The sequence below is a fragment of the Patagioenas fasciata genome, chromosome 2, assembly GCF_037038585.1.
Source record: "Patagioenas fasciata isolate bPatFas1 chromosome 2, bPatFas1.hap1, whole genome shotgun sequence".
NCBI classification, from domain to species: domain Eukaryota; kingdom Metazoa; phylum Chordata; class Aves; order Columbiformes; family Columbidae; genus Patagioenas; species Patagioenas fasciata.
The window spans coordinates 151,785,906-151,928,535 of NC_092521.1; the positions used below are offsets into that span (position 1 = coordinate 151,785,906).

The 142,630-nt window shown below is 42.4% G+C and overlaps 6 protein-coding genes across 8 annotated transcripts in view; 3 read left to right on the forward strand and 3 right to left on the reverse strand.

The window, feature by feature from the left end:
• Positions 1-485: 485 nt before the first annotated feature.
• On the reverse strand, positions 486-22,650 carry MASTL (microtubule associated serine/threonine kinase like). Of its 3 annotated transcripts, XM_065831461.2 has the most exons (13): positions 22,408-22,650; positions 20,208-20,345; positions 18,873-19,012; positions 17,990-18,078; positions 16,603-16,709; positions 15,470-15,602; positions 13,738-13,913; positions 11,360-12,607; positions 9,251-9,389; positions 6,102-6,215; positions 5,914-6,015; positions 3,252-3,436; positions 486-2,174 (listed from the first exon to the last, which is right to left on the reverse strand). In XM_065831461.2, exons 1-12 carry the CDS (start codon positions 22,603-22,605, stop codon positions 3,279-3,281), a joined length of 2,742 nt encoding a protein of 913 aa, XP_065687533.1. In that variant the 5' UTR covers positions 22,606-22,650; the 3' UTR covers positions 486-2,174; positions 3,252-3,278. The 3 variants fall into 3 exon arrangements, with proteins under 3 accessions (XP_065687533.1, XP_065687532.1, XP_071661359.1); XM_065831460.2 differs by having other exon boundaries at positions 486-3,436; XM_071805258.1 differs by lacking the exon at positions 20,208-20,345 and having other exon boundaries at positions 486-3,436.
• A 3,310-nt stretch (positions 22,651-25,960) lies between these two features.
• YME1L1 (YME1 like 1 ATPase) lies at positions 25,961-48,367 on the forward strand. Its single transcript, XM_065830141.2, has 19 exons — positions 25,961-26,177; positions 28,844-28,972; positions 31,495-31,648; positions 33,683-33,781; positions 35,544-35,653; positions 36,675-36,825; positions 36,913-37,020; positions 37,861-37,943; positions 38,810-38,900; positions 40,501-40,653; positions 41,103-41,235; positions 41,734-41,796; positions 42,315-42,427; positions 42,785-42,940; positions 43,427-43,578; positions 44,432-44,558; positions 44,657-44,730; positions 45,345-45,431; positions 46,549-48,367. The coding sequence occupies exons 1-19, from the start codon at positions 26,148-26,150 to the stop codon at positions 46,690-46,692; spliced, it is 2,157 nt and encodes a 718-aa protein (XP_065686213.1). The 5' UTR covers positions 25,961-26,147; the 3' UTR covers positions 46,693-48,367.
• Positions 48,368-53,054: 4,687 nt separating this feature from the next.
• On the reverse strand, positions 53,055-61,433 carry LOC136097601 (patched domain-containing protein 3-like). Its single transcript, XM_065830140.2, has 4 exons — positions 60,422-61,433; positions 60,128-60,249; positions 59,185-59,330; positions 53,055-56,188 (listed from the first exon to the last, which is right to left on the reverse strand). Exons 1-4 carry the CDS (start codon positions 61,139-61,141, stop codon positions 54,576-54,578), a joined length of 2,601 nt encoding a protein of 866 aa, XP_065686212.1. The 5' UTR covers positions 61,142-61,433; the 3' UTR covers positions 53,055-54,575.
• A 30,428-nt stretch (positions 61,434-91,861) lies between these two features.
• LOC136098843 (phthioceranic/hydroxyphthioceranic acid synthase-like) lies at positions 91,862-103,601 on the forward strand. The gene is made up of 6 exons (XM_065832577.2): positions 91,862-91,916; positions 93,627-93,780; positions 95,271-95,431; positions 97,171-97,374; positions 97,478-97,659; positions 97,946-103,601. The coding sequence occupies exons 1-6, from the start codon at positions 91,862-91,864 to the stop codon at positions 103,502-103,504; spliced, it is 6,315 nt and encodes a 2,104-aa protein (XP_065688649.2). The 3' UTR covers positions 103,505-103,601.
• Positions 103,602-108,752: 5,151 nt separating this feature from the next.
• LOC136098332 (patched domain-containing protein 3-like) lies at positions 108,753-116,102 on the reverse strand. Its single transcript, XM_065831635.2, has 4 exons — positions 115,383-116,102; positions 115,024-115,145; positions 113,082-113,227; positions 108,753-111,390 (listed from the first exon to the last, which is right to left on the reverse strand). The coding sequence occupies exons 1-4, from the start codon at positions 116,100-116,102 to the stop codon at positions 109,784-109,786; spliced, it is 2,595 nt and encodes an 864-aa protein (XP_065687707.1). The 3' UTR covers positions 108,753-109,783.
• A 17,602-nt stretch (positions 116,103-133,704) lies between these two features.
• Positions 133,705-142,630, forward strand: part of LOC136098752 (mycocerosic acid synthase-like) — a 12,210-nt gene continuing 3,284 nt past the window's right edge. Inside the window, exons 1-7 of the mRNA XM_065832419.2 lie at positions 133,705-133,785; positions 134,249-134,311; positions 136,022-136,175; positions 137,607-137,767; positions 139,282-139,485; positions 139,589-139,770; positions 140,057-142,630. The exon at positions 140,057-142,630 is cut by the window's right edge and continues 3,284 nt beyond it. Coding sequence (XP_065688491.1) covers positions 134,257-134,311; positions 136,022-136,175; positions 137,607-137,767; positions 139,282-139,485; positions 139,589-139,770; positions 140,057-142,630 — 3,330 coding nt within the window. The 5' untranslated portion in view covers positions 133,705-133,785; positions 134,249-134,256. The remainder of the gene's footprint in view (positions 133,786-134,248; positions 134,312-136,021; positions 136,176-137,606; positions 137,768-139,281; positions 139,486-139,588; positions 139,771-140,056) is intronic.

Genomic DNA, 142,630 nt, shown 5'->3' on the forward strand with positions numbered 1-142,630 from the left:
CACACTTTTGAAGCAAATGTCCAGCAGTGACTCAGACTTCATCTAAAAAGCAGATGGTTGCTCTGGATGAAACCAGATGAAAGACATTGTACCTACTATTAAGTGTTCAGCTGAGGGAACCAGAACAGAGGCAGGTGTTCTGCTCTCTCTCCTGCTCTGGTCCTACAGCACCACAGCAAGGGCTGGTGGGTGGAGATGGTGCAGCCACCAGAGAGGAACAGGCTCCCCACAGGGGTTACAGACCACCTGAGGACTTATTCTCCTGCAGTTAAATACACAAACATAACTGGTGGCAAGGATTGCAGGAGGGTGTTGACAAGTGATGAGCTGAAGGGCACACAGACCTGGATTGCAAAGTATGAGGTATTTCCCTGCTTTTGCTGGGGTAGGAGTCAAGGTTTCTTTCTATAAAAATCCACCCCTGCCCCAGTAGAGTCAAAAGCATAAGAGAGAAACACAAACAAAATTCAGAAGCAAGCAATAGCAAGACTGCGGTGTTTTTTTTAATATATATTTACACAAAGGTGTACAAAGTAAATAGTAAATTTGAGAACATTAAGTAGAGAGGAAAATACATTTTAGTATGGGAGTAACCCATAGGTGAAAGCTGATCATGCTGAAACTGGAACCTACAAACTCAAGAACACATGGCAGCATTTCAGTATCTCAGCCCTCAAACATTGCACAGTGTATAGGTGAACCTAACTTTAAGTTACTAGTAGTAGTAGTCTGCTACTGCTATTTCTGTATAGAAGTGTGACAGCTACTGTTCTCCAGCAGGAAGGAAGTGTGCCAAGAGCTGTAATAGCAGATAAACTGTCTTCCAAGGTAACCTGGAGGTTACAGAGTTAATATGTAAGTTATGCACACAAAGTTTAGGCCTTCAGGGAACACCATGTAACAGTGCAAGTACTTTCCAGGCAGTATTCTAATTCTACAGCTTCCAAGAACCACAAACTTTTTTGCCAGCTTACACTAACATTTGTAGCTGATTACTAACGAGAAGGAACTTTTATCTCTTCCAGCTACTGCATTATAGCTTTTTGTACTCTTCCCTGTAGTATTTTTAGTCAAGCAATAAGTGGGGCAAAACCAATGGGTTTAAGAGTTGACAAGGAATTGCATATTGAAGAATAAAGCTAGGATTCACCTTTTTAACAACACACAAAAAACCCCACACCAAACAAAACCACACTACAAATCCCAACACTCAACATGTGAAGTTCAACTCCATGTTTTTTATGATCAGGATAAACACAAGATACTGATGCAAATGGGGTCTGGGAAGCCTTCAGTGCTAATTGTGCAGAATTTAACAGTTCCGGACAGCAGTGTAGTGGCAACTGTTTGCATTAAATATTGATTTGTCAGTTGGCCTATTGTTTTTTATTGCATTATGACACTGTGGTAGACAAATCATAGTTTTCTTTTAGTAAAAGGTTTTTATAAGAAGGTTTAAGGTTCTCCTAAGAACAAAACAGTTAACAAGATTCTTTATGCCTAATGGTTGGATGTACTACCATGTCTAGCTCAAGATACACTAACAATAGATCACCTAAAAAACTTCTATGCAGTTCTGCAGTTCATTGTAATTGGTTAAGAAAAAAATTGAGCTACAAACTTACTTGATCCTTGCAGCTGATTAAGAATTATTTCAAGGGGTTAGAGGTTATCTTTAAAAAGTCATACCACTGTCACTAACTTTTTTCTACCTTAAAGAGAATGTATTCTACTGCAAAATAGGGACAGGTTGTGACCATTTGTAAAGCACTGAAAACAAAAGAGCTGTTGGGGTGTTCAGCTTACATTATTTCTTCACACAGTTTTGGAATATTTTCTTCAGCCTGAAACTGAGATTCATTCTTGTAAGGCTAATTTTCTTAAGCCAGATTACAAGAAATAGAAGAATGAATTTTTCTCCAACCATTCCTTTCCCAGCTACACAAGGGCCAGCAGGAAGGCCAGCAGACACTGCTCAGAATTCCATCAATACATCTCATCTTCCAGGAAGCAGGCAATGAAGGGACAACTCCCTCCCTCTGCAGGAATGGTCAGTCCATGGACTTGAAAGCCACTTGGCAAAAAAATCACTAGCAAAATGCTTGGCTTCTGGCACATGGCCATTGGCCGGCACCAGCATCCAGCAGCACTGACCTTATCTAACAAGTACAAACCTGGAAAACAAAAATCTGCAGTAAGTCAGCTGAGAAAGATACCTATGCAAGAAAATTTTGAAAATAATTGCCTACAAATAAACCCCTGAAATCTAGCAGATGCAAGTTCCATTTTGCATTTAAAAACAGATTTAAATATAGTTCCCCCTAATTACATTTTGTAATACTGAATATACACTTGTAACTTAAGTTTAATAAAAAAACTCTAAGGTCTGGTTGTGAGTTTACAGAACAGCAGCCAGTTAAATTGCAATGCATTATGGTCATTAATATATAGCAGCTTCAGTATGAATACTTTACTTGATAGCTAACACACCAGTGATTTTTTTGATTTCTGCCATCTGACACGAGTAACAACAAATGTATGCTCACCATTTTCTACTTAAAACAAGTAATTATTAAAATGTACGCTGTTCAATCCATCTTCCTACAGCATAAGTGGTTACAATGCAACAACTTCTACAGAGCATTTCATAGACTGACCCAAACTATCCCCTCCCAACCCCATTTGTCTAGGAAAGGAAAACAACCAGGGAACTACTGTCAATACCACATGTCACATCTAGCCAGGTTCACTTTGAACACCAGTGCTGCCTTTAACCCTCCTGGGGTCGGTCAGACAAAAGATATTTCAATTTTCCAGCTTGAACAGGAACATCAGTTTTGCAGAGGATACATACTCAGAGCAGACAGCCATTGCACAAACCACCAACAGCCAAGTTACCATGAGATACAAGTAGCATGTTTACGTCCTTTCCCCATTATGTTTAACCAAGAAATAACTTCACACCTCTTAACTGGAGTTACTCATTGCCATTAAAAAAAGCACCCCATCATTGCCAAGTGCTGTTAGCTCCAAGAAGTACAATGCTCTGGCCTCTTGTAAGGTGCAGTGAGATAAAGTAACATGAAGGCACTTGATACCAGCTAAGTTTCATACAGTAGTTTCACTTTAGAATGAAGGATACCATAATAAAAACAGACTGATAAGTTAAAACACATTCTAAATTTGGCAAGGAAACTTCATTAAGACCAAGCTAGTGTTATAGGACAACCTCTAAGAGCACAAAACCATACCATGGAGAAAGTTCATTTATCTTGATGCTATAAGCTAAATCCAGACACAGTCAGGTGCTGAGCATTATTCCTAGCTTCAAAGTAAGAGGTATCAGTTTCATCATCCGGCTGAGGTATAAATGGCATAGTTTGATTCTGCAAATTATCCCAGTCCACACCATGAAAGAGGGGGTGATGTTTCAGTTCTGAAACAGAAGTTCATACAAGTGTTAGAAACTTCCTTTTGTCTAAGACCCACTGACACTTTGTTCTCTTGATACATAGCTATCAGATTTGCTCTATTTTGCTTTTTTTTTGGAAATGCATAAAAGTGCAAGTTATAATTGGGTTTGGATTACCCCCAACCTCAGTAGCAACCAAGCTATTGTCATGGCAACTGATTATCTCTCCATAGCTGGAGAGCCTGTTTTACACAGTGAGGTGCCCTAGGGACATTCCTCATGATAGGGCATCACAGAAAATTTAAACATCACTTCAGAGTCCCTTTCTAATTTTGCTGAAGTTCTGTACTGAGTAGACATGTTGCCGCCTCCCTTCTCCACTGCAGGCCATCTGCCTGTAGCTTGCTCAGGGAACATCCTCCTCCACTTTGTGCGGACCCCTTCAGTTTACCACTGACACAGCAGCGTGGGCATCATTATGGTGACATTACCACCAACCACCAGATTCCTCTTTCCCAGCCTGAAGGTGGGATAACTGACCAAGCCACAACACTTTCTGACTCAAGGAGAGCTCCCCTGCCCTGTCCATTCTGACCAGGTGACCTCATGGCACACAGGCTCCCATCCAGCTTTTGCATAACCTGTAAACAATACCCCCTGATCCAAGTGGCTTTGCTGCTTTGATTGTATCCAAGAAAGCAGCTTTACTGCTGTGTGGTATACAAACCCATGCTTTTATCATGTGCATCACAAATCAAAGCAGCAGAAAAAAATAATAGGACAGAAAAGACATTTATAAGGAGGTGGAAGTCTGAAGAGAGCAAATACTCATTACAAATTTTACTCTAAGCACTTGCCACAGGGTTTTAGCTGATAGACAGTAAGACATCAACATTTGTTTATTCTATTATTTGATCAGGAAATGTAGAAACAACACAGTATTAGAACTTATATTAAGCAAAAGGCAATAAATCAGAGGTTTAGTCTTCTAACTCCTAATAGCTTCAGCAACCACACATGCAGCACAACACTGCACAGATCCACCATCTCAGACCTGTACGTAGCCCTGCTCTTAAGGAAGTTCCCACATACTGAAAGCTGTCTCCAGCTGAGAACATGAGCAGACTTCCCTGTCTTTTCCAAGGAAATATTAGTGTGTCCCAAAGCTGGCAGCCAGCTCCTGCCCATGTCTTTGAAGGGGGAAAAAAAAACCCAAACTATGGATACCAGCCAAATGCTGCTTTAAAGCTTCTCTTATCTCTGAGCTCATAGAAGCACAGAATAAGGACACAACAGAAGTGGGATTTCTCAGTAAGTTGGGCTTTATGCTGGAGAAACAGAGGGAGAGCATCTGTGTTGGGGAGGGGGGAGATGACGACAATGGTGAGAATTCAATTACAATGAAGAAAACGTAGTTGTCCTGAAAGCTATTCATCAAACTTTACTTCAGTAGCCTATAAATCGGATAAAGCAATCAGATACAACTGAAGGTCCTGACAAACAATGAATTTCCAAGAACTTAAGATTGGAAGAAACCATTATGTCAGCTAGTTTAAATTTCTGCCCATAACAGAAAATTAGATTTCACTCTATTATCCAGGAAAAGACAAAAACTCGAGTTTAAATAAACCACCTTCAAATTAAGACATTTGATGCTTTGTGGGACACAGTAAAGATCCACAGAATTGCCTTCTGACATCATGATCTTCATTTATAATCATGCACCTTCTCAAATTTGAATTGGCCCAGTTTCACCTTCTACACTTTAGTCTCTTTATGAGTAAGCACTTCCATAATAATGTCATTCTCTAGTGATTTCTTGAGCAGTTCTCATAAGATTTATTCCTATTTTTCCAAAACATCTCACTCTAAGCTTCCTTTATGTATCAGTTTGTTGTTATTTTGGTGGTGGCTTTTTTTTTTAATATAATACATATAATTTTAATATAATATATAGTCATTGTTACCACAGCAAGTGTTCAAGTCCTTCTACAAGGAAAAAGAATTATAGATTTTGTAAAGTACATATCACCTAAATCTGTGTTCCCTGTGCATTCAGTAAAGACAGGCTGATTCCCAAGAAAAAGCTCCTTTGAATTAGTTTTTGTAGGGGGCTTTTCTCCCAAGCTATAGGCTTTTAATCAAGGTTCCTAACAATCAGTTAGGTCAAAACCCCCAAATACCTGTCACTGAGTTAGATAAGAGTGAACTTTGGATGTTTAGTGTTTGACATCTGATGTACCATAGCAAAACAGCATTAAAGTAAAACAAAAGTTCAACTAAAAAAAAAAACCAAAACCACCCACCCCCCTCCAAATTTCTTCATTCAAAAGGGCAAAATCCCACAAGAAATACAGAAATTAACACAATTTAGGGGTTCTAGCACTCTACACGGAAGCTAAATAGACATTTACGTTTTAGTCTAAGTTTCAGGAGGAGGACATCACCACTTGGAAATTTTTAATTAGTTGCAAACAACACAAGGGAATTTTAATACTAACCTTTCAGTCCAGCTCTTTTAGTACTGTCAATTGTTAGAAGAATATCTATTGCATTTTGGGCATTATCAGACAGCTTTTCTTCACCCTCAGGCCAGGGAATATCTACAAAGACGCAGATGAACTGGTAACTCAAACCATAAAGCAAGTGTTGGAAATACATACTTTCCCCAAATATCAAACCAGATTACCTCTTTTCAAAATATTTTGGAAGACTTGTGTTGGTGTTTCATCATTAAAAGGTGGAATTCCAGTTAGGAACTCAAACAGACAAACTCCAAGGGCCCACCAGTCTACAGCAGAACCTGATAAGGGAAATGCAAGTCATTACCCTAATACAAAGGCTTAATAATATTTGCAAAGATTTGAAGATTTGCCATAGCAGAAACTGAAGAGTGTTTAAATCTGGCAAAACTTATTGGAAATGAGGGAATAGACAAAAATCAGTTGTACTTAGTCATGCAGAAGATTAAAAATATATTAAGGGCTTTTTAAAGCCAGTCTGCTCCTTAATTCATATATTCACAATTAATAATCCACAATACTGGAGTTTACTAATAAAAGTAAGGCAGTTCTTAAAAATCTAATCATCAACCCCCATCACAAATCCAGGAGCTGATTCTCCAAGAGATTGTTTTGTGATAAGAAACAGTTATCTTCAACAACTAACTGCTCTAGAGAGTGGATGAATGCTCCATGTTGTAACCCATATCGCTCTCTCAGTTCTTTGAGAGGACTCCAATAACTGAAACTATTACACTTAATTTTCTTTTGCTGAAATTTATGTCAAAACAAAGACAGCTTGCAGAGATCAGCCACCACACAAGCTGGAATTAGTTTATATTACACTAAAGTTGATTAGGGCAAAACAGTTATTAGATCTCTCCTTTGTTATAAAATAATTTTGATTTTCCACATTCCAGGTTTTGTGGGTTTGTTTGGGTGGGGTTTTTTTTTTTTTGCCAAACTCATCTTATTAACCCACTTTGAAACAAGCAGGCAAACCAATCCCAGAAACCACTGCATGCATTCTAAATTTTCTGTAATCCATGCCACTCTACTATATAAAGAATACATGCCACACTTGCTGAAAAAATAATATATTTGAAAGAACAAGTGTGATTTTTCTTTGCTTTTTTGGCATATAAAGGAAGACACCTCCAAGTTGAAAAAGTAATGTTCTCAGATGTTTCAAAAGGTCTATTGACTAAGTTTAGAAATGCTGAAAACTGAAGCACATAATTAGTGATCTAATGCACTTATAGCAACATTTTAACAGCAGTAACAGTGCCCCACCAAGCTCAGCATCTCAAAGCAGTGAGATCACATCCACTGTTGTCAGAGACACTTGGATGTTCAGATAAAATATTCCCAGCTTCAGACAAAGTCTAATAAGATCACAACTCTGAACAATGTAGTAACACAGCAATTTTTCCTGCCCAAAGTTTAACTGAAGATTAGATAAAGTCCTACCACATCCCTGCTACACCATGCCTATCAATATTTGAAGCAACAGAAGTACCAGGTCTTGAGCATCTGAGCCTTCCTCCGCCATACACAAAGTAAATCAGACTGACCACAAAGTGAAAGGAAGCAATGAGAAAGTGTCTCTGGTTTTGCTGTTAAAGTCAGTGTTCTTGGAGACATAGTTTACTCCTCAAGTACAGTCTTACGTGTGTGATTTCTGATAGCTTAGTCACAATGATATTGATGTTTCCTGAATCTTTTTGTGGAACATCACACATTCTTGTGTGGACTGCATATTGGGCATATCTTTCTATATAGAAACGCTGCTCATCCAAACAATTTTATTTGAAATTGTGATCTAGTTATACTTTGACTCTTCACAGTTATGCTGAACATTACATTTCTGCACAGCATATAGCAAACTCACCAGAGATCAGACTCCCTGCATATGGAAAGATAATGAAGCAAGAACATTACAATTATTGCAAAAAACCCTAACAAATACAAATATCAAATATCAAGTATGATTCTCTGGAGGCACAGGAATGCAGATTTTTTTTTCTTAAGGTAGTAACTCAACATTAAAGAAAGATGGCAATGTTAAATTAAGTTAGAAACAGAAGTAAGATAGTTTTGTAATATGATTACAGTCTAAGGTTACAACTACACTTACGAGTAAGAAAATGGCATTTAGTGAGGCAAAGTTTTGAGTTCCAAAGCAAGAAAACCCTGGCTTCATTGAAGGCAACGGGAGATTTGTCATTTCCTGACAAACCCCAGACTCTTTGCAAGTTATCACTAACATCCTGAAAACAAGAACTGGATGGATGTCACCCCACAAGCAAGTTTCACATTAAGTAGAATTGATTACACTTCCAAACTATTATCCAGTTTTGATGCCTGCCAAATAACCAGGATTCTTAATTGGAAGTGCAAAACCACGACTATATATGTTTAATAATTTTAGTCACTATAGTCAAATTATTAAGTCTTTTCATGCAGTTTTAGTTAATGTGTATTGGCTGCATACAGCAGAATTTTACTGTTCCACAGATCAGTAACCTCTCTACCTCAGTGATGATCTCCTATCTCATATACTCAAGACTATTAGCTCTACAAAATAATACTTTTGACATGCAAATAAAATGTAAATATAAACACAAGAAATTTATCAGAGATGTATTGCATTTATTTTTTGTCAACGGTTCTTGCAAGTCAGCAGGCAAATATTTCAGACTTTTTGTTATTATCAGTGGAGCTCAGGATCTGAGCCAAGGAAATTTATGCACTTCCAAGTTGTGCTATTTTATTTTCCTATAGTATTTTGCAAAAGAGTATTTGATAGCTACTAATGTCCAGAAATCTTAAATATTTCATTAGGTCATTCAGCTCCATAACTGTACTGTTTTAAATGAAACTTTAATATCAATAAACATGGAATACAAGTTTATATAGTGTTATGTGCATCCAGACAATATAAGAATAATTGGAGGGTTAATCCTTTCATATAAATTTCACTAATTTAGTAATTTTTCTCCTCCCCCAAGAACTTTTAAGTACACTCACGGTGACCAACTTGTGATTCCTAAGCCACACACAAGTCTAAGGCTGCCTAATCTAACCCTTTGGAGGCTGTGCTTAACAGCAGGCAAGACTAAGCCAGACAATCAAAACCTCCAGCCACATGGAAAAAACTAAATGGAAGGAGCAGCTAAAACAAACAGCCATCCGTGTTTGCAAAAGCTAAGATCTGGCTATTTTTTAAAAAAATCACTCTTGTATTACTTGAAGTGTTCAGAGCGCTAAAGACATTTAGAAATGTAGATACACCATCTTTCAAGTATTTACAGGCTCCATGGTTTGTCTGTCTTACCATGAGGCTTTGTCAGAAGCAGCTCAGGTGCCAGGTAGTCTGGGGTCCCAAGGATACGTTCACCTTCTACTGGGGCAGCTCCTCTTCTGACACTCTTTGGAGTCCTATATGGTGTGCCAGCATCTCCCTGATAAGGCGTCTTAAAAGACAGAACAAAGATTCAGATGTCAAACAAAACCAGGAGATAAACTCCCATCTCCAGGTTCCGTAATGTATATCAGAGTTCAAGTCAAGAACATGTCACAAAATGTACATTCCCCCCAAAAAAATGTGTAAAATGTGCTTCCATTTCTTCATCTCAACCATCTTGAAGCATAAAAAGTTAATCGATGCCTACTCTTTAAGCAACATTTCCCTAAGTTCTTCCTCCAGCGTCATATCCACAAGTAATGCCACCAAAAACCTAACAAAACAACATGAAAACCCACCAAAACACAAACTCAAACCCCTCAACCAAACTTTCAAATTCAAATGGGAAGATAAACTGCTAAATAGAATGTCAAAATAGCTTTCAATTTTAGCACTGAGCTCTTAACATTAGGCAACGAAAAGGAGGTATATATGCAAGATACCTGTAAAATAAAAAGGAGAATCCTGAATTATCTCACATATTGCATACCAGATGTAATCAAAATACATTAAGTGAGCCCTTTATTGTTCACCCTATATCCTACAGGTTGCATAATGCCTGCAGATGAAGCCCTGCTCAAGTTAGACTTAGTGACTTTTTACAGCTACACAAACCTTCTGAAAGTAAGTTGGGACATTTATTTGAAGATAAAATATGCAGGCTTGCAAAGAGACCAATAAATTCTCACAGCCAATAGGCTGCCTGCCATGAAAGGTTTCTTATTATAGCCTGGAGATACTACCAAATTATCTTACAGAGGCTCTCATTTTTTTACCCTTAATTCCCATATATCTTGTATACTTTTGTTTCCAACTTCATCTTCAGTGCAGCAGAGATCAACTCATTATCACTATGCCATAAAGCCTACAGAATCCACTATTAAAATAGAAAACAAGTAATCAGGTCACAACATCACAATGTGATTTAAAACAAAACAAAACCACACCAGTATATGAGAAAGGTATCCTGCTGTTCAAATCTAAGTTATGAAAACATACAATGCCATCAGTCACTTATTTCTCAGATAATGTGCATACTACTCTGACTCCATTTCAGCTGAATGCAAGCTAAGTTTCACAGCCAATCAAAATTTTATGCCAGTGAAGCAAGAGAAAAAACAATTCAGATAAAGACATCAGAAAAAAAAAAGGCTTTCCCAAAAACAACATTTCACATGGCCCATTTTTGTGCACTAGATCATATGCCACACTGGCAGTTCTGTCAGAAGCTTTAAATCCTACAAGTAGGACTTAAGTAACTGGGTGAACGTCTCGTACAGCTGTGCCAAAATGGAACAGGAAACACCACCTGAAAAGTTTACTTTTACCTCTCCCACATCAGGGCTCCAATTTACTTTAGGACAATAAGATTTGTACTTACTATCAGAAAAAAATTAAAAGGTGAAAGCAAAAATGTCATAACCTGCAAGCAGCTATCACTGCTGACATCAGCCTTTTTAAGAGGCTTGTAATTGGTACCTGACAGTACATGCTACACCATCACTTTTTCCAGGATTAAAAAAATACCAGGCCCAAGAGCAGTTACTAGCAGCTGGATGGTACTTGCAGACCACCTTGGGAGAGATGCTGCATTAAAAATAAACCCCAAACAAACCAAAACAACAAACCACTTGTCATTACATCAGGGAACCTGGAATTATTCACAGGAAGTGCCACACTGCACTAAAAGTAAGACAAGGCAAAATAGTCCAGCCTTTCTTTATCAGTTCAGTATAAGAGCAAAGGATTTCTCTGAGAGGTGGACAGGCAAGGCATGCTGAGCCAGAGGCAAGCCAGGGGACATACAGTTGTTGTCAATTATTCTGGCCACAGGAGCAGAGTGAGTGAAAGTCTGTCAGCAAAAGTCATTTTGCTAGACTACCTCAAACCACTTCAGTTTTCCCTAAATTAACAACTGAAATTATTTCAGATCACTGACATCTAACATACACAGAAGTTTTCATGTGCCTTCTTACATACCTGATAGACTCTGTATGGTCTTCCTTTCTGTAATGGAGTAATAGCTGTTGGGTAGGAGCCACTACAAGCAGGTGAAAGATCCATTATATCTAAGGAAGCCATGCTACATGGCTCAGATATGTTGGATGCATTAATTGGACTATTATAACTTCGAAAAACAACGGCATTCTTTTTAAAGAAATTCAGTGCTTCCATCATCTTTTCTGAAGGAGAAGATACTGTGTCAAGGTGAGTTTCTTTCATGTGTTGCTGGTCATTGTCCTTTTCATGATGTAATGCCTTGCAATCTGGAACAGTATGTGCTTCCTCTTCATTTTGTGAGGCATCTTGGGACTCTGGTGCTGTTATTGGCACATCTTCTGGTTTGGGTTCCTCAAAGGAGAGGTCTTTAACACTTTTGTCCAAGTCTAAAAGCTGCTTTTCTAACTGACTTTCTGTAACAGACACTTCAGGAAATGACAAGTCAGAATCTGCACTGAGGATTCCTAAAGGTCTTTCATCATCAGTGCCTAAAAAACTTGAGTTTGTATATTCCTTTTTATCATCCTTTTCATAGTTTGCATCCAGATCACACATAAGATTTTTGGCTATAACTGGACTAAGTGATTTTTCTACTGTTTGCTGGTTACCAATAAAACTCTTGTCATCTTCCTTGCTTTTGCAGGTGTCACGTCGGCATCCATCATCACAAAGCATTAAGGATTGAATGTCGGTTGTCAAACCTGTCCTTTTGTTTGCGGGAAATTCTAAAATCTGACAGCCACGTTTATATTCTGCATTGCTTTTTTTAACATAGTTAAGTTCCTGACAAGGACTAGTGTCAACTAATTCGAAGCTTCTTTTTACACCTGGCTTTTCAAAAGTGTCTTCCTCTTTGAAAGGCTTGACAGGCTCACTCTGCCTCAAAGGTGACTGTTGTTGATTGGAAGTTTCTGCTCTTTCATTACCTGTATCTCTTTTCTTTATGAAGAGTTTTTCTTCCCAAACCTTATTTTCAGAAAGACATTTTCTCACTATGCCTTTCACATCCAGTGTGGTCACAGGAGTATCTCTTATATCAAAACGTTCACTTCCCACCTTTTGCCTACTGCCAGAATCATTGCTGCTGATGGGAGAAATGGCAGACTCCAGTTCTTTCTTCTTTAAACCTTTAGTACCTTTGCTGTTCAGGAATTCTACATTTGATAGGAGAGTTGACCCACTGTTACTTGTTTTGTCTGTTGTAGAACATGGTTCATCTTCACTTTGCTGCAAATGAGCACATTAAGTTTTGAGTATCGAAGAAAAACATTACAGCATTATAGAAATGTGTCCTTTAAAAGGCCCCTTTTCCACTCCCATAAATAACTGCAAATTGGCAAGCATTACTTATTCCTTTATAACCACTAGTAGTGACAAGCATGACATTAAAAAAAATCTGATAATTTTACTTTAAAAACAAAGTAAGCTTGCTAGAATAGAAAAATGCATTATTTTAAAATGCCTAAGAACTATAGCAATTGAAGTTGTATTTGTGATTTTATGTTAAGAAGTTAAGGTACCTAAGATCTCAGTTTACAAGAAACCCCAAACCAAAGAACCCCATCATACTACCCTGTGGCATATTATACTTGAGAGATGACAAAAGGAAAATCTGATATTACTGCTCTGTATGTAACACTATACTAAAAATGAGGCCTTGAGAAATGGACCAATAAAACAAATAATTACAAATTGTTTTAAACATAATGATTTTTGTGTGATCTAAATAGGAACTGTGGCAAAGGACTAAATAGCACAGCAGTATTTTCTTTTAGGTCTGTATCTGTACAGAATTTCATTAACATTTTAAAATAGGGGAAAGTATTTTGTTTCAGCTATAATTACATTACTGGTGTTAATATAAAACCTTTCAGTAATATAAGACTTCAAATTTCCACTAGCTATTAAAAACTGAAAAAGTTTAAGTGTATTTTGTTTACTATTTTTCCACAAGTTCTGCCTTTTAAATTATTTTGTCTGCAACCTGAGTTAATAAAACTCCAGGGTCAGCTTCCAAAGAGCCAGTGCTCCCAGCAGTGCCTACCTCATGAAGAATGGGGCCAAATCAGTGCTATCCAGTAGAAGCCTTCTCTATTACTCCTCCTTTACTGCAGGCTAAATGGCATTCACTTTTCCTGTTATGTTGCACAGGTCTACTATTTGTTTGAAGTAAAAATACTACTAGTTGGATTTAAAACTTCTACTCAGCAAGGACTACAACCCCTGCTCCTTCTCCTCTGGGAAGGCTTTGCTACACTTGAAATAACTGAGGGAAGTAAGTACAGGAGATCTGCAACAGTGCATATGTAAGAACAAGACAATTGTAACTTATAGTGGGAAGATGAAACAGTCCTGACCTCTACATCTTTCTCCCACCTGGGGCTGCTGCAGCACTCTGATTCCACACTGGACATCATGTATGTGTGTGACTGACTACTGGCACTGGAGGTACCAAACCTTTTTCTTGACTGAAGTAGAGTAGGAGTTAAACTTCTCACCGGCATCACAGGAGTTAATTGAGAAGTATCAAGATCTTGAGAGGGGAAAAAAAAGATTCAAATGCTGATAAAAATAGGCAACATGTATGAACAAGAATCACACTATGTCAGGCTTTTACACTGAAGGAATTTATAGAAGGCTATGCATGACATCAATTTTTCATCTTTCCTCAATCATTTTTGAAGTAGGGACTTGCCAAACATTTAAAAGCTATATGAACATCAGCACCATGATAGCCTTGCTTTCTCATTCAGGTTAGAAATGAGAAAGTACCAAGACAAGACAATTTAAATGAAAGCACACATTACTATCTTGAATCAATGAAAGTATGCCAAGAACTGGAACTATTTCTGCAAAATCATAAAGGGTCATTTTGAATTCTCATCCTCCTAGAAGCTATGCTAAGGCACATGGAGGACAGAAAGGGGATTTGAGAGAGCCAGCATGGCTTCACTAAAGGTAAGTCCTGCCTGACCAACCTAGTAGCCTTCTATGATGGAATGACTACATCAGTGGACAAGGGAAGAGCTACAGATGTCATTTATCTGGATTTCTGTAAGGCCTTTGACAAAGTCCCCCACAACATCCTTCCCTCTAAATTGGAGAGATATGGATTTGATGGGTGGACTGTTTTGGTGGATGAGGAATTAGCTGGATTGCCATATCAAGAAGGTAGCAGTCAATGATTCAATGCCTGAATTGAGATGGGTGATAAGTAGTGTCAATCTGCCCTGCAGAGAAGCACTTGGGGGTACTGGTGGGTGAAAAGTTGGATATGAGCTGGCAATGTGCACTTGCAGCCCAGAAAGACAACTGTATCCTGGGCTGCATCAAAAGGAACATGGCCAGCAGGTTGAGGGAAGTTATTCTCCCCCGCTGTCATGAGACCACACCTGCAGTACTGCATCCAACTCTGGAGCCCTCAGCAAAGGAAAGACATGGACTTGTTGCAGAAGGGCCAGAGGAGGCCACAAAAAATGAAAGGGATTGAACATCTCTCCTATCAGGACAGGCTGAGAGAGTTGGGGTTGTTCAGCATGGAGAAGAGAAGGCTCTGGGGAGACCTTATTGTTACCTTTCAGTACTTAAAGGGGGCTTGTAAGAAAGGAGGACAAGGGGTAATAGAAGATACGCAAGGCTTTTTTTTTTTTTTTTTTTGCTTACAATGAGGGTGGTGAAACAGTGGCCCAGGCTGCCCAGAGAGGTGGTAGGTACCCCATCCCTGCAAACATTCAAGCTCAGGCTGAATGGGGCTCTGAGCAACCTGATCTAGTTGAAGATGTCCCTGCTCATTGCAGGGCAGTTGGACTGAATGACTTTGGAAGATCCCTTCCAACCCAAACTAGCACATGATTCTAAGAATTCAGTGATTGTGCATTTGAAGAATAAATTAAAAAAAAAAATTCAAGACATGACGTAAGTAGTGCAGATAAAAAAAATGTTCAGCCTTAAGTACTAGAGGAATGATAAACAGCAAGGCACTAATGGAAGTACACCTTTTATCAAGTGGGTCAAAGCTGCTCACATGAAATTAAAAGACTACAACATTACAGTTAGAGTATTACTCAGTACAAGGCTTGGTATACTCACATGATTTGAATAATTTAGTTGAAAGAGGAGTATTTTCCTTTTGGACCATAGGTAACGGAGAAGCCAATGCCTGCAGACTGTCAGATGACTGACTTGAATTGTGCCCTGGCATTTTCATTCCAACAGGCGTATACTATCAAGCAAGAAGAAGTATAGTTAGAAGTTAATGGAGCCTGAACAAAATGTCAGGATTGAGAGTGTAACTTCACACATTATTATGTTCACACTGGAGCTTAGTTTTGCACATTCAACAAATTTTTTGAAGAACCACTGATAGCCAGCAATTTGAAATACAGTCCCAGGTAATCACTTCACAACTTCAGGGTACTGGAAATATATAAGTGTCTTGGTTTTGTTAAAAAACAAGTTTCTCTTTTAGTGAATTTCTGCCTGTCAGCTAAAGCCTTCATATTAGCTGCATTTTCCTGGAGAACCCAACACATGTTTTGGTTAAACCTAGCAATGGAATGCAAACTTATTGATAAGCACGGATGGACATCTCGCGAGAGGGGCAACGAGAAACTGGTGACCGAGAGACTGACCAACGGTGTATAACATTCCATTCACGTGAATACTTCATATAAAAGTGGGAGATCACGAGGATCTCGTCCCTTTTTCCCCTTTGCCTTTTCCCTTTTTCCTCATGGCTGACATTAGGAGAGGACCTTGCTGGTCGTCCCTGCGAACTGAGGCTTAGTGAGAGACTGAATCCAGCTCCGGTTGGCTGCAGAGTCTAATCCAGGACTTTGGGTGCTGGCTCTGCAGTTGCTGAGACTTACAAGATTGGTTTTGTATATTTTGTATTATTTTCTCTATTCTTATTAGTAGCATTAGTAAAACATCTTTAACTTTTCCAACTCTCTTCTCTCTGTCCTTCTTTCCCTCCCGATCGCCTGTCCTGAGTGGGAAGGGGGGAGAGGGAGGGGCAAAAGGGGGAAGTGGGGGGGAGAGGAGGTTAACAATACATCTGCCAGGGTTTGATTGTCACCCCGCAATCCTAACCCTCGACAATAAGTCATGCTACCAGCTGCCAGAAGAGATGCAAGAATAGCCATATCACTCCTGTTATTACATTTAAGATAGTAAGTAAACCAAAACAATTAAGTACTTCAAAGACAATGAAAATTACTTACAAAACCCAGAGAACTGATGAGAGACAACAATTGTCCTGGAGTACGTGAGTAATCTTGCTTTGGCTTTGCCATTGATGGTGTAGTAAGGATATCTATCATATTTATCTCTACAAATAGACAAAAAAACATGAAGCAGGTCAGGTTTTCCTTTTGCTATTAAATAAGCAAAACTACAGACATTTAAGTCTTATCAAGAGGGAAAAATGTAGTCATATACTGAACAAATATACAAAAGGCAGCACCAAACTCAAGTGTAGACATCACCATACATTCTTATTTGACACAAGCTGTTTCTTCCTGTACACCCATCATAAAATTACAGTTTATAAATACAGAATCTGTAAGAGTCCAATTTATCTTCCACCATATCAGCTTTGCTTTTAAGGTAGTAACTCCAGCCTGTGGGCTAAGATGGTTAATTTGATTCAAAGCCTGCCTTCTCTCCCAAAGACATCTCAAGAAAGCTACAGGAAAATGTTTCTTATGTGAAAATTTAACCTTAGGTGCCACCTTTTGCTCACTAGAGGTAAGCAGGCTTATAATTTACATATCGTGTTCAACTAGACATAATAATTCATGCTATTAGAACTTATAAATTAAAGCAGTATATTATAGAAAATACAGTACACATAGGATTTTCCTCTATGCTGTTAAAACCATGAATCAGAAACTCCATAGACAACTCCAAATTTCTACATTCCTTTAATATATGAAAAGGATTTACTGTCCAGCAGCAGTCTCAAAAAACTTGCTGTGCAGCATTAATTCTACTAATACAGCTTAGGGGTTGGAGGTACAAACTAGCTCAGGAACTGGCTGTTCACCTTAAGGCCTGTTGTCTGTGCCAGACAGTCATTTGACTGTTGAGCTATATTTTCTGCTACTTGAAAACAGTACATTCATATGCTAAGGCACCTTCTGTTAGGCACTTGCCACCTCCCCTGTCCCTCACAATGTCCAGAAGGTCCCAGTTCAGGTTGGAAATTGATGTATACCAGGACAGAGAAACATGAACTGAAGGACAGAAGTAACCAGAGGTACACCAAGAAAAGAACAAGAATTATTCATTTACCCTTTGAGTTCTTAGTGGACTTCATAGAAAACCTTGAAACTCCTGCCCCTCACGAGAAACGGCTCTAGATCATATTTCAAATATCCTTGTCCCAAATAATAAATATTTTAGCTTCTAAAGTGCAGTGCATAAAGCAGACCCTTTGCTAGCATGTACCTTATCAGTACTTGCCTACTAGAAATCAGGTATTAGTGCAATATTTCAGATTATTCAATTGAAAGCTGTCCTCTACAGGGTTGTAAAGCATTCAAGAATATGGGAAGGAGACACAAAAATACACTCTAATATAACCAAAAGGATACAGACAAGCCTTACCTCTGTTCAGAGTAACTCTGGAAAGCCCAAAGTCTGTCAGCTTTATATGGCCCTGATTAGAAATCAGCATATTGTCTGGCTTCAGATCCCTGAAGACATTAAGATAGATGAAGTCAGCAAAAAAAATAACTGCGCAATATTAAGAAAGTTACCAGACCAGAAAAAAAAAATCAATACAAAACATTGATTATAGCTGTTCCTCGGTAACATCTCTTAGCCAGCAGAAGATTCCAACTGCAGGAATACACAAAACAAATATATCTAGCACTAAATATTGTACAAATGTCTCAGGCCTTGTAATACCATCATGCATGTCACAAAAGCTGCACATTGCGTGTTTCACAGGTTTAACAACTGTTCTCGATGAGTACTACCATCACAACATTTACCAGTGTGTAGCTCCTACACATGACAGTACACATGGCAATGAAACCTCTAGAAGTTTTAATGTGTTTTCTGTAACACTGCTGAACACAAAGAACTCTCACTACAGGGGGAGAGTTAGAGAAGTCAATGTCCCCTTGTCATACATACAGTTACATGCTTACAGTATCCAGAGGGTTCCTGAACTAACCATCATTTAAGTCACAGCGAGAGGGGACCTAGAAAGCAGCAGAACTGCTAATACAGCATTGTACTGGGGGAGAGCATGCAGGCAAGTGAAGGCACTGTATATTTGGCTGCTTAGCATATGGACATATTTTATTTTAGGTGTTGCTTTCATGACATTGCTGCAGTGTAACATATGCAAAAAGAGCTTCTAGACAGTCTAGCAAATGCGATAAACTTACTATGAAATTGTGGTTAGTTATGTGGTTGAGTAAAAAAATTAAAAACCTAAACCACCAAATACTTATTCGTAAGAAAAAAAAGTAGGTTTTACCTGTGGATTATCCCATGCCTGTGAAGATAGTCAAGAGCCAATGCTGCTTCAGAAATATACTTAACAGCCATTTCTTCATCAAAATATCCATAAATATGGAGAAGAGATTTGACATCTCCACCAATCAGGTACTCCATCACCTGCCATTCAAGTGTTTTAAATTTAACATTTAAAAATACACTTCAAATTCACAAGATAAAACAGCTTTCACCCCTAGGAAAATATAATTCCTAAGAGCAGAAGCTGACAGAAACTTCCTTGGTCAAACTTCACTTCACACATAATACTTTCCACTAGGATAAAATAATTAAAGCTTCAAAAGACACCAGAAAAATTTTCTTTTAATAGACCATGTACTTATTTTATATTACTTGCCTAGCCTGCTTTTTGTAGTCAGCTCTCAAATAGCTGCTGTAATCAGTTTTTATTAGCTTCTGAAAGACTTCTGTCAAACTCAAGGCCTGAAGCCAAAGACCACTGAAATTTTGATTTGTACAGAACAGGTATTAATGGTTTTATTTTGCAAGCGTTTACACATAATATTAAATTCAGACCTGAGTTTTAGCCAAAAAATCTCACCAGTACTTAGATTCCAATAAACAATACTATTCCATATATACAAATCCAGCATCTCCTTCATAAAACCTTCACCCTGAACTCCTCTGCCTCCCCTGCAGCAGTTAGCAGAGATTCCACTAACAAGCCTTTGTTTACCCTCAAAATGCATTGCAGGAGTGCATAGCAACCTCACCTCAGAATTTAATCAAGATGTTCACTGTGTGTGCTTACAGCAAACAAGACAAACTACACTAGAGCCTTCGTTAACAGTCTTAATCCATTGTACCTTTATGTGGAAGCAGAATATAAAACCATATTCAAGTCTCCCCATACTTCACAATGCTCCATGTAGACTACCACTTACTTTTGCCACTCAGTTTGTCTCTTACCACCTAGGCTGACTACCATAATGAATTTTGACCACATGCAACAAGTAAAAGAGATTTAAGTGAGCCACAGGGTACGCTTTCAGTCACTTGGATTTTGTTTGAACAGAAGGGTTTCTTGTTTTGTTTTCCCTAAATTTTCCATTAATACATACTCCTAAAACAGGTTCTGTTAGAAAAGGCTCTCTGAAAAAAAAAAAAAAAAAAGAAAACAAAGATCTCAAAGGTACCAGAGGAAAAGAAGTATTTCACTTCAACCATTCTGAGAAAGAAGAAAGTAAAAGTGACTAATACCCACTCACCACCATAAAAAATGCTTTCAGACATGAATATAGTTCTGCATTGCATTTTCAACACTATCATAAAATGCCACAGCCATTTATTTACTCACTAAATAGATATTATTAGCTGACTGAAGTGAGTAGTATAAGTGCACAATGAAAGGACTTTTGCTGAGAGCCAATGCATCCCTCTCTGCCTGGACCTGGTGAACCATGTTTTTGTTGATCATGTCTGCTTTTTTCATCACCTGAAAAACAAACCAAAATCAAGTAGATAACATTATTTTCTTTGCTCGACCCACAGTTCTTTAGTCAATTCATTTATCTCTATACTTCAAACTTGCATACATATAAACCAGAGTTATAACTTCACATACAGACAAAATTTTAAACCACAGGTTATTAGTGAACTTTTGTAATTGCTTTCCTTCTGATTCAGTCCTGTATGGAAGTCACACTACCAATATTTACTGCAATTGCATACACTAGAAAATGTTTAGGCTGTATGTGAAATGAAGCTACCCTGAGTTAATCCTCTTATCCACAGAACACAACTCAGAACCAGGAAAAAGTGTTCAGTGGTTAGATATTTACTTGCTGACCAAGTCTTTCCATCCCTTCAGAGACTGAGATATATGGCCTGAGGTCTGAAAATAGAGTGCAGCAATAAGCCATTCCATCCTGGTATACTCAAGCACAAGACTGCAACTACTACAGCCTCTAATTCTTAACTTTGCAGAGAAAGCAATTGAATTTACACTCAAGTCACCCAATGAATATTTGTTTCCTTGGGAAGAAACTGCAAAGGCATGCAACTCACAATAAAGAATAACAAGCTTAACCACAAATTTTAATTCCTATGTTGAATTACTCCACTTTATTTTGACACCCACTCATTACTAATCTTGAATACAAGATGAGTAATAGCACAGCTGATAGATATTTAGGCAAGCATTGCATATGCATTGCAAGTTTGCCCACTTTCAACATCTTTGGTCCAGATATGTTGTGATATTAAAGCAAGTTTAATTGATCCATTCTTTATGCAACACAACCGTAAAAAGTTGAGTCTACAGCTACCACTACCATTCAATAATAGCATGTGATAACATATAAAAATAGCAAGGCATAAGAAGTGTAATTGGATACCTTCCATGTAAGTGTTGGCCTTAACTGTAAAAATATTTAGCACATATTAAATTCAGTAGCTTGAACAACCCATAAGTGTCACTGCAATAGGGATCAGGCTTTACACAACAGCTTTTAGGTTACAAACGTTCAATAAGCTTGCAGAGGATACTAAAATAATGCAATTGGAACACTCTATATGCAGTACCTAAACTGTAAAAAACTAGCTTCCACAGCTACTATCACTACTACTAAAGCTGACAAAAAAAAAAAAGAAAAAAAATTCCAAGACACACACAGAATGCATAGAACTACACTTCTAACAAGCGTTGATCTTAACTGTGCAAATATTTAGCAAGTGTTACATGTTGTCACTGCAAACAACCCATAAATTTCACTGCAATAGTGATAAAGGATCTACACATGAGCTTTCACCTCAAAATGCTTATAATAAAATCACATAGACGTACATACTTCTGAAGAGCAATGTCTATTTTGCATGACTGTTTTTACATTTCTTTTTCTTTGTGAACTACGCAGCTGGTTATGATCCTTTTAACTGCAAAGTCAAGCTTGCACAAGCCATCAGCGAGGTTTTTACTCCTTTGACTACCAATATGGAAAACACAAGGTTTGTTGTTTTTTTTTTTTTTCTCCTTATGTGTACTCTGCAAAAATGCTATTCATAATTTGCTCTCTTTATACATCTCAGAAGCACAGTTTTCATTCATGAACAAATGTTAGAACGCCCTCCCAGGGGCACCACAACGGAACATATTCAATTATAACAAGTATTCGCAGGCAAGAAGCAAACAGCGCAACGACACTTTGGAAAGCTTTTAGTGATAGTTTCCTCGACACTTAAGGTACTTCTAAAAGCAACTGTCATTATCAGGTACCTCCTAACCAAAGCTCCGAGGCGAAGAGAAATGTGAGGAGAAAGATGGCACGGCGGTGCAGACAACACGTCTGTAGGCACCTGCTTGAGGAGCGGCAGCTCCCGAAAGCCGAAGTGTGGGCGAGGGTTCATGGCGGCTCAACCCACGGCCCTGCGGACCAGGCCGCCGCGGGGCCTCCCTTTCTCCTCGGGACAGCCCTGCCTCACACGGGGTTAAGCGACACCGGGCAGCAAGGGGGCGCCGAGGGCCGCGGTGCTATCCCCGACCTCAAACAGCTCCTCACCTTCACGGCGTAAAGCCTGCCCGCCTTACGGCCCAGATACACCTTCCCGAAGGCGCCGCGGCTGATGGGCTTCACAATGGTGAACTCCTCGATGGACGGGGGCCGGGGAACCTCGATGCGCCTAGAGCCGACAGTTGCGGGGGCAGCATCGCCCTGCTCCTCCGGCCGCGGCTCGGCCGCCGGCTCCACCGTCCCCATGTCGCACCCAGCCCCGCCGCCCCGCGCCGATTCAAAGCCGCGCCCGCCCCGCCCCGCGGCGTCACGGGCCAACGGCCGCGCGCGGGGGAGGAGCGCGGCGCTCTCGCGAGATCCTGCGCGCGGCGACGGTTGGGGTCTGTCATGGCGGCCGGAGGCGGCGCCTTGTAGTCTTGTTCCATGTCTGTGCCGTTCCCCGGGCCCGGCAGCGGGCAGCCCGCCCTCCCGTGCTCCCGGGCGGCGCTGAGGCGCTTCATCCGGAGCGCGCCCGCCGCAGTTGGCGACGCCATCGCTGCCGCTGGGTTCTGCGTGGTGGCCGCCCGCTCTGGTGGCCGCCCTCGGGTCTCAGCCGTGTGATACCTGGTGAGCGGTGTGTTCGGTTTTGCTCACAACCAGCTGGAGTTAAATTATTTCTATTGACGCACAGAAGCTGAATAAAGTGGTTGCAATGTTATCGGCAAGGACTGTGAGTGTTGCTGTAGTGGAAGTATTTCTGGTAGGCTCATGTCACTATGGCTACACCATGTTGCTTCATTACAGCCTTCCCAGCCTCATCAGGATTCCTTAAAATTTTTCTCATTTTTATTGTATACAGCAATTAAAAAATTGCACAGCATAGAGTTTAGAGAAGGGTAACAAAGCTGGTGAGGACAAGTCTTCTGAGGAGTGGCTGAGGGAACTGGTTCTGTTTAGCCTTGAAGAAAAGGAGGCTGAGGGGAGACCTCATTGCTCTCTACAACTACCTGAAAGGAGGTTGTAGCCTGCAGAGTGTTGGTCTCTTCTCCCAAGTAGCAAGTGATAGGATGAGAGGAAATGGCCTCCAATTGCACCAGGGGAGGTTTAGATTGGATATTACGAAAAAATTATTTATGGAAGGGGTTGTCAGGCACTGGAATGAGCTGCCCAGGGCAGTGGAGGAGTCAGCATCCCTAGAGGTGTTTAAAAGGTGTTTAGACGAGGTTCTTAGGGACATGGTTTAGTGCCAGAGTTAGGTTACGGTTGGACTCAATGATTCTGAGGGTCTCTTCCAACTGAAATGATTCTATGATTCATTATGTGGTGTTTTTTAGAATATTCATTATGTCAAATGGTCAAAGCTGTTGATCTGACTAATAACTACTCAATTTGCCATCTAGGTTTCTAATTTGGCAGGAGGTTATTTGCCATGAGCAGGTAGACTGTCATTTCCATGAGATGCTGGAAGGTGTAGGAATTCAACAGAGCTTGGTGTGAGACATCAAGGAACTAGAAAGTAACTTTTAGAAAGAAACAACTGACTTTTGTGTCACATACTCATTTTCTCATAGGCTTCACCCACATTTTCTCAGAATTGCATACTCAGAAGCCCTAAGAGTTGTGTATCCAAATGGCGTAGCCAGGATGATTTGCGTGCAAGAGTACACTGCCTGTCCCTCCTCACTATTGCTGTTGAGCCCTTCCTGTCTCTTGGTGTTCTCTGGACTGGTCATGACAAACTGCTTGCTGGGCAGGTCTTCTATGATCAGGAGTAAGAATAATGTGATCTCTTGCTTCCCCCCAAATAATGTGATATCTTGCTTCCCTCCAATTCTTGATTACTTCAGCCACCATTAATCTCAGGCAGGGTTGCTCCCCATTTTGTTTCCTTATTTTGGATATCTTCATGGTTACATTCTGCCTTCCTGTGGTGACAGCAGAGCCAGGGATGTGCTCTGACCTTGTTGCCACCCTCCTGTTCACAGAGCACACCCCTTCTGACAAATCACCTGTGATAGTGCCTTATCAGAGCACAGGCCTTCTGCTCTCAGTTTACACAGCATCACCCTCAGTGTTTACCAGTTTTACTGCTCCTAGTTGTGCTCTTGGTCATCTTTTAACCCTTGCCCTACTGCTTTTCAGCTGCTTTCACATATATGTTGTTGTTCATAATCAATTCACACCAATCTTGTTCCATTGCAGTCTCTACATCAGCCAAGAGCTAACTCTGTAGAGGTTGGTGCAGAGTGATGGGTCCCTATTAACACAGATTAGGCTCATCGGGCCTTTGTTTTGTTTTAAAATGCATCACTTATAATGTCATACCGCACAGGGAGGCCCTGCTTGTACCTGTGAAGGAGTGCTGCTACCCCACAGATCCCAGCAATAGATGCAGTTTAATGTCCAAATGTAGAAAACAAAGTGTTTTAAATTAGCTTTCTAAAATGGTATTAAATACAATTTATCATTGGTTGTTATTTGTCATTTAATTCTTCAGCATTAGTTTAGCTGTGTCTTTCCAGCAGCAATTTCAGCAGAGAAGCCCAGCTGAGAGCAGGAGGGAATGATTGCTCCTTTTGGTGGCATCACACACTAACATCAGGTTACGCCGGTTGTGAAACTCCACTGTCAGCCGGTGTGTGTTCCCCTACAGCCTGAGCGCATCTACGAGATGTTCTCTCCCTTGCCCTGAGGCGACATGAACCATGGTACAGCTGCGTGGAGAACTGCTTCCTGTGGTGAACCCAGGCAAATGTTCAGCACCTTTTTTGGGCTTTTTTGTCGCTGTTGGGTGAGGTTTCTGCCACACCAGCTAGCTGAGCCAACTGTGATCATGTGAGTGACAGTGAAAAGCAGAAGATACACGTGAAGACGTGGGGGCAGCACTGTGGCTGTGCTGAAACAAATCAGTGTGAGTTGCTGTGGGATGGCACTTCCAGTGAAGAACGGCAGTCAGCTGAGACAGAGAAAATGATAATAAAAAAGAATGAATGTGAAAGACAAAATTCTGCCATTTGTAGATAAATGTGCCAATGTTTTCATTTGGGTTACATTTTAACTAAATGCGAGTAACAGTACTTATGTGCTTGATGCATATTTTAATTTGTAAAAATTTCGTTCTATGTGCAGTATACTCTTAATTCCTGCAAAATATTTTCCGTGGTTCAGGAAGGCATCTTGGGTAGTGAATGTACAGGCTGTGAACTCGGTGACACACATTCTTGCAAATTTGTTCCACGGGCAGTGGCTCTGCTGAGGCTGACCCTCCTGCCCATACCCTGCCAAGCCGGTGGCTACGCCGCACTGCACTTGCTCGCCCCGGGCACCCACGGGACCTGGCTGCGCCCACACCCCCATCCTCCTCATCTTCATCCTCCTCCTCTCCGGTCTTCCTCTCGCCCGGCTCCCCCTGCAGATGGGCCTGCTCGGGACGATGGTTTGTTCCTCCCCCGGTAACCGATGGTTCGATCCTGCACGCGGCGTAGCCGGGGAACGCGGGGAACAGGGGCTGCTGAGCGACCCGGCCGTGCGGCGGCAGTGGCGGAGGCGGCTGCGCAGGGTGGCGAAGGGAGCAGCGACCCGGAAGCTCTACCATGTCTAGCCGCTTCCGGGACAGCTCGGGGCCCGGTCACTGCCGGCCGTAGGGGGCGGCCATTTTCCCCAAGAGTGGAGCCGCGGGTCCTCCTGCTGGCGGCGGCGGCGGCCACAGCGACCGAGCGGCGGAGCCTTGCGGGCGGGCACGGCCTCTACGTCGGGGCTGGGAAGCGGGAGAAGCGTCTGTGGTCGCCGCCGCCGTCCCCGCCGGGAGCATGTTTTCCTTCTCCACCGTGCAGCCGCAGGTGAGGGGCCCGTTGCGGTGCGCGGCTGGCAGCGGTCGGGGGCCACTCGCTGTCCGGGTGGAGGCCGCGGGGCGGGCGGAGGTGCTCGGGCGGGTTGCGGGCCCGGCTGGGGAGCCGAGGTCCCCAGGTCCCGGCTGCCCTGTTTTGGGGGTTTGGGGAGCGGGGGTATGGGGGGGGCGGCTCGTGCGCTCCGGGTGTCGCAGCGGGGAGGGAGCGGGCGGGGGCTGCAGCGGACAGCGCTGCTTGTCCGGGAACCGAGTGCGCAGGTGGAGGGACGGGAAAAGCTTGTGAAATCTGAAATGAAGCTACCTGGAAATGGCGCTTTTTAGTTTTCTGTTTTTATAGTAGGAGCAAGGGGTGTGCTGTTGATTGTCACGGGTTGTTGTGGAAACGAGAGAGAAATTACTTAAAACTTAGAAGAGTTAGTGGAGGGAAAGTGCCTGAATTGTTTTTTAGGTAGAATAGCCTAGATGCAATCAGGAAGTTGTCTTTTATTAGACGGTGAGTTGGATGGGACTGGTGCGTTTTACAAACTTTGATTTGGAACAGTGTTTTTAATTTTATGTTTTGTGCAAAAGGTATTAGTATGTGATAGTCCTATTCCACAGTGGGATTTGACTGTTCTTTGCAGATGTGGAGAATGTATCAATCGCTTTAGTTAGTGTAGTGAGATGACAGAACTTGTAATTATATTTTTAGAAGTGCGTCATTCCATCTTTTCGTAGTGCGAAATGCAGGAAGAAGGTTTGGTTAGCGATTGGGATGCTGTCTGTGACCACTAGAGGCTTTATGGTTTTACCACAAACTCTCAGTGTTTAATTATAACTTTAGATAATTAATTCTGAGGCAGTTTTCATGTCTCACAGCATTATCTCTTTTGATCTTCTGTCTAGTCAAAACAGAGACGAAAGTTCTTGGGGAGGGACATTCACAGGCAGAGGCTTAATCAGGTATTGCAATCAGCTGTGGTTCCAGCAGCAGGAGTTGCACCCCAGCTCTCATCCCTACTGATATGTAATGAGGTGTTTTGGAAGTGTTGGATTTATTTGTACCATTTATTTACAATAGACGTAGTCACGTGCTAGAGGAGGAGCCCTGGTACACGGTGCACCTGGGCTTTTGTGCTGATTTCATGAGGTGGTGTCGCCAAGTTGGCTGAATGTTGTTGAACTGCGGAACTTATTGTGATATGTGTATGCGCTTTGTGTAGGCTAGTGTGATACCTAGATATGGTGCTAAAGTGGGATCCATAGGAAAGAAACATGAAGGAAACGTTTGGAAATAATTTATATAATGCAGGAAAAAATATAGATATTTGAAGGTATAAAGGTATGAATTTATAGATGAAAATAGGCGTTGTTTGGAAAATAATGCGCAAGTAAATAGCCCTCTAAGAACAGTGATCTCTGAATTAGTAAGATGTTGAGAAATCCTCGTGATTCAGTCCTATTCAAAAGCAGCCACTGACTGAGCTTCTTGTTCTGGTTGGTTCAAGAGGAAGCAGTTTAATGAGATCTGTTGCTTGGTATCTGTCCAGGGTTAATCTAGAATTTACTATGTTATAATATCTCATATTAAAGTCTGAAATTAAGGCCTACTGGTAAATAGATGGAATACCTCATTTAGCAGTATTTTTCTGTTCATGTTGTTCACAGAGCTTTAGTTCTGTTCCGTTGGTTGTGCTGTGAAGTCTTAACCAGAATGGCGATATTAGTTTTGGCTTGGCAGACACAAAGGCAGGCTCAGGATTATTTTAAGTGGACATTTCTTCCAAAGAAGAGAAAGTTCCTGAATGACATATCAACAGGTTTTAAACATTTGAAGAGATGTTGTCAACTTGCAGACTTGTCAGCATGGAAGTCATTGGTTATTGTTTTTTCTCTCTTTTTCTCCCAGTATTGATTGTGTTTCCTTTTTGTGTCTTCTATTGCTATGTTGGTAAAAAAACCCCACACACCTATTTGGAACATAAGTTAACTGACTGTGATGGGGGTGTGGTGGCTACAAGGGAAAAACATTCCGTTTCACAAGGTTTTGTATTTTATTTGCATGAAATTATTGTTATATTTGTAATATTTGTCAGAAGATGACAGCTGTCTTTTTTGTTCTGTCATCTGGTTGCAACAGCACATATCTAACACAGCAAACAAGTGATACATTAAAAAAAGATTCTGAAGGAAGTATTAAGTGTAGTAGCAATTTTATTTCCCAGTTGTTTTAGCTAAGAGCAATCTATAAGAAGTTGTCTATTACTTTTCTATAACTAAACATTGTCTTAAGTGTGAATTGAGGGCAGTCTTTGCATTTCCTAAGTGTTGATAATCTGTACCCATTTCTGTATTTGAAAAATCGAGTGATTTTTTTCTTTAAACGATGCTTATGTTTGAAAACTACGAGATGTAGCCTCTTTTTTTTTTCTCTCTCTTCTTTTTTTTTTTTTTCTCTTCCAAACTGTGTGAGCCTCTAATTTGTCATGCGTACTTGAAATTTCTTTTTCCTTTAAATAGAGGTGTCAGCTGACACTGTGGTGTTGAAGTTGAGTTCATGTGGTTTATTATGAATTCCTCGGTTAAAAGTCAGGGTTTGGAATGGAGATGTGTTTAAATAGTTTAAACAAGTTATCTGATAAACAAGTTTATCTGATTTTTTTTTTTTTTTTCCTCCAGGCCACTGTTCCCCTGAGTCACCTTATCAATGCCTTTCACTCACCAAAAAGCTCCACTACTGCCAGCACAGCATCCGTGCAGCCTGTCCAGAGGGACACCTCCCCAGAGCATGATCCTCTCAAGAGTGAGGTACTAAAAACCCTTGGAAAAAGTGGTGGTTTGCTTTTAACTGCATTAAATCTGAATAATATCAGTTTAAGTGAATTTAATATTTGACTAATTTTATAAAATAATATGATGTGACTAAATGAAACAATGCTAACACATAGAATGTAACTTTTTGACAGAACTTCAGTTGGTGCTTTGGCAGTAAGGATTGTATAAAAATACAGCATTTCATTAATAAGAAAAAAGCTAATAGTCTCTAGTAATTTGCAAATGAGGAGGTGATATGTTTTCACTGTCAACATTTCTTGCTCTAAAGTAAGAACAACTTTTCGGTTAATAAAACCCTTATTGTCTTTTCACTCTCTGAGTTCTAGCAAAGTTTGTTTCATTACTGCTAGTGAGAAAATGTGTTGAGGGATTACATAGCATATTTGCATGTTTTTCTTATTTTTCTATTAAAATGTCTTTCAGTATCACTAGGTATTTTTGGTTCTTCACATTGGAAATCAAAATACAGGAAGTGCAAAGTAGTATCAGATCTTCCCACTTCTCTTTCAGCTCATTTCGTACAACAAGTATTAAAACTAAGGATGTTTGAGAGGAAAAACATGAAGTCTCACTAACTGCAGAACTTTGGAAATCTGCATGGATTGTACTAATCATTCCTGTGTTCTCATTACATTGTTGAGGGTTTTTTTGTTTGGTTGGTTGGTTGGTTTTAGTTTTTTTGTGGTTCTGTATTTCCTTCTGGTGATTAAAAATTGATTTCAGCATGAGACCTGGATTACTGAACAAAACTAAAAGTATGTTTCTTTTATTCAGTTCTGTATTTGTCTTTCTACTCAGCAAGAGAATCTGATCTCTTAAATACAGAGGGATTTTTCCCACTTAATATTTGCTCTCTAATTTGTCATGCATCTGTTTGCTTCTTCCTACCCTGATAAAAGTATAAAAACAATAATAATTTTTGAAGTCTTTCTTAAACTATTTTTAAAGCAAGTTGATTAGACTGTAATAAACCTAAGCTTAAATAAAGATTATGCTTAAATTTGAAATCAGCAAATACTGATATAGTACATGGATTTCTAATATTGAATAAAGTTGAACTGTTAGAATGGCAAGAATCTTTATTTGAGAATGTGAAGCCTCTGCTGTGAAGTTAAATCTGTATTTGGAAGTAGTAAGAGTAGTAAACCCTTCTGAAGGGTCACAGAATTTTTTTCTTTTTTTTTTCTTTTTTTTTAATCTGTCCCTCTTAGCATTTCAATAATTTTCCAAACAGTTATTTAGCTGAAGTAGGAAGGCTTGATAGGCTTGATCTGCTCCTCTAAACCACGTGCAAAAGTCAAATTATGTTTAAAAATGTGTTCTTACTTATTTTAAGTAAAAGTGGACCAGAAGCAATCTACCCTAGCCTTTAAAACAGAGTACTTTTTACCTAAGAAATGCATTTTAGGCTATAAACTTTGAGTACTGTATTCTGGATGCATGTAGGAATCTCTTCTAGAAAGGCTCCTTTTGACATTTTATTCAAATTGTTTTCATGTATTTCTTTTTATTGGATCCAGTTTCACCTTGAAAGTAGATCAACATAAGGCTTACGTAAAAACAATTTAGGAAAAACAAAAATATAATCCATAATATTCTAATAATCAAAAAGTAAATATCTGTTGCAAATACATTTAGAATGGAATATTTACTTCTCAGTGAAGAAGTTACTGCAGAAGCAATATCGAGAGGCTGATAGATGTTTTAAAGGGTTCAAACCAATACATGTTTTTAAAACATAGTCTCCCATAAAAAAGATTTTTTTCCTATCTGTAAAATACAAGATTAAAATTACTTTTATTAAGGTTACTTCTTTAGTAACTTGAATATATGTGCTTTACCTCCTTGGTTTTTTTGTAGTTTCTTTGCTTTGTAGGAAATTGCAGATCCCAATATTTACCCTTTCCCCACAGAAACTTCTGCCTTTCATTGTGTGTCTACCCAGCTTGTAGCTTTTTCCGGTTTTAATGCTGGGTGTAGCTTCTAACTATGCAGTCTTTGCTGCTGCTGCTAAATCTGCACTATCTTCAAAAAGGCTGTCCAAAAAAAAAAAAAATAATAATTGGAGGGATTTTGCTGTTTGCTCACTTGGATGAAATACAATGGGTGGCTATTGCAGTCCATCTTTCCCCCTGTGCTCTCCATTTGCTCTATCATAAAGAGCAGAAAGAATTGGAAAATGCCATTCTTCTGTTGCCTCCTTCAATCAGGGAGCAGGAAGGTGATAGAAATACTGAACTGGGAAGAAAATATACTTGTCATAAATGTAGTGTAACAATGAAGGTATCAGTGTATGCAAATAGAAAAGTTATTCTGCGTTGACTGCAAATATTCTTTTTTTAATTGTCCTTTCATTCATCTTCATTTAGAAAAATGTTATTTCAGTCTGAGCTGTAAAATATACATGCTGTATCAAGCCAAAAAGTTAACTTGGTTATTCTTTTTTTCCCCAAAGGTAATCTTAAGTAAATTTTAAACATTTATTTATTTTGCAGTCTGTACTTAAATTAAGAGATCTGGGATTGAAAGCTAACCAGTTCAAAGAGTTGGTGAACAGGTTGCTTCCTGGCTTTGGTGCAGAAAACAAAGTCTCTTCGCAGTGGCACACATCGTACATCTCTGCTGAGTCCTTCTTTGAAAACAAGCATGGTATGTTTCAGAGTAAAGTGCTTAAGAGAATTGTAAGCATTAGATTAGAAAGATGAACATATTTATTCTTTAATCGCTGGTGCTGTAGATAACTTGTAGTTTAAAAATCTTTAATAAAAAGAGTATTAATATATATTTTATTGTGTACAGGTTGTCTCTAGAGTGCTGCTTTTGAACCTTGGGAATTTTAGAAAATTTAACCCAGATTTTGGAATTGTTTCTTCAAATTCAGAGTTGAATTTGGCTGCTATTAAGCTTATCTGAACTCAACTGTAGTACAAGTGCATCGTCTCTTAATGGTGAACCTGAGATATGATTTTTTTTTTTCAATGGTTTGTTGCACCAAGTAGAAGAAATTAGCTTTTGCTAATCTACTGATTTAACACAGTTGTGAACGTGTCCAGTTTACGTTATTTTTTGCTTGAAGCAACGTTACACAAGGACATTAATTAGAAAGGAATTTGGGATGGCAAACTTTTAATGGTCCATGTATAGTATTTCATTTCTGAAATAAACCAAGAGTGGTTCCTTACAGTTAAAGACATTTTGTTGGGATTAGTCTAAAATGCAGGAAGCAAGGCCATTGTAAATGCTCAAGAGTGTGTTAGAAACAGCAAATAGCTGACATTTGAGGTAGTGCCTATATAGTGGTGCAGCTGGGAGAACGAGCATAAGAAGAATTTCTCAGGGCTACTCTGGAGAAAAAGTTTTAAATCATATTGTGCTGTGAGACAAAAAAAAATTAGTCCAGAGGCAGTTTGCTGAATGTGAAGAACAAAGCTGCAAATCCTTCAAAGCTTCCATAGCAGCTCACGAGGCTGGTTGTTTCATTCACAGTTGTAAAACAAGGTTATAGGTGGAAAACTGCCACAGGCAAGGAGGGGCTAAATCTTCAAGGATGTGCTTTTGGTGTAGGTGACACTGCTTGCTATGGAGGAGTGTTACTATTGATATGTGTATGTTGTGCATATACTTGAGCTTAAAGTGAGGAGAGTATTTATATTTTTTTAAACTGTTGTGTTCATCACTGTGTAGTGTTAATTAGCCAATATGCAGTGTTGTAGGAGAGTGCAAAATAAACAACACTGTAGAATTTATAGCTAATATTTTTTTCTCCTTCACGTAGTTCCTCAGTATTTCATTAATTAGTTTGTAAGCTGTTATTACAACCATATAACTTAAATTAGCAGGAACACTAGGTTCTTTTTTTTGCTGTCCTAAGTGTATCTAAGCGATTTAATAACTTCATCAGAATATGTAAAATAAAGAAAAAAACCCCACCTTTTTGTGATTACATTAGATTCTGAATTAGTATGGAAGAGAGCATATATAAGCTTGGCCTCATTTTTTTTTTCCCCTTCCCTCCCCAGGTCTCTGTTTCTTAAATAATTCTTACCTGCTAAATGAGGATTTCTTTGATCTTTTGGTAACTAAACAGCAGATCAATCACAGCCTTCTTTCCCTGCAGTCTATAGCATGCTTGAAATAGTATCTCCTAATAAATAAAAGAGCAACACAGCGAAAAAGTTATTTATTTCTTGTTTCTGTGTTGCATGAGGACTGTACAATTAAGTAGACTTAGTACAGTTTAAAATGTTTTCCTACATACATGTAGGAGCAATCTGTTCTTTAAAGCCTTTGAAACTGAAGGATTGGTTGAATGCTGGTCCTTCAGCTTCCTGAATGTCTTTGGATTCCTGTCCAGTCTAGATAACTTGATTCAGCTCTGTACAGGCAGGCAGAGTTTTCCCTCCCAGATACAGCTTCAAATTCAAGATTCTGGGTACCAGTATTTTCGGAAGTTCTAATTAGAAAAGAATTCTGGTATACTGCAAAGTGTCTGACGTAGGCTAATACAATTGAGTTAACTATCTGTGTACTGGTAATGGTCAATTTGTTTAATTACAGATGCCTGAAGGAGCATAGTAAAATAGAATTAACATTTAAGAAAGAAAAATCAACCTATACAGGAAGTAATGTTTAACTGCCATTTAATATAAGGTGTTATTTACACTTTGCTTTATCTTTGTACAGGTTTCGTGGATGTTTTCAGTGCTTTGCGCTCGTCTTGTTTGTACAGACAGCATCCTAATCCTCTCCAAAATTTCTGCTCAGATGTTCGGTGTTGGCCAGGTATAAAGCAATAAACTGCACCATTTTTAATCTCTATAGTATCTGTTTAATCTGGGAGAGTATTTTTACTTATGTCTTAAAGGCATCATTCAGGAAATACTGGTAGACTTCCAGGAGGAACTTAATATTGATATTAACACTTTAAATCGTGAAGTTATTTTTGCATTTGAGTAGTGTGTTTCCAGAATTAAGTTACTAAACATGGTGTAACTATAGAATCTTTTTCAAATACATCAGTATTCGAGGATCATATTTTTAAAAGATGATAGATGAACTGTCTGCTTATGGAATCGATAAATATGTCGAATCTGGTATTCATCCAGACAAAATTTGTAAGGTGCTTGGTGACTGTTTTAAACACTTCTGGATGTGTGATGGGTAATAGCAGGGCTGCGTTAACAAGAACATAATCAGGAGCTCAGGGAGTTCAGGTATTGCCCTCTGTTCCACTCTTCTGATGCTACATCTGGATATTGTGTCTGGTTTTGTGTCCCATTGTTAAGAGAGAGAGGCTGACAAAATGGAGATTGCACCATGCCTTGTGGCCCATCATGAACTGATTGTTTGGCATTTAATATACAGGGAAGCTGAAGGATCTGAGGTTTTAAAGTTAGCAGAAGAGAAGGCAAGGAGTGATCTAGTTGCTGTTGGAGCTGTATTAGTTACATTTCTCTTGCACACCTCAAAGAAGAGGCAAATATTATGAGGAAAAGCAAAGGAAGTTCCTGTTGGAAAATTTTCCCAATGAGAATGGCTAAGTTCTGAAACAGGTTACCTGGAGAGGTTGTGTTACCTTAATCCTTGGAGATATTAAAAACTGAGTTGGATGAGGTCCAGAGCTACCTGACCTGGTGTAAAAGGTAGACCTTTTTTGAGCAGGGGTTTGACCAGATCACCTCCAGAAGTTCCTTTTCTCTGGTGCTATAATATGATAACAGAAGGCTTAGTTAAAACTATATAATTGACTGGTATTGGTGATTATTTTAAAACATAGTAGAGAAAGAAGATATTCTTGGCTTTTGTGATTTATGTGATAAAATCTTCATTACAAGGTTTCTGATGTGATAGAAGATGACACATAGTGCTGTAAGTTCACTGTGACATAGAGTGCTATAAGGTCACTGTTTAAGTGGTCTAATTTCTTTTGTCAGTTCTGAAGTTAACAGCACACCTCAGCCATTCCAGATCTCCTTGGAGCACTGGTAAAAGCTGAGCTTTTAGCCAGAGCTTATTTTAGGGCAGGAACTTTCATTCTCATCCTTCTGGATTAGCTTCAGAGTGTTTAATGTTTGTCAGCCTGCCTGGATTTAATTTGGCTGTATGTCTCTTCCTGTGACAGTGGTAGGGTGGACCAATTATCTGTAAGTCACAACGTGAAGTCCTGATTATTTTAACACAAAAATTTATGGGAAAATATTGTGAAACAGTAAGGAGTTTGCTTGCAGATTCAGATTACAAACATGGTTAATGATCATGTAAGTATCTGTTTACAGTACTAAAATTGATTGGCTCATTTATGCAGTTTATTGCTATTAGATCCAGAGGTGTCTGTCATACAGTTTTCTCATTTTTACGGTTTTGGTCAGGCATCTTAAACAGATTGCTCTTCGCAATTCTCTTCATTTTCTACTGTGGATATTTTGGGAAGGTCATGATAGTCTTTTTCATATAATAGTTTCTGAAATATCTTTGGCCTTTTTTCTTTTGTAGTGGTAGTAATGGATAGTTTTTAACTTCTTAAATTTCTTATTATTGTTTTAAGTTTACATACAATCGCGGACCTTTAAGACTTTGAGATCAAGAGCAAGACGTCTGCAGTCAACATCTGAACAACTCACGGAAACAAGAACCTCACTTTCTTCGCTTTTGAAGGTGAACACAAGCAGCATTATGAAGTTGTTTTGGGCTTATTCAGACCATTTCTTTCTCTTGCATGAACCTTCACAATTTACCAAGGGTGTTTTGTTTCAGTAGTGTGAAAAATTTTCTTAATTCTAAAACTTGAGCTATTGACAACATTCTGTTTTTTCTTATTAATATGAAGATTTGCTTCATATATCATCAATATAAAGGTTATTTCTATTTTTTATGATACTAGAGTCAGTGTTCTACATTCTAGAAATAAAATTCTTCGTATTCTGTTTTTGTGGCTTTGTTAAAAAGAGCTTGGAGTCAAATGAAGTATTAATTTAAACAAATACAGCTAGTTTAACATAAGAATGTGTATTTTTTTTAAGCAGTTCAGCATCGGATTGTTTCTTTAAGAACAGACTTACTTGTGGCTAGTATATTTTTAAGATACAAAAATTCCAAACTCCCTGTTTTTATGGGTTGCAAACACACTTCTATAAATAACTAGCCAGACTTGAGGCAGCCAAGCGCTTAAAGAAACTGAGTTACCCTAGGTATTATTTGCTTCTAATCGATTGTACAGAAGTCAGGCTAATTAAAGTGTTGGATCTTATTGTGTGTGTAAATTAGCTTTGATTGAGCTCTATCAAAACTGTGCTTATGAAGAATGTTTCACATTTGGAAATACTGTCGTTTAAGTTGATTTCACAAAGCAAAAAGCTGAAGCGAACAACTCCCCCTGAATCTGGTGTACAAAGCTGCCTGCGTGCAAATGTAGGCTGCGTTTGCTGTGTGGAACTCGGGTCCGGGCGGGCTCTGAACTGATCCTGTTCAGCAAGAATCAGGGTTGCCCCAGTGTGGAGCCATTGTGATTCCACACTTCAAGCTACTGCCTGGTGTCATCTAACTGACCCCATAGTACCTGAATTATATGCTGGTTTTATTTTATTTTTTCCCCTCACCCATGCTAGCCAGGTAGTAAGTTAACTCTGTATTTGAACTTAAGAGTGGTGTACTGACACTGCTGTGGAAAATATTTTAGGGCTTTTTCCTGAGAAAGCGAAGAATTGATGTTGAAAACTTGGATGCGCTAATGAAAACAAAAAACATCCCAGAGGCACACCAGGATGCTTTTAAAACTGGTTTTGCAGAGGGCTTTTTGAAAGCACAAGTATTCCTGCAAAAAACACTTGGTAAGTTGTCCTAGTTTGTGTATCTTTACATTCAGAAGGTAGTTTATTTCAGCCCATTTAAAAACTTTTCTTTGTTTTCTTTTACAGATTCCTTAAGAAGATCACGTTTGCTTTCTTTCTTTCTCTTTGTTCTTTGTTTTTATCTTGCTGTATATTCATCATTTTTACCTGGGAAAGGCTCCTTCTCTGATGCTGGTTAGTTGACACTTTTCCCTCACTCTTTCACTTGAGTTGTTTCTTCCACTAAGTTTAGCACAAATTTAATGTGTTATGATATTATGATTGTTTTAGTGTAACATTTCAATGTACTAATGAGAGAGAAGAGTTATCTACTGCTTTTGGCTACAGCCTTTCAGACAATAGTGTGATAACAAAAAAGTTGTCTGTTAGTATAGTTATTTTAATTCTCTTGGTGAAACAATTACTTGGAAACAAGCAGAGAAGTCACACTGTTCACCAGTTACGTATTTATCTTTGAATTTAGATGATGTGTTACCTGGTTCAGCAGTAGGCAAAATAGTTTGATTTTTATTTGTAATCACAGCCTAGTTTATAGCAACTTGGTACTTGCATGGCCAAATTATCTTGAGAAATCTGTTGGAAATAGTGGAATGATCAAAGGCTGAGCTAGTGTAAATGCAGGATTTTGGCTTCGTGCTGTCACCTGAGTCTCAAGAAAGTTAGAATATGTGCAGAAACACTGAGGAAGAACCTGTGGTTTTGTGTATCTGCTTTTGGATGCAGGGCTTTCAGCACTACAAATGACTAAAAAGCACTTAAATTACTGAATTAATTGCAAATATTTTAAAGGTTTGTTTGTGGTGGTTGTTTTTGTTTAATTTAGGTTTTGGCTTTTATTTCATTTTTAAGTAAATCTTATTCTTGCTGGACACTTGTAAATGGAAACATGCCCTTTTAAAAGGGCAGGTGTAAACTTAGTAGCTTAATGGTATGCCTTCAAGTGCGAAGTTCAGTCTTGGAATGAAATGGCTTAATGTGTACATTTGTTGTTCATCATCTGCTGTTTGCTATTAGTACGCTTTCGAACATCGAGTATCTTTGATGCAGCAGTTGATCCAATCCAGTTGAAAAATGTCACCTTTGAACATGTAAAAGGGGTAAGTTCAAAAGTTGAGTGTGTGAGTTCTTGCTTAACTAATCATAGTTAGCCTGAAGAATGTCTTGCTCTGTTCAAGAAATTTCTTTTTATGGACTGAAACCTTATATATTGACCACTCCAAGCTCAAGATCGAGAAAGGTTTTTAACTACTCTTGTTCAATTTTATGTGTTAGTAGCCTTTAATACCTTAAGAAAGGTGTACTCTCGACTTGTTGAATCACATTTTTAAAGGCTAGAATGGCAAAAGATGAGCCATAAATATCCACGTTAATCTATTTTTTGCAGAAGTTGACCAATACAAGAAGATGACAATGCCATTTGATTATTTCTCGCTTAGTACTGTCTGTTTCAGATATATGATATTAGGACAGGGGATACAGAGATTCCCGGAAAGACCTGAGCATGTCACCGCTGATGGGATAGCTTTATTTTTTTATTCAACTTGTTCTTTGGCTGTCGATGGCAAAATGAAGACCTCACCCTCTCCTTCGCCTTGGACAAATAGATAGAATTAATCTCTTTTTAGCTAATTAGACTATTATCTTGATGTAGAATTTTTGATTTTTTTAAATTTTGTTGGTCAGATCTGATCTTGAGCTGGTTGTTCCTTTAGTATTATTAACTTTAGTGTGTACTTATTATTCCTGTGAACAGTTCTAGGAAATAGGTTGAGTTAAACTCATGGACACTTGGTATCCACACAATCATGTAGTACACTTTTATATCTTCTTTCTGTTGTGTATTTTTGATCAATACACAGTTAGAGACTTAGACTTGTCTAAGTCTCTAATATAAAACTCATAAAAATGATGCAGCATTTTATAAATGCTTAGTGATATTTTGTGGCATGTTTTTAATGTGTAGGTTGAAGAAGCTAAACAAGAATTGCAAGAAGTTGTGGAATTCCTGAAAAACCCACATAAATTTACTGTACTAGGAGGTAAACTTCCAAAAGGTAAGAATCATTGCTCAGAAGTTAAAATCACGTGTAGCCATGGCTGTCTTCGTAACTTTGTTCTTTACTGAGTGACAAACCTACAGCCTAGCTTCTGAATGTTTTTTCCTTTAGTTAGGGAATAAAAAAAAAAAAGTAACCAAAATGAGCCTGAGTACTACTATTGGCTTTAGTTTGTATTTGGGAACAGTTGTGAAATAATATTAAAACATAGGTACTAGATTTCCTTGTTTGTCTAAAATATTTGAAGAACAAATGGATATTTGAAGAGAGTTGCAAAAGCTTCTTTATTAAAGGATACCCTTAAATGAGGTACTTGGGGGTGGGGAAGTGGAGGCTGAGGTGGTTGTGTTGTGTACTTCCTCTCTGACCTTCAGTTCCCTAAGTGTAAAAATCTGTTGTTACTGCCTACCCTCACAGAGTGTTTGAGGTATCTGAGATACTCAGACTGAACCAGCAAAGATGCCTGGGTACATCTTGCATTTGGTAGAAATTCAAGAATAACATTGGGGTAACCAGCTGTGACAGTGCGAAGCAGCAGAGCGTAGATTCCAGGCAAAAAGCCTTTCAAAAATCAAACCTGTGTTTATCATTGTTAGCAGCCACCTTCACAGGGTTAAGAATCAATATTTCTATGAAGTGCCAAGTAAACCTTTTAGGGATGATGTACCAAACTACCAATATTTTTTCTAGTTTGTAACTGAACATAACATACTATTAAAAAAATATTTACCAATAAAGTTACGCATAGTTTGTGATAATGCCTTTTTGAGTACAACTTTATGTAGCCCGGTGGTCTTTAGGTCGGTATTATTTTTCACCTCCTTTAACTGTCTCTATAAGGGTATCGTTTTTTTAAAGTTAATAGCTTCTTGTCACCAGAATTTTTAATTCTATTTTACGTTTTCTCAGAAAGATACATAAGTTTAGTCTCGAAAACTTACCCTAATAGCTTCCTGTCACCAAAATTTTTAATTCTGTTTTGCCTTTTTCTTTAGCTGAGAAAGATGCGTAAGTTTAGTCTTGAAAACTTAACATAATGCAAAAATAGCCTTTATTTCTTCTGTACTGCATTCAGCACCTTGTGTGCTTGCTAACTGCTTCAGTTCAGAAACAAATGCTTTCATTTAAAAGGATGTTTAGACTTGATTGTAGCAGAAGGCCAAGTGACTCTGAAATATGTAAGCCTGATAAGTCTGTTTCCTGTTGGTAGTCTACACTGTTTAAAGTTGATTACTTGAAATTATTTAATTAAAAAAAATCCACTATCAGGAACGGCTAAAAAAATCTTTGTTTGAAGAACATACTATTAGGGATTCTGCTGCTAAACTGAGCAGTAACTTTGTAGAATACTTCAGGCTTCGGTTTTAATTTGATAGTCCTACAAGTCGTTTATGGATCAGAGTGGATCTAGATCTGTTGTAGGAAACTTCTTCAGACTGCAGGTAATGAGCAGTATCTGAAGTGGGATGGTAACAGCTCTTTGAAGCCAAGTGTAAATTATTTATTCTAATCTATGGAAGAAACAGTACTACATGTATAAGATGACTGTGCAAGTTTGGTGTTTTTGTTGTTTGGTTTTTTTTGTTTGTCTCTTTAGGAATTCTGTTAGTTGGACCACCTGGTACTGGTAAAACTCTTCTTGCAAGGGCTGTAGCTGGTGAAGCTGATGTTCCATTTTATTATGCATCTGGATCTGAGTTTGATGAGATGTTTGTTGGTGTCGGAGCTAGTCGCATCCGGAGCCTATTCAGTAAGTTAAATATTTGTGGGTTTTGAATCTTTTAGCATACAAGATCAAGTATTCAGTGTTTACAAGGTTTGATTAGGTACAGTTTGGGTTACTAAATAAAATTTTAATAGATCCAAGTTCTTCACCCAGGTCTATGAAATAAACTATTGTAAGGAGTTGATACAAAATATAACTGATTTCTTAATCTCTTTTACTTGTAAATTGTTGTAGCATGGTAAGAATAAGGTGATGTGGAGATGAAAAATCTTACTTCTCTCTGTGTCGCTTCATTTCAAAAATATATTTCGTTTTTTTTTTTTCTGAGGGGGTGGTAAAATCAAGACAGTTCTGGTGATGCTAGTAAAACACTTTATAATCCAAGAGCAAGAGAAATAGTAGAATCCTAAATTATGTGATAGATTTTTCTTTTGTGTGCTTCAAGCGTCTTTCAGCTATTTTTCTTTTGTCAGGGGAAGCAAAAGCAAATGCACCATGTGTTATATTTATTGATGAGTTGGACTCTGTTGGTGGGAAGAGAATTGAATCTCCAATGCATCCCTATTCAAGACAGACGATTAATCAACTTCTTGCTGAAATGGACGGGTAAATATATGGATTCTGAGGGCATAGAAGGTGCTTGACTGACTGGTACTTGGACTATTTGGGTGCATTTTTCTTCCCTTGAAAGCTTGCTTTCTTTCTTTTTTTTTTTTTTTTTTTTAATGCTTTTAACGCATTAAAGATACTTTTATGGCCACTTTCTAGTACTGCCAACAATAGCATTAATGGCCTTACTGTAAAGAATATAGAAGCTTCTGAGTTGTAGTAATACCATAGATGCAATTATTTTACATAATTTCTCATTTTTTTTAGGCTGCCTGTATATCTGAAGGAAGGAGTTCAGCTCTGCTTTTATCCAGTTGCTAGGTTAAATGTCGTCATTCTTGGATCACATGTTATGTTTTGATAATGTGTTTTTTTCTGACCAGTTGAGGTCATCTGAAATAAGAAATAGAAGTAGTTATTGAGCAAAAAATGGTGTAAATTCTGTCTCCAAAAACCCCTCCAACATTCTCTCCCTTTTGTCTTTTTCCTGTACAGGTTTAAACCTAATGAAGGTGTTGTTATTATTGGTGCAACAAACTTCCCTGAAGCATTAGATAAGTGAGTATAATGTATCGATAATTTCTACAGAGCATGTATTAAAAACCCAATAAACATCCCCCCCAAAACAAACAAACAAGAACTACAAAGTTCCTTGTGATAATCTTGTATGACAGCAATATATTAATAGCTGGGTTTTTTCCCTCTTAAAAAGGCTGTGTATTGACCAGTTTTGGGCATTTTAAAAGGCTTTTGTGTTAAATAAGGAAAATGAAGTAACATGCTTCTAAGCATCTAAAATTTCTGTAAATTTTTATACTTAAATTGACTACCTGCATTCCTTGTTTGCAATACAAAATTTTCAAATGCAAAATAACTTTTTAAATGGGTTGGTAATAAACATCTTTCATCTGTCTTTTACCAATAAGAAAATCATTTTCTTTGCACCTGCTCATCAGACATAGTCTGGATCGTAGATGTCTATAGAAATATTACATGTTTTTTTGTTCCTTATGTATATTAGTAACAGTTTACTGCAACATTTCTAAGTCATTTGATTAAATTGTCTTTTCCTTTAGTGCATTAATACGTCCTGGTCGCTTTGATATGCAAGTTACTGTTCCCAAGCCTGATGTGAGAGGTCGTACAGAAATTCTGAAGTGGTACCTTAATAAAATAAAGTATGATCCATGTAAGTAAATACTTTACGGTAATATTTTTTTATGTAACAGTTTTTATACTGGATCAGCCCTCTCCTATATTAGTCGTTTATTTCATCAGCATTTGTGTCTCAGTAAAGAACACAAAAATTGCCGGGTACATTCCATTATGACAGTTTTCTGAGACACTGTTTCTTTCTAATCCCAAACAGTTCATGGTGTCTTAAGAATTATGCTTCATTTCTTCTAAAGTTGAAATTTTTTTAACGTGTTAGTTTAATAGACCATAACTCTTACTTATAATTCTATCATTTCTTGATATTTCTTCATGATACAAGCTTTTTTGGGAGTAATATGGACCTGAATAGCAAGTTTGTTTTTCCCCACAGCTGTTGATCCAGAAATAATTGCTCGTGGCACAGTGGGATTTTCTGGAGCAGAGCTTGAGAATCTTGTAAATCAAGCTGCCTTAAAGGCAGCTGTTGATGGAAAAGATATGGTAACCATGAAAGAACTGGAATTCTCCAAGGACAAAATTCTAATGGGTAGGATTTTATACAAAAGACATACATATATGTTACAGTACTCGGGGATAAGAAAGGTATCATGTTTTACTTGAGCTTAGAAGACGACACACACTTCATTTCTTACCCTTCCCCTACTCATTCCTAAAGGAAAGGAGAGAGTAAATGATTAGAAACCTGGAACTTCTGTTCATCTAACTTGTCATGTGGTAACAAAAAACTTAAACGTCTGAGACATACACACTAAAAATCTGGTCTGTTCATACTTGAGAGAAATGGAATTTTCTTAGACTGCATTTTAAATCTATTCCTTTAAAAGCAAATTGTCTATAGAGTATATTGAGGTGCATTTTAAACATTAAAATCCTACATGTAAACATTTTGCACTTAACGAGTGTTAATTTTGCTTGCATGATGTTCCTCAGCTACTTTGTGCTCTGTACATGTAATATATGGTTTGTGGTGATCAACTGTACAAAAAGTTCATTTATTGTTCCTCCATTTAAGGACCTGAACGTAGAAGTGTGGAAATTGATGAGAAAAACAAAACCATCACCGCTTACCATGAATCTGGACATGCTATCATTGCATATTATACTAAGGATGCAATGCCCATCAACAAGGCAACAATCATGACACGAGGAACGACACTTGGACATGTGAGCGTTTGTGGAATTCGATGTTGGTTTAGTGTTGTTGAGGGATTTGCGAACAGTGTTTTTTGTTGTAATTATATTAATGCATGTTGCAATATGTAGAAATACTCAGTTATGAGCAATCTCTTGGAAAACTCACTGGTCATCTTTTCTGTGTGATAGAAAGCTTTCTTCACTTTGAAATAAAATAGCATATGCTGGTGTAATAGTTCACATAAACACACATTTCTTTCCTTGTGTGATTCTGTTGCAGTTAAAATAGCACCCAGCAGTGAAACTTTGAAGAAGTTTCAAGGACTTGAAAGTAGAAGCACTGCTCAACTATACTTTTAACACAAAAATCCTTTATCAAGTTGTTCTTTGTCCAGAGTGACTTTTTGTAAACCTGGTCTCACATAGATATATCTCTAAGTTTTTCTATTCTAGCTTTAGCTGCCAAGCATTTGAACAGAAAAATATTTATATTATGTCTATTTCTGTTGAACTTTATCCAAGGTAATGTGTTCAGTTAAAAAAGATCATCGGCCTGAATCCTCCAGGCAAGCTGATTTGTGCTTGGTGCAAGTGTAGGGAACAAGGAGAAATTGATTGAGTAGATTGTTTTGTTTATTCTGGTGGTAGGTTTAATTTGCTTAATTTTATGTGGTGTTCGTGGCCTGTAGGAGACTATTGCAGCTGGTAGACTTAACACCTCCAGATAACCTGATGAGCGCGTAGTCTAGGAGGGGGTCCAGAGCATTCAGATTCTTGCATAAAAGCCTTTATATCTGCTTTGAATATAAACAAGAATATTTTTCAGATTATTTCAGTATTTCTTCGGTTTATTGTTACCTGACCACAATTCTGTATCTTACAGGTGTCTTTGCTCCCAGAAAATGACAGATGGAGTGAAACTAGATCCCAGTTGCTTGCGCAGATGGATGTCTGTATGGGAGGAAGAGTAGCAGAAGAGCTCATATTTGGAAGTGATCACATCACAACAGGTCCCGTTTTGTAGTTAAAAGAAGTTTTGATCAAAGCTTTTGGACTGGCATGTTTAACTTGGCTTCAATAACATAATTTACATCTGTTTGCTGTCTAGGTGCTTCCAGCGATTTTGACAATGCTACTAAAATTGCAAAACTGATGGTGACTAGATTTGGAATGAGCGAGAAGGTAGTATCATCAATCCTTAAACATTTATCTATTACAAAGAAAAGTTCTGTAACGAAATGCCTGTTTGGCTGTCAGTGATCAGAGACTAAATCGTTCCGGTAAAAAAGTAAGTGAGCTTTATGACTGGCCCTGCTCTAGAGAGTTCAGCTGGAAAACCTGTATATTTGACAGTTGAAAAACAAACTTGCACGATCTTCACCTCATAATTATCTTGAAAGTTACTAATGTCTGCAGAAAATGTTTGTAATAAAACCAAGCATTTTGGAATTGAGGATAATCTTGGGGGTGAGGTGGGACAACAACTTTTCTAGACTTCTAAAGAAACTTCTTTAGTCATCTGTATTACCTATCAAGTGTTAGTAGTCTGGGGATTTTGTTTTGCTTTTTAAATAAGAAAACACTTAGTCAGGATCTGTACTGTGACATGTTGAAATAGAACTCTGCACTGTTTACACTGTTGATGAACAGACTTCTTGTTTTGCTCTTGTTGCATTTGATTAATGGTTTTATTTGTTTGCAAGTAGAAGCTATAGGTGCTGAAGCTCTTCCAGTGTGCTTTGTATATTACTGCGACAGCGGCAGAAGATAAAGATTTTATTGTTGTTGTTTTTTAGCTTGGTGTTATGACCTATACTGATTCAGGCAAACTTAGCCCTGAAACTCAGTCTGCAATTGAACAGGAAGTAAGAACTCTTCTACGGGTAAGACTCTCTTCTCCTCTGCTCTGATACATTTATTTTCAGATGAGTTGAGCATCAGCTTGCTTGATTATTCAGTTTGATAATGTGTATTGGTGAAAATACACAGGTGGACAGAAATATTTCCAGGTATTAAATGTAGCTGCAACTTTGAATCTCTGCGTATCATGCACAAGTAGTGAGAAGCAAGTTGATGCTGTTAAGTTCTTCAATACGCACTTTAACACTTCCTCTTATGTTTGGTCAGGATTTGTATTTTGCCTGTTTTATTCATGGGTAAAAAAGTATGGTTATACATTTTCTCAGAACAGATGTGAATGTTTTTAAACTTGCAACTAAATGGTTTTGTATGGAATCACAGGAATGGCCCTATCGCATCAGAGAGTTGCCTTTTCCAGTATCCCACTCCTCACAGTGATCACTATCAGGTGCTTTAGGGAAATTTGTAACACTTTGTGATCACGAAACTTCCAGATCACTGTTCAGGTAATCTGAATTAGCTTGGTACAGGCTGGAGAATTATTTATTCAAAGCATTTGAACAATTAACACTTTGCTGTACCTGGTTTTGAACTGACTCAATCATGTCAGAACTACCTCTGTGTAATTAGAAGTTAAAGTTGAAGCTGGTAATGCTGGCAGTGTGCATCTGCTTGCAGCAGCTGGTAACTTGTGTAGCATTCAGCTTTCTGAAAGTACATAATACTTTGAGAGTTTTATTAGGTTTTAAAAACTTCAGGCTTTGAGGAATGTCCCTTGAATGCTGTAGCACTGCTCATAAAGTAAAATAAATATATTTAATTTAATCAGCAACTTTTCAAATCTAGTAAGCCTTTTCTAAGTCATATATAAAAACCGAAGGTCTGTCTCAGGATTTTATTTTTAGTCCTACTTCTGCAAAATGCAAAGGTGGCGCTTTTTTTTTTTTTTTATCATTAATAATTATGCCAGCTGGATTTTAATTCTTCTTGACACAGGAGCTGTGCTGTCTATGAAATGTACGGCACAACTTTAAATGTTTGTTTCAAGCTGTATTTACCAGGAACCAATTTTTAAAGTGGAATCTTGCTGTTGTTTTTGTACAAAGTATTAAAATCTCCTTTTACCTTTTTTAATATTAGGACTCATATGAGCGAGCAAAGAACATCCTGAAGACTCATGCAAAAGAACACAAGAATTTAGCAGAAGCTTTATTGAAATATGAGACTTTGGATGCCAAAGAGATCCAAATTGTTCTAGAGGGGAAAAAACTAGAAGTAAGATGATCACTTCTGTGATACAGCAACTGATAATTTGAAGAATGTACATCTAACAATGCAGTAGTCTTATGCAGCATAGCATTTTTTTCCCTTCCTGATGTGTGTATGGCATTAGTGACACTTTGATATTATTCTGTCTCTTGCGAACTTCTGTTACTCATCTATTTGTTGTGTCTCATTAGAACAAGACACAAAATAAAACAAGTTCCTCATCCTCTGCTCCCTATACTCTTTCCACAAGAAGTTATTTAGAATGATGAATCCCAGGGTTGAATTCAGCATTTTGGTTCAGTAAAATGTGTTGAAGCTGAGAAGAAAAACATGCAGCTCTAGTGGTGTGTTTTGGCACAGCTTCCTGGGCCGTGCTGCTACATGTGCATTTGACACAATACCCCACAACGTGTGCTATGGCGCGTTTCATGGGTAGTGACAGATTGGTTTGAAAAACAGCAGTGTGTTGTCTGACTAATGCTCATACTCTGTTTGAGGCCAGAGATCACTTGTAAAGAAGACTCACTTAGAAACGTAACAAAACATCTCTAAGAATGAGGCAGCTACACAGCACGTTTCTGTTAAAGAAAGTTGTGGGAGCTCTATGTTAGGCAAAAACATTAGGTTGTGTTTCCAGTGCTTTTGGGGCTAAATACACACATATATGGCTGAGAGTGAAATTTTAATGCTAAACCAATAGGTTAAACACATCTGAGCCTCTTTGGACCATGTTTTGGGCAGAACCATGGCAGGGATAAGAGAAATACTTATGACCTCTGTGCTGCTGACAAGATTCTACATATTTTTTATGACTGCAGTAGATGGTTATCAGTACTTTGACAGTGCTTTTGCACTGCTGGAGATTCTACAGAAATAGTTTCTACTAATACTATGTATGGGCGTTAGATTATCCAGCAGATAATTTCTTCAAAGAGGGCAATATTGCTCACTAAAAAGTAGTTCAGAAAATGTTTGAAGCATGTGTTGTTTCAAATAACATTCCCAGTTCTGTTCTACCGTAGAAGTAGGGAAATAAAACCTTTTCTTTCAACCATTACAGAAACTTCTGGAAATTTTAAGATAATAGGAAAAAGTTTTTGAAAACAAAAGCAGTTTCCAATCAAGTGGAAGTGATTGCTAGCAGTTATATCCCAGTATTCTTCTGATCTCATGGAGCTGGTTTTTAGGAATGACACATCTTGATGTAATCTTTCTGCACAATTAATTGTAGACTCTTGGGACTATAAACTTCTGTTGCAGAGAGGGCCTTTATTAGTGTGTTAATGTGGAAGGTTACCATACTGGGACATTAAAATAGTTGGGCTGGTGCCAATAAATGTGAGTGGAAATCAGTAGCTACACTTAAAACTAGAAGTAACATAGTATTTTAGAATTTTCTGAGTGTAACGCTTGATTATAACCTAGGGTTTTTTTAAGTAAGATCACATGCATTTCTTTTCTTTCTTTCAAAACCAGGTTAACTTTCTATTTGCCTATTTTTGTGAGCTTACTATAGTGGCATCCCAATGCAGTGTGGGAGAACTTCCAAATGTTATAAACCAGTATACCAAATGTCTAGGCTGACCAGTTACAGTTGTACATGTATTTTAGAAATATGCCAACAGAAACAGAAATATACTGCATATTTGGCATCTCTTTTGGAGTAATAAAGGTTAATTTTAATTATGCATATTGGTTTTCCTTTTATTCACTGTAAGTTGTTATAAATTGTAATACCAAGTTCCCTACTATGTAAATTGAAGTGTATAAAACATTTAAACTTGTAAATAAATTTAAGAATTATGGCAAAAATGCATTCTCTCTACTTAGATTTCTAGGGAATGTTCTCCCTAGAAATTCAGACTTTTTTTTTCAATTACTGTTTGAGTAGTGGGACTTGGATGGGAACTTTTCCAGCTAAATGTGAATCTGCATTTAGAAACAAAGGCAAAAAACTTACTTGAAGTCATTGAAATCTATACTGAATAATCTGAGTTGGGGGGCAAGTCCTTGAGGTCTAATTCATTTTTCTCATTCAAAAGCTCTATGCAAAGAAGTAGCGAGTCCTGTTCCTTTTGTCTATTCTTTAAGATGCCTTCCTTTTTTAAGTCATTTTGGATTTTGATTTTAGTTTCGTTTTCTGTGGCAGTGTAGTCAATAACAGCTTTTGGACAGAACGTTGTCAGTGTTCTTTGATAAATGCTTTTGTTGGAATCCAGATTCAGCCCATACTGAGGAACTGGTCACACAATTTGTTCTTGGCTATCAGTGATTTATCTAGGGCTTTGTTATGTAGCTTTCATAGTGACTCTAAGTTGAAATATTTAATGCCTGTAGACTAGGATTCATTGCTCTGAAAATTAGTGTCAGTACTTTCTTTGTCCTGGAAGTTAATTTCTCAATGACTTGGTTTTACAGTCTGCTGTCCCCATAGAGACAGCAGGAAGGACAGAAGGATTCTGCCCTGGCTACCCAGTAGCCCCCAGAAACCCCCCCAGAACAGAGGCAGACCCAGCTTTGTCACACTTGCCGTGTCTCTCAGAAGAAACCCTTTATAATAGAATCAAAATGTCCTGAGCCGGAAGGGACCCACAAGGATCATTGAGTCCAACTCCTGTCCCTGCATGACAACTCCACACTTCACACCATCTGTCTGAGGGTGTTGTCCAGTCTCTTCTTGAACACTGTCAGGATTGGGGCTGTGAAACCTCCCTGGGGAGCCTGTTCCAGTGCTCCAGCACCCTCTGGGTGAAGAACCTTTTCCTAATGTCCAACCTAACCTCCCCTGGCACATCTTCCTGACATTCCCTTAGGTTCTGTCTCTGGTCACCAGACAGAAGAGATCGGTGCCTGCCCCTCCTGTAGACCATGATGAAGTCTCCTCCAGGCTGAACGAACCAAATGATTTCAGCTGCTCCTCATATGGCTGTCCAAATCCTTCACCAACTTCATAGCCTCTTCTGGACACTCTCTAGTAGCTTTATCTCGTTTTTATCCTGTGTTGCCCAGACCTGCACACAGTGCTCCAGGTGAGGCCGCACCAGTGCAGAGCAGAGCGGGACAATCCCCTCCCTGCCTGGCTGGCCATGCTGTGCTGGATGCACCCAGGACACAGTTGCCCTCTTGGCTGCCAGGGACACTGTTGGTTCATGTTCAACTTGCCACTGACCAGAACCCTAGATCCCTCTCTGCAGAGCTGCTTTCCAGCATCTCATCCCCCAGTCTGTACGTACAGCCAGGTTTGTCGTGTCCCAGGTGCAAAATCCAGGACTCACCCCTGTTGAGCTTCGTGCGACTGGCAATTGCCCAGTTCTCTAGTTTGTCCAGATCCCTCTGCAGGTCCTCTCTGCCCTTGAGAGTGTCAACAGCTCCCACCAATTTTGCATCATTGACAAACATACTTAGTATTCTCTCAAGTCCTGTGTCTGAGTCATTTATGAAGACATTGAAGAGTGCTGGCCCAAAATGGATCCCTGTGGAACCCCACTAGTGACAGGTCACCAGCCAGACATAACCCCATTTATTAGAACCCTTTGAGCCTGGCCCATCACCCTCTGCATTATATGTTTATCCAGCTGTGTGCTGGACATCTTGTCCAAGAGAATACTGTGAGAGACAGTATCAAAGGCTTTACTGAAATCCAAGAAGATCACATTTACAGGCTTCCCTTGATCAACTAGGTGAGTAACCTTGTCATAGAATGAAATTAAGTTTGTCAGTTGAGACTTCCCCTCATGAACTGTGCTGGCTGGGATCAACGACTGCATTGTCATTCAGATGTTTTTCAATAACTCCCAGAATAATCCTCCATGATTTTCTCAGCCACAGTGGTGAGGCTGACAGGGCTGTAGTTGCCAGGGTCATCCTTTTTGCCCTTCTTGTAAATTAGGACAACATTTGCCAGCTTCCAGTCATTCAGGACCTCACCAGACTCCCAAGAGCACTGAAAAATCACAGAGAGAGGTCTCGCTATGACATCAGCCAGCTCTTTGAGCACCCTTGGATGAATCCCATTAGGCCCCATCGACTTGTAGGGATCTCGCTGGAGTAGCAAATCCCATACAAGTTCCAGATTGATTGGGAGTTTATCGTTCTTGCAGCCATGGTTCTCTAACCCGGGGCTATAGGGGCCCCCAAGTCCATCATTGGTGTGGAAGATAGAGGCAAAGAAAACATTACATGTTTCGACTTTGTCTGTGTCCTTGTTAATAAGGCAACCATGCTCATGCAGTAACGGGCCAATGTTCTTTCTAGTTTGCCTTTTACCATTAATATATATTTTTAAAAGCCTTTTTTATTGTCCTTCACAGTATTGGCCAGCTTCAATTCTAATTGAGCTTTGGCAGTGTGAATTTCTTCCCTGCAGTGGTGAGCAGCATCTCTGTAGTCCTCCCATCGTGCCTGAACTTGCTTCCACTAACAGTATAATTTCCTTTTTTGACATCTCAAGAAGAAATATTTCAAGCTGGCTTTTTGCCTCGCCATTTTTGCCTGGCATTTTGGAATTGCCTGGTCCTGTGCTTTTAGTAGCGACCAACACTGATGGACCTTCAAAAGCTTCTTCCCAGGAAATCTTACTATTTGTCTGAGCAGCCTGAAGTCTGCTCTCCTCTTATCTAGTGTTAAAGTCTTGCTGGCAGTTTTCCTCCAATTAGCAAAGATTTTGAACCTGACTGCTTCATGGTTGCTGTGGCCAAGGGAACCACCAGTTGCCACTTCTCCCACAAGGCCCTCTCTGTTAGTGAGAATCAGATCTAGGAAGGTGCCTTTCCTGGATGGTTCCCTTAGAACCTGCACCAAGAGGTTATTGTCCAGATGCTTTAGGAATCTTCTGGACCTGTTGGTGTCAGCTGTATGATATTCCCCGTTGACATCTGGCAAGTTGAAGTCCACCATAAGGACAAGGGCAGATGACTTGGAGGTTTTGCTTAGTTCCTTAAAGAATAACTCATCAGTGTCAGCATCCCGGCTGGGTGGCCTATGGTAAACACCCGCAACAACATCTGCTTTGACCCTTAATCCTTACCCAGACGCTCTCAACTTTGCCATCACCAACTGCCAGCTCCGTGCACTCCAGCCCCTCTGCTACATACAGTGCCACCCCCCCCAGCCTGTCCAACCCTGCCTGTCCCTTCTGAACAGCCTGTAGCCATCCATCATGGTGCACCAGTCACAGGACTCATCCCATCAGGTTTCGCTAATGCCGATTTTATCATATCCGTGGGACCGGGCCAAGGCTTCCAGTTCACCTTGCTTTTTCCTCATGCTAAGCACATTGGTGTAGAAGCACTTCCAGTGTGGCTGATTGTGCCCTTCACCTTGTGGCACAGTCTGAGGAATCTCACAGTCATGCGTCTCTTTGAGCTTTGGTGTGCCATCCTGCTGCTCATCACTGACTGGCCTGCTACCGCCCCGTTCCCCCTTCCAGCCTAGTTTAAAGCCCTAACAATCAGCCTTGCTAGCCCCTGAGCAAACACCCTTTTCCCCTTCTGAGAGAGGTGCATCCCGTTGGGTGTCAGAAGATCTGGCAAAGGACCAACTATCCCATGGTTGAAAAACCTGAAGTTCCACGGATGACACCGGTCACGGAGCCATGTGTTGATTAGTTGGGCCTGCCTGTTCCATTCTGTGTTCCTGACTGCTGCTGAAATGATGGAGGAGAAAACCACTTGAGCACCTGAGCCATTGACTAGCTGCCTCAATGCTCTGAAATCCTTTTTGATTCAATACTACTTTTGCCTATCTCTTCCCTGCCAACATTAAAAACCAATAGCTGGTAATAATCAGAGGACCTTGCCAGCCAGGGGAGTTGTTGAGCCACATCTCTCACCCTGTCCCCAGGGAGGCAGCAGACTTCCCTGCGGGTTGGGATATTGGGCCCTCTGTTCCCTTCAGAAGGGAGTCGCCTGTGACAATCACCCTTCTTTTCCTCTTTACATGTGACATTTTAATGGGTTTGCTGGGTTTCATGTGGCGTGTGGGTTGCTTAGAGGACCCACCCTTCCCAGAAGGGTCTTCAGCAGCAGCATCAGCTGCTTGCCCATCCAATTCCACAGCCTCATACCTGTTGTATACAGGCACCTGGGAAGGTGGGGCAGGCTGAGTGCACGTTCACGTGCTGCCCTGAGCTATAAGCCATTTCCATTCTCCCCCATCTTCTGGTTTGCCTCATGACAAGAGGGTAGGGTCTCCCTTTAACCTGGTGCCATGATTAGTTTCTGTTCCTGCATCAGGGATAGCAGACTGTGAGTCTACCAGTCAACTTTCTTTTCTGACTCTCTGAAGCTCCTCAGCCTGGACACCTCTTCTCGAAGCTCCGTCACCAGGCTGAGCAGATCCTTCACTTGGGCTCATCACCCACAGGTGAGCTCGCTGCTGCCATCAGTCCCTGAGCAGAAACCTGGGTGCACTCTGCAGCCCAGGACCTGGACAGCTGCATCTTCCCTCACAAGCTCCGTTTGGGTGGCTGCATCAGCTCTTGCAGCCAGAAGGACCATGAGGCTAACTGCTGTGCTAACTGCCTCATCTGTTCGCTGCGCTCCTGGTTGCCTGCGCTCCCTAAGGGCTGTTGAAATGTCCTGGTAATGACCTGCCGCATGAGCTATTCTCGAAAGATCAGCCAATTTTCAGGTGGTCTCTGTGCCCGTCCGTGGATTTGCCTGGCACCGTGTATGCCCCTCGTCTCCTTGATCTGTGCTCTGCAGCAGAACTTACTGTAATTGCTGCTGTGCTCCTTGGTTGCTCATTGCTGACTGACAACTAACTGACTGACCCCAGCTGCAGATTTAGACTGAATGGTTTAATATCTCCTAGACCAATTTTTCCAAAATTACAAATAACAGTTACCACCATTTGTTTATTTCCAACAGGTAGCTTGTTACACACAAATTATGAATTGACTTCTCATACAGTGTTTTGTCCCTACAGGTTCAAAGATCACCCAATACACTATTAGCTGTTATTTCAGTGAAAGCTCCTCTGCTCTATCAACGCTTCACAGGATGCATTGTCACTGATGAACATCATAGAAATTACAAGTTCATATTTTTAGGACTAATGGCTTAGACCTGAGCTGCTTTTTCACTTTGTCCTAAATCAGGGTGTGATTCCCTCTAGTGAATCCTTGCCCTGTCATGCCCTGGCACAGCATCTTCTGAAATGGTGACTCAGTAGGTTCCACACAAGTTCCATCACCTACCCTTTCCAAACTGCAGCCAACGCAAGCTACGCAGAGTCTTCTTAAAGCTACATGATGTTTAATCATAGTGAGGAAAAGGGACACCAAGAAAAAGATCTGAAGAGAAAATCTGAGTCCATTTGTGATCCCTGAGGGTTTCTTGTGCTGCATAAGGAGCCTAAGCAGACTTTGCCTCCTGAAGGCTTAGGAATCATTGCAGTCCAAGGTGGTTCTGAGTTCGTGTAAACCTGGTGTGAAACCTCCAGGTTTGAGCCTCTTGTGGGAAAATGGTCTTCAGGCTCAGCGTGGGCTGAGTTACAGCATCCAGGTCACCAGGCGGGAAATGCAAACCCCTGGGAGCTGTCCTTCCCCTGGGTACATTGCCTGACAGACCTGTCACATAATCCATTAAACTGGTGCAGTGGTCAGTGCTCATAATAATCTTAATACATTCAGTAAACAAGTCACAAAAACGGGTTTAACAATAAAGTGTTAAGCAAGCACACAAAAATGAGAAATGCAAAACCATTCTGAGTGTTTCAATTTCTTTCGGTTTTTGTTTGTTTGTTTTTATTTGTTTTTTGTTTCTTTGTTATTTTTTTGCCTGGCTATTCTGAAGCCTTTGCTTCCCTGTTGTATTTATTTTTCTGTCCTTCATTTTCTTAATTTCTTATATTCCCTGAAAATCACTGAGTTTTAGCCTACATTTAATAAATACATATTACATATAACTTTTTCTTGCACAGACTTTAATATTTGACAACCGAAACTCTGGTGCCTTAGGTTTGGTATCTTGGGGTGATCTGCCAAAGTTGCCAAAAAAGGTTAAAAACACTGGAATAAAAACAAGACCATGAAGAAGCCCAAATAAGATAACAAGGAACATGATCTTGAAAAATGTCCTAAAAATGTAGGTTTTTGCTGCAGCCAGGACAACTACTCCTAATATAGTAGAAACTGCCCCTTGTAATACCGGGTAACCTAGCAAGGACAGAGCTTCAATTGCCCTTTTATTGGCTGAGGACTCTCCACTTGTCACAAAGGCATACGAAATATGAGCAGAAAAATCTACTGAAAACCCTATGCAAATGACCAGGTTGATCATGGATATGGAATCTAGATTGACGTTCCAAAATGTCATGAAACCAGCAACACCAACTATAACAGAAGCTACAGCAAAAGTCACCCACAAGCAACACAAGGGGTTGGGGACAAGCAAAAGGGAGACAATGAGCATTGCCCCAGTGGCCACGATGATATTCTGAATGGTGTTCTGCACTATGACCAGGTACTGATCGTAGTAGATGAATGCTGGGTGATACACCATTAATGGAACACTGCACTGCTTGGCTGTCTCTCTCAACTCACTGAGAAGATTCTTCTCATCAATGGCTGAGGTTACGTTCACTGTCTGGATAAAGAAACGTGAAGCTTCTATTTTATCCTGAGTCTTGTTAATGTCCCACTCAAAACTAGGAACGATTTGGAACAGCATAGGTAAGTTATTAATGAAGACAGTCTGACCGTTTATATTTATCATAGTAGCATTTGCAAGTCCTGTGTAAACTCTCAGCCATGACTCTGAGAGGTTCTTATCTACATAGGAAATGTCCTCTAAATTCTGCATGCAGTTCTCAATGTCAAGACGAACAGTCTCATTCCAGTAATCCACACTTTCTGTAATGACAACCATGACCCTGGGTCCATATACTGAGAAGTATTTGTCAGAGTCATCATAGTATGGAATAACATAAGAGTCATCACTCGCCAGATTTCGAAGATCAATGCCTTCCCTGATCTGAGTACATCCATAAACACTGCCACCCAAGTATGCTCCGTACAGCAACACCACAAGTAGCTTGATCCATTTATTTGTAAAAAAAGGACCATAATACTTCTTAAAGAATATGCTCATTGGATGTTCACTTTCTGGCTGAGGTGACTCCCCAGAACACTTGCCTATACAGCAAGCATTGTACAAGCAAGACGCCTCAGCCCGATCTTTATCTCTCACAGGCATACAAGTTAGCCAGTGTCGGTTTCCTTGCTCCCTTTTATGATTTAATACAATAATTGCCCCAAAGAAGGTCATGGTATATATATAGCAGAAGACAAAAGCAGTGCCTGTGTAGAGGCAAAATGATCTCACTGATGGAAAGGAAGTCCAGGTGCCAATGAAGAAAGCCAAAACATCTGTAAGAGTGGTGATGGTCACAGAAAGTGCTGCTTCGGCGTAGGTCTCAGCCAGACGAGACTTAACACTTGATTTACCTTCTTTTCTTGAGCTTTGTTCCCAGCAAGCGATCATGATGAACATGTCATCAACACCAACTCCTGCAGGAGGACAAAAAGTTAATGCTGCATGGCAAATGGCAGCTTGCACTAACACCCAACAGAACTGCAAAATGAATTGCATTTAAGTCTGCACAAAATTTTGAAAAAGAAAGTTAGGCTATTAACATTGCTGTAGTGTTGATACAAGTTAAACAGATACAGGAAAATAGTTCCTTTGTGGGTAGCTGAATTTATTATATTTCAGAAACTCCTGGTGAGCTGATGGGTTGTTGATCTGTCACCCTGCTGTGCTGAAGGACTGAGCACAGCAAGTGCATCTCTGACACATGCGTTGTCTCTGGTGTCCAGTGATTAAACTGGTTTAAATCATAGCATGTCCTGAGTTGGAAGGGACCCACAAGGATCATCGAGTCCAACTCCTGTGCCTGCATATGACAACCCCACAGTTCACACCATGTGTCTGAGGGTGTTGTCCAGTCTCTTCTTGAACACTGTCAGGATTGGGGCTGTGACATCTCCCTGGGGAGCCTGTTCCAGTGCCCCAGCACCATCTGTGTGAAGAATCTTTTCCTAATGTCCAACCTAAACCTCCCCCGGCACATCTTCTTGACATTCCCTTGGGTTCTGTCACTGGTCACGAAACTAAAGAGTTCAGGACCTGCTCTTCTTCTTCCCCTTGTGAGGAAGCTGTAGGCCATGATGAGGTCTTCCCTTAGGCTGCTCCAGGCTGAACCATCCAAGTGACTTTAGCTGCTCCTCATGCGGCTTCCCCTCCAAACCCTTCACCAACTTTGTAGCCTCTTCTGGACACTCTCCAGTAGCTTTGTATCCATCAGTGACACCAGTCACAGAGCCACGTGTTGATTAGTTGGGCCTGCCTGTTCCATTCTGTGTTCCTGCCTGCTATTGAAACGATGGAGGAGAAAACCACCTGAGCCATCAATCAACTGCCCCATAGCTCTCAAATCCCTTTTGATTGCCTTAATACTTCTTTTTCCTACCTTTTCCCTGCCAACATTAAAAACTAATAGTGGGTAATGGTGAGAGGACCTTACCAGCATGGGGAGGTGTCGATTCACATCTCTTACCCAAGCTCCAAGGCAATATGTTGCTTATTCAGATGCTCAACTATCCTTAGCACTGGAAGTGTCACCCATTATCTCTGGAATCTCTTCTTCATCACTGCAGCAAATCAGTAATTTTTTGCTCTGCTCTGCATTCAGCAGACAGGGAGAACAGCTGCTTATCACATGGGAAAACACTGATGCCACTTGTCCAGTGATTCACGCTCTCCACTTATCTTTTATCCAGCTTATCTTTGAGCACTTATTCATGATTTATTATTCATTTATCTTCACATTTGTATTCATGTGCCTGCATTTATTACCCACCCCCAGAGTCCTGGGAAACCCTGCCAGGAAGATTGGGTCCTGGACTAAAAGGGGAAGCAAGACTGTGAATAGCAGAGTAAGCACAGATGATATAGCTGAGCATAAAAGAACAGATGAAATCACTACCTGCTGCCTCAAGAGGCAATTGCCAGTAAACGTGCAAAGATAAATTAAGCAGCACATGAAAAAGTTGCTGCTGGACGGCAGTGAGCCGAGCTGCTGCTGGAAACCAAGCAGGCTGATAATTTTTTTGGTCTAATGCAAGGAGGACAAAAGTCTGCTTGTTCCTCATAAAGATCTGAAGAGACTGGCTTAAGCCCTTTCCCGGGTATACAAAAGGGTCTTTCTAAAATTTAGTGCCTCTGCAGTTGATGAGCCAACAAAAGCAAATATAAAATGCATTTGAATTATGTAGGAAACAAAGAAACAGTGCATGCCCTGAGGAGCATTTGCATTAGATATCTGGTATGACACAAAGCTTCTGTCAACCCAGGAGTTCCATGTACTTTCCTAACCATGAGACCAAGGCCAAGAAAAGATCACATGAATTTCTCATATAGGAGACCATATAAGGATTTTTTAAACAGTAATTCATTTGCAGCAACATTATCTAACGGTATTTGGAAAGTTCAGCACTGGCTTTCAAGCAGTCTGTGCAACTGTGATGCAGTGATACTAACTTCCTGGCATTTTGGGGGGGAGCTGGTTACACAAAGGGTGCATCACTTCAGTTGTACAGCTAAATGAGACTGTGGTACCTAGTCATGATATTTCAGAGGAGATTTCACATCATAACAAAACGAGATGGATTTTTAATTTGAAATTACAGACAGTCCTACTCATTGCTTAAGTTGTATTGAGGCCAAATTTCATCTGATGAAAGACTACACTCTGAGAATACAAAACCTTACAGTAACTTACGTCCCACAGGTAGTAGGTTAAGTCAGTGCTCGTGTAGCACAAGCTGCACACAGGACACATGTTCCATGGTGCTGCTGTTGCAGCCTGAAGCTGACTAACAGCAGGGAAGCAGGGAGAAAAAGAAGAGGTCAAGAGGTGTATGGTTTGGGGAAGACCTCTGCACCTGCCTAAATTGCTGACAAATTCAGCAGTCCCATAGAACAGTATTAACTACAAACTATTTTGGGGTAGACAAACTTAAACAAAGCTAATGAGATATGTAAATGCTTATAGTATGCCTATAGATAACGGCAGGCAATGATACAGGGGAATGCAGTGACAGAACCTGGTTGAGCTCACCTCAAGTATTAGCACTAGTTAAATAAATGATTAATCGTAATGGCTAAATTACCAGGGATGCTAGAACAATGCCAGAAGCACTCACCTTACCACCCTCTCATTTATAGCTCTCATACCTCAGCAATGGAGCTAGAGCAAGCACTATTTTTAGGGAGGAGCTGCCCTTGTGCCAGAGCCCGGCTCCAGCCCCAGCGTGGGTGCGCTGAGCTGAGCGGCTCACCCGCCTGTGGGAGCTCAGAGGAGCCTGCACCTCCAAGCATCTCCTCACTGCAGGACGGGATTGTGTAGGATCTGATGCTCACATCATGAAAGACTAACAGTGCCAGGTTGTTTTAACTCCACTTCAGTCTTGGTATCTGAATCTGACTTGCTTTGTTTACTTACCCAGGATAAGAAATGGCGCGCTTGCTACAGTGACCACAAACGGGACTCCACAGAAGAGCAGCAATCCAAAACTGCTTAATACAGCTAAACCGGCAGAGACCACTCCACAGCATGCAAGCCAGACATTATTTCTTATACAGCTCAGTCTGAAAATATTTTAAGGAACATCTTAGTTACATGTCAAATATTTCAGCAAGGTGTTTGGCAAGAAAAGTGCACAGATAACAAGGACAGCCTGTCTGTGAAAAGAGCTGTTGAGGAAAGCTGCTGTTTGCGAGGAGAGCTCCCAGCTGTCAGCATTAGAAAAGATTAATTTATATAGGAGGTGCTAAATACATTATTACTACTGGCCAGTTATATCCAGAAGCATAAAGATGTGTACTGATCTTGGCATCAACGACAAGAGGGCTGGAAAGATGAAGATACATCAGCTCTACCCATGATGACTGATGCAAGCGCTAAACCAACAAGCCCACCATTGGAGTACACCGTTCTTTCTCAAGCACAGCACACAAACGCTGCCATATGGTTGTCAAATGTACAATGATTTCCCTTCCACCAGCACAAAGAAAGGGACAGACTATGTTCTTTGTGGACAGCAATTAAGGCTCAGACTCTACTAGCAAGAAGAACACCTAAAGCTGTACCCAGACATGTGGTGATCTCTGAAGCCAGTGATCATCCATCTGAACCTTAACCGAGCAGTGGTAGAAACAAGTGCAAACAGATCTTAACAGGTACACTTCTTCCTCCCTCCCCTGCTTCCTTCCCCTTTAAAACTGATATTTACAAAGAAATACATTTGTTTGCCTATTATTAAGTGTCCCCTGAAGTCTGCAGCTTCAAGAATCACTTCACTTGACAAAAGCAGAAATCAGTTTAGGCAAGGTACAGAAGAACAGCAGTCACTTCTTACTGTTCCACAGCTTAGAACGCATTTTACCTTAGACAAGAGACGATTGAAAAGGTTATTGTCAAGAAATACGTTATGGAAAAGAGTGGGATCACACTCTTGGTATTTCCTTCAAACTCCTGTTGTCTGGACAGCGAGGTAAAGTAAGTCACCTGTTGTTAAAACAACGAAAGATGAAGCACTTCTACTTTTTTTCTTAGTCTTTATCTACACACACAGACAATGCTAAACATCACGTTGGCACTAACGCATTTCCGTGGCCCTCGCAGCCCGGGTATCTCGGGACCCGGCGGCCCCGGCACAGCTGTACCCGCCCCATCTCACCTGAATAGCGGTGATGCCCAGCGCCTCCAGCTGCATCGGCATGTCCCCCAAGAACTCCTCCAGCCAGCGCCGGCTCCCCGCCGCCGCGGGGCCGTCCTCCCGCAGGTAATACAGCAGCCTCAGCGCCCGCGCCGACAGCACCCGCCCGCCGGGGTCCGTCTGCACGCCGCCCAGAACGGTTCCCAGGAAGAAGCCGCCGCTGAAGGGGAAGGTGAGGTTCTCCAGGGACGCCCCATCGTACTGCAGCAGGTTGGGGATGGCGCAGGTGCCGTTGCTGACAGCGCAGAACTGCTCGTACTCGCGGGCGCGCATCACCGCGTCCAGCTGCAGCACGTCGCGCTGCGCCGCCGGGGCCAGGACCGAGCCGTTCCCCGCCGCCACGGCGATGAAGGCGGCGTAGGTGCCCTCGGTGGGCAGGCGCGCGGCGGAGAAGCGCTCCGAGTCGTTGGTGGGGAAGAACCGCTGCACGAAGTCGCGGTCGGCCTTGGCGGGCCCCCACGTCGGCGTGAACTGCTCCTCGATGTCGTTCGCCTGCCGCTGCCGCAGGAACAGGAATCCGGCGCCCAGCCCGCCCGACAGCAGCAGCGGCAGCAGCACGAAGGGCCAGGGCCAGGCGGCCACGGCGCCTCCCAGCCCCCGGAAGAGCCGCCTGAGCGGCCGCTCCAGGCAGTTAGTGTTGCGGCAGGAGCAGCGCTCGGCGGGATGCGGCGGCTCCGCCATGGGCGAGTCGGGGACACGGGCTGCCGGCGGCAGCTCCTGCGCCGGGGCAGAGCCGCGTTGTGCCCGCGGGGGCCGCGGAGCGAATGAGCGCTGCTCGGCGGGCAGGTGGCCGCGCCCTCCCCTGCTCTGACCCTCCGGGACCACCGCCGCTTCCCGCACAGGCGGGCGGGGGCACGAGCCTCCCTCGCCGCACCCTGCACTCGAGTCTCCAACGGGCGGACCCGCGCTCCCGCCCCGCCTCTCCCGCCGGCCATGGGCGCATGACCCGCCCCGGGAAGCCCCGTGCTGGCGGGGCCTCGGTGCCGCTACAGCGCGCTGAGTGGAGCCCGGTCTGTGCCCGCAGCATGGGTCAGCCCGCGGGGTGTAGGTTCGGCTATGCCGGGCACGGCCCTGCTCCTACACTTTGCCCTCTGGGCTTCGTTGTCTTCACTGTTTTCCCCCAAATCTGCTCTGGTCATTATGTCATCACTTAGGATTGTTCTTCTGCCCATGGGAAGAACATAGGCAGTAGTGATGTATGTCTTGCTGTGTTTGCTCTCATGGCAAGCAGGTTTACAAAACGGCGGAGTGAGAGCTGAAGAAATAAGACTTTGAAACAAGGTTTAGTGATTGCAATGGGCAAGGCACAGAAATCTCGGTGCTGTGGTACGCTATAGTTTTGTGCTGTAGCAAGCATAGAAAGCATCTTTCCAAGTCCACAAAATACCTTATAGCCTGGTGTTCTTGACACTGGTGACAGTGATCTGAGTGTCCTGTGGCCGAGGATAACATTAAGCTCAGGTGTGATACTTCTGGAGAGGTGTCTAGCCAATTAGCTAATTCATCACAAGTCACTTCTTGCCCTTCTGTGAAAGAAGCAACTCTCTACTCTCCTGCCAGTATTTGCTAAGAAAAGTTGCAGGTATTCCTTCTCTCTCATCCTAAGGAGACAGGGTTGCCACCCATGAGCAGAAGCCAGCCAGCCAGGCTCTGAGCAGCGTTACAGATCTCCCGCTGTGCCCAGCATTTACTGCAGGTTGGATCCTGCTGATTCCCATTTCTGTGTGCAGGTGTTCTGAGGAAGGTGTGTCAGTTCTTCATTTCTCTGTGGAAGACAGGCACTTAGAAGCGATTTCCTGTAGCTCCCAACTTGTCAAAATTACAGTTTTTAAATGAATCTGACTCTAAACTCGTAGCATCTCCCACATTCTGTTATCTGTTTCCTTGAATGGATTTATATCATGTTAGAGTAAGAGCTGTTCACATAGGAGAATCTGTCTTCAGAAAAAGGGGTAAGCTATTTGATGTCATGTAGGCACCTGATGAATTCTTGTCAAGGAATCACCCAGCTGGAAGAGGTAGCATCTGTTACATAGAGAAAACTCCAGAGAAAAATAGACCTGTGTCTGGGAATAAGCTACAGAGACACGTCTATCCCAACGGCCAGACACCAAGAAGGCTTTTAGGATAACCTTGCAGTGGATCAGGTTGTGGATGACCCACTGACGTTACAGCAGACATGAAGAGATGCTGTCCAGCTACATGCTTTCACTGTGAAAAAACAAACAAACAATAACAAAACAGCATAAGGGGTTACTGACTTCTTTAAGCTTAACCAGGCAAAAAAGAAAAATGGACCAATTGTCATGTCCAGTTTCTTTCTGGCTCCTTGGGAGCTGGAGACAAGCTCTGGTCATGATCAGGAGGCAGGAAATGGGATGGTGGCAGCAGCTCTGCAGTCAGGGTACTGAGTACATGGAGCACAGGTAACTGTCTTAAGGTTAACTCTTTCTGAGCCTTGGGGGTCTGACTTGATGGCATGGGAAGATGGCTCCACCAACTCTCAATTCAGAGTCATTTTCAAGCAGAAGGTATGTACCAGACTTCTCTCCAACAATCTGGGTTCTTGTCCATGCATTTTATATTGATTTCTAGTAAGATAAAATCTGAAATACTCTTTGGGGCAGGGCCAGGAACAGGACTACAGGACTTCCCGCAAGTGAAGCTTTCCTGTATTTATGGATGAAAGCACAAGCTTTCTCCTGATGGGTATGTTCTGTTTGTTGGGGGTTCCAGTGAATTACTGTTTGCAAATATTGCCACATAGGTAAATAGTGATAACACCACGCTTCTTTGTGTTTCCTAATGCTAATGAAATGGTGACAAGCAAAGCAGAGATATGGTTGACATGCTGTGCTGGTTTGGCTGAAAGTCAGTTTTCTTCATGCAGTTAGAAACCTTTATTTTTTGTAGCTAGCACAGTTGTGGTTTGTATTAGTTTGTGAACAAGAAGATAACACCCTGGAACAGAGTTAGTTTTTAATTGTTGTTATCTGAGACCCATGGTCTCTGAGCAATCTGCCCACAGGTGTGAGGCAGCTGGCCCTGATGGACACACTGCAGGGCATGGCTGAGCCCTTCCCCAGGGGAGTCCGTGGCACCTCTGTGGAAACATCTTAGAGTAAGGGTGGTAAACACCAAACAAAAGGAGAAATGAGGCCACAGGAGAAGGAGAAGTGGGGAAAAAAAGCCAGGTTGAAGGAGGAAAGAGAGAAGACCATGTCTGGGCAGGGGCTGGAGCCAAGGGGCTGCTTCAGTTGAGAGGTGTAGCCCAAAGAAGCTGCTGCCAGTGAAGGAACCACCATGCTTGTGGTGGCCCCATTCTCCTGTGCTGCCTGCCACCTCACTAAAGGGGCTGAGGAGCAAAAATGGTGGAGGAAGAGGTGTCTGGAGGGAAGCAGGGGTGTTTTTCCTAACAGTGGGTTGGTTATTTTTAGTTTGCTTTGATACCAGAATTAATAGATTGCTAATTGGCAAATAAATTACATTCAGAGAAATTCCTTGAATCAGTAAACAGTTTTTGCCTGTGTCAATATCTTATTGGAATTTCTCTTGATACAACTTGTGACAGTTGTTCCTTGTCCTTTCCCAGCACATCTGAGAACAGTCTGGCTCTGTCTTCTCTGCACCTTCCCATCACATAGCTGAAGGCATCAAGAAGATCCTCCCCACTCTTGGTCTTCTCCAGACTGAATGTAGCTCTCTTGGCCTGGTACGTTGTGTGCTCCAGGACTCAGACATCATGGTGGCCCTTGACTGATCTCACTCCAGTAGGCTGGTATCTCTCTGTGTTTTTTAATTTCAAAATGTAGAACTTTGTGCTTACACCATGGATGAATGTTTGTAGTTTCAAATTCTCAGTCAAGGCAGATATGGCTTATTCCTGCCCCTCTCGTTGGAACACCAGGACAGAGGGGCATTTCTGTACACAGGCTGCCCATGGAAAGTGCTTTGCCAATTGTGTGAGATGCACTGGACCCTGGAATAAAAAAGGGAGATCAAGAAATCTTTTGTTCCATTCCTTCCACCATAATGCAGTGTAAGATATGTCTGTGCCATTTCTGAAGGAAATTTGACTAACCTGTTCTTTACCGTTGCTGCCGTATAACCTGACAATGACAGGAAAGTCCTATCCTGTCCTGTCCTGTCCTGTCCTGTCCTGTCCTATCCTATCCTATCCTATCCTATCCTATCCCTCCATCTGGATGAGGCAGGAGTGCTCTGTGGGTGCCTGGCTACTGCCTTTGTTTGCCTGCACACCTGGGTGAAACAATTGGACTTTGCTACCTGTGCCAGGCAGTGACAGTCCATGGCCCTGAGGTGACATGTCTGCAGATGGCGTGGGGAATGCAGTGCTTCAAACCCCTGTATCCAAAGTGAACGGTCTAATTGTCAGCCGGAAGGTTTGTGCCCTCTATGTCCTCACTAGCCAGTGTGCAAGAAAGAATTGCATGTCCTGGGGCCTTCAGAAAAATGCACACAAATGAACAATGATGGTGGCCTGCTGATGATGGCAACCAGATGGGAGGTGAGTTCCTGGTTTCCTCCAGGCCTGGTTATCTGTTTATAGCATACAGTTCCAAAGAAAACCCCTAAGATAACCTGGCACCAGGACCCGGAACTAACAAATGTTTATTCATGATTGCTAGCTGGGGTTAAACTATGACACCCAGAGAGGTGGTAGATGCCCGATCCTTGGAAACATTCCAGGCCAGGCTGGATGGGGCTCTGAGTAACCTGAACTAGTTGAAGATGTCCCTGCTTATTGCGGGGGATGGTGGTGCCCAAACCATTCTATGATTCTATTATTCTGTTTCAAATCGCTTTGAGGTCTCATGCATTAATGTGAATGGGCTGAGTTAAAAAAATAAATAAACTAAACACTAATAAACCAACTCATTCTTCCTTATTGGAGACGACTGTATTTTGATGTGAAACAGAACTGCAGCAGGCAAGCAGACCAAAGTAGTGATTAGTTTTGGCACAGCAATATGTTACTGTTCCTCTCCCAGAGCCTCCTTGAACAGCTGTAATTATCTGTCTCCCTTTCTCAGCTTTGTGATTGCTCTTCTCAGAAAGTTCTTGTCACATAAAATGCACAAGATAACATAACCTGGTGAGGAGTTCCCTGCTGAGGGATAACCAAGGTAATCCTTCCTTAGGGGGATGGATATTGGGTCAAGTGTGCAGCATCTTCCTCTCTTTTTTTTTTTTTTCTTTTTCGTTCAGGAAAATACGTAGGTGCTGAAGATTAGATCATGATTGGTTTTAGGCTAATCTTTCGTGACATAAATTGTCAAGAAATACCCTTTCAGTTGACACTTTGAACTCTTTTTACATCTTTCAGAAGAAATCATAAATAATTTGGACTTTGCTCAATATACTTTGAGCTTTCTCTACAGCTTTCTGAAGAAATTATAAATTTTATGACCTTCGCTCAATGTTTCAGTATAAAATGGGAAAATAATCAACTACCTTGATTGGCCAAGAAGGCCAATGGTAGCCTTGGGTGCATTAGGAAGAGTGTGACCAGCAGGTCAAGGGAGGTTGTACCTCCCCGCTACTCTGACCCAGTGAGGTGACATCTGGAGTACTGCGTCCAGTACTGGGCTCCCCAGTTTAAGAAGGACAAGGAATTACTGGAGGGAATCCAACAGAGAGCTACAAAGATGATTAGGGGTCTGGTGCATTTTTCTTATGAGGGGAGACTGAGAGAGCTGGGTCTGTTCAGCCTGGAGAAGAGAAGGCTGAGAGGGGCTCTAATTTAGGCTCATAAATATGCCAAGGGTGGGTGTCAAGAGGATGGGCCCAGACTCCTTTCAGTGATGCCCAATGATAGGATGAGGGACAATGGGCACAGACTGAAGCATAGGAGGTTCCATCTGAATATGAGGAGAAACTTCTTTACTTTGCGGGTGCCAGAGCGCTGGAACAGGCTGCCCAGAGAGGCTGTGGAGTCTCATCTCTGGAGATATTAAAAACCCACCTGTGTTATAGTCAAATATGACTAAAAGAAATTTAGAATAACTTTTGTTAAAGATAAACGAGCAAAACAGCGCTGGGCAGCCCGCGAGTCACTGCTCCACCCAAAGGCACGCAAATTGGTTACAGAAAAAAAGTGTTTATATACCGTCTGTAAATACACGCCCCCCGATCTTCTTTCTGATTGGTTAGATGGGTTGCTATGCTGTCCCCCGCACAGCAAAGTACATCCCCCTTCCCATAAGCACACAAAAGCTTTCCCGCCAAAACTCGCAAAGCAGGGTGTGCAACATCCTTCCTGCCAAAACTTGCAAAACCAGGTTGTGGCAAACTATAGTGACAGAACATGGCGGTTTAACATTTACACAACTCAGTGAATTGCCAACTACTAATATATCTTGGTTTGATTAGCAAATTTACTTTAGTTATGCAATCTATAACACCAGGACACATTCCTGTGTGATCTGCTCTGGTGAACCTGCTTTAGCAGGTGGTTGGAATAGGTGAACTTCAGAGGTTGCTTCAACCCCAACCATTCTGTGATTCTGTGATCACATTTCTAACTTGTTGGGAAGCTCTTGTATTGTATGTGACTTTGGTATAAGGTCTGTATTTATGGTCAAGGGCAATTGTTAGTTCACGGCATTTTAAATCTATCTGTATCAACACTAAAAGTTATGAATGTTTTGTGAGGGTATGCCCCATAGAATTGTAAACCAAAGTGTGGTACAACTTCACCTTCAAAGAGAAAGCTTTTAACATAGGGCAGACCCACGTCTTCAAGGCAACACAATGTGATTTCTTTGTGTTTTCCTAGTGCAGCAGGAAGAGTGCTTGTCTTCAGTCCAGCCTCTGTCACACTCATGTCTCACACACCATGGCCCAGAAAAAGTCCCACTACAGACTGGGACAGGGAATTACCTGTGAATTTTTGACACTGTGGGGAAGTTGTAAGCTCCTTTTTGTGGTAAAACGTTGGTATCAGTTGAGGTTTGGGGCATAAGAGGATTCATATTTACAAACAAAAATGTTGCTTTATAAATTTAATCAAACTAACTGTCCTGGTTTTGTTAAAAAACAAGTTTCTCTTTTAGTGAATTTTGCCTGTCAGCTAAAGCCTTCATATTAGCTGCATTTTCCTGGAGAACCCAACACATGTTTTGGTTAAACCTAGCAATGGAATGCAAACTTATTGATAAGTACGGATGGACATCTCGCGAGAGGGACAACGAGAAACCAGTGACCAAGAGACTGACCAACAGTGTATAACATTCCATTCACATGAATACTTCATATAAAAGTGGGAGATCACGAGGATCTCGTCTGTTTTTTCCTTCCCTTCTGCTTATGGCCGACATTAGGAGAGGACCTTGCTGGTTGTCCCTGCGAACTGAGGCCTAGTGAGAGACTGAATCCAGCTCCGGTTGGCTACAGAGTCTAATCCAGGACTTTGGGTGCTGGCTCTGCAGTTGCTGAGACTTACAAGATTGGTTTTGTATATTTTGTATTATTTTCTCTATTCTTATTAGTAGCACTAGTAAAACATCTTTAATTTTTCCAGCTCTCTTCCCTCTGTCCTTCTTTCCCTCCCAATCGCCTGTCCTGAGTGGGAAGGGGGGAGAGGGAGGGGCAAAAGGGGGAAGTGGGGGGAGAGGAGGTTAACAATACATCTGCCAGGGTTTGATTGTCACCCCGCAATCTTAACCCTCGACACTAACTTTTAAATTGTATTCTATTATTTTAAGTATATTAGTTTGTTTGAATAACATATTTGGCATGTGTAGCCAAACTTAGCATGAGTAACCAGGCTTGCTGCAATTCTAGGCTAAGTATTGGAAACTTATCTTAGTCTGGCTGTTCAGAGGTCCTTGACCACCTGCATCAGGACGTAAACAGGAAGGTCTGTCAGCAGGCACTGGAAACCTTCTAGATAATGTAACTATTTATTGCAGGGCTGCAATTAACCATGGCAGATGCTCGTTGTGAACGCCCTGCCCTCCCCGCTAAGGAAAGGTAATAGGATTTACATGGTGGAAAGTTAAAAATGCTTTACTAATAATACTACTAATAAAAGAGAAAATAATGCGAAATATACAAACCCAATACTGAATTTCCCGGCGTAGCGCAGATGTAGGCAGTGGAGCTGGCATTGCTCCAGGGTCTGCAGGGCAGGTACCCAGAAGTCCTGGGTGGGATTCAGCAGTAAATTGGATTTGGATTCAGGGATGCAGGGCCTGGAACCAGGCCTAGGATCTCAGGCAGAACAGGCAGGGTCTCTTCAAATGCCAGGCGTGGACGAAGAGAGTGAAGCCCTCGTGATCTCCCACTTTTATACAGTGTACTACATGGATGGGCATGGAACACCTAATTGGCCAATATTGGTCACCTGTTCTGTCTGCCTCTCCTTGCAAGTACACCCCTCTCACTTATGGGACATACGAAATTTATCAGCAATCTTGGCTGCCATAGCAATAAGTATAAGCCTGGGCCTCTACTGCATACCGTTACTACCATTATCAGCTCCAGAGTGAGAAGTGTCTTAAAAACATGCATCCAGCTTCAGAAAAGTGCAGTTACTTAGACAAACATAGCTGAAAGGAAAATTCACTGAAAGAAAATTGGTCTTGTTTTAACCATAACCAGGACGGATAAGATGAGCAAAAAGCCCTCTGGAAGATAGAGAAAGAGAACCAAGAAGAAAAATAGAAGCCCTCAGGCCCATAATTTTGTAGGTCCAACAGCAATGTGGACAGCGTGTGAAGAGCAGGTGCATAGATTGTGAGGGCTTATAAGCACAAACTGCTTTTGTCTGCGTGTCCCTCCTCCAGAGAAACTCAGCTCAAGCTGGTTTTCTGCTGTGCCATCCATATACATTAAACATTTTTTTAAACACAGGCATTTGAGTCTGTGCTACTGGAGACCTGGGACCAAGAACATTAACAATCCAAAAGCCAAACTTGCTGAACTGCTGCATATTTTGCCTGAGACCCCTTGACCACCCACTGCAGGGTGACTGCCAAGCTAAAAACAAACAGGGAGGCACCCAGATCTTCCCCTTTATTGCATATCTAAAGGCCACATGCAGGATTTTGCTTACCCATCTCTCTTCTGTCCAAAAGTGCAGAACTCTGTGCTGGTGCATGTCACTGTCAGGCTGTATTGCGAGTCTTAACCAGTCATAAAGAAAAACAACTGTATAGCTGTATGGGGATAGAGCGGAAGATTTGGCGAGGAGATTAGTTAAATGTAAATACGCTCAAGTGACTTGCACCAGTCTCTAGAAAAAGCACATACATCACACTAATTGTTTTACTGACCTTGTTAGACAACATAGGCCTGTGAGAAACTCTAGGCACCTTATCACTATGTCTGAGATTCCTGCTTTGTTGTGAGAAAGAGCAGGAGGCTGCGCCTGCCTGAAGCCTTGAAATACAGGTGAGCTCAGCAGGCCCAGTGATCTTCCAGCAGGGCACAACTGACCAGTGACCGTGTCCCCGCTTGTGTCACCTCTGCCGGGGAGCTTAGGTGTGACTTTGGAGATCCTCCAGTAGAGAGGTAAATAAAATAAAACTTGCTGTTTGCAATGCATTCGTGGCCTCTGGCTCTTCTTGCAACATGCCTGAGTATGTGCACACACGAGCCTTGTCATGGCAGTAGGAATTGAGCTCTGCAATTTCAGATTATGATGGGCACAGCTGGGCCAATTCTATTCTATTTGCCGACTCCGGAAATCTGGCACAGACAGATATTTCTTTATTGTGGTCAAATCCTAAAAGGTGTTGACTGTTGTCAGACCATCGTAACGTCAGAAGGGACATTGGTCAGTAATCACAAACATCAGTGTGTTTTCAACACTATTTTCAGCACAAAGCCAAAACATGGCCCCTTACAATGTACTGTGAAGAAATTTTACTGCATCCCGGCCAAATCCAGCCCAGTGAACTGGGAATTTTCAGAGGAATTGCTCCCTAGCTGTACCTGTTCAGAACCCTCTACCATGTTTATACAACTTGTCTGTATATGGGGCAAGAGAACATAATCATGTCTTGCACTTTTGGCCGCAGCACAGCAGAAGTTTTTTTCTCCTGGCACAGCAGAAATTTCCAGATACTCCCAGCACTGTCCGATTTCAATAGCTAAGCAACCTGGGGCTGCAGCAAAGCTGAGCTCGGAATAAGGTTTTTCTTCCAGGAACTTTTCCAGCGTGTGGAAGACGCATCTTTTCTTCCTTCAGGTACTTGATTGTCTGTTGCCTGTTTACATGGTCTGATTTTAACTGGTAATTTGCGGAGTCTGTTTGGGAAATCTGGTTTATGAATAGGATAAAGATGATGGAGCTGAGCATGTGCCTTGGTCAATGTACAATTCACTTCTATAGGGAAGAAGAGAAGCAGGCTTGATCTAGGAAGAGGCTCAAGAGCAGATCAGCTGGTGGCAGCAGTAGCAGAGCTTGACAGTAAAAAGGAGCGTTTGTGAATGAGGGAGTCAGAGGAATTAGTCAGGGATTTTCCTCTAAAAGTCAAGACAACAAGAAAAAGACCGCACAGCTCCTGCCACCTGTGGGAGTGTCATTTCTCATCACATCCAGCAATAGAGCATTCAAGATGTGTTTGTGGGAAGTTGACGTTTTAACCTAATATTTATTTAATGATAAATGCATAACTTTTTCAACTGGCTGACACTTATATCTGTATTGTGCAGCCCAGGAGATGAAGATGGAGACCGGAGATGAAATTGCTATTGTGGGAATAGGATGCAACTTCCCTGGAGGTAAGTTTTGGGTAAAAGCAAAGCAGGCTGCTGAGTGACTGTTGAAAAGCACAGTCACTCCTTCACGGTGAGGTGGAGGAAAACCACACATTCCTCTCTTACTTTTGTAGAATTCATTGCCTTGCTACCTGTAGGATCTTTTTAAAAGGTCATGCTATGGTGGTAACTAATGGGATCCACTTTGTGCACTGACAAACAAACCTGTGGTGCTGGCTGTGGGCAGGGCGTTGGGGTGCACACGTGGAACTCATACAAATGAACTGGATGGGTCTGGGATGGTTTGAGGTTTCTGCCCACGCACTGGCTGGACGATTGCGCATGATTGCAGGACTGTGCATCTCTAGGGACAGGACAGATCACCAGCTCTGCTTGTAGGATAAATAGATTGAGTCTTACTAAAAGCAAGCTTCCTGCTTTATTACAGTAATCACCTTGAAAGCTCCCGGAAGAGAGCAGAGCTAAATAAATACAGCTCTGATATACACACCTGAATACTGCCTCTTGTACAAGATGATAAACCGACTTCAGTAAAGAACAGATATTGCTTGCCATGATAAAAGACAGCAGCCTCATATTTACAATCTTAATTACAATTAGGCCCTATGAAAGTGACGGTTAACTTTATATTTTGAGATTAGATGGTTGATTGAGATTAGATGGGTGGCGATGTTTAGAGAGCTGTGAGAGCTTTCTAGATTCTGGCTGCTGCCTTTAAACTGTCCGTACTCTTTACATTAGGTAGATTCCGATTTAAAAAATGCAGAAGTAATCCAGGGAGTGGAATACAGTTCTGTCCTTGGAAGTCGGTGTTCAGCCCTAAAGGTGACCATGTTGGTCTCTCCCTTTTCTTGTGTTCTTTCTTGCCCTCACCACATTTCAGTTCCTGGCTTCATTAATTCCAAGATTCAGTAGGTTTATGTGGCACAGCGATAGCTGTGTGGGCCACAGCTAACTGAGCAAACATGAACGGTTCTGAATGTAGTGAAGTGCTAGGAAGTATGTAGCAGCAGGCTCGTGCCTGAGCATTGAACACTGATTTGGTGCAAGCCGTGTGTTGTTCCAGACATACCAGGAAAGGGACTCTCTTCAGAAAGATTGTTCCTAATTACCTCACAATGCAGAAAGTGAACACATGTCCTGTTCCTTCACTTTGCATGCTCAGAACTGCATTTCTGAACTTGCCTCAAAAGAACCGATGAATGATGGGAACTGTTAAACTAGGCAATGTCTGGCAGGTGTCTGAGGCTTCGTGCCTGAGGATCAACCACGGGAGGGCCTCCCTGGGAATGCTGTTCTGCTATCATTGTCACTGCCTGCTGGCCCAGTGCCGGCCCACATCAGTTAGAGCTCTCCTGGTCGGTGCTTGGCCATGGCACAGGTCAGCACCTACAGGGGCTGTACCCGGAGTGAGTCTGGGCGAGGCCAGTACGTAGGCAGGGGAACGTGGAAACTGGGAGAAGGAGGAATGTGGGCCACTTGTGGATGCCATGTTAGTTGCTTTCAGGGCTAAGAAGAGGGTGTAGACATATCATCACTTCTTGGAGCTGGAGCTCTGGATCTCAACCAGCAAGGACAAAGACCCTGACACTCCAGTGGTGAGCTGTTGCACAGTGTCAGCAGAGAACATAGACATAGCTTTATTTTTGATTTAGATGTCCTTTTAGTGTTATGGACAAAGGACAATGCCTCTGGCATTTTCCTGGTATTCGTAAGCTCAGTCTGTCTTCAAAGAGTGAGTATCCAGAGCTGACCTTTTGCAGCCAGTGGAGCTGCCTGAGGAGTGGTGCTGTATGGGTACAGAAAGAACTCATCATATCTGTGTGGTCATTAAGGACATGTTGCAGATGTGTAGTGGATGCAGTGACATGGTATGGAAACAGGGGCAGCAGATGATTAAGGATTTAGGCAAGCAGCGAGGGGATCAATCATGCCTTTCCATTTTCCTCTTACCAAAGAATGATCTTTTATTTCTCTGGTAATTCTACTTGTGCAACCTAGGTTTCTATATGGGAGTTCCTTGTTTTGTGCCAGCACAGCAGAAATTTCCAGGTAATCCCAGCACTGTCTGAAGTCTCTTGGTAGACCCCACTGACTCTACTGGCAGAAGGGAAGGGTAAGTCAAAACCTTTGGGGCCTGTGTCATTTTGACCTTGCTCGCTGAAGAGGACTGTGCATTTATAAGGATGACTATGGCCAGAAACAGGGATAAACTGTCATTTGGTGGGCAGGTCCACTTCAAGACTTTGGTGGCAGGCACTCACCTTGCTGATAGTTCTAAAGCTTTTAGCAGTTAATCCAGAAGCTAATGGTAGGTGGCTACAGTCCTTTGGTGGGATGAGGAGACAGCAGTCCCAGAAGGCTGAACAACAACAACTCCTTAATAAGGAGTGGGAAGAAGTCCTACCTATCAGTAAACAAAAGGGAATGACAACTCTGAGTGGCACCAATTATCTCATGTTTTGCATACCTAACTTCAGGCTGCAGATGGGTAGCTGGAATTATAAAGAGGTGAACAGCAAGAAGGTAGAGAGGTGCCAGCTTCTTCAAGAACATCCTGTTGGTTACAGTCCCTGTACAGGAAGGGGAGAGCACAGGTATGAGTCCCTTTACCTGGGTGGCTGCATAAGGAGAATGAAGAGGCCACCAAAAGGGCAAGCACAAAGGAGCTTGGCTTTACAACCTAGAGGCCAGGGTGTTCATTTGGGAGGTTAAAATCATAGAAGCATAAAACCATCTTGGTTGGAAGAGACTCTAAAGGTCATTGAGTCCAATTGTAACCTATATCTAGCAATAACCATGTCCCTAAGAGGCTCATCTATACGTCTTGTAAACACCTGCAGGGATGGTGACTCCACCACTTCCCTGGGCAGCCTGTTCCAATGCTTCACAACCCTTTCCATGAAGAAATGTTTCCTAATATCCAATTTCAACCTTCCCTGGCACAACTTGAGGCCACTTCCTCTCGTTCTCTTACTTGCTACTCAAGAGAAGAGACCAACACCCTCCATGCCACAACCTCCTTTCAGGTAGTTGTAGAGAGCAAATGATTGATTCTGGTTCCCAGTCAAGACTAAGGTTTTTATCTGAAACATTAGCTGACTCAAATAGCAAAATAATTCAAGGTAGAAGGTACAAAACCTTCCTAGTGATTCCTTGGTGCCTAGGAGAATATTGTAGGACAGATGACTTGGAACCTCATTATGGTGAACAATTTATTAGCTTTGGCTAGTGGCTGAAAATGGGTGTCACCATCTCCAGTGTCAACCAGAACAAAGCTAAATAGATGTCATCAGTGCTGTGTTTTGAAATAACCCTCTCATGTTGGTTGAGATAGGTGTGCTCTGGGCCTGCTAAACCAAATTGAACTCATAGGAGTGTCTAGTGTGTCTATCTAGAGCCTCATAGGCTTGTCTAGAATGTGTTGCTCACTTTTCCAGCCCACAGCACTTCTGTCTGTGAAGAGGACGGCAACAAGGGCTCAGGGATCTTTTATGCTGAAGACAGAGGCATCTTGTCAGTTCACATCCCAGATTAGGTGACTGCTGCGTGAGCAAGTGTCGAGGGTTAAGATTGCGGGGTGACAATCAAACCCTGGCAGATGTATTGTTAACCTCCTCTCCCCCCCACTTCCCCCTTTTGCCCCTCCCTCTCCCCCCTTCCCACTCAGGACAGGCGATCGGGAGGGAAAGAAGGACAGAGAGAAGAGAGTTGGAAAAGTTAAAGATGTTTTACTAATGCTACTAATAAGAACAGAGAAAATAATACAAAATATACAAAACCAATCTTGTAAGTCTCAGCAACTGCAGAGCCAGCACCCAAAGTCCTGGATTAGACTCTGTAGCCAACCGGAGCTGGATTCAGTCTCTCACTAGGCCTCAGTTCGCAGGGACGACCAGCAAGGTCCTCTCCTAATGTCAGCCATGAGGAAAAAAGGGAAAAAGGGCCGAGATCCTCGTGATCTCCCACTTTTATATGAAGTATTCACGTGAATGGAATGTTATACACCATTGGTCAGTCTCTCGGTCATCAGTTTCTCGTTGCCCCTCTCGCGAGATGTCCATCCGTGCTTATCAATAAGTTTGCATTCCATTGCTAGGTTTAACCAAAACATGTGTTGGGTTCTCCAGGAAAATGCAGCTAATATGAAGGCTTTAGCTGACAGGCAAATTCACTAAAAGAGAAACTTGTTTTTAACAAAACCAGGACATTCCACCCCTTATAATATGACATTCACTGAATACTTAAACCTTATCAATACAATCTATCAATACAATCTAATTAATCACTACTACTATATATATATACACATATGTACATATATACACAGGAGTAATTAATCAGTGGACCATCCTTTGAAAAGTTCATTAAGTTCATTTTGTCACAACGGTCTCCCAGGGCAGGAAAAATGGTACAAGTGCATCTCATGACCACTGTTTGTGGGTTAAGGACACCAACTTTGAAGAAGGTGTTGGGCGCCACTCGAAGAAGCTAGCTCTAGTTTCATCACCATTGTCTTGATCTGAAAGACACTTATTAAACATTGTTAGTGCGGCAATTCACATCATACAGTTCAGCATTGCATATTTTCACCTAAAATCAAATCCCCTTGAGGTACACACCGAACTTCTCCATCCTTAAGCATCACCCACCAGGTGCTGCCAGGTCCCTGGGCAAAAACAATCCCACAAATAGGTTTGCCTTTGCCTGAGGCAGGAGTAACCCAGACTGCCTTTCCTAAGATATTTTTCATGTGTACTACAGGGACTTTATCTTCTTCTACAGTCCGTAGAATTTCTGATTGGGCAGGCCCGGCTCGATTGGTTGATCCCCTAGTGTTGACCAACCAAGTGGCTTTTGCTAGATGTGAATCCCAGTTTTTAAAGGTTCCACCACCAAGTGCCTTTAGTGTAGCTTTTAATAAACCATTGTACCTTTCAATTTTCCCAGAGGCTGGTGCATGATATGGAATATGATATACCCACTCAATACCATGTTCTTTGGCCCAATTGTCTATAATACTGTTTTTGAAATGAGTACCATTGCCTGATTCAATTCTTTCTGGCGTACCGTGCCGCCAAAGGACTTGCTTCTCAAGGCCCAAGATAGTATTTCGGGCTGTAGCATGAGGTACGGCATATGTTTCCAACCATCCAGTGGTTGCTTCCACCATTGTAAGTACATAACGCTTACCTTGATGTGTTTGTGGAAGTGTAATACAATCAATCTGCCAAGCTTCTCCATACTTATACTTTAACCATCGCCCCCCATACCATACAGGTTTTAACCGCTTTGCTTGTTTGATTTCGGCGCAAGTTTCACGTTGATGAATAATCTGTGAAACAGTGCCCATAGTTAAATCCACCCCTCGATCACGAGCCCATTTGTATGTTGCATCTCTACCTTGATGCCCTGAAGCATCATGGGCCCACCAAGCTAGGAAAAGTTCACCTTTATGTTGCCAGTCCAAGTCCACCTCAGCTACTTTAATCTTAGCAGCTTGATCTGCTTGTTGGTTGTTTAGATGTTCCTCGGTGGCTTGACTTTTAGGTACATGAGCATCTACATGCCGAACTTTCACAGGCAGGCTCTCTAGCCGAGCAGCAATGTCTTGCTACAGTGTGGCAGCCCAAATGGGTTTACCTCTGCGCTGCCAGTTGCTTTTCTTCCATTGCTGTAGCCACCCCCACAAGGCATTTGCTACCATCCACGAGTCAGTATAGAAATAAAGTATTGGCCACTTCTCTCGTTCAGCAATGTCCAAAGCCAGCTGGATGGCTTTCACTTCTGCAAGCTGACTGGATTCACCTTGTCCTTCAGTGGCTTCTGTAACTTGTCGTGTGGGACTCCACACAGCAGCTTTCCACCTTCAATGTTTTCCTACAAGACGACAGGATCCATCTGTGAACAGTGCATACTGCTTATCAGTCTCTGAAAGCGTATTATATGGTGGTGCTTCTTGAGCACGTTTTACTTCCTCCTCATCTGGAGACATCCAAAGTCTGCTTTCTGGCCAGTCTGTAATAACTTCTAATATCCCTGGATGGTTGGGACTTCCAATTCGAGCTCGTTGCGTGATCAGTGCAATCCATTTACTCCATGTAACTTCGGTTGCATGATGTGGAGAGGGAACCGTCCCTTTGAACATCCAGCTCAGCACCGGCAGTCGAGGTGCCAGGAGGAGCTGTGCTTCAGTGCCGATCACTTCTGAAGCAGCTCGAACTCCTTCATATGCTGCTAGTATCTCCTTTTCAGTTGGAGTATAGTTGGCCTCAGATCCTTTGTATCCTCGACTCCAAAAACCTAAGGGTCGACCTCGGGTTTCTCCTGGTGCTTTCTGCCAGAGGCTCCAGGTAAGTCCATTATCTCCGGCTGCGGTGTAGAGCACATTTTTAACATCTAGTCCAGTTCGGACTGGTCCAAGGGCCACCGCATGAGTTATCTCACGCTTAATTTGTTCAAAGGCTTGTCGTTGTTCAGGGCCCCACTCAAATTGGTTCTTTTTATGAGCCACTCGATAGAGAGGGCTCACAATGTGGCTGTAGTCAGGAATATGCATTCTCCAAAAACCTACAATGCCCAAGAAAGTCTGTGTCTCCTTTGTATTAGTAGGTGGAGACATTGCTGCAATTTTGTTGATCACATCCATTGGGATCTGACGACGGCCATCTTGGCATTTTATTCCTAAAAATTGGATCTCTCGTGCAGGTCCCTTGACCTTGCTTCGTTTTATGGCAAAACCAGCATCCAAAAGAATATGAATTATTCTCTCACCTTTCTCGAAGACTTCTTTCGCTGTGTCGCCCCATACGATGATGTCATCAATATATTGCAAGTGTTCTGGAGCTTCACCTTGCTCCAGCGTGGTCTGGATCAGTCCATGGCAGATGGTAGGACTGTGTTTCCACCCCTAGGGCAAGCGATTCCATATATACTGGATGCCCCTCCAGGTGAAAGCAAACTGCGGCCTGCACTCTGCTGCTACAGGAATAGAGAAAAATGCATTAGCAATGTCAATTGTAGCATACCACTTGGCTGCCTTTGACTCCAGTTCAAATTGCAGTTCTAGCATGTCAGGCACAGCAGCACTCAGTGGTGGTGTAACTTCATTCAGGCCAGGATAGTCTACAGTTAGCCTCCACTCGTCACTAGACTTACGCACTGGCCAGATTGGGCTGTTAAAAGGTGAGCGAGTCTTACTGATCACACCCTGGCTTTCCAATTGACGTATCAGCTTCTGGATAGGAATCAAAGAGTCTCGATTGGTGCGATATTGCCGGCGATGCACCGTCGTGGTAGCAATTGGCACCTGCTGATCGTCAACCATCAGCAGTCCTACAACAGAAGGGTCATCTGAAAGACCAGGCAAATCAGACAGCTGTTCAATTTTCTCAATGTCCACAGCTGCTATACCAAATGCCCACCTATACCCTTTTGGGTCCTTAAAATACCCTCTCCTGAGGTAGTCTATACCAAGGATGCACGGAGCATCTGGACCAGTCACAATGGGATGCTTTTGCCAGTTTTTTCCAGTTAGGCTCATTTCAGCCTCTACAACAGTCAGCTCCTGGGATCCCCCAGTCACTCCAACAATATTGATGGATTGCGTTCCTTTATAATTAGAAGGAATTATTGTGCACTGAGCACCAGTGTCCACTAAAGCTTTGTACTCCTGGGGTTGTGTTGTACCAGGCCATAGTATTTGTACAGTCCAATAAACTCTGTTATCCCTTTCCTCCACCTGGTTGGAGGCAGGGCACCTCTAATTCCTGTTTTGCACAGTCTCTGGGTGTGAATTAGAGGTTCCTTCAAGAGCATCAGAATCTCTTCTGCTCCTTTTGTAAACTGGAGCAGCCACCTTCCTAGGAGTTTTTCCTTTTATCTCACGTACTCGTTCTTGAAGTTCTGAGGTAGGCCTTCCATGCCACTTATTCATGTTTTCTCCCTGCTCATGTAGGAAGAACCACAGTGAACCTCTTTTTGTGGGCTGTCTCTGCCCTCTCTCTCGAGATTGGAAACGCCTTCTCCTAACAGCTGAAACATAGGTTTGTGCAGGTCGTGAACGGCACGAGTCTTCTCTGAGCTCTTTGATTTCTTACAACAGCTTTTCAAACCGGTCATCAGATTTTTCACACAGTTTCTCCACAGCGGAGACACAAGCCCATAGAGAACCAGCAAGGCTGTCCTCAAAGTACTGGAGCTGCTCAATCACTTCATTAATTTCTTGTGCACCTCTAGCTGACCAGATCATTCCTGCCAATGACTTAGCATATGCAGGTGGTGCACTTTGTACAAATCTGCACCACATAGATTTTGTACAATTGATTCTATCTGGGTCTGTCCCCTCTTGGCTGTTTGGTCCTAGATAGATGATCTCTCGCACAGCTAATTCTCTCAGGAACTGGATACCTCTCTCCATAGTATTCCATTTCCCTAACTTGGATATACAATCTTCCTTGTAGGGAAATCTGACTTTCATAGCTGCCAGGAGTCGGGTCCAGAGAGTAGCGGCATTAGACTCTCTTGAAATTGCCCTATCAATGGTGGAATCTTTTGACAGAGATCCCAGCTGCCTGGCTTCACCACCTTCTAATTCAATTGTTTCTGCCCCATTATCCCAGCATCGCAGCAGCCAGGTTAAAATATTCTCGCCTTCACGACGACTAAAGTCTTTTCGCAGATCTCTCAGCTCACCTGGAGAAAAGGACCGAGTGGTGGTCACTTCATCTCCACCCTGTCCTGATGATGATGCCTCTTGGGTTGATGTTGGCCCTGTGCCATCACCTGCTGCACGGGTAGTCTTTCTAGTGACTTTCTTACAACCAGCAACTGATGCTGATATGGGTTCACCATCATTTGATTCATTTTCAGAGTCTGAATGACTGTCACAGTGATTGCTGTGGTTACAGCAACAGCAGTGCCCAGTGTGTGAAGACGGGGGGGCTGCCTTGTTAGCCTTTGAGGCTGGAGAAGTAACGTTATCTGCAGCGACCATGGCAGAGGAGCTCTGCGTAGGAGCTGTAGCTTCAGCCTGTGAAGCCGCGGTTGGGGGGGCAGTGGCTGCAGCAGCAGCTTTGGCTGTTTTGCCTTTTCTCAAGCGGCTAGGAGTGCTTTTTGCTAAAGCTTCCGAAGACGCACTGCAAATCTCAGGACTAAAAAGAGAGGCAAACCTCCTATTGAACCTCATTTCTCTTAACAGTAACACAAACTGACACACATTCAGCAAACCAGATAACACCATCATAGTTCTATCAAAGCTCCAAGGATATTCAAAGTTCTCTAAAACATTTGCAAACTGTCCTAGCGAAAACACAAAAGTATTGTTAGTCAGCCTTTCTAAAGATTCGCTTGACCAATTAGCAAATATAGAGCCATTCTGCTCTTTAATCTCTCCTGGAGGTTTTTCAAGGTAAAGCAGAAGCGAGTAGAAATTCATTAGCGGCTGCAGTATAATGAAATAAACCAGTGCCATACCACACAGAATCATCATGACCGCTGTCCAGTTTCTTGTTGTTATATAATGAATACTTCGATTCAGAAAGAAACACCAACACAGATATGGGATCAGCGAGCACAATGTAGAATATAACTGATACAACTTTTGCCATAACATCTTTAAATCAATGTAATTCACTTTGCCTTAATACCACTAAATAATATCCGAAGCAAACAGACGCGTGAGTATCACAACTCTATGAGTTGACACCGTGCCAAGAAAATTGAAAGGTACGTCAGAGCAGTACAAAAGCCAAAAATCTCCAAATTTACCCCTTTCTCTTGCCCCACGTTGGGCGCCAAATATCTGTCGAGGGTTAAGATTGTGGGGTGACAATCAAACCCTGGCAGATGTGTTGTTAACCTCCTCTGCCCCCACTTCCCCCTTTTGCCCCTCCCTCTCCCCCCTTCCCACTCAGGACAGGCCATCGGGAGGGAAAGAAGGACAGAGAGAAGAGAGTTGGAAAAGTTAAAGATGTTTTACTAATGCTACTAATAAGAACAGAGAAAATAATACAAAATATACAAAACCAATCTTGTAAGTCTCAGCAACTGCAGAGCCAGCACCCAAAGTCCTGGATTAGACTCTGTAGCCAACCGGAGCTGGATTCAGTCTCTCACTAGGCCTCAGTTCGCAGAGACGACCAGCAAGGTCCTCTCCTAATGTCAGCCATGAGGAAAAAAGGGAAAAAGGGCCGAGATCCTCGTGATCTCCCACTTTTATATGAAGTATTCACGTGAATGGAATGTTATACACCGTTGGTCAGTCTCTCGGTCATCAGTTTCTCGTTGCCCCTCTCGCGAGATGTCCATCCGTGCTTATCAATAAGTTTGCATTCCATTGCTAGGTTTAACCAAAACATGTGTTGGGTTCTCCAGGAAAATGCAGCTAACATGAAGGCTTTAGCTGACAGGCAAATTCACTAAAAGAGAAACTTGTTTTTAACAAAACCAGGACAGCAAGTATGGTGTGGGTTTTTTTGTTTGTGTTTTTTGTTTGGTTTGTTTTTTGTTTGTTTGTTTTTGGTTTGTTGGTTTTTGTTGTTGTTTTGTGTGGGTGTTTTTTGTTTGGTTTGGTTTTTATTTTGTTTGTTTGTTTGTTTAATGGAGTATAGAAAATAAAGGGTCATTACACGCAGGTATCTGTTAGGTTGGTGGAAAAGTAATTGTGGTTTTGGACCATGAATTTTGAGTCATAGAATCGTTTGGAAGACACCTCAGTATCATCAAGTCCAACTGTAACCTAACTCTAGCACTAAACCATGTCCCTGAGAACCTTGTCTATAAACCTTTTAAACACCTCCACTGATGGTGGCTCCACCATTTCCCTGGGCAGCCTGTTCCACTGCTTCACAACCCTCTCCATCAAGAAATGTTTCCTAGTATCGAATCTGAACCTTCCCTGGCACAACTTGAGGCCATTTCCTCTTGTCCTATCACTTGCTACTTGGGAGAAGAGACCAACACTCTCCATGTTACAACCTCCTTTCAGGTAGTTGTAAACAGCAATAAGGTCTCCCCTCAGCCTCCTTTTCTCCAGCCTAAACAGCCCCAGTTCCCTCAACCACTCCTCATAAGACTTGTACTCTAAATCGTTATAACTAAGCTCAAACACATCTTTATTAATCAAAATAGGAACCATTACAATCAACTCATTTTTGCCAATCAGATATAAGTTGATTTATTCCTGTAGCGTAAAAATCCATGTTTTGGGATTCAATGAACTCTTGGAAAGCATTTTCTGCATCCTGCTGGTTGTGGAATTGTTTTCCCTGCAAAGAGTTGTCAACATGCTTGAAGAAGTGGTAGTTGGTTGGCAAGAGATAAGGTTAATATGGTGGATGAGGCAAATCTTTGTACCCCAATTCACTCAACTTTTAAAGTGTTGGTTGTGCGATGTGTGGTTGGGCACTGTCGTGGAGAATAATTGGGCCCTTTCTGTTGACCAATGCCAGCTTCAGGCATTGCAGATTTTGGTGCATCTCATGGATTTGCTGAGCATACTTCTGAAATGGAATGGTTTCAGCAGGATTCAGAAAGCCGTAGTTGATCAGACTGGCAGCAGACCACCAAACAGTAACCATGACCATTTTTGGTGCTAGTTTGACTTTGAGAGTTGTTTTAGAAGTTGTTCTAGGTCCAGTCACTGAGCTGGTCATTGCTGGTTGTCATATAAAATCCACTTTTCATTGCATGTCACAATCCAATCACAAATGGTTTGTTGTTGCACAGAAAAAGAGAAGAAAACACTTCAAAACAATGATTTTTTAAAATTTTTTGTCAGCTCCTGAGGCACCCACTTATTGAGCTTTTTCACCTTTCCAATTTGCTTCAAATCCTGAACAGCTGTAGAATGGTCGAGGTTGAGTTCTTGCAACTTCTCCTGTAGTTGTAAGAGGATCAGCTTTGATGATTGCTCTCAGTTGGTCATAATCTTCCAATGGCTGGACACTATGCTCCTCATCTTCAAGGCTCTTGTCTCTTTTGCAGAACTTCTTGAACCACCATTGCACTGTACGTTCATTAGGAGTTTCTGGGCCAAATCTGTTGTTGATGTCGTGAGTTGTCTCCGCTGGTTTACAACCCATTTTGAACTCAAATAAGAAAATTGCTTGAATTTGCTTTTCATCTAACATAATTTCCATAGCCTAAAATAAATATTAAATAAACAGCAAGTAATAAGTCAGTAGCAAAAAAAACATAAAGCAAGAAAAGTGAATTAAAATTATGTATAACATAACCACGCTTGTTTTTAGAATGTATTCAAATATCAAATGGCAAATTTCAACAATGCAAAAACTTTCAATTACTTATGCACCAACCTAATATACCTTGGAATGCCTTTCTTAGGTAAGTCACGTTTGTTCTACACCCATTACTGATGTGTTTTGGAGCCTCATTTCAATTTTTCTGTTTTCACAGCCCTCTGCTGACTAACTTTAGGTGTCCCTGCTTGAGCACAGGAATTGAACCAGATGATCTCCAGAAGTTTCTTCCAAACGGAACCATTCTGTGATCCTATGAAAACTTGCATTTTCTACATCTTTTGTTGACATTCCATTTAGTCATGTTTGCAGGGAAGCCAGAAATCAGGGAGGCAAGCCCACAGGTGAAAGGAGAGTCATTAATAGTTTTTCCCCTGGGCTGTTGTTCACCTCTTTGTTCCTTGTTTTGGAGACAATGCTGATAAGAATGATAAAGAAATGCTGGAAGTGTACCCTGAACTGCAGAAGTCTGACGTGGATCTTAGTTTACTTTGCTAGGAGACTACAACAGATAATACATCTTAGGCATTATTTTATTAGCAAGAAGCTCTGTCTCTTTCTTAGTCTGCCTGCTGCTGAGTCCTGGAGGTAACTACAGTGGAGTGTTTATCTACATGCCTAGTTATATGTTCACTGACTGCATTATTTTTAACTGTGAATATGAATATGTGTCCTTGGTGTATCTGAGATCCTACAAGTGAATTTTAAAATTCATTTGACATTAGTTATCTGTCTGTTGGCTAGCATATGGCTCAATTAATGAGCTGGTGTATGTTTGGGACATGTGTGCATGTCTTGTGTGTGAACATATGTGAAGTTTCTTAAAATAGTGAAATAGTGATATTGTTGCCTACAAGACTGGCAAAGCAACCTGTACATTTGGCCAGTTAGAAAATCCCTTTGGTAATACTTATGTGTATTTAAATAGAGTTATATGGTTGTCTCTCCACTCGACCCTTGTGAATTGCCAGAAGATGCAATTTCTGTGAAAGCTTCTTTGTTATCTGTAATCCTGTAACAACCTGTCAATCTGCAGAGGCTGACACATGCTCTTGAGCCAAAGGTTGTTAACAGGTCTACAGGAACCAGGAATAAGATGAGCTTTTCTTAAACAAACAGTTTTGTCGTGTTTTCAGCTTGCATAGAGGTGATTTTCTTCGTAGTGGCTGGTGTGGTGCTGTTTTGGATTTAGAATGAGAATAATGTTGATAACACACTGATGTTTTAGTTGTTGTGAAGCAGTCAAGGACTTTTCAGCTTTTCACACTGTGCCAGGTGCACAAGAACCTGGGAGGGAGCACAGCCAGGACAACTTGCACAAACTGGCCAAGGGGATATTCAATACCATATGATGTCATGATCAGTACATATTTTGAGGTAAGAAGAAGGAAGGGAGGGGTGTTTGGAGTTATGGCATTTGTCTTCCTGAGTAACCGTTACACATGATGGAGCTCAGCTTTCCTGGAGATGGCTGAACACCTGCCTGCCCATGGGATGTAGTGAATGAATTCCTTGTTTTGCTTTGCTGGTGTGCATGGATTTTGCTTTACCTATTATAGAATCACAGAATGGTCAGGATTGGAAGGGACCTCGGGAGATCATCTAGTCCAACCCACCTGCTAAGGACGGTTTACCTAGAGCAGATGACACAGGAATCTGTTAAGTCGGGTTTTGAATGTCTCCAGAGAAGGAGACTCGACAACCTCTCTGGGCAGCCTGTTCCAGTGCTCTGGCACCCCCAGAGTAAATAAGTTTCTCCTCATATTCAGATGGAAACTCCTATGCTTCAGTCTGTGCCCATTGCCCCTCATCCTATCATTGGGCACCACTGAAAAGAGTCTGATCCCATCCTCTAAACACCCACCCTTAAGATATTTATTAAGTATTGGTAAGATCCTTCCTCAGCCTTCTCCAGGTTCTACAGACCTATCTCTCTCAATCTCTCCTCATAAGAAAGATGCTCCAGAGGCCTAATCATCTTCATAGCTTTCTGCTGGACTCTTCAGTAATTCCTTGTCCTTCTTAAACTGCAGAGCGCAGAACTTGACGCAGTGCTCCAGATGTGGCCTCACCAGGACAGAGTAGAGGGGGAGGAGAACCTCCCTTGACCTGCTGGTCACATTTTTCTTAATGCACCTCAGGATACTGTTGGCCTTCTTGAACACAAGGGAACATTTCTGGCTCATGCTGGCCCTTCCACAAAGGTTCATGCTGACTCCCAGGTACTTGTCTGCAATGCTGCTTTCCAGCAGGTCCACCCCTGACCTGTTCTGATGCTTGTGTTTATTCCTCACTTGTCCTTGTCGAATTTCATCAGGTTCTTCTCTACCCAGTCCTCCAGCCTGTCCAGGTCTCGCTGAATGGCAGAACAGCCTTCTGGTATATCAGCCACTCCTCCCAGTTTGCTGATCTTCAGCGAACTTGCTGGGGATGCACCCAGTCTCTTCATCCATGTCATTGATGAACAGGTTGAGTAAGACTGGACCCAGTCTGGCTGACTTCTGGGGAGCACCACTAGCTACAGGCTTCCAAACAGACTCTGCACCATTGATCACAACCCTCTGAGCTCTTCCATCCAGCCAGTTTTCAATGGATCTCGCTGTCCACTCATCCAACTCACACTTCCTGAGCTTACCTATGAGGATGTTGTGGGGCACAGTGTCAAAAGCCTTGCTGAAGTCAAGGTAGGCAACATCCCTGCTCCTCCCTTGCCTACGCAGCCAGCCATGCCATCATAGAAAGCTGTCAGGTTGGTGAAACATGATTTCCCCTTGATGAATCCACGTTGACTACTTCTGATAATCTTCTTTTCCTCCACATGCTTGGAGATGATGGCCACAACGAGTTGTTCCATCACTTTTTCAAGGATGGAGGTGAGGCTGACTGGTATGTAGTTTCCTAGGTCATCCTTCTTGCCCTATTTGAAGACTGGAGTGACACTGGCTTTCTTCCCATCCTCAAGCACCTCTCGTGTTCTCCAAGACCTTTCAAAGATGATGGAGAGTGGCTTAGAAATAACATCTGCCAACTTTCTCAGCACTCGTGGGTGCATCCCATCAGGGCCAAAGAATTTGTGGGTGTCCAGTTTGCTGAAACAATCTCTAACCTGATCCTCCTCAACCAAGGGAAAGTCTTCCTTTTGCCAGACTCTCTTCAGTCTCTAGGGTCTGGGATACCTGAGGGCCGGTCTTAGCAGTAAGCACAGAAGCAAAGAAGGCATTCAGTAACTCTGCCTTCTCTGTGTCCTCCATAACTGCTTTCAGCAGTGGATCTATGTTTTCCCTAATCTTCCTTTTAGCTGCTGATGTACTTGAAGAAGCATTTCTTGTTGTCCTTGACATTCCTGGCCAGATGCGATCTTTCCTGACTCATCCAACACTGTTTCCATTTAAGAGTCAGAAGAGGAGAAAGATGAGTTTGCATTTTTGGGGTGAAATCAGATGAGGAAGAGTTAAAAAGGCATCTAGCAGAGACTGCTGGTCTTGATCCCTTTGGAGGTTACTTGTGAATATTCTGCTGTTTGTTTGGCTTTTAAGAAGGTGTCAGTCTTTAGAAGGAAATCTCAATATTGCTTTTAATGTCCTAGTGGACTTAGAAATTTGTTGGGGCTATTTGTCTTTTTACAAGGTTTTTTATACTTACATATTTAAACACTCCTGCTTGGTAAAAGAAGGCAGCTGTGGAATCAAACATGAAACTCAAGTTTTAAGTTTCTAGGGAGTTTGTGCTTAGTTTTCACATATGGTGCCTCCAACAAATAGATGAGGCTTTACATGTTAGTTAAGATTTCTTGATATTAAGAGCAAATCAAGTTGAGTTGTTTAAAGACAGAGTATTTTAAATAATAATCTTAAGGTCATAAAATTTGTATGGGCTGTTTAATATGAAGATATCTCAAACTGTAAGTTAGATAAGATGGAGATTTTACTATTGGCCTGGCGTAAAACTCAATTTTATCACAAATTTACTGCTTCTGGGAAGGAGTTTTGAACTTTAGTCAGGGCCACTGAGTCATCCCCTTTTAGCATGGATATTTGATTAAGAAACCTCACGGTATCCTATATAAATTGCTTCAAAAGACTCAGCGTGTTAGTACATCCTGCTGGGATGACATAAGGTAAGAGTTGTAGCTCACTGAATAACTCTATAGCTGCCAAAGGTATATTTGATATTATAATTGGAAGGTCCTTATTTTTCTGTTATATGCTATTAAAGTGCTAACTTAGGAACAATGCTTAGAAGTACCTTTGTGATAAGAATATCTATGTTGGGTTTTGCAGCTTTATGTCAGCAATGAAATTAAAATGTGAAATAGAAAAAACAGAGGAATCAGACAATTTTTACAGAACTAAAAGAAAGCAATTTCATAGCATTTTAGAATTTATGTTGTTTGTAAAACAGAATTTACTCCTAGAGAACCAGATTGTAGTCTCCTTCTTTTTGCTATGTGGCCTTTTAACTTTATCTGTCTCAGTTAATGAAACCATGAAGTAAATTTTTCAAAGTGTGAATCTGAGCAGTCATTCTAAATTTCATATTTCAAAGCAAACCTCCAAGAAATTGTAACTATGAATGTTGGAATGATGCGTGGGGCTGTAAAACAGCCTCATCCCTGCTTCACTGCCATCAGTCAATAACTGAGAAGGGATCTTTGGGACCTGCCATGGCGTCAGTGAGATGAGAATCTATCACCACTGTGAAAAATCCCCCCATATCTTCTCCTTTTTGTGGGCTGAAGCAAGACCAGGAGGACTGAAGGGTTCTGAGGTGGGCATCCTAGTGAGTTCTAATGAATTCAACTGATTTTTATCTCACAAGTTCTTTTCCCAGAATTAAGGAAAAAAAAAAACTTTAAATTCTATGCTGAGGTATTTAGCATCATTCCAGACATTTTTTTTTCTTTGCCACCTAATTTGTTGAAAAAATTCTGGTTTTCAGTTGCTTCACAACACAAATCTTTCCCTGTGAAGCTGCAAATGAGCTGAAAGGCCAGTTATGTGAATGGCTGTTGAAGATGTCCCTGCTCATTGCACGGGGGTGGACTAGATGATCTTGAAGGTCCCTTCCAACCCAAATAATTCTAGAATTCTATTATTCTCTTTCAAATCCCTTTGAGGTCTCACACATTAATGTGAAGGAGCTGAGTTTAAAAAAAAAAAAATAATTAAAGACTAATGAACCCAGCTATTCTTCCTTATTGGGGATGACTGTATTTTGATGTGGAACAGAACCACAACAGGCAGGCAGACCGAAGTAGTAATTAGTTTTGGCACAGCAATACATGATTGTTCTTCTCCCAGAGCCTCCTTGAACATCTGTAATTATCTGTCTTCCTTTCTCAGCTTTGTGACTGCTCTTCTCAGAAAGTTCTTGTCATGCACAATACACAAGATAACATAACCTGGTGGGGAGTGCCCTGCTGAGGCATCCATCCTTCATCCTTCTTTAGGGGGATGGATATTGGGTCAAGTGTACAGCATCTTCTTTTTGCTTTCATTTGGAGCAACATCATGATATTTGTCTCTGAATGCAATTTTCTCTGTGAGTTTGGAGTATCAAAGGGACTTTTTTTTTCTTTGTTTTTGTCTGTATTCAGGAAAATATCTGGATGGTAAAGATTAGGTCGTGATTGGCCTTAGGCTAATTTTCTGTGTTTCTTTTGAACTTTGGTCAATATACTCTGAGCGTTTTTTACAGCTTTTATAAGAAATAATAAATTATTTGAACCTTCATCAACATACTTTGAACATTTTGTACAGCCTTCAGAAGAGATCATAAATTGTATGAACTTTGCTCAATGTTTCAGTATAATATGGGAAAATAATCAACTACCTTGATTGGCCAAGAAGGTTGTACCTCCCCACTACTCTGACCCAGTGAGGTGACATCTGGAGTACTGCGTCCAGTACTGGGCTCCCCAGTTTAAGAAGGACAAGAAATTACTGTAGGGAATCCAACAGAGAGCTACAAAGATGATTAGGGGTCTGGTGCATTTTTCTTATGAGGGGAGACTGAGAGAGCTGAGTATGTTCAACCTGGAGAAGAGAAGGCTGAGAGGGGCTCTAATTTATGCTCATAAATATCCCAAGGGTGGGTGTCAAGAGGATGGGCCCAGACTCCTTTCAGTGATGCCCAATGATAGGATGAGGGACAATGGGCACAGACTGAAGCATAGGAGGTTCCATCTGAATATGAGGAGAAACTTCTTTACCTTGGGGGTGCCAGAGCACTGGAACAGGCTGCCCAGAGAGACTGTGGAGTCTCATCTCTGGAGATATTCAAAACCTGCCTGGACAATTCCTGTGTGATCTGCTCTGGTGAACCTGATATGCAGGTGGTTTGAATAGGTGAACTTCAGAGGTTGCTTCAACGCCAACCATTCTCTGATTCTGTGATCACATTTCTAACTTGTTGGGAAGCTCTTGTATTGTATGTGACTTTGGTATAAGGTCTGTATTATGGTCAGGAGCAATTGTAAGTTTACAACATTTTGCACTTTAAATCTATCTGTATCAACACTAAATGTTATGAATGCTTTGTAAGGCTATGCCCCATAGAATTGTAAACGAAAGTGGTACCACTTTACCTTCAAAGAGAAGCTTTTAACATAGGTCAGACCCAGGTCTTCAAGGCAACACAATGTGATTTCTTTGTGTTTTCCTAGTGCAGCAGGAAGAGTGCTTGTCTTCAGTCCAGCCTCTGTCACACTCATAACCACGGCCCAGAAAAAGTCCCACCACAGACTGGGACAGAGAATTACCCATGAATTGTTGACACTCTGGGGAAACTAAGCTATAAGCAAAGCTGTTGCTGAATAAATATAATAAAAATAACTTAAAATCATATTCTATTCTTTTAAATATATTGGTTTGTTTGAATAACTTAGATTGTGCATAGATTGTGAGAGCTTATAAGCACAAATCGCTTTTGTCTGGGTGTCCCTGCCCCAGAGGCACTCAGCTCAAGCTGTTTTCCTTCTGTGCCATCCAAACAAATCAACTGTTTTTTTTAAGCGTCTGAGTCTGTGCTACTGAAAACCTTGGGTCAAGAACATTCATTTAACAAGCCAAAAGCCAAACTTGCTGAACTGCTGCATATTTTGCCCGAGACCCCTTGACCACCCACTGCAGGGTGACTGCCAAGCTAAAAACAAACAGGGAGGCACCCAGATCTTCCCCTTTATTGCATATCTAAAGGCCACATGCAGCATTTTGCTTACCCATCTCTCTTCTGTCTTAAAGTGCAGAGCTCTGTGCTGGTGCATGTCACTGGCTGTATTGTGAGTCTTACCAGTCGTAAAATAAACCAACTGTTTAGCTTTGTCATGGCAGTAGGAATTGAGCTCTGCAATTTCAGATTATGATGGGCACAGCTGGGCCAAATCTATTCTATTTGCCGACTCCAGAAATCTGGCACAGAGAGATAGTTCTTTATTGTGGTCAAATCCTAAAAGGTGTTGACTGTTGTCAGACCATCGTAATGTCAGAAGGGACATTGGTCAGTAATCACAAACATCAGTGTGTTTTCAACACTATTTTCAGCACAAAGCCAAAACATGGCCCCTTACAATGTACTGTGAAGAAATTTAACTGCATCCCGGCCAAATCCAGCCCAGTGAACTGGGAATTTTCAGAGGAATTGCTCCCTAGCTGTACCTGTTCAGAACCCTCTGCCATGTTTACGCAACTTGTCTGTATATGGGGCAGGAGAACATAATCATGTCTTGCACTTTGGGCCGCAGCACAGCAGAAGTTTTTTTCTCCTGGCACAGCAGAAATTTCCAGATACTCCCAGCACTCTCTGATTTCAATAGCTAAGCAACCTGGGGCTGCAGCAAAGCTGAGCTCGGAATAAGGTTTTTCTTCCAGGAACTTTTCCAGCATGTGGAAGACGCATCTTTTCTTCCTTCAGGTACTTGATTGTCTGTTGCCTGTTTACATGGTCTGATTTTAACTGGTAATTTGCAGACTCCTTTTGGGAGATCTGGTTTATGAATAGGATAAAGATGATGGAGCTGAGCATGTGTCTTGGTCAATGCACAAGTTACTTCTATAGGGAAGAAGAGAAGCAGGCTTGATCTAGGAAGAGGCTCAAGAGCAGATCAGCTGGTGGCAGCAGTAGCAGAGCTTGACAGTAAAAAGGAGCGTTTGTGAATGAGGGAGTCAGAGGAATTAGTCAGGGATTTTCCTCTAAAAGTCAAGACAACAAGAAAAAGACCGCACAGCTCCTGCCACCTGTGGGAGTGTCATTTCTCATCACATCCAGCAATAGAGCATTCAAGATGTGTTTGTGGGAAGTTGACGTTTTAACCTAATATTTATTTAATGATAAATGCATAACTTTTTCAACTGGCTGACACTTATATCTGTATTGTGCAGCCCAGGAGATGAAGATGGAGACCGGAGATGAAATTGCTATTGTGGGAATAGGATGCAACTTCCCTGGAGGTAAGTTTTGGGTAAAAGCAAAGCAGGCTGCTGAGTGACTGTTGAAAAGCACAGTCACTCCTTCATGGTGAGGTGGAGGAAAACCACACATTCCTCTCTTACTTTTGTAGAATTCATTGCCTTGCTACCTGTAGGATCTTTTTAAAAGGTCATGCTATGGTGGTAACTAATGGGTTCCAATTTGTGCACTGACAGACAAACCTGTGGTGCTGGCTGTGGGCAGGGCGTTGGGGTGCACGCGTGGAACTCATACAAATGAACTGGATGGGTCTGGGATGGTTTGAGGTTTCTGCCCACGCACTGGCTGGACGATTGCGCGTGATTGCAGGACTGTGCATCTCTAGGGACAGGACAGATCACCAGCTCTGCTTGTAGGATAAATAGATTGAGTCTTACTAAAAGCAAGCTTCCTGCTTTATTACAGTAATCACCTTGAAAGCTCCCGGAAGAGAGCAGAGCTAAATAAATACAGCTCTGATATACACACCTGAATACTGCCTCTTGTACAAGATGAGAAGCCGACTTCAGTAAAGAACAGATATTGCTTGCCATGATAAAAGACAGCAGCCTCATATTTACAATCTTAGTTACAATTAGGCCCTATGAAAGTGACGGTTAACTTTATATTTTGAGATTAGATGGTTGATTGAGATTAGATGGGTGGCGATGTTTAGAGAGCTGTGAGAGCTTTCTAGATTCTGGCTGCTGCCTTTAAACTGTCCGTACTCTTTACATTAGGTAGATTCTGATTTAAAAAATGCAGAAGTAATCCAGGGAGTGGAATACAGTTCTGTCCTTGGAAGTCGGTGTTCAGCCCTAAAGGTGACCATGTTGGTCTCTCCCTTTTCTTGTGTTCTTTCTTGCCCTCACCACATTTCAGTTCCTGGCTTCATTAATTCCAAGATTCAGTAGATTTATGTGGCACAGCGATAGCTGTGTGGGCCACAGCTAACTGAGCAAACATGAACGGTTCTGAATGTAGTGAAGTGCTAGGAAGTATGTAGCAGCAGGCTCGTGCCTGAGCATTGAACACTGATTTGGTGCAAGCCGTGTGTTGGAGGAATGTGGGCCACTTGTGGATGCCATGTTAGTTGCTTTCAGGGCTAAGAAGAGGGTGTAGACATATCGTCACTTCTTGGAGCTGGAGCTCTGGATCTCAACCAGCAAGGACAAAGACCCTGACACTCCAGTGGTGAGCTGTTGCACTGTGTCAACAGAGAATATAGACATAGCTTTATTTTTGATTTAGATGTCCTTTTAGTGTTAGGGACAAAGGACAATGCCTCTGGCATTTTCCTGGTATTTGTAAGCTCAGTCTGTCTTCAAAGAGTGAGTATCCAGAGCTGACCTTTTGCAGCCAGTGGAGCTGCCTGAGGAGTGCTGCTGTACGGGTACAGAAAGACCTCATCACATCTGTGTGGTCATTAAGGGCATGATGCAGATGTGTAGTGGATGCAGTGACATGGCATGGAAACAGAGGCAGCAGAAGATTAAGGATTTTGTGGAGTTCCTTTGCTTTTAGGCAAGCAGCGAGGGGATCAATCACGCCTTTCCATTTTCCTCTTACCAAAGAAGATATTTTCTTTCTCTGGTGATTCTCCTTTTACAACCTAGATTTATACATGGGAGTTCCTTGTAACTGTGTGTTTCTGATGCAGCATGGGGAGGGGGAGCGTATAATTTAATCTACTTGAAACCTTTGTACAACAGGCGATGGAATTGACAATTTCTGGAAAGTCCTGGAGGAAGGCAAAAACTGCACAGTAGAAATCCCCCCCGAGAGATTTAATGCCAAGGAGTGGTATGATCCAGATGATAACAAGCCAGGAAAAATATGTACAACACGAGCTGCTCTTCTCGATGAGTGAGTCCAATACTCTGCCGTGCCGCTGATTCTTTTTGTGCTTAGACCAGTGTGTCCAGTCTTTCAGAGGGTGCAAGCCAAAGGGAGAGCTTATAAATGTCACCGAGGAACCGGCTTCCGTTATGTCGCATGATGAACACGCAGTTGTCAAACTGCGGGAATTTCTGGTGTGTGACATCGATGAGCAATTTTAGTCACAGGCCATGTTAAGCACATATGTACATGGCTGAGAACACATATGACCTTCGATTACATAATCAAACTAGTATGTACATACACACCATTGGTTGAGATAACAAGTAGCTCTAGTTCGCGTGCAGGTGTGACAATTTAGAGACAAAATAGAGAGATCAGGTTTTGCTAGATAGTCAGGAAGGGGATCTTGTGCATAATTTAAGTGTTAGGTGTGCTTGTAAAACTTAACTATTCATAATTTCACAGTGATTTTGCTTTTCTCTAGGCTTATACTCCCATGCCTTTAACTAATAAACATTTTATTTATTCTGAGTCACTCCTTTACATTCTGACGGATTATGTATGCACAAGTATCAGGCGAAGATATGGGATATGGGAGATATGAGTACAGCTGTATAGGGCTGTGACTAATGCAAATCACAATTATAAGTGTATAGGGCTGTGACTAATGCAAATCACAATTATAAGACGAGCAAATCACAGTAAGATCAACATAGGTGTCTTTTATTTGAAGTCCACATTCACCATAAATCCTCAGGCTGTAGACCTCTATTCAGATGACAAGTTCAAATGCACAGAAGCAATCTTATTGTCCCCTGAGATTAATACTTAGCAGGTCTGAATTGTAGGACCCAGAATTGCTTCAGTGATTAGTCCCATTTTAGATATTGAATTCTCCACTGAAATCAAGAAATGACAGAAGGGCGTAAAAATCTCATCTTGGGATACAAGATTAAGCTTGGACTGGTTCATTTGTAACTGTGGCCATACTTTGAAGATTTTTTTAAAGACAAACGCACACATGAAATATTTTAAGTTTATTATTTGAAAAGTGTGGGTATCTCTGTGAAGTATCTGAGCTTATGCTCCACTTAACGATTTTAAATTGTAAAGCCATTGGCCCATACAGCCTTAAAATAATTCAGAAGATGATATTTTTAAAAGACTTGATGACTAAGACCACATTTCCACAGAGGAAGTCTCATCTGCAAATTTTCATAATCTGAGGAGTCCTGTTGGTACTAGTGGAATAACCATGTGAATACGAGATTCTAGGAGCGGGCTTATAACTCTGAAATGCAGAATAATTGTAAGCATACATCCTTTGTGGTGGAACGTAAAACATCTTTGGCCTATAACCTTTTGATTCTGAATTTCATAAATGGCAACTGAGGCCTAAGCATCAGTTTCTGCTCTGCTTTTAATGAAATTGCAAAAAAAATGGTGTACTTTGAGTCTAGAAGTAAATATATGTTGTATACATGTTGTAGAATTTTCTGGTCTGTGTATTTTAGGTTTAATACATTTGACAACCACCTGTTTGGGATTAATAATACAGAAGCTGAATGTATGGATCCACAACAGAAGTTACTGATAGAATGCACATACAAAGCCCTGGAGGATGCAGGAGTCCCTGTAGAAGCTGTCAGTGGCACCAAAACAGGTGTTTTTATTGGTAAGATGAAGATTTCACGGTAAAGAAAGGACACTTCAACCTCACAAAAGCTGAAGCACTCCCTCATAAGCTTTACATATCTATCTAGCACTGGAGATCTAAGGCTGCTGTGCTATGACACGACAGGTTATTTTTTTGCTGCTCTAGGAGTTCGTTAAATGATTCATATATCTATTTTAGTTGCTCCTCTTAGTGTCTTCAGTCACTGAAGTTGAAGCAGGAAACAGTTAAACTGTCTACCCTATGCAACCCTTCCAAGGAATGATGCTTCAAGCCAGGCCTACACTTTTGTCCAGTGTACTGTTTTCTGATATAACACTGGTTGAGGTTTTGTGGGGGTTCAGATCCTTTTAAAGTGGCAGAAATCCTCATGCAGATATTAGTGTGCTGCCAAGGTACTGTGTGCAGCTCTGGGCCCCACAATTTAAAAAGGAGGCATCCAGAGGAGGGCAACAAAGCTGGTGACAGGGCTGCAAGGAATGTCCTGTGCGGAGCGGCTGAGGTCTCTGGGTCTGTCCAGTTTGGAGAGATGGAGGCTGAGGGGTGAACTTCGCTCTCTACAGCTTCCTGAGGAGGGGAAGAGGAGAGGGAGGCGCCGAGCTCTTCTCCCTGGTATCCAGCGACAGGACATGTGGGAATGGTTCAAAGCTGCGCCAGGGGAGGTTCAGACTCAATGCCAAGAAGCATTTATTAATATTTACAGAGAGACTGGTTAAACACTGGAACAGGTTCCCTAGAGATGTGGTTGATGCCCCACGCATGTCATTGTTTAAGAGACCCTTGGACAATGTCCTTAATAATGTGCTTCAACTTTTGGTGAGCCCTGAATTAGTCAGGCAGTTGGACTAGATGATCATTGTAGGTCCCTTCCAACTGAATTATTCTATTCTTTCTATTCTATTCTATTCTATTCTATTCTATTCTATTCTATTCTATTCTATTCTATTCTATTCTATCCTATCCTATCCTATCCTATCCTATCCTATCCTATCCTATCCTATCCTATCCTATTCTATTCTCTTCTGTTCCGTTCCGTTCCGTCCCGTCCCGTCCCGTCCCGTCCCGTCCCGTCCCGTCCCATCCCACTGTATTTTGCCCAGGAGCTAAAATAACAGCACATTTTTGCTGGTGTAATTGTCTCTTTTAAGAGGAGTTGGCTAATGTAACTACAGGGGTAAACTCTTTAGAATAACTTTTAGTCTGACACATGCTCCTCTTTCACAGATCAGGCTATTCCTTGCTTTCCAAGTAGATGTACTTCATTTCTCACACATGCCCATGGACTTGGGTATCCACCATATTTCAAGCATGTGTTCTCAGAAAGAGAACACAACTCCTCTCACAGACCCTGTTATTCTCTTCTATTTCTGTCTTACTGGATCACAGCGACCAAACCAAAGATAAATAAAAAGCACTGGATGTGGCTTGTGCTGTGGCCTTTAACTTGGAACAGCTGAGGAATTGAAGGTAATGTCCTCTACATTTATATCCCTGCTACTCTCATTGGAACTTCTTAATACATATTCCCATTGTGAAACCAAAAACTCTCAGACTGAGATAGAGGGGTCTAAGCAGGCTACACAGAGCTTAACTGCATCATACAGTGAGCTCAGCCATTGGGAAAGGGCTGTCACTTACTGTGCAGGTAGGAATTTCAAGGGTTGCACGCTGGCACATTCAGAGCTGTACATCCCTTTCTTTGCTCGGGTTCATGTGACACGTATTTGATATTTTTACAGGTCTTATGAATCGAGACTATGAAATCGTAACAAGCAGAGCAGTAAGTGAAATAAATCATTATGATGGTACCGGAACAGCCATGAGCATTGCTGCTAACAGGGTCTCATTCACATTTAATCTGACTGGACCATCACTGGCTATTGACACGGCGTGTTCGTCTTTTCTTTTTGCCCTGCACTATGCCTGGCGAGCAATTAAATCAGGTAATGGGACTGAAGAGACGCTGCAGAAAGAAATAAGGATTGGTACTGTTTCTGTTTGTCATCTTAGACATCTCAGCATGAGCATGTTTCTATTTCACTCCAGGAGACTGTGAGGCAGCAATCTGTGGTGGAGTGAACTGCATAATAGATCCCCGCACCTTTGTGTCTCTCAGTAAAGCAAAAATGATCTCTCCAGAGGGAATAAGCAAACCCTTCTCCAAAAAGGCAGATGGCTATGGAAGGGGAGAAGGTTGTGGTGTTGTTTTCCTCAAACCACTGAAAAAGGTAAGATTGCTTGTGAGGCAGCCTAAAATAAGACTGGTTGCTGGCCTGAATTTGTGTCTCCAGTTCTAATAATTACTCCAGAAATAATTTTCCAGTTCAAGTTGAACATTAACAAAGCGTTTATTAAGCATTAAGCATTGGTGCACTTCCCCTAGCATGAGAAAGGGATCATGCATTTAAAAGTCAGCATTATAGTCAGTCTTGTTCTGCGTATTGTTGCTTTGTTTTCTCCTATACAGAAAAAGCATCAGGTTACTAAAGATAATTTTACCTTTTTATGAAACAGGCAAAGGAAGACTATTGCAAAATCTGGGGTGTTATACACATCAGTGCAGTAAATCAGAATGGTAGGTCCATTACTCCAATCACAAGACCGTCTCGAACAGAGCAAGAGAAGTTACTGCGCAGTATTTATGAAACTCATGTTGATCCCTCAGTTGTGCAGTACGTTGAAGCTCACGGTACGGGAACTGCCGCTGGAGACCCTACCGAAGCTGAAAGCCTAGGTAACGTCATTTGTAAAAACAGGTCTTCCCAAGTTTCCATTCTGAAAATTGGTTCAGTGAAGGGAAATATTGGCCACACGGAGTCAGCTGCTGGAGCAGCAGGGTTAATCAAAGTGCTTCTGATGATGCACCATGGAAAGATTGTGCCATCCTTGCATTACTCAAAGGAGATGAGCAGCATCGATACAGAGAAATTAAATCTCGCAATTCCCACAGCTGTAGAGCCCTGGGAAGAATCCAGTGAGTATGGAAGAGTAGCTGGCATCAACTGCTTTGGCTTTGGAGGAACCAATGCGCATATCGTAGTCAGGCAGGTTAAGCAGCCAGAGCCTCTTCCTGCCTTTAAGAGGCCCCTTGAATTAGTTCTGCTGTCAGCAGCATCAAGTAAGTCCCTTCAGATGACAATGGCTGATACAGCTGACCAGCTGAGCACAAGAAACTCTATAACTCTCCCCAGCCTGGCCTATACGTCTGCCTGCAGAAGAAGCCATGCCAACTGCAGGTACCGAAAAGCGTTTGTCACAAAATCTGTGCGACACTTGCAGCAAGAGATTATGTCGGCAGCGAGCACTGAACTTGCCACGTCAAAGGTGGAACCACAGCTGGTGTTTGTGTTCTGTGGCAACGGCGTAACGCTGAAGGACTTCAGTGAGGTACTGCTGAGCTCAGAGCCAGTGTTCAGAGACAAGTGCAAGGAAATAGAAGCACTTTTTCAGAAACACGCTCCCATCAGTCTCCTGCCAGCAAGAGGCCACAGCCCAAAGGATTTGTTGAATCCAGAGCTTTCCCAGCCTTTGCTTTTTACCCTGCAAGTTGCCTTAACTGCCCTTCTGAAATACTGGGGCATTAAACCAGTTGCTGTTGTTGGCCACTCGGTAGGGGAGGTTGCTGCAGCACATTTTGCTGGGTACCTGTCCCTGGCAGATGCAGTCAAAGTGATTTATCACCGGAGCAGGCTGCAGGCGAAGACTCCCGGCGGGAGAATGTTGGTGGTTGGAAACATCCCCGTTCAAGAGATCGCTGAACATTTGCATCGCTACTCGGGAAAGGTGTGCATTGCAGCTTTCAACAGCCCAGTTTCCTGCACGTTGTCGGGAAATTCAGACTCTGTGGATGCTGTGCAGAGAGATTTAGCTCAAGTTTTCAGCCAGAGAAACATCTTTCTTCATGTTTTAAATGTCCCAGCTGCATACCACAGCCCCAGCATGGATATGATACTTGGGGAGTTGGAAGACAGCATACAGCCTTTAGAGAAACAGAAGGGGGAAACTGAAGTGATTTCAACTCTGACTGGGGTGGCTGCTTCTGAAAATGACTATTCTCAGGGCACATTCTGGGCTCGGCATACTCGTGAGCCTGTTGCTTTCTCTCAAGCCATCAAAACGGCAGCTAGAGACAGGGAAAATGTGGTTTTTGTGGAAATAAGTCCTCACCGAGCATTGCAACGAAGCATAATGGAATCTCTAGGAAAAGGCACCAAAGTGTTCTCCTCTTTGCAAACTGATGCAGAGTATCAGACACTCTTCACGCTGGTAGGAAATCTGTTTGAACTGGGATACAATCCCAACTGGCAGCACTTTTATAATGGGTATCAAAGTGCTCCAGTGACCATTCCACGGTATCAATTTGATCGCAAAAAACTCATGGCCCGTCTGGATATCCACCAACAAGCAAACCAAAGAGGTGTCAGCTGCAGTCATCCTTTGATTTATGACATAAACAGTGACGACACGGAGTTTGGCTGCCTGCTGTCTCAGAACACGACATCATACTTATACGAGCACAAGAACAATGGTGTGGCCTTAGTCCCTGGTGCTTTTTATGTGGAGCTTGGTCTGGCCTCTGTGATGAGCAGCTCAAGACCTAGAGTGCCTCTGAGTGCTTGCCGGATGAGTATCAGTTTTTCCGCACCATGTGTTCTCACAGAGAGTTCCCAAGTCCTGAGAATCAAGTTGAGTCCGCAAAAAGCAGTGACAGCCTTTGAGATACTCTCTTCCTCCAACGCAGTTTATGCTGCAGGCCAAGTTACAAAGGGGCCTGAAGCTGTGGTGGAAGAAAGCAGCATCTCCTGCCAAGACATTTATCGAAGATGCCGGTCAGTGGTTAGCAGAGAGGCAGTTTATGAAGCACTGTCTCGTGTTGGCTTTCAGTATGGCTCCATATTCAGGCAGCTCAGTGATGTGCATTATTGCCAGGAACTAAAGGAAGCTATAACAAGCATAATGGTGAGCAAGGAGACCATCAGAGAGATGTACAATTACCATATCCATCCAGTGCTGCTCGACTGTTTTCTGCAAATGACCACTGTCGTGACCTCAAGGACATTCCAGTCCAGAGCAGGGTTTCCTTCAGGGATAGGCAGCCTGGTGGTGCTCCGCCCACTGGAGGAAGAAATGATGATATACATGAGAACAAGCAAATCCATTGGGAACTACCTAGAGGTCTGTGGATGCTTTATGGACAAACATGGCTCCGTTTTGGCTGAACTCAAGAATGTTGTCATCATTTTCATTAAGCAAGAATCTTCCAGGGACAATGAGTTCATGTTTGAAAACAAGTGGAAAGAAGTGTCTCTTTCACGGATGATTGGACATCTGGGGACTATGCCCAGAGTCCTAGTGTTTGCTGACAAATTTGGGATAGCTGAACAGCTCAAAAAATATTTGCATCCTGATTCAAGGTATGTTATGTATGAAGACTGGGAAGCCCTATTGGAAGGCCATGCACAGAATAAGATGAGAGCAGATGTTGAGGATTATGATGAAATTCTGTTTTTGTGGGGAATTCAAAAGTTAAATGGAGATTTCCCAAGCAAAGTGGTAGACCAATTGGCAAAGTGTTGTGAAGCCTATCGCCAAGTTATTGTGGCATTAAGAGAGAAAGCGTGCCGCTGTTTAGTCAGAGTAATCACCTACAGAACAACAGAAAGACACGTAGACCACATTAACTGTGGGTTTGGGTTGTATGGCATGACCAGAACTTGCGTTGTTGAAGTTCCAGACGTCACATTTCAGATGATTGACCTCAGCTCTTCCAGTTCCCTGGATATCTCAGTGCTAGCAGATGTTCTTGTCAAGTACAAAGTTGTGGACTATCCAGAAGTTTGCATCAGTCAAGGAAGAACTTACGTGGCTGAAATCAGACGCACACCTTTTGTAGATTCGGACCACAGCCAACCTGTAAGATCTCTCCAGAAGTCAGAAACATTCACTTTGCACACTTCTGATCCGTACACAGCGAAAGATTTGTCTGCTGAATTATCCACCAGCCCTGCTACTCAGCTTGACAAGTGGAGTGTTGAAATTCAACTGGATAAAATATGTCTCCACTCAGAAGATTATTTTCCCATCAGTGTTTCTAGTCATAATTTTGGCAATACGCTGTATTGGAATTCACAAGCAGTAGACAAACACAGACTTTTAGCTCTTGATTTCAGTGGCACGGTAACAGCAACAGGCATTGATGTGAAGAAAGTTAAAGTGGGAGATCACGTGGTTTCATGTTATCCAGCCGCTGCATCATCCAGAGTTCGGATTCCAGGAACAGCTTGTTTCAATGTAAAGAAATTCCCATGCTTTCAGATTGTCCCCTGTATGTCATACTTTATCATTGCGTGGGAAATCTTAAATCAGAGGTTACCCAAGGGCAGACATGGCAGAACACTGGGTATTATTTCTACAGAGCCATCATCAGTTTTGTGCCATGTTCTTTCTGCATCAGCAGAAGAGATGGGCTGGAGAACAGCACTTGCAAGGCCCACTCCTGATAAGTTCGAGTATATAAAATCATGCAATGCCCTTGTTGTTCTTCCTCCAGTAAGCAGATTGTCTCAGGAGGACCTTGCCCACATGTACTTTCTTAAAGATGTGGTGATAGTGCGTGGCAGTCGCCAGTCTGAATGTATCCAGAATGTCAGCGACATTGATCATGAAAATATCAGCTTTCATATCCTTACACTTACCAGCATTTTCCAGAAAGCATCTCTAAAGGAATTGCACAAGACTGTGCATGCGTGGATCAGGTCCATGGATATGAAACGGTTTAGACATCTATCAGGTTCTGTTTTTCAGCAGACTGAGAACTTTGAAAGAATGAACTCGGTGATGTCCTATTTTACCTGCAAATCCGTCCCACTTGCTGTACTGAGAAGGCAGAAGGACATCACAGTGCTTTCAGATATACCGTTGTACGAATCCCAAAAGAAGTTGTTTAAGCAGAATGCTGTTTATATAGTAGTCGGGGGGCTCACTGGACTTGGCTTTGAAACAGTGAAATTCATAGCTGAGAATGGAGGAGGGGGTATTGCAATACTCTCCAGGAAAATTCCAAGCCGTGAGAAGCAAGAAGAGATGGATGCTTTGCAGCAGCAGTATAAAGGGAGCAAAGTAGTGTTTGTGCAGTGTGATGTTACCTCAACCAGGGACGTTGAGAATGCTTTCCAGTCCATCACAAACATCTTTGCAGGGAGCCCAGTCAAAGGTGTGTTTCAAAGTGCTGTTGTTTTACACGATGGCCGTCTTGAAGTTCTGAACTTGGCTGACTTTCAGAAAGTGCTGAACCCAAAAGTAGCAGGGACCCTAAATCTTCATTGGGCTACCAGAGGCCAGGAGCTTGACTACTTTGTGTGCTACTCCTCTGTTACTTCCTTTCTTGGAAATTCTACCCAGGCAAACTATGCAGCTGCAAACTCCTTCTTGGACGTCTTCTGCCTCTACAGGAGGAACTGTGGGCTTTCCGGCCAATCCATTAACTGGGGTGCTTTGAACCTTGGCATACTGCTCAATCAAAACCATATTCAGAATATTCTGGAATCCAAGGGCATAGACATTCTGCAAGTGCATGAAATTCATGAGTATCTGAGGAAGAGCTTACTTACAAATAACCCACAGCAAGCTGTCGTCAAATTAAACTTTCAAACTTTATATCATCATGTTTTTGCTCAGATTATTTCACTCAAAAGTCGCTTTCAGTCACTTATGTCTGAAGAAGTCAGGAACAAGCTTGAATCCTTTGAAGTAACTCAGGTCCAGGATACTGCCTTAATCAAATCCGAAGACTTTATCACCTCACTGGTGAGTGACCTCACCAGACTGAGCCCAGATGAACTAACCATGAATACACCACTTTCATCATTGGGTGTAGACTCTATGTTAGCTATGACAATTCAGAACCGTGTCTTTCAAGAGAGGAAGGTGGACATACCTCTTCTGAAACTGCTTGATCCTCACACAACTCTGTCAAGTTTAGTAGTTCTTCTAGAAGAAAAAAGCAATGCAAATGGAATAGTTGATGAAAAAAATGTTGTGGTTGAAAGTGCAGAAAATGGGAGCTGGCTCTAAAATCATAGAATGTCCTGAGTTGGAAGGGACCCACAAGGATCATCGAGTTCAACTCTTGTCCCTGCATGTGACAACCCCACAGTTCACACCATGTGTCTGAGGGCTTTGTCCAAATGCTTCTTGAACACCATCAGGCTTGGGGCCGTGACACCTCCCTGGGGAGCCTGTTCCAGGGTAGAATACCTGGCGATGCTGAAAGCATTCTTCTGTGTCAACGCAGAAAAACCTACACCAGGTTCTTCTACCATTGCTTTAGCTGTTTGAATTTCAGTCAATGGTTTGACTTGTTACTTTCAATACTTTTGCCCTTATTTTTCAATATTTTAAAGTGGAAATAGGAAGGTTAATACATATATACTGTAATTCGGTAAATTTGTACATTCAATGCATATTGCATTACTTAAATTGTATTGAAGTATTGAGGAAAATTATGTGCTTTCATTTCTAAATTATTAATGGACATGTAAAGTAGCATATGTGCATAACATTTCTGTGATTTTAATATTCTAATGTATTATTCTTTTTTTGCATATTATCAAATGTGTATAAATACATGTGTCTTTTTGAAAGACTTCTAGATATCATGAATTCCAAAGGTTTCTTTTCAAAAAATGAAATTTAATTTTTTCTTTTGTCTGCAAAAATATTTTAAATCTACCACTTGCAAAGCATACAGTAAACCAACTAGTTTTCTTTATTAATTTACCATCTTTTATGGGAGCCCAAATAAACAAGAATCGTAAAAAAGTTTATAAAGCAAGACTTAAAGTGTATCTTTGTCTTGTTTTAATTTTTTGTTCCTCATTGTCATAGCTTAGCCCCAGGCCCAGCTGGCAGCTAAAACCACATCCTTCTACTCAGTCTGGGGAACTGCCTGCTGGAAACTGGAGCAGCATGTTTGCTGGCATAATCTCCTCTTGCAGTTGTCTTTCCTTTCTACTCATGTACCCATGCCTCTAGGACTGAGGTAGGTTGCCCATCCCACCTCCTCATGTCTTCTCCATGGTCACCCAGGAAAAGCCACAGGGTGCCTGGTTTTGTATACCCTTTATATCCTCTCTCTTGATCGAAGAGATGCTCATTCCGAGTAACCGAGACCCTAAGCCATACAGGTGGGGAGCGGAACCTGTCTTCAAAGCACTGGAACTCCCAGGATAATTTTTCAGCTAGCACGTCTGGCAGTTTCTCCACAGCTGAGATGCAGGCGCGCAGGCAGGAATATAAGACTTCCCTCATACCGCTGGAGCTGGCCAGCCAATTAATCCACGATTTGTCCCTCGCCTTCTTTCCAGGACATTACTGCCACTGAGCTGGCACAGGATGATGGTGCACTCTGCAGGAACTTCTGCCACATGGGTTGTGTGCACCGGATTTCATTGGGATCTGTGGGTAAATAGTCATCATTGATGTCATTATAAATCACCTCCAGAACAGCTAGAACCCTCAGGTACTGGATACCTTTCTCCATGGTGGTTCACTTGCCTGGGTGACAGGTAACCTCTTCCTTGAAGGGGTACCTTTCCTTCACACCCGACGGAAGTCACCTCCAGAGGCTGAGGGTTTGTGTCTTTTTTCTAATCGCCTTGTCAATACCCCCTTCCCTAGACAAGGAATGTAGTTGCTCAGCTTCCCTACCCTCTAATTCCACGCTACCAGCCCCGTTATCCCAGCATTGGAGCAGCCAAGCAGCAATGTGCTCACCCCTTTCGTGTATCTTGCAGCTCACCTGGGGACAGAGATCAGGTGATTATCTCTGGTTCTGCCTCCTCCTCCTGCTCTTGTGATGGGGCCAGGTTATCATCTTCCCTCACCAAGCAAACTGATTTCTTTGTGTATTTCTTCTTCTGGGGAGGGGCAACTGATACAGACACGGGTTGGTTCTCTGATTCAGCTGTAGCACCTGCTGTTAGGGTTTGAGCAGCCACAGTGCCTGTCACTGGGCTCTGAGCAGCTGCAGCATTTGGTGCAAGGGTGGGAGTAGGCATAGTGCCTGTCGGTTAGTTACCCCCTTTTTGCTCTGGGAGCACCGCCTGGTGTTGAGCCGTATTTGATAGATACTGACCAGGGCCCAGGACAGTGCAGTAAGTTATGTTTCTTTGGACTAGCCAGAGCATCTTCCTTTCAAATATTCTATCATGTCATCAGGGTCCTGCAGTTGTTCAGAAGTGAAACTCCAAATCGTTGGAGGTGAGAAATTCTCTAGATACCTGCCCATGTTTTCCCACATGTTGTTCCACCCACGACCATCCAGCCTTGGGACAAATCTATGGGTGATATACTTAACACAGCCTTTTGTAATTCTGTATATGACCTGACACACATTCAGAAGACATAGCAATAAGAGCATGCTAACTTGAATAGCCCCGGGGTGTTCAAAATCCTCAAACACTGCTGCACCGAAGCAGGAGGAAAAAAGGGAGGTGAAGAAAGGGGAAAAAATTCCCCAACTCCTCGGTCTTCTCCACAAACTGGGTGCAATTACTAATCAGTTCCGAGAGATGGCAACCTAGGTATGGAAATAGCAACAATAGCTTATAAAAATACCAATAAAGATATGTAAGAAATGAAATATAGCTTATAAAAATACCAATAAAGATATGTAAGAAATTAAATCATGCTCTCATAGGTGAATGTCATACAAGACAGCAATATGATAAACCTAATCTTCCCCAATGTCCCAAACAGCACCATAGGAAACACACGGGGCAAGTAGGAATTCAGATGACACAGCCATGTGGGCTAACAACAAAACATCGTGACCACTGAACTAATAGAATAAACTTTAACACACTCTGCTCAGCTCTGGCGTTATCCCAATCCTGGCTCGCCAAAGAAGGACTGTCGTAGTTTAGCTCCAGCCGGCAGCTAAAACCACGTACCGCTCGCTCACCCTTCCCCCGCGCCCTGTGGGATGGAGCGGAGAATCAGAAAACAAGGGCAAAACCCGTGGGGTGGGATGAGAACCATTTAACAGAATAGCGAAGAAAAGAACCCGAACGAGCAAGTAATGACAGAACCCCAAAAGCGACGGGCACACAGCGCGCCCCGCCCGGCAGCGCCCCCTGCCGGCAGCGCTGAGCAAGGCTCGCACCGCAGCTCGCGCTCAAACCGCCCCCCCCAGAACCGCGGCTGGAGCCCGAAACACAAAAGCACCAACCCCGTGGGCAAGAAGAAGCCGATCGACCGACAGCAAAAGGGACAGAGAGACAGAACAGCCCCGGCTTCTCTCAGCTTTATACCCAACCTTGACCTCGTGTGCATATTTGACATCTCTTTTTGCAGTAATAAACGTTAATTTTAATGTTGTGTATTGGTTTTCTTTTTATTCACTGCAAATTGTTATAAATTGTAATACCAAGTTCCTTACTATGTAAATTGAAGTGTATAAAACATTTAAACTTGTAAATAAATTTAAGAATTCTGGCAAAAATGCTTTCTCTCTACTTAGATTTCTAGGGAATGTTCTCCATAGAAATTCAGACTTTTTTTTGATTGCTGTTGAGTAGCGGGACTTGGATGGAAACTTTTCCAGCTAAATAATGTGCATCTGAATTTAGAAACAAAGGCAAAAATCTTTTTTGAAGTCACTGAAATCTATATTGAATAATCTGGTTTGGGGGGCAAGTCTATGAGGTCTAATTTATTTTTCTCATTCGAAAGCTTCTTGCTCTATGCAAAAAAGCGAGTCCTGCTCCTTTTCTCCATTAAGATGCCTTTCTCTGGTACTGGCCCATGTGAGTGCATTATCTGCTCCTGCAGCAATCAGTGCAGAGATGGCTGGATCATTTGCCCTAATAAAAGCACTAATATGGACATTGAATCATTTAATGGGAGAAGTGAGGACTCTGCTGCATGGGGTTGGGTTTTTTCAATTTTGTTTTTCTTGAACCGAGCTTTGTGTTTGTGCCCTGTGCTGGCAATGTGATGCTGCTGCCTGGAACACTGAGATTCACTGATGCACCATGCGGGCTGTAGTAGTGCTGGGGTTTGACATCTACCTCAGGAGCACATTTCTGAGATTGATACTGGTTTTCCGTCTTTGACAACTATTCCAAGAACTATTTCTCCTGTGAATAAAATTGCTCTCCAACTCTGGAGTGTTGCAAGATCTGTAACTTTTAGTAAACGTTTCTACTATTACAGAGCTACTCTCACAGTAGAATATTCAGCTGCCCTAGTGATGAAACAACACGCACTGATTTGCTTTGAGTGCCTTTCTGGTAGGAAGGTTATACAGAAAAACAGGAACACAAAGAAAACACAACATTCTTTGGAAATAGAAATTGGCAGGAAAGTTCAGGTTACCTTTTGCAAATAATTTCATACAAGACATCCAGCTGTCATAGGTAGAGGGGTGGGTGATCAGGCAATCAGTGGGTTTGTTTTGATTTTTAATCTCCACAAAGCAAAAAAGCTATGGCTCTAGGACCTAGGGATAAAAGATGCATCAGCTGAAGTGCGCTTCTGTTTTTAAGCACATGAAGTACTCCAAAAACAGCTTTGTGCTTGATTTCATTTTGCTTTTACAAAGGGATATATGACATGTCATAAGGATGACTGTAGTTGTTACTCTTCAGAGCATCTCTCTAAAAGTTTTATTTTTGTCCATCACTGTACTGTCTGAACAACTAACAAAGTAGTATTCATATATTCATAGCAAAGATTCAAGTAAACTCCATGTGGTCTCTGGCAGCTTTTTTTTCCCCCAGTTTGAAAAACCCTGCACAAGATCAAAATGTTATGGTAAGTTCTGGATTTTGATTTTAGTTTCATTTTCTGTGGCAGCGTAGTCAATAACAGCTTTTGGACAGAAAGTTGTCAGTGTTCTTTGATAAATGCTTTTGTTGCAATCCAGATGCAGCCCATACTGAGGAGCTGGTCACACAATTTCTTCTTGGCTGTCAGTGATTTATCTAGGGCTTTGTTATGTAGCTTTCATAATGACTCTAAATTGAAATATTTAATGCCTGTAGACTAGGATTCGCTGCTTGGAAAATTAGTGTCAGTACTTCGTTTGTCCTGGAAGTTAATTTCTCAATGACTTGTTTTCCAGTCTACTGTCCCCATGAAGAGAGACAGCAGGAAGGACAGAAGGATTCTGCCCTGGCTACTGGGCCTCACGCAACTGGCCAGAAACCTGCACAGAACAGAGGCAGACCCGGCTTTGTGACACTTGCTGCGTCTCTCAGAAGAAACACGCCACAGCGGTAGATTTAGACTGAATGGTTTAATATCTCCTAGACCAATTTTTCCAAAATTACAAACAACAGTTACCACCATTTGTTTATTTCTAACAGGTAGCTCGTTAGACTGGAAACAAATTATGAATTGACTTCTCATACAGTGTCTTGTCCCTACAGGTTCAAAGACCACCCAATACACTATTAGCTGTTATTTCAGTGAAAGGTCCTCTGCTCTATCAACGCTTCACAGGATGCATTGTCTCTGATGAACACAATAGAATTTATAGGTTTATAGTTTTAGGACTAACGGCTTAGACCTGAGCTGCTTTTTCACTTTGTCCTAAATCAGGGTATGATTCCCTCTAGTGAACTCTTGCCCTGTCATGCCCTGCCACAGTGTCTTCTCAGGAGGTTCCACACAAGTTCCATCACCTACAGCATATCCCTTTGCAAACTGCAGCCAACACAAGCTATGCACAGTCTTCTTAAACTTACATGATATTTAATCTTAGTGAGGAAAAAGGACACCAAGAAAAAGATCTGAAGAGAAAACCTGAGTCCATTTGTGATCCCTGAGGGTTTCTCATTAGCAGACTTTGCCTCCTGAAGGCTTAGGAATCATTGCAGTCCAAGGTGGTTCTGAGTTCGTGTAAACCTGGTGTGAAACCTCCAGGTTTGAGCCTCTTGTGGGAAAATGGTCTTCAGGCTCAGCGTGGGCTGAGTTACAGCATCCAGGTCACCAGGCGGTAAATGCAAACCCCTGGGAGCTGTCCTTCCCCCGGGTACATTGCCTGACAGACCTGTAACGTAATCCGTTAAACTGGTGCAGCGGTCAGTGCTCATAATAATCTTAATACATTCAGTAAACAAGTCACAAAAAAAGGATTTAAATATTAAGTGTTAAGCAAGCACACAAAAATGAGAAATGCAAATCCATTCTGTATGTTTTTATTTCTTCTGTTATTTTTCTCACCTGGTTTTTCTGAAGCCTTTGCTTCCCTGTTTTATTTATTTTTCTGTTCTTCATTTTCTTAATTTCTTACATTCCCTGAAAGTCACTGAATTTTAGCCTACATGTAATAAATATATATTACATTTAACTTAGTCTTCGACAATCTTTCTCATTCATAAACCTAAGTTCTAGCTTTCTAGATTTAGTATCGTGGGGTGATCTGCCAAAATTTCCAAAAAAGGTTAAAAACACCGGAATAAAAACAAGACCATGAAGAGCCCCAAACAAAATAACAAGGAACATGATCTTGAAAAATGTCCTAAAAATGTAGGTTTTTGCTGCAGCCAGGACAACTACTCCTAATATAGTAGAAACTGCCCCTTGTAATACCGGGTAACCTAGCAAGGACAGAGCTTCAATTGCCCTTTTATTGGCTGAGGACTCTCCACTTGTCACAAAGGCATACGAAATATGAGCAGAAAAATCTACTGAAAACCCTATGCAAATGACCAGGTTGATCATGGATATGGCATCTAGATTGACGTTCCAAAATGTCATGAAACCAGCAACACCAACTATAACAGAAACTATGGCAAAAGTCACCCACAAGCAACATAATGGGCTGGGAATAAGCAAAAGGGAGACAATGAGCATTGCCCCAGTGGCCACAATGATATTCTGAATGGTGTTCTGCACTATGACCAGGAACTGATCGTAGTAGATGAATGCTGGGTGATACACCATTAATGGAACACTGCACTGCTTGGCTGTCTCTCTCAACTCACTGAGAAGATTCTTCTCATCAATGGCTGAGGTTACGTTCACTGTCTGGATAAAGAAACGTGAAGCTTCTATTTTATCCTGAGTCTTGTTAATGTCCCACTCAAAACTAGGAACGATTCGGAACAGCATAAGTAAGTTATTAATGAAGACAGTCTGACCGTTTATATTTATCATAGTAGCATTTGCAAGTCCTGTGTAAACTCTCAGCCATGACTCTGAGAGGTTCTTATCTACATATGAAATGTCCTCTAAATTCTGCATGCAGTTCTCAATGTCAAGACGAACAGTCTCATTCCAGTAATCCACACTTTCTGTAATGACAACCATGACCCTGGGTCCATATACTGAGAAGTATTTGTCGTGGTCATCATAGAATGGAATAACATAAGAGTCATCACTCGCCAGATTTCGAAGATCAATGCCTTCCCTGATCTGAGTACATCCATAAACACTGCCACCCAAGTATGCTCCGTACAGCAACACCACAAGTAGCTTGATCCATTTATTTGTAAAAAAAGGACCATAATACTTCTTAAAGAATATGCTCATTGGATGTTCACTTTCTGGCTGAGGTGATTCCCCAGAACACTTGCCTATACAGCAAGCATTGTACAAGCAAGACGCCTCAGCCCGATCTTTATCTCCCACAGGCATACAAGTTAGCCAGTGTCGGTTTCCTTGCTCCCTTTTATGATTTAATACAATAATTGCCCCAAAGAAGGTCATGGTATATATATAGCAGAAGACAAAAGCAGTGCCTGTGTAGAGGCAAAATGATCTCACTGATGGAAAGGCAGTCCAGATTCCAATGAAGAAAGCCAAAACATCTGTGAAAGTGGTGATGGTCACAGAAAGTGCTGCTTCGGCGTAGGTCTCAGCCAGACGAGACTTAACACTTGATTTACCTTCTTTTCTTGAGCTTTGTTCCCAGCAAGCGATCATGATGAACATGTCATCAACACCAACTCCTGCAGGAGGACAAAAAGTTAATGCTGCATGGCAAATGGCAGCTTGCACTAACACCCAACAGAACTGCAAAATGAATTGCATTTAAGTCTGCACAAAATTTTGAAAAAGAAAGTTAGGCTATTAACATTGCTGTAGTGTTGATACAAGTTAAACAGATACAGGAAAATAGTTCCTTTGTGGGTAGCCAAATTTATTACATTTCAGAAACTCCTGGTGAGCTGATGGGTTGTTGATCTGTCACCCTGCTGTGCTGAAGGACTGAGCACAGCAAGTGCATCTCTGACACTTGCACTGTCTCTGGAATCCAGCTGTCCAGTGATTATGTACGTTGCTTACTCTGATGTGTGACTATCCTTATCACTGGAAGCATCCCCCATTATCTCTGGAATTTCTTCATCACTGCAGCAAATTAGACCAATAATTTCTTGCTCTGCATTCAGTAGACAGGGAGAACAGTTGCCATTACATGGGAAAACACTGATGCCACTTGTCCAGTGATTCACGCTCTCCACTTATCTTTTATCCAGCTTATCTTTGAGCACTTATTCATGATTTATTATTCATTTATCTTCACATTTGTATTGATGTGCCTGCATGTACTACTCATCAGAGTCCTGGGAAACCCTGCCAGGAAGACTGGATCCTAGGCTATAACTTTTGCTAAGGTACAAGAGTAAAAGAGCCCAAGTTCTAGAAAGAAAAGCAAATGTGCTTCTCTCAGCTCTGCTAACTCTCGAGATTTTAATCAGAGACCATTCAGTATTTTGCACATGTTACTCTATCAAGGGCTCTTCTATTCCCTGAAAACTAATCACATAAAAAGGGGAAGCAAGACTGTGTGAATAGTAGAATAAGCATAGATGATATAGCTGAGCATAAAAGAACAGATGAAATCACTGCCTGCTGCCTCAAGAGGCAATTGCCAGTAGGTGTGCAAAGATTAATTAAGCAGCACGTCAAAAGTTGCTGCTGGATGGCAGTGAGCCGACCTGCTGCTGGAAACCAAGCAGGCTGATAATTTTTTTGGTCTAATGCAGGGAGGACAAAAGTCTGCTCGTTCCTGATAAAGATCTGAAGAGACTGGCTTAAGCCCTTTCCCAGGTATACAAAAGGGTCTTTCTGAAATTTAGTGCCTCTGCAATTGATGACCAAACAAAAGCAAATACAAATGCATTTGAATTATGCAGGAAACAAAGAAACAATGCATGGCCTAAGGAGCATTTGCATTAGATATCTGGTATGACACACAGCTTCTGTCAACCCAGGAGGAATACAGGGGAATGCAGTGATAAAGGCCAGTTGAGCTGTATTAGCACCAGTTAAACAAATGATTAATCACCATGGCTAAATTACCAGGGATGTTAGAACAATGCCAGAAGTGCTCACCTTACCACCCTCTCATTTATAGCTCTCATACCTCAGCAATGGAGCTAGAGCAAGCACTATTTTTAGGGAGGAGCTGCCCTTGTGCCAGAGCCCGGCTCCAGCCCCAGCATGGGTGCGCTGAGCTGAGCGGCTCACCCGCCTGTGGGAGCTCAGAGGAGCCTGCACCTCCAAGCGCCTCCTCTCCTTACTACATGATGGAACTGTGTAGGATCTGATGCTCACATCATGAAAGACTAACAGTGCCAGGTTGTTTTAACTCCACTTCAGTCTTGGTATCTGAATCCAACTCGCTTTTTCTACTTACCCAGGATAAGAAATGGCGCGCCTGCTACAGTGACCACAAATGGGACTCCACAGAAGAGCATTAATCCAAAGCTGCTTAATACAGCTAAACCGGCAGAGACCACTCCACAGCACACAAGCCAGACATTATTTCTTATACAGCTCAGTCTGAAAATATTTTAAGGAACATCTTAGTTACACGTCAAATATTTCAGCAAGGTGTTTGGCATGAGAAGTGCACAGATAACAAGGACAGCCTGTCTGTGAAAAGAGCTGTTGAGGAAAGCTGCTGTTTGCGAGGAGAGCTCCCAGCTGTCAGAATTAGATTAATTTACATAGGAGGTGGTAAATACATTATTACTGCTGGCCAGTTACATCCATAAGCGTAAAGATGTGTACTGATCTTGGCATCAATAACAAAGAGAGCTGGCAAGATGAAGATACATCAGCTCTACCCCTGAGAGTCTAGATTTAGGGTGACCCAAAAAATGCTGAATTTGTAGAAGCTCTCGACTTTTACACAGGTTCTTGGTGTAGTGTATCAGTGTAGTATGGAAGCATCTCCCAGGCAGTAAGTGCTGTGCAGAGCAGCTTTCTCAGCAGATAGATTGGCTGCCAGCCGTTTGCCAAGACACCCTCAAGAGCCGGCTCAAGGATTCCCCATGAAACAGAAGCAGCTAAGAGTTGCTTCTTGACTGATAAGCAATATTTTCCAGGCTGTAGATTGTTTCTGAATTTTAAGAGAACCTCTAGCTTCCAAGGCAAGAAGTGTGGGTTGTGGAAATACCCTTGCTATGACTGTGCTCACAAATGACTGTACGTGAGACAGCTGATATTCAGAAATCATGTGGCCTGATGGGCATAATGCCTGATGCAAACACTAAACCAACAAGCCCACCATTGGAGTACACCTTTCTTTCTCAAGCACAGCACACAAACGCTGCCATATGGTTGTCAAATGTACAATGATTCCCCTTCCACCAGCACAAAGAAAGGGGCAGGCTAAGGTCTTTGTGGACAGCAATTAAGGCTCAGACTCTACTAGCAAGAAGAACACCTAAAGCTGTACCCAGACATGTGGTGATCTCTGAAGCCAGTTATCATCCATCTGAACCTTAACTGAGCAGTGGCAGAAACAAATGCAAATGAATCTTAATAGGTACACTTCTTTCTCCCTCCCCTGCTTCCTTCCCCTTTAAAACTGATCTTTACAAAGAATTATTATAGCATCTTGCAGGCAGGATGAAGACAGAAACTACGAATGAAGCAAGAAAGTGGTAGAAAAACCTTAGCAATAGCACCATTTGTTTCTTCCCTCCGTCAAAATTTCTTCCCTGTTTGACTTTAATGGCCATTTTTCGTGAGCGTCTCCACTGGATATGGTGAGTTCAGTTGGTAAGTTTATTCAACAGAAGTACTTGTGCAGAATTCTGCTCCTGCCAGGCTGCCTAGATCATGCTTCTGGCCCCTTTCTCGCAGAGGGTAAAGTAGAACCTGTTCATTAACCCTTCACAAGTGTTTGGCATAGTGTTTTTCAGGGCCAAAGCAACAGCACCCCAGACATCTTAAAAAGATGAAGAGTAGGGGGTTGTTTCAGTTGTTTAAATAGTTTCAAACCCACCAACTACAGAAAGGATTCTTATGAGGCAGGGACTACAGAAATGACCGATGGCTTCAGAGAACAGACAAAACAACACTAGCATTCAAGCTGTGCATGTCTGAACTGAACAGCTATTCAGGTCTTCATCTGGTACTTATCATGAGGCCCATTTAAGCAGTTGGGAAATATGCACAAATAGGTGAGAAACAGCAAAGAAATACATTTGTTTGTCTGTTACTAAATGTCCCCTGAAGTCTGCAGCTTCAAGAATGACTTCACTTGACAAAAGTAGGAACCAATTTAGGCAAGGTAAAGAGGAGCGGAAGTCACTTCTCACTGATCTACAGCTTAGAAGACATTTTACCTTAGACAAGAGATGACTGAAAATGTTACTGTCAATAAATAGGTTATGGAGAAGAGTGGGATCACCCTCTTGGTATTTCCTTCAAACTCTTGTTGTCTGGACAGCGAGGTAAAGTAAGTCACCTGTTATTAAAACAACAACAAAAGATGAAGCATTTCTACTTTTTTTTCTTAGTCTTTATCCACACACACAGGCAACGCTAAACATGATGTTGGCACTAATGCATTTCCACGGCCCTCGCAACCTGCGGGCCCTCCTCGCTTCCTCCCTCCACCATCTCCTGTTCTTTCCGGCGATGGGGCAGCCCGTGCGTCTCGGGACCTGGCGGCCCCGGCACAGCTGTACCCGGCCCTGCTCACCTGAATAGCGGTGATGCCCAGCGCGTCCAGCTGCGTCGGCATTTCCCGCAAGAAGTCCTCCAGCCAGCGCCGGCTCTCCGCCGCCGCGGGGCCGTCCTCCCGCAGGTAATACAGCAGCCTCAGCGCCCGCGCCGACAGCACCCGCCCGCCGGGGTCCGTCTGCACGCCGCCCAGAAGGGGCCCCACGAAAAAGCCGCCGCTGAAGGGGAAGGTGAGGTTCTCCAGGGACGCCCCATCGTACTGCAGCAGGTTGGGGATGGCGCAGGTGCCGTTGCTGACAGCGCAGAACTGCTCGTACTTGCGGGCGCGCATCACCGCGTCCAGCTGCAGCACGTCGCGCTGCGCCGCCGGGGCCAGGACCGAGCCGTTCCCCGCCGCCACGGCGATGAAGGCGGCGTAGGTGCCCTCGGTGGGCAGGCGCGCGGCGGAGAAGCGCTCCGAGTCGTTGGTGGGGAAGAACCGCTGCACGAAGTCGCGGTCGGCCTTGGCGGGCCCCCACGTCGGCGTGAACTGCTCCTCGATGTCGTTCGCCTGCCGCTGCCGCAGGAACAAGAATCCGGCGCCCAGCCCGCCCGACAGCAGCAGCGGCAGCAGCACGAAGGGCCAGGGCCAGGCGGCCACGGCGCCCCCCAGCCCTCGGAAGAGCCGCCTGAGCGGCCGCTCCAGGCAGTTAGTGTTGCGGCAGGAGCAGCGCTCGGCGGGATGCGGCGGCTCCGCCATGGGCGAGTCAGGGACACGGGCTGCCGGCGGCAGCTCCTGCGCCGGGGCAGAGCCGCCTTGTGCCCGCGGGGGCCGCGGAGCGAATGAGCGCTGCTCGGCGGGCAGGTGGCCGCGCCCTCCCCTGCTCTGACCCTCCGGGGCCACCGCCGCTTCCCGCACAGGCGGGCGGGGGCACGAGGCTCAGGTCCTGCCGAGGCCTCGGTGCCGTCACAGCGCCCGTCGTGTTGGGCGCTGCCCGGCCCCGGTTCTGCCGTTCTGCAAGCCGGCAAATAAATACCCTGCAGCCTGGTGTTCTTGACACTGGTGACAGTGATCTGAGTGTCCTGTGGCCGAGGATAACATTAAGTTCAGGTGTGATACTTCTGGAGAGGTGTCTAGCCAATTAGCTAATTCATCACAAGTCACTTCTTGCCCTTCTGTGAAAGAAGCAACTCTCTACTCTCCTGCCAGTATTTGCTAAGAAAAGTTGCAGGTATTCCTTCTCTCTCATCCTAAGGAGACAGGGTTGCCACCCATGAGCAGAAGCCAGCCAGCCAGGCTCTGAGCAGCGTTACAGATCTCCCGCTGTGCCCAGCATTTACTGCAGGTTGGATCCTGCTGATTCCCATTTCTGTGTGCAGGTGTTCTGAGGAAGGTGTGTCAGTTCTTCATTTCTCTGTGGAAGACAGGCACTTAGAAGCGATTTCCTGTAGCTCCCAACTTGTCAAAATTACAGTTTTTAAATGAATCTGACTCTAAACTCGTAGCATCTCCCACATTCTGTTATCTGTTTCCTTGAATGGATTTATATCATGTTAGAGTAAGAGCTGTTCACATAGGAGAATCTGTCTTCAGAAAAAGGGGAAAGCTATTTGATGTCTTGTAGATACCTGATGAATTCTTGTCAAGGAGTCACCCAGCTGGAAGAGGTAGCCTCTCTTACACGGAGAAAACTCCAGAGAAAAATAGACCTGTGTCTGGGAATAAGCTACAGAGACACATCTATCCCAATGGCCAGACACCAAGAAGGCTTTTAGGATAACCTTGCAGTGGATCAGGTTGTGGATGATACAGCAGAACATGAAGAGATGCTGTCCAGCTAAATGCTTTCACTGTGAAAAACCAGTTAATGACTGAAAAACAGTTACTGACTTCTTTAAGCTTAACCAGGCAAAAAATAAAGATGGACCAATTGTCATGTCCAGTTTCTTTCTGGCTCCTTGGGAGCTGGAGACAAGCTCTGGTAATGATCAGGAGGCAGGAAATGGGATGGTGGCAGCAGCTCTGCAGTCAGGGTACTCTGTACATTGGGCACAGGTCGATGCTTTTAGGTTAACACTTTCTGAGCCTTGGGGGTCTGACTTGATGGCATGGGAAGATGGCTCCACCAACTCTCAATTCAGAGTCATCTTCAATCAGAAGGTATGTACCAGACTTCTCTCCAACAATCTGGGTTCTTGTCCATGCATTTTATATTGATTTCTAGTAAGATAAAATCCGAAATACTACTTGGGGCAGGGCCAGGAACAGGACTACAGGACTTCCAGCAAGTCAAGCTTTATTTGTGGATGAAAGCACAAGCTTTCTCCTGATGGATATGTTCTGTTTCTTGGACATTCCGGTGAATTACTGTTTGCCCATATTGTTGCATAGGTAAATATTCACAATATCACACTTCTCTGTATTTCGTGGTGCTTAATGAAATGGTGAGAAGCAAAGCAGACATATGCCAGACGCCTAGCAGAAAGCTGAGAGGGATCGCTGGTGTCCCACATTTAAGCAGCTTGTACTTAACGTCTTTGCAAGACTTGTGGGGATCAAAAAATACTATCAATTCATTTCTAATATTCTCAACAGCCTCAGCTCTAGGTGGTGTCAGAATGTGCCTAACACAGATACATCATCCACTTCAGGCCTACATAAACCAGTCAAGAGCAGCTCTAAGAAGCCAGCAGACAAGCAAATGAGTCCCATTCAGGTGGCTGCGTTGCCTCCCCTGTTGTACAGCACCCACGGTCAGACCATTCCCAGGAGGGCAGAACTGGGTTCAACCCCTCCCTCAATGCCAGGTGCTAGAGCCTTCTCTCTCCCACAGGAGGGCCCACTGACCCATTTGTACCCCGCAAGGAGAAAGAAGGAGAATTAAACCCAGATCTCTCTCAGGCACAGCTCAGGCTCACAGGTGCAGACAAGATTTTGGTGATGGCTTGAATGTCATGATGGCCCCAGGGCTGAATCAGCTCCTGGGTGAAGAGACAGCAGGGCAGGGAGAGCAAATACAGTTTCTGGTGCATGGGGCTTTCTGCACAGTGCTTTGAAATCAAGAAACAATGTGTGCCTGGCTGGTGAGACACCCTGCTTTGCAACCTTTTGTGTTTGAAAGCCTTTTTTCAGTTTGCCTCCTCAGCTTCCTCTTCACTCTGCTGACAACAGGATCTGTCTCCTGCTCTATCTGTGTCTCCCTGTCATTTTTGCTTAGAAACTTTGTGATGATAATGATTTCATTCGAATGGTAGGCTGTCCTCAGTAATGCAGAGACAAGCATGTTTCAGTCTGTCTCTGTATTCCTGTCTCTTCCAAACATTTACTGAGACTGGAAGTGATTCAAACAATTTTGTAGGATCACAGGATAATTTGGTTTGGAAAGGCCCACTGACACTCATGGCATCCAGGTCCCCTTCAGAGAAGGGCTATGATGGGTATCAGGCCAGGCTGCTCAGGGCTCTGTCCAGCTGAGTGTGGAGTAACCTCCAAGGACTGGGACTCCAGAGCCTCTGGGCAACCTGTTCCAGTGTCTGACTGTTTTCATAGTGATTTTTTTCCCCTCATAATTGGCAGGGTTTTGGTAGCGGGCCTGCAGGGGTGGTCTCTGTGAGGAGAGGCCAGGGGCTGCCCTGAGCCAGTCATGGCCAGTTCCAACTAGCCCTGATGGACACACTGCAGGGCATGGCTGAGCCCTTCTCCAGCGGAATCTGTGGCACCTCTGTGTAAACATCTTAGCGTAAGGATGGTAAACACCAAGCAAAAGGAGAAATGAGGCTATAGCAGAAGGAGAAGTAGGAAAAAAACAAACCAAAAGAACAACAAAACACCCCAGGCTGAAGCAGGAAGGAGGAAAGAAAGAAAACCATGTCTTGGTAGGGGCTGGAGCCAGGGGGCTGCTTGAGCTGTGTAGCCCAAAGAAGCTGCTGCCAGTGAAGGAACCACCATGCTCTTGGTGGCCGCATTCTCCTGTGCTGCCCACTGCCTCACCAAAGGGGCTGAGGAGCAAAAATGGTGGGGAAAGAGGTGTCTGGAAGGAAGCAGGGGTGTTTTTCCTAAGAGCTGGTTGGTTGTTTTTAGCCGCCTTTGATACCAGAATCAGTAATTCGTAGATTGTTAATTGGGAAATAAATTACATTCAGAGAAATTCCTTGAATCAGTAAACAGTTTTTGCCTGTGTTAATATCTTACTGGAATTTCTCTTGATACAACTTGTGACAGTTGTTCCTTGTCCTTTCCCAGCACATCTGAGAACAGTCTGGCTCTGTCTTCTCTGCACCTTCCCGTCACATAGCTGAAGGCATCAAGAAGATCCTCCCCACTCTTGGTCTTCTCCAGACTGAATGTAGCTCTCTTGGCCTGGTACGTTGTGTGCTCCAGGACTCAGACATCATGGTGGCCCTTGACTGATCTCACTCCAGTAGGCTGGTATCTCTCCTGTACCCAGCCTTTAGCACAGTACTGCCAAGGAAGTCTGATGTGGTGAATAGAGGAAGATAATAACTTCCCTTGAAGTGCTGGCCACACTCTTGCTAATTCAGCCTCCTGTGTGGTCAGCCATCACCACCACAAGGCTGTGTTGTCAACACTGTGGTTCATACACCGTTGCCTTATGTTTGGTTGCCTAGGTGATGAGCGCAGACTTAAAATTAACATGTAGATTCTTATGAAATAAGGTGGAAGAGGTGTCAATGAGCTCAGCACACTTTAGTTTCTTAACTCTGTGAGCATTTGTTTCCAGCATGCATTAAGGAAAATCCCTCTCTGCTCTCTGTTTCATAGGCAGAAACTAATGTCTGTGATTTCTGTCCTTTCAAGAAATCCTTGTAGCCTAGAGTGATTTCCAGGTACAACTGCGAAGATTTTTTAGAATCATGTTATTTGTAATAGAATACCATGAGATAGCATTTCGTATGAGTTTTCCTGCTTTCTTGAAAACATTGTCAGAAATTAGCTTATTTGTTCCATCGTTTGGAACATTTAGCTCACAAACAAGAAATGACGTTTTTGCTTTGCTTTGCTTAGCTGTTTGCTTTCATAAAAAATTGGGGAAACTGGAATGTCATAAATTCTTTGTAAAGTAAAATTAAGTTCACAGAACCACAGAATAGTTCAGGTTGGAGAGAGATCTGGAGATCTAGTCCAACCTGCCCGGCTGAAGGATCAACTAGAGCAGGTTGCTCAGGATGTTGTCCAGGCCGCTTTTGAACGTCTTCAGAGATGGATACTCCTCAACCTGTCTGAGCAGCCTGTTCCAGGACCTGACCACCCTTACTGTAAAAAAGTTTTAATTTGATTCTTACAACTATAAGGGTAGACTAGAAAAATTTTAATCCCCCGCTCTGAATGTGAGTGTGACCTCTCAGGAAGCTCAGGACTGAAATTCTCTTGTCTATTGTCATAAAGTCTTTGAGCTCAGTGGTAGACAGTGCTGTGTGGTGAGGTGTGACGCAACCAAGTATCAGAAAGCGCTGTGTTTTTAAATTTCAAAATGTAGAGCTTTGTGCTTACACCATGGATGAATGTTTGTAGTTTCAAATTCTCAGTCAAGGCAGATATGGCTTATTCCTGCCCCTCTCGTTGGTACACCAGGACAGAGGGGCATTTCTGTACACAGACTGCCCATGGAAAGTGCTTTGCCAATTGTGTGAGATGCACTGGACCCTGGAATAAAAAAGGGAGATCGAGAAATCTTTTGTTCCATTCCTTCCACCATAATGCAGCGTAAGATATGTCTGTGCCATTTCTGAAGGAAATTTGACTAACCTGTTCTTTACCGTTGCTGCCGTATAACCTGACGATGACAGGAAAGTCCTATCCTATCCTATCCTATCCTATCCTATCCTATCCTATCCTATCCTATCCTATCCTATCCTATCCTATCCTATCCTATCCTACCCCTCCATCTGGATGAGGCAGGAGTGCTCTGTGGGTGCCTGGCTACTGCCTTTGTTTGCCTGCACACCTGGGTGAAACAATTGGACTTTGCTACCTGTGCCAGGCAGTGACAGTCCATGGCCCTGAGGTGACATGTCTGCAGATGGCGTGGGGAATGCAGTGCTTCAAACCCCTGTATCCAAAGTGAACAGTCTAATTGTCAGCTGGAAGGTTTGTGCCCTCTATGTCCTCACTAGCCAGTGTGCAAGAAAGAATTGCATGTCCTGGGGCCTCCAGAAAAATGCACACAAAAGGAACAATGATGGTGGCCTGCTGATGATGGCAACCAGATGGGAGGTGAGTTCCTGGTTTCCTCCAGGCCTGGTTATCTGTTTATAGCATACAGTTCCAAAGAAAATCCCTAAGATAACCTGGCACCAGGACCCAGAACTAACAGACATTTATTCACATGGAAGGTCTGCTCTTCCTTGCTTTGGGAGCGCACAATGACTCTGTGAAACAGCCATTTGCTGAGCACTGGCAGGATGAGTGGCTGCAGCTCCTCTGCTCAATGAGGAGACTGGTATTTGCTGTGAAACTATAGCATCCTGCTTCATATTTAATTAGAGGTTTTCTGGTTTGTTAGACCCATTGTGAGTCAGCTCTGTTCTGGTTGAGTTCCATTCAGGAGTGCCTTTAGTTCAGCTTTTTGCCATTTTGCAGTCAGCTTCTGAGCCTTTCTGCCTTTTTGGCCATTTCTCTCTCTCTCCCTGGGATCGGCTGTTCAGGACTAGGGTGCTCTCTTCCTGGGAAGGGCTGCTCAGCATGGGCAAAGTTCATGAAAAGTTGCATTGAGTATTACTTACTTTATATACATATATACATACATACATATTTAATAGGTATCTATATATAAAATTATTATTACTACATTTGTGTTATTCTGTGTGGCAGTTGCACATTTCCCATTGAGATCCGGAGCTTGCAATAAGGCAGCTGATGGGTCTTTAGCACCTTTTGTGCCTGTCCTCACGTACACACCTTGGTCGGTGCTGACAGTCACGTCTCCCCACCCCGGGCAGGGTGACTCCTCACGTTCACCGTCCCCCTCCACACCCCACCCCACCCTGGCTTGGGGAGCAGGAGGAGCGGGACCCTCGGTCATTAGTCAGGGTCCTCAGCCAAGGAGCTGCTGAGGCCCAGAGAAGCTGAGAAGCTTCTGGACTATGCTTGCAATGCCCAAAGACAAATCTGACCAGGCTGTAAAACGAGGCCCCCAGTGAAGCCCCCCTTTGGGTGTTGCTCTCGAAGCAGCGGGGCTGTGAACAGAGCCCTCCCGAGATCAGGGATCCGTCTAAGGAGCCTTCCCAGGACTGAGTGCCCTCACCTGCTTCTTGGTGAGTGATTTTCTTCTGGTTATATCCTTGAGTGAGCTCTTGCCCACCCTGGGCAAGTGGTTATTTCTTCAGGGTATCTTTAAGTGAAAGCGGTCTCTTGTTTTTGTGAGTGTGTGCACACTGTCGATCATCATTATTCTTACGTGATCGTACAGTAACACTATCCTCAACTGGTACCTGTGTTTTATAATGTTGTCAGAGTGCTGAATAATTTTGGATAACCCTGTTTCTAGTTGGTTTTCTTTGCTAAACAGCTCTGGCTAGAATAAAGTCTGTGTGGAGTTTATCGCTTGCCTAAACTGGGATGACTCGTTGACATTTTATTAAGCTGTTTTTATCTCAGTCCATGGATTTCTCCCTTCCCTTTCAATTTTCTCCCCTGCTCTGGACTGGGGAGAGTGAGTGATCAGCTATCGTAATTTTGATTGGGGTTAAACCATGACACCCAGAGAGGTGGTAGATGCCCCATCCTTGGAAACATTCAAGGCCAGGCTGGATGAGGCTCTGAGTAAGCTGATCTAGTTTAAGATGTCCCTGCTCATTGCAGGGGGTTATACTAGATGACCTTTGAAGGTCCCTTCCAACCCAAACCATTCTATGATTCTATTATTCTATTTCAAATCGCTTTGAGGTCTCATGCATTAATGTGAATGGGCCAAGTTAAAACCAACCAAACAAAAACAATAAGCAAAAGACTAATAAACCTACCCATTCTTCCTTATGGGGGATGACTGTATTTTGATGTGAAACAGAACTGCAGCAGGCAGGCAGAGCAAAGTAGTGATTAGTTTTGGCACAGCAATATGTTACTGTTCCTCTCCCAGAGCCTCCTTGAACAGCTGTAATTATCTGTCTCCCTTTCTCAGCTTTGTGATTGCTCTTCTCAGAAAGTTCTTGTCATGCACAATGCACAAGATAACATAACCTGGTGGGGAGTTCCCTGCTGAGGGATAAGCAAGGTAATCCTTCCTTAGGGGGATGGATATTGACTCAAGTGTGTAGCATCTTCTTTATGCTTTCTTTTGTCTCTGAATGGGATTTACTCTGTGATTTTTGGAGTTTCAAAGGGACTTTTTATTTCCTCTTTTTTTTTTTTTTTCATTCAGGAAAATATGTGGGTGCTGGAGAATAGGTCATGACTTTTTTTAGGATAATTTTCTATGATGTAACTTATCAAGAAATACCAATACTTGACACTTTGAATCATAAACAATCAACTAACTTGTTGGGAATCTCTTTTATTGTATGTGACTTTGGTATAAAGTCTGTATTTATGGTCAGAGGCAATTGTAAGTTTATGACATTTTGCATTTTAAATCTGTCTGTATCAACACTAAATGTTATTAATGTTTTGGAAGGTTATGCCCCATAGAATTGTAAACCAAATTGTGGTACAACTTCACGTTCAAAGAGAAAGCTTTTCACTTAGGGCAGACCCAGGTCTTCAAGGCAACACAATGTGATTTCTTTGTGTTTTCCTACTGCAGCAGGAAGAGTGCTTGTCTTCAGTCCAGCCTCTGTCACACTCATAACCATGGCCCAGAAAAAGCCCCACCACAGACTGGGACAGAGAATTGCCCTTGAATTCTTGACACTCTGAGGAAACTGTTAGTTCTTTTATTTTAAGTGGTATGCTATACAGAAAAACATTGGTATCAGCTGAGGTTTGAGCCATAAGAGGATTCATATTTACGAACAAAAATGTTGCTGAATAAATGTAATTAAGTCTTTAATGGTATTGTACTATTTTAAATATATTCTTTCGTTTGAATAACATACTTAGCATGAGTAGCCAAACTTAGCATGAGTAGCCAGGCTTGTTAGAATTCCAGACTGAATATTGTGAACTTATTGTGAACTATATTGTGAAGACCAGAACCAGGAGATAAAGAGGAAGCTCTGTCAGCAGAGGCTGCAAACCTTCTAGATAAGAAGAGTAAAAAGCCCCCTGGAAGACAGAGAAAGAGAATGCAATATGAAAAAAAGAAGGCCTTAGACCCAGCATTTCATGGGACCAATGTGGACAGTGTATGAAGAGTAGGTGCATAGATTGTAAGGGTTTATAAGCCCAATCCTCTTTTGTCTGGGCGTCCCTCCCCCAGAGGCACTCAGCTCGAGCTGTTTTCCTGCTGTGACATTATTTTTTTAAGCACAGGTGTCTGAGTCTGTGCTACTGGAAACCTGGGGTCAAGAACATTTATTTAACAAGCCAAAAGCCAAACTTGCTGAACTGCTGCATATTTTGCCTGAGACCCCTTGACCACCCACTGCAGGGTGACTGCCAAGCTAAAAACAAACAGGGAAGCACCCAGATCTTCCCCTTTACTGCGTATCTAAAGGCCACATGCAGCATTTTGCTTACCCATCTTCTGTCTAAAAGTCTTTGTGCTCTGTGCAAAGCTCTGTGCTGGTGCACGTCACTGTCAGGCTGTATTTTGAGTCTTACCAGTCGTAAAGAAAAATGACTGTCTAGCTTTGTCATGGCAGCAGGAATTGAGCTCTGCAATTTCAGATTATGATGAGCACAGCTGGGCCAGTTCCATTCTATTTGCCCACTCTGGAAATCTGACACAGAGAGATATTTCTTTATTGTGGTCGACTCTTGAAAAATATTGAGTGTTGTCAGACTGTCGTAACTTCAGAAGGGACGTTGGTCAGTAGTCTAAAACATCAGTGTGTTTTCAACACTATTTTCAGCACAAATCCAAAACATGGCCCCTTAAAATGTACTGTGAGGAAATTTAACTCCATCCCAGGCAAATCCAGCCCAATGAACTGGGAATTTTCAGAGGAATTGCTCCCTAGCTGTACCTGTTCAGAACCCTCTGCCATGTGTATACAACTTGTCTGTATATGGGGCAGGAGAACATAATCATGTCTTGCACTTTGGGTCCCAGCACAGCAGAAATTTCCAGATATTCCCAGCACTGTCTGAATTCTGTTGGTAGACCCCACTGACTCTACTGAAAGAAGGGAAGGGTAAGTCAAAACCTTTGGGACCTGTGTCATTTTGACCTTGCTCACTGAAGAGAACTGTGCATTTGTAAGGATGACTATGGGCAGAAACAGGGATAAACTGTCATTTGCTGGGCAGGTCAACTTCAAGACTTTGGTGGCAGGCACTCACCTTGCTGATAGTTCTAAAGCTTTTAGCAGTGAATCCAGAAGCTAACGGCAGGTGGCTACAGTCCTTCGGTGGGATGAGGAGACAGCGGCCTCAGAAGGCTGAACAACAATAAAGGCCGAGTTTAAGGAATGGGAAGAAGTCCTACCTACCAGTAAACAAAAGGGAATGACAACTCTGAGTGGCAACAATTATCTCATGTTTTGCATACCTAACTTCAGGTTGCAAATGGGTAGCTGGAATTATAAAGAGGTGAACAGCAAGAAGGTAGAGAGGTGCCAGCTTCTTCAAGAACATCCTGTTGGTTACAGTCCCTGTACAGGAAGGGGAGAGCACAGGTATGAGTCCCTTTAGCTGGGTGGCTGCATAAGGAGAATGAAGAGGCCACCAAAAGGGCAAGCACAAAGGAGCTTGGCTTTACAACCTAGAGGCCAGGGTGTTCATTTGGGAGGTTAAAATCATAGAATCATATAACCATCTTGGTTGGAAGAGACTCTTAAGATCATTGAGTCCAATTGTAACCTGTATCTAGCAATAAACCGTGTCCTTAAGAGGCTTGTCTATACGTCTTTTAAACACCTGCAGGGATGGTGACTCCACCACTTCCCTGGGCAGCCTGTTCCAATGCTTCACAACCCCTTTCATGAAGAAATGTTTCCTAATATCCAATTTCAACCTTCCCTGACACAACTTGAGGCCACTTCCTCTTGTTCTCTTACTTGCTACTCAAGAGAAGAGACCAACACCCTCCATGCTACAACCTCCTTTCAGGTAGTTGTAGAGAGCAATGATTGATTTATTCTGGTTCCCAGTCAAGACTAAGGTTTTTATCTGAAACATTAACTGACTCAAATAGCAAAATAATTTGAGGTAGAAGGTACAAAACACTTCCTAGTGATTCCCTGCTGCCTAGGAGAGCATTGTAGGACAGATGACTTGGAACCTCATTATGGTGAACAATTTATTAGCTTTGGCTAATGGCTGAAAATGAGTGTCACCATCTCCAGTGTCAACCAGAACAAAGCTAAATAGATGTCATCAGTGCTGTGTTTTGAAATAAGCCTCTCATGTTGGTTGAGGTAGGTGTGCTCTGGGCCTGCTAAGCCAAATTGAACTCATAGGAGTGTCTAGTCTAGAATCTTTTGTTCACTTTTTCAGCCCACAGCACTTCTGTCTGTGAAGAGGATGGCAACAAGGGCTCAGGGATCTTCTACGTTGAAGACAGAGGCATCTTGTCAGTTCAACTCCCACATCAGATGATTGCTGGGTAAGCAAGTTTTTTATTTGTTTGTTTCCTGAAATAGCTCTTGGTATCTTAATTTGGATCCAGTCTGTGCTGTCTTCTTGTTGACAATGGTACATGAACGCATGTTTTGTGAGATGGAGTTTCAACATGGAGTATAGAAAATAAAGGGTCATTGCATGCAGGTATTTATATCAGGGAATGTGTGTTTTAGTTAAGTCAAATTTGTTCTAGTCCCATTACTGATGTGTTTTGGAGCTTCACTTCCACTTTCCTGTTTTCATAGCACTCTGCTGATTAACTTTAGGTGTCCCTACTTGAGCAGGGGAATTGAACCAGATGATCTCCAGAGGTCCCTTCCAAACGGAACCATTCTGTGATCCTATGAAAACTTGCATTTTCTACGTCTTTTGTTGACATTCCATTTAGTCATGTTTGCAGGGAAGCCAGAAATCAGGGAGGCAAGCCCATAGGTGAAAGGGGAGTCATCAATAGTTTTTCCCCTGGGCTGTTGTTCACCTCTTTGTTCCTTGTTTTGGAGACAATGCTGATAAAAATGATAAAGAAATGCTGGAAGTGTACCCTGAACTGCAGAAGTCTGACGTGGATCTTAGTTTACTTTGCTAGGAGACTACAATAGATAATACATCTTAGGCATTATTTTATTAGCAAGAAGCTCTGTCTCTTTCTTAGTCTGCCTGCTGCTGAGTCCCGGAGGTAACTACAGTGGAGTGTTTATCTACATGCCTAGTTATATGTTCACTGACGGCGTTTTTTTTAAGCTGTGAATATGAATGTGTATCCTTGGTGTCTCTGAGATCCTGCAAGTGAATTTTTAAATTCATTTGACATTAGTTACCTGTCTGTTGGCTAGCATATGCCTCAATTCATGAGCTGGTGTATGTTTGGGACATGTGTGCATGTCTCGTGTGTGAACGTATGTGAAGTTTCTTAAAATAGTGAAATATGATATTGCTGCCTACAAGACTGGCAAAGCAACCTGTACATTTGGCCAGTTAGAAAATCCCTTTGGTAATACTTACATATATTTAAACAGAGTTATGTGGTTGTCTCTCCACTAAGACCCTTATGAATTGCCAGAAGAAGCAATTTCTGTGAAAGCTCTCTTTCTTCTTGCCCTATTTGAAGACTGGAGTGACACTGGCTTTCTTCCCATCCTCAAGCACCTCTTGTGTTCCCAAGACCTTTCAAAGATGATGGAGAGTGGCTTAGAAATAACATCTGCCAACTTTCTCAGCACTCGTGGGTGCATCCCATCAGGGCCCATGAATTTGTGGGTGTCCAGTTTGCTGAAACAATCTCTAACCTGATCCTTGTCAACCAAGGGAAAGTCTTCCTTTTGCCAGACTTTTTCTTCTTTGGCTAATGGCTGAAAATGAGTGTCATCATCTCCAATGTGAACCAGAACAAAGCTAAATGGATGTAATCAGTGCTGTGTTTTGAAATAAGCCACTTATGTTGGTTCTTCTGTCTCTAGAGTCTGGGATACCTGAGGGCCAGTCTTAGCAGTAAGCACAGAAGCAAAGAAGGCATTCAGTAACTCTGCCTTCTTTGTGTCCTCTGTCACTGCTTTCAGCAGTGGATCTACATTTTTGCTAATCTTCCTTTTAGCTGCTGATGTACTTGAAGAAGCCCTTGTTGTTGTCCTTGACATCCCTGGCCAGATATAATTCCAAGTGGAGCTCGGGTTTCCTCACCGCATCCCTGCATACTCTAACAACCCCCTTATATTCCTCACAAGTGGTCTGTCCCTTTTTCCGCATTACATAAACATCCTTCTTCCACATGAGATTTGACTGGAGCTCTCTACTTATCCATGCTGGCCTCCTACTCTCTTTCCTTGATTTCTTCCTCATAGGGATGCCTCAATTTTGAGCTTGGAGGAAGTGATGGTTGAATATTAACCAGCTCTCTTCACCCCCCATCTTTCTAGAGCCCTAACCCATGGGATTCTTCCAAGCGGGACCTTAAAGAGGCCAAAGTTAGGCCTGCTGAAGTCCATGGTTGCCTTTATCTCAACCCACAAGTTTTCTTTCACTCTTCCAATTCTCTCTTCCATCTCACCAGGGTGGAGTGAGCAGCTGCGTGGCACTTAGTTGCCAGCTGGGGTGAAACCATGACCAGTTTTCAGTTTATTGAGCTGTTAGTTGAGCCTCAAGCTACTATTTGTTTACTGTTAAATTGAGAGCTTCTGTTGTAATTATGTTGTTACTGTTTTGATTACAGGCTAGATTTAAATTTACACAATTTATTTTTGCATTAAAAATCTTAATTGTTCAATAATTTAATGCTGGAGAAAAGAATAAATTATCTGCTCTTGAATACTAAGGAAAATCCATTTTTTTGTATTTACTATGAAGGCTACATGTGGTTTTTCCAAATGGTTCAACGGTTGTTTTTCTTCTAAGTATACCGATTTATTCACAGTTATGTTCTATTAAAAAAAAAAATCCTTGATATCAAATTCTATTACTTAATAGTAGAATTGCCAGAGAAATGTTTCGAAATAAATAAATGCAACATCAGGAATAGAGAAAGCTGGGGATCTTGACAGGATGTGATATTTCTTTCTGAGAAGCTGTGTGTGGTTCTGAAGAGGAAACTGGTAGTCTTTTTACATAATCACCTTATTTCAGGTGTCAGATTATGTGGATGGTAAGAAGAATTGATGGCATCCCTGCATGTGTAAAGAAGGATATTGAGTAGGTATAGTGAAATTATTCTTCTGTTGCATACATCATTCACCGAGGAGCACAGCGGCCGGCAGACCTCGTGAGCAGGGCTGATGCAGCGGGGGTGCTGCCAGGAGACATCGCAGGAGATTTGAACGTGGCAAACTTGAAAGCGACACTCAGTCATCAAGGAGCGCAGTGGTGGGTATGGTAAGTTCCTTGGCTCAGCACATGTTGAGGAAAAAAGCGGGGGGATCCTGAAGCTGGGGAAACCCATGGGCATGCAGGAAGACCTGCTGGGCAGCGGCAGATCTTGCAAGTGGGGCTGACACAGAAGGGGCATTGCCAGGAGCAACTGTGGGAGATTTAAATGAACCCTCAGGAGTGCAAGAGACCAGAGGCATGGTGAATGGGACAGGCAAACAGGGTGTAGCAGTGTGGGTGGCAGTTTGCATAGGGAGGACAAAAGGCTGTGGAACAGCCCTGCAGAGAGGCAATGGCAAGTTGAACATGAACCAGCAGTGACCCTGGCAGCCAAGAAGGCAACCGTGTCATGGGTACATCCAGCACAGCATGGCCAGCTGGGCACAGAGGTGATTGTCCCGCTCTGTTCTGCATGGGTGCGGCCTCATCTGGAGCACTGTGTGCAGGTCTGGGCACCACAGGATAAAAAGGACATAAAGGTACAAGACAGTGTCCAGAAGAGGGCTGCAAAGTTGGTGAAGGGTTTGGAGAGGGGTGGCTAAAGTCACTTGGTTTGTTCAGTCTGGAGAAGAGGAGACCTCATAGTGGCTACAGCTTCTCCACAAGGGGAGGAGGAGGGGCAGGTGCTAATCTCTTCTGTTTGGTGACCAATGACAGAACTGCTAATAGCAATATTGTTTTCATATGCTTGGGGAAAGTATATGTAGTAGGACTGCTACTGTCACCTGGAGCAACAGATTACATTTGATGCCCAAAACCTGTGTTAATTTAAGGGTAATTTTTGTTCTAGTGTGACTCAGAGGTTCAGAGTTTATTCAGATTCCAGATTCCATTTCTAGGAAACTATGAGGAATCCTCTTGTGCTCCATTCTTTCCTTTTTGTCTACATTTTAGGAAGATTAGGCAAACATCTTCACACTCTGATCTCATGTCTTCTCTTCTACCTGTTGATCACCAGGAAAATAGTTGCTTTTGTCCGTGTTCAAACCATCAGCAATGGCACCGGACTCTCCACAGTTAGACTGAAAGGGGCAGGGCCTGGAAATGTTATTGTTTCAGGCTCTCAGTAAGTTCATGCAGGCAGCTTTGCATCATTTACTGCCACATAGAAGGCTTATTTTTGCAGTCATAGATTACTATTAAAGTGGAAAAAAAAATCCAAGAGAGATAATTTAAAGGTCAGAAACTGCTCTTCCCCTTCCTTCCGTTCCTCCTGACTGTCTTCATAGTGCAGAGCACGGATACAAAGAACTAGGGGTTGTCACACACATTATTCTTTGTGGTGAGGCTGTTTTTCTCCCTGTGGGTTTGTACAGCTCCTGGCCTACAGCCCTGCTGTGCTTGCTGTCATTATCAATGCTATAACAATAACAACAGTGATTATGATAATAACAATAACAACAACAATAATAATGACAATGGTAATGATAATAATGATGTACTGGAAAACCTCGTAGATGTATAATGAAAAAGGTAAATACTGCTCCCTCATTCAATGACACATAAATATCCATTCATTATCATTATGTACAAAGCTAATTTTGAGATATGACTTAGTAAAAAATGGTTTGCCCAAGAGTCAATGTCTTTTCCTACTAGGTTTTCATGATAATGCAGAATGAGATATTTGTGTCACCACCTTGTAGCTGGTCAGAGCACTGCTTCAGTGAAAAAACAATTTCTAGTGATTTGCATAGTAACCCTTCTGTCTTGATAGAAGCAGAGAACCCACAAGTATTTTTGTCCAAATATCTACCTGGAACTAAAAACCTTTCAAAATACTATCTTTGTTGCTTTTTCTCTGTGTTGTCTCTGAAATAAATCCAGTCCCACAGGAACTTTGCTCATGCATGTTCTCCCACCAGAAGACAGGAAAAACTTCACTGAAGTAATGAATACTAGACAAATGAATAGCTATTTCTCCTATATCTGAGTCTTGGCAAGATGTAATGGTTGGTTTGAAAACCTGGGGAAATATACATATATTTTATTTGTCCTTTAGGAATTATTTGATATAGATTTGGTTAGAACAAACCAAAGGTTTGGTTCAGAGATGGGCACTGTAATGACATGGGAGACAAAGCAAATGTAGTGCTGCCCGTATGACAGGTCTTGGTTGTTTCTATTTTGGACTTTAACCTTTAAATTTAGATGAAATGTGTAATGAACTTGATGACAAACCAACTTCTTGTAATTCAGTTATAAATAGTTGCCTATGTCCATGATAGTCCATTATTGCTACATGTGCTTCCGTATTTAGTTTGTATTTCTGTGCTGGCATTGCTCAGAAGGATTGAGCAATCGTTGCTTTACTTTTGGTTTATGAATATACTTCAGTTGTGATGAGACTTGTGCAAGTCATCAACAGCCAGGCAACGCATGGATAACTGTGAACCAGTCTTATGTTTTGAACCAATGACAATAACAGCACTTTCTTAGTTAGTCCTGCACTAATGTTCGTATTGTGTTTGGGTCACTGGGGTTCAGATTGGTTTAACTTGCATTGAAATTAATGGCTACAGTTGTGCAGGATTCATTTCAATATTCTTTCCAATACCTCAAGATATGGCTTAACGTTTATTGCTTTCAGGTGGTAAATGTAATGGAGATTCCACAGTGTATTCCTAGTTCACCTGATGAACCCACATTCTGCTCTGCCAGGGGATGTTAATGGTACCAGCACTGACTCTTTAGACACATGTAAAATATGGGGATTCTCAAGTCAGCTTCAGGCCAGCCATCTTGTGCATCAGCCTAGTAATGACATCAGGGAAGTGGGATAATTTAGTTAAAAAATAATTAAATAGCTCCCAATGACCTCAGAATTCAGAAAAGTGAGGGACTGAGATTTACAACTATGAAATGGAGAGCAGAATCCGAGCTTTTCCAAGCAGGTTATAAAGCTATTCCGTGCCAGTAAAAATTGTTTCTTCTCAGCACAGTGGTTTTTTGCTGCCTTTTTGGGAACAGTGGGACCCACAATAAGGGAAAATATTAGCCAGATATGATCTCTCCTGGCTCATCCAACACTGTTTCCATTATAGAGTAAGAAGAGGAGAAAGATGAGTTTGGGTTGTTGGGATGAAATCAGATGAGGAAGAGTTAAAAAGGCATCTAGCAGAGACTGCTGGTCTTGATCCCTTCAGAGGTTACTTGTGAATATTCTGCTGTTTGTTTGGCTTTTAAGAAGGTGTCAGTCTTTAGAAGGAAATCTCAATATTGCTTTTAATGTCCTAGTGGACTTAGAAATTTGTTGGGACTATTTGTCTTTTGACAAGGTTTTTTATACTTACATATTTAAACACTCCTGCTTGGTAAAAGAAGGCAGCAGTGGAATCAAACATGAAACTCAAGTTTTAAGTTTATAGGGATTTTGTGCTTTGTTTTCATAAATGGTGCCTCCAACAAATAGATGGGACTTTACGCTCTAGTTGAGATTTGTTGATATTAAGAGGAAACCAAATTAAGTTGTTTAAAGACAGTCTTTTAAATCATATTCCTAAGAACATAAAACATTTATGGACTATTTCATGCCAAGCTATCTCCAATGTATTGTTTTGCTAAATGTTAAAAGTTAGATAAGATGGAGATTTTACTCTTGTCCTGGTGTAAAAGCTGATTTAGTCAAAAAGCTACTGCTTCTAGGAAGTGGTTTTGTATTTTGAGACCACTAATCCCTTGACTCGTTTCCTTCTTTAGTTTTAGCATGCGGATTTGAGTAAGAAACCTCACAGAAGAATTGCAGAAACTCAGCCTATTAGTAGAGTGTGGTCTCTGACTACAGAGGAAGCTGATTTAAACAAAAGCTAAGCAGCCTGTGGATCCAGTAAAGCAGAGCTCGGAATAAGGTTTTCCTTCCAGGAACTTTTCCAGTGTGTGGAAGACGCATCTTTTCTTCCTTCAGGTACTTGATTTTCTGTTGCCTGTTTACATGGTCTGTTTTCAGCTGGTAATTTTCAGAGTCTGGGAGATCTGCTTTATGAATAGGATAAAGGTGATAGAGCTGAGTGTGTGGCTTGGTCAATGTACAATTCACTTCTGTAGGCAAGAAGAGAAGCAGGCTTGATCTAGGAAGAGGCTCAAGAGCAGATCAGCTGGTGGCAGCAGTAGCAGAGCTTGACAGTAAAAAGGAGCGTTTGTGAATGAGGGAGTCAGAGGAATTAGTCAGGGATTTTCCTCTGAAAGTCAAGACAACAAGAAAAAGACCGCACAGCTCCTGCCACCTGTGGGAGTGTCATTTCTCATCACATCCAGCAATAGAGCATTCAAGATGTGTTTGTGGGAAGTTGACGTTTTAACTTAATATTTATTTAATGATAAATGCATAACTTTTTCAACTGGCTGACACTTATATCTGTATTGTGCAGCCCAGGAGATGGAGACCGGAGATGAAATTGCTATTGTGGGAATAGGATGCAACTTCCCTGGAGGTAAGTTTTGGGTAAAAGCAAAGCAGGCTGCTGAGTGACTGTTGAAAAGCACAGTCACTTCTTCATGGTGAGGTGGAGGAAAACCACACATTCCTCTCTTACTTTTGTAGAATTCATTGCCTTGCTACCTGTAGGATCTTTTTAAAAGGTCATGCTATGGGGATAACTAATGGGATCCAATTTGTGCACTGACAGACAAACCTGTGGTGCTGGCTGTGGGCAGGGCGTTGGGGTGCACGCGTGGAACTCATACAAATGAACTGGATGGGTCTGGGATGGTTTGAAGTTTCTGCCCACGCACTGGCTGGACGATTGCGCGTGATTGCAGGACTGTGCATCTCTAGGGACAGGACAGATCACCAGCTCTGCTTGTAGGATAAATAGATTGAGTCTTACTAAAAGCAAGCTTCCTGCTTTATTACAGTAACCACCTTGAAAGCTCCCGGAAGAGAGCAGAGCTAAATAAATACAGCTCTGATATACACACCTGAATACTGCCTCTTGTACAAGATGAGAAGCCGACTTCAGTAAAGAACAGATATTGCTTGCCATGATAAAAGACAGCAGCCTCATATTTACAATCTTAATTACAATTAGGCCCTATGAAAGTGACGGTTAACTTTATATTTTGAGATTAGATGGTTGATTGAGATTAGATGGGTGGCGATGTTTAGAGAGCTGTGAGAGCTTTCTAGATTCTGGCTGCTGCCTTTAAACTGTCCGTACTCTTTACATTAGGTAGATTCCGATTTAAAAAATGCAGAAGTAATCCAGGGAGTGGAATACAGTTCTGTCCTTGGAAGTCGGTGTTCAGCCCTAAAGGTGACCATGTTGGTCTCTCCCTTTTCTTGTGTTCTTTCTTGCCCTCACCACATTTCAGTTCCTGGCTTCATTAATTCCAAGATTCAGTAGGTTTATGTGGCACAGCGATAGCTGTGTGGGCCACAGCTAACTGAGCAAACATGAACGGTTCTGAATGTAGTGAAGTGCTAGGAAGTATGTAGCAGCAGGCTCGTGCCTGAGCATTGAACACTGATTTGGTGCAAGCCGTGTGTTGGAGGAATGTGGGCCACTTGTGGATGCCATGTTAGTTGCTTTCAGGGCTAAGAAGAGGGTGTAGACATATCGTCACTTCTTGGAGCTGGAGCTCTGGATCTCAACCAGCAAGGACAAAGACCCTGACACTCCAGTGGTGAGCTGTTGCACTGTGTCAACAGAGAATATAGACACAGCTTTATTTTTGATTTAGATGTCCTTTTAGTGTTAGGGACAAAGGACAATGCCTCTGGCATTTTCCTGGTATTTGTAAGCTCAGTCTGTCTTCAAAGAGTGAGTATCCAGAGCTGACCTTTTGCAGCCAGTGGAGCTGCCTGAGGAGTGGTGCTGTACGGGTACAGAAAGACCTCATCACATCTGTGTGGTCATTAAGGGCATGATGCAGATGTGTAGTGGATGCAGTGACATGGCATGGAAACAGAGGCAGCAGAAGATTAAGGATTTTGTGGAGTTCCTTTGCTTTTAGGCAAGCAGCGAGGGGATCAATCACGCCTTTCCATTTTCCTCTTACCAAAGAAGATATTTTCTTTCTCTGGTGATTCTCCTTTTACAACCTAGATTTATACATGGGAGTTCCTTGTAACTGTGTGTTTCTGATGCAGCATGGGGAGGGGGAGCGTATAATTTAATCTACTTGAAACCTTTGTACAACAGGCGATGGAATTGACAATTTCTGGAAAGTCCTGGAGGAAGGCAAAAACTGCACAGTAGAAATCCCCCCCGAGAGATTTAATGCCAAGGAGTGGTATGATCCAGATGATAACAAGCCAGGAAAAATATGTACAACACGAGCTGCTCTTCTCGATGAGTGAGTCCAATACTCTGCCGTGCCGCTGATTCTTTTTGTGCTTAGACCAGTGTGTCCAGTCTTTCAGAGGGTGCAAGCCAAAGGGAGAACTTATAAATGTCACCGAGGAACCGGCTTCCGTTATGTCGCATGATGAACACGCAGTTGTCAAACTGCGGGAATTTCTGGTGTGTGACATCGATGAGCAATTTTAGTCACAGGCCATGTTAAGCACATATGTACATGGCTGAGAACACATATGACCTTCGATTACATAATCAAACTACTATGTACATACACACCATTGGTTGAGATAACAAGTAGCTCTAGTTCGCGTGCAGGTGTGACAATTTAGAGACAAAGTAGAGAGGTCAGGTTTTGCTAGATAGTCAGGAAGGGGATCTTGTGCATAATTTAAGTGTTAGGTGTGCTTGTAAAACTTAACTATTCATAATTTCACAGTGATTTTGCTTTTCTCTAGGCTTATACTCCCATGCCTTTAAATAATAAACATTTTATTTATTCTGAGTCACTCCTTTACATTCTGACGGATTATGTATGCACAAGTATCAGGCGAAGATATGGGATATGGGAGATATGAGTACAGCTGTATAGGGCGGTGACTAATGCAAACCACAGTAAGATCAACATAGGTGTCTTTTATTTGAAGTCCACATTCACCATAAATCCTCAGGCTGTAGACCTTTATTCAGATGACAAGTTCAAATGCACAGAAGCAATCTTATTGTCCCCTGAGATTAATACTTAGCAGGTCTGAATTGTAGGACCCAGAATTGCTTCAGTGATTAGTCCCATTTTAGATATTGAATTCTCCACTGAAATCAAGAAATGACAGAAGGGTGTAAAAATCTGATCTTGGGATACAAGATTAAGCCTGGACTGGTTCTTTTGTAACTGTGGCCATACTTTGAAGATTTTTTTAAAGACAAACGCACACATGAAATATTTTAAGTTTATTATTTGAAAAGTGTGGGTATCTCTGTGAAGTATCTGAGCTTATGCTCCACTTAACGATTTTAAATTGTAAAGCCATTGGCCCATACAGCCTTAAAATAATTCAGGAGATGATATTTTTAAAAGACTTGATGACTAAGACCACATTTCCACAGAGGAAGTCTCATCTGCAAATTTTCATAATCTGAGGAGTCCTGTTGGTACTAGTGGAATAACCATGTGAATACGAGATTCTAGGAGCGGGCTTTTAACTCTGAAATGCAGAATAATTGTAAGCATACATCCTTTGTGGTGGAACGTAAAACATCTTTGGCCTATAACCTTTTGATTCTGAATTTCATAAATGGCAACTGAGGCCTAAGCATCAGTTTCTGCTCTGCTTTTAATGAAATTGCAAAAAAAAATGGTGTACTTTGAGTCTAGAAGTAAATGCATGTTGTATCTATGTTGTACAATTTTCTGGTCTGTGTATTTTAGGTTTAATTCATTTGATAACCACCTGTTTGGGATTAATAATACAGAAGCTGAACGTATGGATCCACAACAGAAGTTACTGATAGAATGCACATACAAAGCCCTGGAGGATGCAGGAGTCCCTGTAGAAGCTGTCAGTGGCACCAAAACAGGTGTTTTTATTGGTAAGATGAAGATTTCACGGTAAAGAAAGGACACTTCAACTTCACAAAAGCTGAAGCACTCCCTCATGAACTTTACATATCTATCTAGCACTGGAGATCTAAGGCTGCTGTGCTATGACACGACAGGTTATTTTTTTGCTGCTCTAGGAGTTCGTTAAATGATTCATATATCTATTTTAGTTGCTCCTCTTAGTGTCTTCAGTCACTGAAGTTGAAGCAGGAAACAGTTAAACTGTCTACCCTATGCAACCCTTCCAAGGAATGACGCTTCAAGCCAGGCCTACACTTTTGTCCAGTGTACTGTTTTCTGATATAACACTGGTTGAGGTGTTGTGGGGGTTCAGATCCTTTTAAAGTGGCAGAAATCCTCATGCAGATATTAGTGTGCTGCCAAGGTACTGTGTGCAGCTCTGGGCCCCACAATTTAAAAAGGAGGCATCCAGAGGAGGGCAACAAAGCTGGTGACAGGGCTGCAAGGAATGTCCTGTGCGGAGCGGCTGAGGTCTCTGGGTCTGTCCAGTTTGGAGAGATGGAGGCTGAGGGGTGAACTTCGCTCTCTACAGCTTCCTGAGGAGGGGAAGAGGGGAGGGAGGCGCCGAGCTCTTCTCCCTAGTATCCAGCGACAGGACATGTGGGAATGGTTCAAAGCTGCGCCAGGGGGGGTTCAGACTCAATGCCAAGAAGCATTTATTAATATTTACAGAGAGAGTGGTTAAACATTGCAACAGGTTTCTATTCTATTCTATTCTATTCTATTCTATTCTATTCTATTCTATTCTATTCTATTCTATGCCACGCCACGCCACGCCACGCCACGCCACGCCATGCCATGCCATGCCATGCCATGCCATGCCATTCCAGTCTAGTTTGCCAAGGAGGTAAAATAACAGCACTTTTTTGCTGGTGTAATTGTCTCTTTTAAGAGGATTTGGCTAATGCAACTACAGGGGTAAACTCTTTAGAATAACTTTTAGTCTGACACATGCTCCTCTTTCACAGATCAGGCTATTCCTTGCTTTCCAAGTAGATCTACTGCATTTCTCACACATGCCCGTGGACTTGGGTATCCACCATATTTCAAGCATGTGTTCTCAGAAAGAGAACACAACTCCTCTCACAGACCCTGTTATTCTTTTCTATTTCTGTCTTACTGGATCACAGTGACCAAACCAAAGATAAATAAAAAGCATTGGATGTGGCTTGTGCTGTGGCCTTTAACTTGGAACAGCTGAGGAATTGAAGGTAATGTCCTCTACATTTATATCCCTGCTACTCTCATTGGAACTTCTTAATACATATTCCCATTGCGAAACCAAAAACTCTCAAACTGAGATAGAGGGGTCTAAGCAGGCTACACAGAGCTTAACTGCATCATACAGTGAGCTCAGCCATTGGGAAAGGGCTGTCACTTACTGTGCAGGTAGGAATTTCAAGGGTTGCATGCTGGCACATTCAGAGCTGTACATCCCTTTCTTTGCTCGGGTTCATGTGACACGTATTTGATATTTTTACAGGTCTTATGAATCGAGACTATGAAATCGTAACAAGCAGAGCAGTAAGTGAAATAAATCATTATGATGGTACCGGAACAGCCATGAGCATTGCTGCTAACAGGGTCTCATTCACATTTAATCTGACTGGACCATCACTGGCTATTGACACGGCGTGTTCGTCTTTTCTTTTTGCCCTGCACTATGCCTGGCGAGCAATTAAATCAGGTAATGGGACTGAAGAGACGCTGCAGAAAGAAATAAGGATTGGTACTGTTTCTGTTTGTCATCTTAGACATCTCAGCATGAGCATGTTTCTATTTCACTCCAGGAGACTGTGAGGCAGCAATCTGTGGTGGAGTGAACTGCATAATAGATCCCCGCACCTTTGTGTCTCTCAGTAAAGCAAAAATGATCTCTCCAGAGGGAATAAGCAAACCCTTCTCCAAAAAGGCAGATGGCTATGGAAGGGGAGAAGGTTGTGGTGTTGTTTTCCTCAAACCACTGAAAAAGGTAAGATTGCTTGTGAGGCAGCCTAAAATAAGACTGGTTGCTGGCCTGAATTTGTGTCTCCAGTTCTAATAATTACTCCAGAAATAATTTTCCAGTTCAAGTTGAACATTAACAAAGCGTTTATTAAGCATTAAGCATTGGTGCACTTCCCCTAGCATGAGAAAGGGATCATGCATTTAAAAGTCAGCATTATAGTCAGTCTTGTTCTGCGTATTGTTGCTTTGTTTTCTCCTATACAGAAAAAGCATCAGGTTACTAAAGATAATTTTACCTTTTTATGAAACAGGCAAAGGAAGACTATTGCAAAATCTGGGGTGTTATACACATCAGTGCAGTAAATCAGAATGGTAGGTCCATTACTCCAATCACAAGACCGTCTCGAACAGAGCAAGAGAAGTTACTGCGCAGTATTTATGAAACTCATGTTGATCCCTCAGTTGTGCAGTACGTTGAAGCACACGGTACGGGAACTGCCGCTGGAGACCCTACCGAAGCTGAAAGCCTAGGTAATGTCATTTGTAAAAACAGGTCTTCCCAAGTTTCCATTCTGAAAATTGGTTCAGTGAAGGGAAATATTGGCCACACGGAGTCAGCTGCTGGAGCAGCAGGGTTAATCAAAGTGCTTCTGATGATGCACCATGGAAAGATTGTGCCATCCTTGCATTACTCAAAGGAGATGAGCAGCATCGATACAGAGAAATTAAATCTCGCAATTCCCACAGCTGTAGAGCCCTGGGAAGAATCCAGTGAGTATGGAAGAGTAGCTGGCGTCAACTGCTTTGGCTTTGGAGGAACCAATGCGCATATCGTAGTCAGGCAGGTTAAGCAGCCAGAGCCTCTTCCTGCCTTTAAGAGGCCCCTTGAATTAGTTCTGCTGTCAGCAGCATCAAGTAAGTCCCTTCAGATGACAATGGCTGATACAGCTGACCAGCTGAGCACAAGAAACTCTATAACTCTCCCCAGCCTGGCCTATACGTCTGCCTGCAGAAGAAGCCATGCCAACTGCAGGTACCGAAAAGCGTTTGTCACAAACTCTATGCGACACTTGCAGCAAGAGATTATGTTGGCAGCGAGCACTGAACTTGCCACGCCAAAGGTGGAACCACAGCTGGTGTTTGTGTTCTGTGGCAACGGCGTAACGCTGAAGGACTTCAGTGAGGTACTGCTGAGCTCAGAGCCAGTGTTCAGAGACAAGTGCAAGGAAATAGAAGCACTTTTTCAGAAACACGCTCCCATCAGCCTCCTGCCAGCAAGAGGTCACAGCCCAAAGGATTTGTTGAATCCAGAGCTTTCCCAGCCTTTGCTTTTTACCCTGCAAGTTGCCTTAACTGCCCTTCTGAAATACTGGGGCATTAAACCAGTTGCTGTTGTTGGCCACTCGGTAGGGGAGGTTGCTGCAGCACATTTTGCTGGGTACCTGTCCCTGGCAGATGCAGTCAAAGTGATTTATCACCGGAGCAGGCTGCAGGCGAAGACTCCCGGCGGGAGAATGTTGGTGGTTGGAAACATCCCCGTTCAAGAGATCGCTGAACATTTGCATCGCTACTCGGGAAAGGTGTGCATTGCAGCTTTCAACAGCCCAGTTTCCTGCACGTTGTCGGGAAATTCAGACTCTGTGGATGCTGTGCAGAGAGATTTAGCTCAAGTTTTCAGCCAGAGAAACATCTTTCTTCATGTTTTAAATGTCCCAGCTGCATACCACAGCCCCAGCATGGATATGATACTTGGGGAGTTGGAAGACAGCATACAGCCTTTAGAGAAACAGAAGGGGGAAATTGAAGTGATTTCAACTCTGACTGGGGTGGCTGCTTCTGAAAATGACTATTCTCAGGGCAAATTCTGGGCTCAGCATACTCGTGAGCCTGTTGCTTTCTCTCAAGCCATCAAAACGGCAGCTAGAGACAGGGAAAATGTGGTTTTTGTGGAAATAAGTCCTCACCGAGCATTGCAACGAAGCATAATGGAATCTCTAGGAAAAGGCACCCAAGTGTTCTCCTCTTTGCAAACTGATGCAGAGTATCAGACACTCTTCACGCTGGTAGGAAATCTGTTTGAACTGGGATACAATCCCAACTGGCAGCACTTTTATAATGGGTATCAAAGTGCTCCAGTGACCATTCCACGGTATCAATTTGATCGCAAAAAACTCATGGCCCGTCTGGATATCCACCAACAAGCAAACCAAAGAGGTGTCAGCTGCAGTCATCCTTTGATTTATGACATAAACAGTGACGACACGGAGTTTGGCTGCCTGCTGTCTCAGAACACAACATCATACTTATACGAGCACAAGAACAATGGTGTGGCCTTAGTCCCTGGTGCTTTTTATGTGGAGCTTGGTCTGGCCTCTGTGATGAGCAGCTCAAGACCTAGAGTGCCTCTGAGTGCTTGCCGGATGAGTATCAGTTTTTCCGCACCATGTGTTCTCACAGAGAGTTCCCAAGTCCTGAGAATCAAGTTGAGTCCGCAAAAAGCAGTGACAGCCTTTGAGATACTCTCTTCCTCCAACGCAGTTTATGCTGCAGGCCAAGTTACAAAGGGGCCTGAAGCTGTGGTGGAAGAAAGCAGCATCTCCTGCCAAGACATTTATCGAAGATGCCGGTCAGTGGTTAGCAGAGAGGCAGTTTATGAAGCACTGTCTCGTGTTGGCTTTCAGTATGGCTCCATATTCAGGCAGCTCAGTGATGTGCATTATTGCCAGGAACTAAAGGAAGCTATAACAAGCATAAAGGTGAGCAAGGAGACCATCAGAGAGATGTACAATTACCATATCCATCCAGTGCTGCTCGACTGTTTTCTGCAAATGACCACTGTCGTGACCTCAAGGACATTCCAGTCCAGAGCAGGGTTTCCTTCAGGG

What these genes read in the sequence shown, in the direction of transcription:
- MASTL (XM_065831461.2), bottom strand. Translation starts at nt 22,605, where the DNA reads ATGGGGACGGTGGAGCCGGCGGCCGAGCCGCGGCCGGAGGAGCAGGGC. An exon ending in AGGCATGGGATAATCCACAG is followed by an intron (nt 18,079 to 18,872) that starts GTAAAACCTACT and finishes TAATGTCTTCAG; the next exon opens with GGATCTGAAGCCAGACAATA. An exon ending in TAAAAGAGCTGGACTGAAAG is followed by an intron (nt 3,437 to 5,913) that starts GTTAGTATTAAA and finishes CTTCTGTTTCAG; the next exon opens with AACTGAAACATCACCCCCTC.
- LOC136098332 (XM_065831635.2), bottom strand. Translation starts at nt 116,102, where the DNA reads ATGGCGGAGCCGCCGCATCCCGCCGAGCGCTGCTCCTGCCGCAACACT. An exon ending in TGGGCATCACCGCTATTCAG is followed by an intron (nt 115,146 to 115,382) that starts GTGAGCAGGGCC and finishes TTTTAATAACAG; the next exon opens with GTGACTTACTTTACCTCGCT. An exon ending in TCAGTCATCTCTTGTCTAAG is followed by an intron (nt 113,228 to 115,023) that starts GTAAAATGTCTT and finishes AAATATTTTCAG; the next exon opens with ACTGAGCTGTATAAGAAATA.
- LOC136097601 (XM_065830140.2), bottom strand. Translation starts at nt 61,141, where the DNA reads ATGGCGGAGCCGCCGCATCCCGCCGAGCGCTGCTCCTGCCGCAACACT. An exon ending in TCAATCGTCTCTTGTCTAAG is followed by an intron (nt 59,331 to 60,127) that starts GTAAAATGCGTT and finishes AAATATTTTCAG; the next exon opens with ACTGAGCTGTATAAGAAATA. An exon ending in CGCGCCATTTCTTATCCTGG is followed by an intron (nt 56,189 to 59,184) that starts GTAAGTAAACAA and finishes GTCCTCCTGCAG; the next exon opens with GAGTTGGTGTTGATGACATG.
- YME1L1 (XM_065830141.2), top strand. Translation starts at nt 26,148, where the DNA reads ATGTTTTCCTTCTCCACCGTGCAGCCGCAG. An exon ending in TCGCATCCGGAGCCTATTCA is followed by an intron (nt 40,654 to 41,102) that starts GTAAGTTAAATA and finishes TTCTTTTGTCAG; the next exon opens with GGGAAGCAAAAGCAAATGCA. An exon ending in AAGTGATCACATCACAACAG is followed by an intron (nt 44,559 to 44,656) that starts GTCCCGTTTTGT and finishes TTTGCTGTCTAG; the next exon opens with GTGCTTCCAGCGATTTTGAC.
- LOC136098843 (XM_065832577.2), top strand. Translation starts at nt 91,862, where the DNA reads ATGGAGACCGGAGATGAAATTGCTATTGTGGGAATAGGATGCAACTTC. An exon ending in AGGATGCAACTTCCCTGGAG is followed by an intron (nt 91,917 to 93,626) that starts GTAAGTTTTGGG and finishes TTTGTACAACAG; the next exon opens with GCGATGGAATTGACAATTTC. An exon ending in CGAGCTGCTCTTCTCGATGA is followed by an intron (nt 93,781 to 95,270) that starts GTGAGTCCAATA and finishes TGTGTATTTTAG; the next exon opens with GTTTAATACATTTGACAACC.